Below are 144,179 nucleotides of genomic sequence, written 5' to 3'. Positions count from 1 at the left end.
TATCCCCAGGTATGGAATGCTAAGTTTGTGGAAATTTTTGCATTGAAAAAAATATTTATTGATTATGATATACATGAACACTTCAGTATGTCAATCATAGCACCTACTTGGGAAATCCTTAGTCGAATTAACATAAACTTGAGTGGTAAACCTGGTGATGCTCATACACAACAAAAAGCGACTAGTGGTTCAAGTGTATCTAAACCCCATGGAGAGGATGGCGCTCCAGGTTTACCAGGTGGTCCTGGAGGAAATTTTGTAGGAATTGGTGCAACTTTTATCGACAGTCACTATCTTAGTATATCTGTCGATGGGGGTAGAGGTGGGCCAGGACAAGATGGTGGCAATGGTATGGATGGAACAGATGACACAGAATGCCCTGATACGATAAAAGATGCAAATTATCCCCGCAAATTGGGCTGTAGATCATCTCATTTTGCTGACTCAAATCGTCTTTATGACCAAGGTTGTTCTGCTCAATCGAATTTTGACGGTTATTCTATAGATATTAGGACTATTGACACTTATACTCAGCGAGTTACCTGCTATCCTAAAAATGATGGGCCTTTTAAAGGTAATGGTACTAATGGCGGCAATGGCGGCAAAGGTGGGGAAGGGGGTTATCCGGGTCGGATCCTTGTCATTGCTAAAAATAATCATTCTATATATACGAGAAATCAAGTAGGAAATACAGGATTAAATGGTAAGAGTGGTGTTGGAGGTAACGCTGGAGAAAAAAAAAGAAAACTTGTTATCAATAACGAACTCTACCCTGTTGATATTCTTGACGAATACGATTTTGATAACAGTGAACAGGATTACAAATACGTTAAAAGTGAAGGATCTTATTTTCCTGGCAATTCTGGTATCGACGGTTATAATGATGAAAATATAAAACATCCAGAAAGAGCATTATTACCGTCAAATTTTGTTCATCAATCAATTGTTGATTATAAAACTTTTGCTCATAAATATTCAAGTGGAAATACCGAAGACGTAGATTTAATAGATTTCCTGAATTTTCTCGAAACAAATTAATCAAATATATCAAAACAAATAAGTTTTTTCAGATATCGTTTACATCAGACAGAAAACATTTTCTTCTGACTTGATTACTTCAAAAAGTTGCAAAGTAATTGATTTCGAAATAGTTCAATAAATGCCTATCGAATTATGTTTAGAAAAATATTAAAATTAAAGTAAATTAAACTACATTTGTAGTAATTATATTTTATGCACTTGCTGCTATCAAAAAAATAAGTTAAGAAATTTTAAAACAATTATTCTCGAAATTATTGTTAAAAATGTAATCTATTATATTAAAAAAAAGTTTTGACTTTTATGTTTATCGTTTAAAAATTTAATTATATCAATATTTTTGTTCATTAACGTGAAAATAATTTGGAAAATTGTTAGGCTATAGTAGTAATATCATACAATTAATAACACACTTTTTGTACAATATTCGAGAGTTTTAAATATGTGTATACAATGTGTATTATCATCAAGAGGTTTTTTCAAATTATAATATAATCAAATAATTAATGAATCCTACTTTTTCTCATGTTCAATGAAAAAAAAATATATATCTGTGCCATCACTGTAAAATGAATAATGATTCATTAAAAAATAAACATATTGATACTTATTTTTTTTTTATATTTATTTATTAGAAATTGTCTAAACTCTTGAAAAGAGAATTACGACATGACTGTATGTTAAAATCAACTAGTATCAATAATTCCAATATTATGAGCAACTATTGCAGAGACGAGTCATAGATGCTTCAGTTATTGTTTAAACAATTAAAAATTATTCTTGCGTTTTAACTTTTTTTGAGCATGAAGGAGAGAATTTCTGGTGTTTGTCGGATTTATAAAACAAAAGTAGAACACAAAATGCAGTCACGATGTCATTTTATTGGTGCCCTTATTATTTTTTAGCATCCTGACTAAAAATAATATTAAATATATCCTCATTATGTGTATCAATGCTGACATATGGCTAAATACTTCTACATAATTATACATGTATGTGTACATATCCATAAATATTTCAAAACAATCATCTGCATCATGTCAATATAATATCTGATATTGAAATGTTAAAATAAAAAAAAAAACGTAAGTCGGTCCAAAGCTATCTGAGGTTATGAAAAATATTAAGAGTAGCCAGAGTCGGGCAAGGTCAGAGTTATTAGATATTGTTGAATCTTAAAATTTGAGTGTTTACTTATTTAACTGTGTTATTATTAAATTAAAAGAATTTATTCACACAGGTCAATCTTAGAATCCATATTTCAAAAAAAACGTAGAATCGGATTTAAGGTCAGAGCTGGTACGAGTAGATACTGTTGAATTTTAAAATTTTTGTGTTTATCTATTTATTGTGTTATTATGAAATCAAAAGAATTTATTTACACATATTTAGGTCAATCTCAGAATCTTTTGTTTAAAAAAAACGTAGAGTCGAATTTAAGGTCGGAGTCGGACTTAAGGTTAGAGTTAGAGCTGGTGCCAGTAAATATTGTTGAAATTAAAAATTTGAATGTTTACTTATTTGATTGTGTTATCATTGAACCAAAAGAATTTATTTACACATATTTAGGTCAATGTTGGAATCCATATGTAAAAAAAAAACGTAGAGTCGGAGTCGGTGCAAGTAGGTATTTATTGAAAAGAATGTTTAAAAAATTATTCGTTGTTTAGTTGATCAATTTATCTCTAATTCGTCTCTAATTTTTTTCAATTTGTCTCTGAAAAATCTCCATCCGTTTAAATCTAAAGTCGTCACAAACGAGATTTAGAAGAGATCTCTATGAGATATCAAAAAGTCTTAGATTTTTATATATAAAGACAAAAATATTATTTTGGTTAAAGATCTCAATTTTGGACTGGAAAAAGTCTTGACAATTCAGTACACGTTATTTTATTTGCTGAGCCACTCGAATTTGGTCTGGAGAAAGTATTTAAATTTAGGGCTTTTGTCTGGAGACGTGAACGCTAAAAAGTACTCGAAAAGTTCTGAAGTACTTGCCTTAATTTTAAAATTTAAGTCTTATTTTTCAAGACTTTTTCCGTATCTAAAAATTTTATCTGGGTTATATTTTATATTTTTTTTTGTTTATCTGAAAAGATTATATCTATTCCGTCGTGGCGTATACAATGAAACTGGGAAAATATGGAAGAATAATAAAACAAATAATCTATTAATAATGACCTTGTTTAAAAAACATGCACGAAGTATCAGATGCCTAAATTTGTGCTTATATTAATTTTTTTGTTTTTACTTCACATTTCATGGTTTTTCCTGTTTACTGAAAAAGATTATATGTATTCTGTCATTGTGTTTACATTTATATTATAAAAAAATGCGGAAGAAGAATACTGTGTTATACATGATCCTAAACAACAGATAAGATCATACTGAATACATTCAATGTCATCAATGTATGTGTAATCTACTGATAAGATTTTTGGTATAAATAGAGGGTTGAAATGTTTTAAAATTCATTAGCAAACTGAAATTCTTAACGAGTGAATCATCTTATTGAAGTCTGCAGAAAAATGAAAGAGCCAATATTTCTGGCTCTTTTATTCGTATTTTCATTGAGTGTATTCGCTCATGGTAAGTAATTAACAAAATATTTTTTATACTGATTTTTTTTTTAAATATATGGAATTGTCTACTGAATTTTCGAGTCAAGAAAATATTTTAACCGAGTTATATAATTATTTCTCTGAAAACATATACTAATATAATATACATGTATATATGTATACAGATATTTATATATGTATCCATATACCTATAGGTATATAGTCATTCAATTATAATTTTATAATTCAATTATTTTTTTTTCTGTTAAATTTTTTATTCAGGCAACCTTTTTATAATAATTCCACTATCATGGAAAAGAAGAAAATACGTATTCATATATATATGGCTAGATCCATGTGAATTTTAAGTCCAAAAATCGAATTCACTTGAAATATTTTTTTTATTGTTCTAGAGCGAAAAATATTGAATACGTATTTTTTTTTTTTCCAAAAAATTTTGACTTGTGATTTTTTTAAGTTTTGGTTTTTAAGGATTTTTTAAGAAATGTACCAACTTTTGCATACTTTTTACTCAAAAACTATTGACCCCATTGAAAAAATTATATTATTTTAATATTCTACCACTTATTTTGTGTTCCACCATTTCAGCAAGAGAAATTGCATTATTAACTTTATGTAGTCGGATAGACGTCGATTATAATTTTCAATTTTTATGCGCGAAGAAACTCGTGAATGATTAAATAATTATTATAAGAATAATGTTTTTAATGAGTAAATGGTTTTGATCTTGGTTTTTTTCTAATTTTACGATAACTTGCAATCCATAACTTTTCGCTTGAGGCACGTACGTAAATGTTCAAAACGTGTAAATGATTATTTTAATTTGCATATGTCATGTTCACGATCTTTCTTATCATTAGTATAACAATATTGATATTTACCATCATTAAAAACATTTATAAACCTTAGAAATGAATATTTAATATTATTTTCAGTCAGCATGTTGAAAATTAATATGTGCATTCATGGAACCACTACTTGAGTGCATTTTATGTTAATTTTTTTTTTCTCCATAGATTCAATTACGAAGCTCAAAGTGACAGAAAATGAAACAATTCAATGGTACGCAAAGGAGATTAATAAATCAAACAGATCAACAAAAGATACGAATCCAACAGACAATAGCATACAAATGTCTTCTAAACACCTTGTAAGTATTATGAGATGTTTATATTGTGTAAATAAATTTTATTCAATACAAATTTTAAATTTCAGAGTACAAATATAAATAATAAGAATAGAAATACACGTGATACACCATGTACTCCTGGAAAAACACCATCCACGCACTCAACAAATAATGAAAAGAAAAATCATACTGTTTCCTCTATAATGGACAGTCTGAACCAAGGAACAGCGAATATTAAATATTCCAATGACCCCAAAATAATACTACTACTAGGTCTTTCTGGCGCTGGAAAAAGTACTCTTGCTCAATATCTTTTTGGCAACAACTCTAACTTAATGGCAGTAGCAAAAAAGAATTTCAAATGTAAGGCAACTGGTGACTTTTACATAGAAGATACTGAAAAAAAAATTGGTCATAATACTCTTCTATCGCATACAGAGTTGCCTGATCTTGTGATTGATCCTGAGACAAATACAACAATTTATGATTGTCCAGGATTCAGTGATACGAGAGATCCTGAACATGATATTTCTGGAGCTTATTTTATAAAAGCAGTTTCAGATAAGGCAAAGGCTTTGAAATTCATATTTGTTGTGAATTATAATTCCATTACAATGGGAGCTAACAGAGCAGATTTTATAATACTAGCTAGACATGCAACCAATTTGATTCATAATATTTCGAAGTATAATGAAAGTATTGCTCTTGTAGCAACAAAAATCAAAGATGACAAATCAGATGACCAGAGAATTATTGCCATCGCTGATTATTTGCAAGAAGTCAGACAAACTCTTAACGAGACGAATGAATTACCAAATGTACAATCGTTTATTGATATAATATTAACCACAAGTGGTCCAGACAATCAAGACTATACTAAAATTGGTTTAATGCCAAAGTTTAACACAGCAGGTCGTCTCAATGATTCACTAGTAGTCCAAGCTCATAAGAAAAGTCTTTTGACTCTAATACATAACAATATTAATTTTACTGAAATTAATACAACAGATTTAAAACCTACAATATCAAGTGACTCAGTCTACTATATTGATGGATTGGTTAACGAAGTAACTCAACAAATGTGGATCTATATCAATAACGTAGTACAAAAAGTCCAAGTATTTTATAATGATTTGATTCAAAATATGTTAGACACGATACATACTCTTAATGATGAGAAGATTATGATTGACACTGTTCAATTAGAAGCTAAATTATTTTCAACTAAGCTGAACACAGGGTTAAGTGTCATATCAGAACTTGTCAGAAATATCAAAAATCAAACTACCCTCAATGAATTATCAAAGTATATTATTAGTAGCGCAATGATTTCGGAAGTCAATTTGTCTCAAGATATTGTATCAAATATTTCAACTCAACATGAATATCTTAAATTTTTACTCACAGTTCATGAACCTAAACATTCTTATAATGTGAATGCAGTAATAAATTTATTTACAAATTTAGTTAATGAATTGAAAATATCGATAAACCATTTTCACAATAATGTATCTGATGCAACAAATCAAATAGAAAATACAATTTTATTGATTGACAATAATATAATGAACGAAATTCAGAAGAATTTTTCTAGTATCACAGAAACCATTCTCGACAACGCTAAAATATCTTCATTAATGCATTCTGGACGCTCCAAACTTTTGGAAATACGCAATTTAGCAAATAGCCCTAAGATAATTCATAAGTGTATTAATCAAATTCAAGAAATAGTTAATTATTTTAATTTTACTGACACAAATATTCAATCTGTAGATCTTATACTTCAGAATACATCAAAATTGATCAATAAGTTGCATTTCTTACAAAATCTAACAGATGAATTCACCAACAGCAATTCAATGAAATGCATAGATAACATAAATCGTGTTATATCTTATTTGGATGATTTAGGCAAATGGTATAACCTGTTATTTCATTTATTCAAAAAGTTGTCAGGGTATACTATCCAGAAAAATATCACTTCCTGTAATGACTTATCTAAGAGTATAATGGATCACAAGGCCCCCGCAAAAGTAGCAGATGTTATTCCCGAGCCGTTTGTGAAAGAATGTTTTACTGTTAACGAATACAATACTGCTGGTATCGATAATTTTATGCTTAATAAGCTCCAACTGGATGCTTTAAAACGAATTATAAGTCAAACATTACATCATAATTCGAGTTACTCATGTGAATTAAAATCACCTGATCACTTAGTTATGAAAGGGCATTACACTAAACTTTCTGATCTTAATAATTGTCCACAAACAAAAAATGCAACGCTCGTTGAAATTTTTGCATTAAAAAAAATATTTATCGATACGGACATCGATAAAACTGGTGAAAACTTTAGTTTGTGTATCATAGCTCCTATTTGGGAAATCCACGGTTCCCATACCATAAAATTGGATGGTAAACCCGGTGATACACAACGGAAAGCAGTTAATGGTCACAGTAAATCCATACCCCATGGAAAAGATGGTGCTCCGGGTTTACCAGGTGGTCCTGGAGGAAATTTTCTGGGGATTGGTGCATTTTTTATTGACAGTAACTATTTTAGTATATCTGCCGATGGAGGCAGTGGTGGGCCAGGACAAGATGGTGGTGATGGTTTGGATGGAACAGATGACACAGAATGCCCTGATACGATAAAAGATGCAAATTATCCTTACAAAGAATATTGTTTATCTTATCGTTGGTGGTATTTGATGCATTTATATGACGATGGTTGTACTGCTCAATCAACATTTAATGATTTTTCTTTAGATATAAGAGTTCATAATAGTTATAATGTGTTTAATACTACTTATCGTCAGGTGGTTACCTGCCATCCTAAAAATGATGGGCCTTTCAAAGGTAATGGTACTAATGGCGGCAATGGCGGCAAAGGTGGAATAGGGGGTCATGCAGGTAACGTCACTGTCATTACTAAGCTTAAACAATCTATAAATTTGAGCAATCGAGTTGGAAAAACAGGATCAGATGGTAACGGTGGTGTTAGAGGTAAAGCTGGGAAAAAAGGAAACAATCTTGTTATTGATATGATTCGCTCTCTACCTGTTTCGACCACTCTAACTCTACCGCGTCTTTCAATTTTACCGACAGAGCATAAATTTGTTGCAAGTGGAGAATCTTATGTTTCTGGCGAATCTGGCACTAACGGTCATAATAGCGAAAATAGAATAGATCCAGAAAAATTATTATATCGACCAAATTTTGCTCATCAATCAATTAATGATTATAAAACTTTCTTCAATCAATATCCGAGTGATAATACAGAAGACGTGGATTCAATAAATATCCTAGATATTCTAGGAAAACTGTAATCAAACATCGAAACGAAGAAATGTCTTCGAATCAAGAGGCACGGTAGTGCCTCGTGTCAAGTGTGAAAAAAACATAATATACCAATAAAAAAAAAAAAACATTACTGAGCCTTAATATACACCAAATAGAGGTAACCTTGTTCCTCTCTAATTTTGAAAATTTAATTTAAAATATAATGATGACGATAACAACAAATGATTTAATTAATTATTTAATTGTATATATAATTTTTAATAATTAAATAAATTTTACAACTTTGCGTTTTTGCGTTAAAAAACAGATAAATTTTTTTTCTTTTTCATACTGTCTTACTCGCTATATTTCTCTTTTTTCTTCCTTATATTTTGAAATATCAGTCCAGGCCAGATTCTTTTGTTAAATAAGTGAATGTGTCAAAGTTAAAAAACAATAATTCTGAGGCTGGATTTACTAATCTCGATATGATAAAATGACTTCACAAAAAGATGTGATATCTCACCAAAAAAAAAAACAATGTTTTTTCTACAAAGTAAGTGCCAAGTATTCGAAATTATCAGTTATTGTGAGTATATTCATTAAGATGTGATACCAGAAAGAGAAGAGGGAAGTATATATTTTTGACGCATGTAATTAAATCTTAACTATTGAAAATATTGGTTTTTTTTTTTTTTTTTTGTTGAGATGTTTTTTACATCAGACAGAATACATTTTTGACTGACTTGAAAATTTCGGAAAAAGTTGAAAAGCAATTGACTTCGAAATACTTTAATAAATCCTTATTGAATTTTGTTTCAATTAATTTTAAAATTAAACTATGTTTGTTACGATTATATTCAATTCACTTACTGATGATAAAAAAATAAAATAAAAAATTTATTTTATGTCAATTATTACAGAAAATATTGTGGAAGATGTAATTAATCATTGAAAAAAGTTTTTGTCTTTCATGTTTATCGTTTTATTGTTTCAATATTTTTATCCATCAACGTAAAAGCAAGTTAGACAAAGCTTACTCCCCCTGTTTCATAATGCATTCAAGAATTTATCTTTAATTTTTTTAGATAAGTGAAAATTCATATCAGGAATGTTTGATGTACATTGAATAACCAAAGAGGTATTTTCCATTTTATGTATCTCACTTCCTTTCTTTCTGTTTCCCTAATTATTCGATATTTCCGAAAAAAAAGTTAGTCGAAAAAAATTGCTGATTAATACTAGGATCATAGAATAAGTAAAGAGGTATTTGGGAAATTTTTTTATTATTTTTCAGTGATAGCTACCCAGGGAAAAATCGTCAGATCAAATCAGATCAAATCAGATCTGACCAGATCAAATTTGATCTGGCATATTCCAGATCAAGTCAGATAAGGATTATTGGACAATTTCAGATCTGACTTGATCTGACTTGATCTGACTTGATCTGGCTTGATCTGACTTGATCTGGTTTGATCTAACTTGATCTGGATAAAAATTTATTAATTTAATAAAAATAATTCCAAATTAGTAAATGCTCGATTGAAAAATTTGGCTTTTCTCCTTATACTTCCATGAAATACAATTGAGAATTCTATATTTTTATGATAAATAATTGACATCACTCGGACTTGAACTCAATGCTTCTGGTGCGAAATTCCAGAGCCTTACCTACTTAAGGGATTACCTCGGCCAAATTTTGCGGTATAGGAGAGGGGATAAAGCCTATGTTTAATACATTGGTCTGAGAGCCATTGCCAACCTCAAAAAGATGAATTTTTTATTTTTTTTTTTCGATAAAACAATAGTTTTTTGAAATAATTTTTGTATAATAACCTAATATTATTAATCCCTGAAATATAATTGATCAGCTTTTTATTCTTTTAAACATTTATTCAATAGTTAAAAAAAATGTGTAAATCGTGAAACACCGCAAAAAAAAAAAAACAGTTGGTTGTACTGAGAGTGCGGTTGTGTTAGTGTATGATATAGCTGCTGTGGCAGTATGTGTGTATCAATGTGGGATTTATTACTGGCGTTTTTAAACCTACGCGCCACAACATGGCGGATCACTATTCGGTGTTGCCAAGCGTACATTAGAATATACATAGTAGACGTCATATATATTATATACTGCTCGATTAGATGAATTTTTTCATACTTTAATTATTAATTATAAAAAAACTAAGCTCCAAACCTCTTCAATTTTTTTTCCATACGTTTCGTTTTGTTTCACTTCATAGCCCAATAAGTTTTTTTTCACGATGTCATTATTTCGATTAAAGATATCGGTATTTTAATGGACTTTTTTTTGACAAAAATCGTATTCTCCATAAGAGCCCATGTTAAAAGTTGTCAACTTTGAAAATTAATAAAAAAATAACGAGCTTCCAAACAATTACCAAAAAATTACATAAAATGTATCAGTATTTCAAGAATCTACTGTAAAAATTTCAAAGCATTCTCATTATTAGTGACTGGCCGAGGTAATCCCTTAACCACGGCAGTGATTATAAAACGTAAGAAAAATTTGTCTTCTTAAACATTCATTCGCCCGTGATCTAGTTTGATCTAAGTGCAGATCAAGTTTGATCTACTCAGATCTAAACAGATCAAGTTTGATCTGATCAGATAAGATTTGATCTGGGCGCAGATCAAGTTTGATCTAGTCAGATCTGGTCAGATAAGATTTGATCTGAAACCAGATCAAGTTTGATCTATACCCAGATCTGATCAGATCAAATTTGATCTGACTAGATCAAATCTTATCTGAGCCAGATCAAAATCGATCAAATTAGATCTAGCTCAGATCAAATTGGATCTAATTTGATCTGATTTGATCTGACGATTTTTCCCTGGGTAATCAAATGCCCTGATGCCCAGCTACGACATCCCTATTTCTTTTGTATACGGGTATTAAAAAAAAAATACTTTTTTTTCTTTTATTGCATCTGAATTTCTTTTAGTTTTTTTTAGTACATGAACTAACAATTATAAATTTATTTAATTATGTACGGTAATTTATCGTTTTTGAAAGACCTCTCAAATGATATAAAAAAAAAAATGATTAACGAATTGGACTTTTTTTAAAATAATTTTATATGAATATAAGAAATTAATAAGAGTTTTAAAAGAAATGAGCCTCGATGAGTCAGTAATTATGAGTATAACGATAAATGTTGTTCCTGGTGTGTGATCAAAATATTTTGGAAGATTGGCTTTTCAATATTTATTTCATCATCTTCATATTTGACAATAATTTTTAAAAACATAACGATAATAGATAACACTCTTATCATTCGTTGATAACATTAAAGATATTTCAAGTGTAAACATATATTTCAGAAAATGTTCGAAGCTTTTTTAAATTTTTTTATTTTTTCAATTTAAACACAAAGCGGCATTTACGACTCGATACAAAAACAATACATGTAAAAACAAATACACATTCAAGGAACTATTGAATTTTCGCATTATATTGTGAATCCTAATTTATAATATTTCTCTAAGTTGCTATTACACTCAGCTGGTTCAGGATAAACGTATTGACCAGTACCTACAAGTCGAAGATCAATTGATTCATTAGTATATTTGACGAGTTGGTTAAAATTAAAGCTACCAATCTTAAAAAGGTTTAGTCTCCACATCGTGAATGGACTCAGTATTGCACGATTATCAGTCAATATTTTGTATACAGTGTTTCCAGATTCAAATTTCTTGTCACTATTGGGCATAACATTGTGTTCGAATGTTTGTGGAGGCTGGCTCATGATAAACATTTTGTTGCCACATTTGTAATAAGAATCGCCAAGGTGCGTCATATTTATATAAAGGTTAGATATTATTTTATCAAACTCTGCCTGCATACTAAGATTTGTCATTTTGAAGTAAACTCCAATGTCGTTAAACATGACGGCATGTCGATCATTGACTTGTTCAGTACTTGCTCTCAGTGTTATTTCTTGTCCTTGAAGTAACTTTGATATTTCGTCTCCGTATAAATCATGTTCCCAAGTATAATAAGGTTCTATTGTCGATATTTTTTCAGATAATGTAATTAAGTCAATCCGTGTATTAGATTGACTCTTACTATGTAATGAAGTAGTTTCTTTTTTCAATTTTTCTTGAAGTGATGTTATTTTAACTCGAGATTTCTCTATGAAATTGGTTAAATTGTTGTTTTCATACATTACTGAAAATTCACCAAGATACAATTCTGCAAATGGAAACACATATTGTTTAAATGCATCCATAGCTCGATCATATTCTTGTGATATCATATTTGATTTTAGTACCAACTCCAACTTGTTAATGGCAGTATTAAGGTTTGGATCATTTGTGATTTTATTATTTCCAGAAATAGTAGCAATGTAATTAGCTAAATTTTTTCTGTCTATGTCGTCTTGTATACGATCATACATTTGAATCATAGTTTGCATTCCGTAATTAACTTTATCAATAGTACGTTTAAATTGATTCTGTACCTCGAATCCCTCAGTCATATCCAGTACGTGATTCTGTATATCTGTTATTACATCTTTTATTTTCCATTTTTTGATATCAAGTGCTGCATGAGATTGATCATCGAAATTGTTTTCAGTGGAAACCGACGCTAGTTTCTGAATTAACGGAATAAGGGTTTCATAAATAGATTGTTGATATTCATTAATCTTTTGAATTTTTACATTCGCCTGATCTATCTGCGTAACCACTGCCTTAATTTTTGACTGCTCATTTTGGTATTTACTATAAGCTTCGAATGCTGCTTCACCCATGCTAATTGTATTTTGCACAGAATTACATAATCTTATACGAGATTCATATTGCATTTCTTTTTTTTTTTTATCTTCTTTTAATATGTTTGTATAATTTTCTGATTTTTCTATTAATGATTCGCGCAATTCTGCGAGTTTTTGTAAAGATTCAGGATAATTATTTTGACCTGTTTTTTTTTCCATTTCATATTTTTCAAGAACACTTTTTTTTTTTTCTTCTAATTCACTGGCTTTGGACTTGGGTGATTTAAGGTCGTCCTTAATATCATTTATTGCTCCCTGTAATTCGATAAGTTTGTCTGTACTCGTCATTTTTGCATCATCAATTTTTAGTTTATCTTTTCTCTTCCATAAATCACATAAAGTATCGACCGATTCGGCACTACAATCATTGTGATTTAGGAGAGCTTCGTTATATTGTTCTCGAACCGCCGATAGTTTATTATCAAGTGCAGTCCGTTTTTTTATTACCAAATCCGTCACGTTTACATTCAACTTTTCTAATTTTTTTAGATCATTAGTGTCAACAATTCTATTATTGTCAGGGTTTACATTTAAAACTTGAAGCTTACATTCTTGCATAATATTTTTCAAGTCTTGAAGATTATTATCTTTTTGTTTTTTAATATAATCATCAACTTCATTTTCTGCTAAATTCAGTTTCTTTTCAAGAATTTTTCCTTTATTTTTCAAATGTTCTGATATTTTTGGTATATTTTTACCAACACTTGCAGGCAATGAAACTGGCACTGTTCCGTTAGGTTCTGGTAATAAACTTGTGGCAACTGCACCTGATGTAGATACAGCAGCACCCACTGCAGCGCCAACTGGACCAATAATAGCTAAGCCTGCACCGACAAACTGTAAACTACTAAATACTGTTTTCAGGACTAGTTGACTTTCTAACATAGATCTTGTTTTTTCTAAGCTTTGCATTTCATTGTTAACTCCTTCTCTTTTAGTAGCCAATTCATTTATCAGCATTGCAATATTTTCATCAAGCTTTTCAATACTTTCATCAATAGCTGTCTGAAGATCATTTTCAATGAAATTATTTGCTTCTTTCACAGTTGCGTCGATTTTTTTACTATATTGTTGTGCATAATCATTTATTTTGACTTCTTTGAGAACTTTATCATATTCTTCGATATGTTTTTCTACAGTACTTAAATAGTGTATAATGTTCAGCTCTATGGAATTTTTATCAAAATTATGAATCAATCTATAATATTTGCTCGCTGCTATTGCATATAAATAATCCACCGCTTTTCTGTTTTCGCTATGTTCTGGCATGTTTATAATTTTGTTTGAATATTTAAATATTCTATTCAAAAATGACTCATAAATTTCTTTAAACGGTATTTTCTCATGGAGATTATTGAAAAGTTTTTCTATAGCTAGTAATTCATTTATAAATCCTTCTGTAGTATAATAATCACTTAAATCATCCAAGGGATTGTCAACTGATGAACAATTTTTATGTGTAAATTGATATCCGATAATAAATTGAAAGATTTTTTTAAAACTTTCAATCTTTTTTGGACTAAGTTTAACATCTTTCAAATATTGATATTCTGCATCATATGTACTTTGCGAATAAACTTTTTTTAAAAAAAATGTTACATTCGTTTCTTCTAATCTCTTATCGCTATCTTTATCAGAAATTATATTACTTATATCATAGGTACTGTAATCTTTCAGTATATCGCAATTTAATGAGCTTTTATTTAATGTAATTAACGACTTATACCATTTGCTTGACTCTTCAAGGTAAGATACTACACGATTTATTCCATCCGTGCATTTCAATGAATGGTGGTTGACAGAATGATTTCTTACATTTTCTAAGAAATTCAACTGATCAACCAATTTTGATGTATATTCAATTATATGGTTTACAGATTGAATATTTGTGTTAGTAAAACTTAAATGTCGAACAGTTTTTTGAATTTGATAAATGCATTTACAAGTTATATTGGGGCCATTAGCTAAATTACGTATTTCTAGAAGTTTAGAGCGTCCAAAATCAATTAATGAATACGTTTTTGTAAAAACAGAATTAGGTTCTGTAAGACTCGAAAAGTTTTTCTGAATTTCATTCATAACATTATTGTCAATCGATGAAATTGTATTTTCTATTTGATTTGTTACATCGAATATATTATTGTTAAGAAAACTTCGGGATTTAGCCAAATGACTTTCTAAATTTGTGAATAGTGTTATTACTGTGTCTACGTTAAATAAATGTTTAGGTTCATGAACTGAAAGTAAAAATTTAAGATATTCATGTTGCGTTGAAATATTTAATACAAGGCCCTGAGACAAGTTGACTTCTGAAATCAGTGCGTTACTGATAATATAATTCGATAACTCGGTAAAGGTGGTTTTTCTTCGGATATTTCCGACAACTTCTGATATGACGCTTAACCCCGTGTCGAGCTTAGTTGAGAATGATTCGGCTTTCAATTGATCAATAGCAACTACAATCTTCTCATCATTGAACGTATGTATCGTGTTAAGCATAGTCTGAATCAAATCATTATAAAATACTTGAACTTTTTGTACGACATTTTTTATATGAAACCACATTTGTTGAGTTACTTCGTTGACCAATCCGTCAATGTAGTAGACTGAGTCACTTGATATTGTAGGTTTTAAATCTGTTGTATTAATTTCAGTAAATTTAATATTATTATGTATTAGAGTCAGAAGACTTTTCTTATGAGCTTGAACTGCCGGTAAATCACTTAAGCGACCTGCTGTGTCGAACTTTGGCATAAAACCAATTTTAGTATAGTTTTGATTCTCTGGACCACTTGTTGTTAATAATATATCAATAAATAATTGTACATTTGGTTCTTCATTCGTCTCGTTGAGTGTTTGTCTGACTTCTTGCAAAAAATCAGTGATAGCAATAATTCTCTGGTCATCTGATTTATCATCTTTGATTTTTGTTGCTACAAGAGCAATACTTTTATTGTATTTTGAAATATCATGAAGCAGATTGGTTGCATGTCTGGCTAGTATCATAAAATCTTTTCTGTTAGCTCCTATTGTAATGGAATTATAATTCACAACAAAAATAAATTTCAAAGCTTTTGCCTTATCTGAAACTGCTTTTATAAAATAGGCTCCAGAAATGTCATGTTCAGGATCGCGTGTATCACTAAACCCTGGACAATCATAAATTGTTGTATTTGTCTCAGGATCAATTACAAGATCAGGTAACTCTGTATGCGACAGAACGGGGTTATTGCCAATTTTTTTATCAGTATCTTCTATGTAAAAGTCACCAGTTGCCTGACATTTAAAATTTCTTTTTGCTACTGATCTCAAATTAGAGTTGTTGCCAAAAAGATATTGGGCAAGAGTACTTTTTCCGGCGCCAGAAAGACCTAGTAGTAGTATTATATTGGGGTCATCGGAATATTTAATATTTGCTGTTCCTTGGTTCAGACTGTCCATTATAGCAGAAACAGTATGATTTTTTTTTGTACTATTTGTTATTTGTTTGGTGGTTGGTTTTTTTCTAGGAATACAGGTCGTATCACGTTTATTCCTATTTATAACATTGATGTTTGTATCCTGAAAGTTTAAAATCAGAAATTAATAAAATTCTTGAATAAACTTATTTATACAATATGAAGATCTGATAATACTTACAAGATTTTGAGAAGACATATGTATGCTATTGTCTGTCAGATTCATATCTTTTGTCGATTTGTTTGATCCACTGGTCTCCATTCTGTACCAATGAATTGCTTTTGTTTCTGACAGATGAAGCATCGTTGTAGAATCTATGTAAAAAAAAGTTGAACATAAAATGTAGTCACAAGTAATTCTAATATAACGAAACGCAAATCACAATAACAATCATTAATTAACTCAAAATCATCGTAAAATTAGAAAAAAACCAAGATCAAGACCACTAGTTTATAAAAAACATTACTGTCATCATAAGTAATTAATAATTTACGAGTTTCTTTACCCATAAGAAATGAAAATTTGGGCATATTGGACTATAGTCGGAGAGAATTTCCTATAAATTATCAAAATGTGAATTTTTATAAAATCTCAGTGTAACCCCGAGTCGGCGGAATTTTGTGCCACCACTTAGATGCTTTAATGGTCTAGAGACATAACTCGGGGTAACCCCTTAGGATACTTCGGTTCCGTTCGGTCTTGTAAACGATGACATTTTATCAGTGGCGCACTGAAAAAATCTCGCATTTACCATTAAATTTAAGAAAACAAACGAAAAATTATGTCAAGAATTTAACAAATCAAGAGGCACGGTAATGCCTCGGGTCAAGTATGAGAAAGAAATATATATGTGTTGATGAGAATATGTGTGAGATGAGATTAACTACTACTACCGTGCCTTATTATACATCAAATACTTTGTCCCCTTCCATCTCTAATCATTCAGAAATTTAATTAAAATATGATAGAGTTGAATGAGGATGCTGAGGTTTGGAAATGATCCCATGAATCGATGTCGAGCTTTTTTTTAAAAAAAAAAATCCGATTTTTTCGTTGCGGTAATATCTATTTAAGGCGGTATGTAAATCCCAAAGTAGGACGACTCTCTGGGTGCAAAGGGGCACCCTGATAACCATAGTTCAAAAAAATAATAAGCGCCCCCTAATGTCTAAAATTTTTATACTTTACTGCCGCGTCTTTAGAAGTATGAGTGTGGGCGGCTCGCATTTACACACACTAATCTACTTCAGCAGATTTTCAATGCTTCGCCCGGTATTATTTGATCCTAAATTTTCGTCTTAAATAATTAATAACTTTCAAAATCCGTGGTAGAAATCAATGATTTTTTTAAAATTATTTTCGTAATTTAAAGAAGTATAAGCTGTAGTAAAATGAAGGTTTTCTGTGAGAGCGTTTTTTCAATAGAAGGGAAAACGTGCCAATGCTTCCTATGCGTGTGTAAAAAGTGTTAATTGTTGTCAACTTTGGCTCTAATTATCTCACTTAAATCGTGGTAGAAAATTACGAAAAAAATTTGATCAAATAGATCTTTATTTCAATTAAAAAATAAGCCTTCTTTGATAAAAATCTGTGAGAGGGAATTTTTTTTCAATATTTTGACATACCGCCTTAAAGCATAATTGATATTTACGGTCTTTGCGTTTTTATCAAATCGACCAGATTTTTTCCGTTCAGTTGGTAAAACTTTACAATTACTTCTCTTCTCTTTTTACGACCTCTCTTTTTCTTTCAGTGTTTATATTTTGGCTGCACTGCAGTATGTTATTATTTGTTTGTATTCACGACATAACCTCCAAACTACTTTGACAGCATAAATAAATAAATTGTTTACTTTAAAAAAAGATGTGATATCTCAACAAAAAAAAAATTGCAACTCGCAGCAAATCAAGGGATATCCACTAAATTTTTTAAATGTATCCTCAGGTTTTGAAATGATTATACTGAGAAAAAGTGAAGGTCAAGAATATTATAATTATAAAATTCAGAAAATCACGGGGTAGCACTGAAGCTTTCTAAGTGTACAATCGTGAATAGCCAGTTGTATGTCACTGATTCTGTCGACTCGGTGTTGCCCTCAGATAATCTTAGTAAAATTCTCTCCGTATACATAAAGTCAATGAGGCAGTTCTGGAATAGTGAAACGCAAAAATAATGGTGAACAAAATCGAAGTCGAGAACAATATAGTGTTCTTTTAGAAAAATATTTAAATAATGGGATGAAAATATTTCACTCTGACTCGAAAATTCATTAGTAAAAAATAGTATAAATAATATTTTGTGAATCACTTACCAAAAGCAAATACACTCAATGAAAATATGAATAAAAGAGCTTTAAATATTAGCTCTTTCATTTTTCTGCAGACTTCGATAAGATGATTCACTCGTTGAGAATCCTAGTTTTCTAATAAACTTTAAGACATTTTGAACCTCTATTTAAACTAAAAATCTTATCAGTCGATAACTCATACACTAATGACCTTCAATGTATTCGGTTTAGTATCATCTGTTGTTTGAGACCATAGATAATATAGAGTATTTGTTCGATTTTTCTTCCGCAATTTTTCTATAATATTAATAGATACGCCACGACCATATATCATTTTTTTCAAGTAAACAGAAACAACCATGAAATGTAGAGTAAAAACAAAAAAAATTAATATAATCACGAATTTACTTACTGATATAATTTATATCTATTTCGTCGTGGCGTATTACATAACAATGTATAACAAAAATCCGGCAGAATCAAACTTTATTGTTCCATAAAACAAATACCTCCTGAAAAAAACGACCTTGTTAAAAAAAAAATATACACGTACATATAAGAGATATCTATAAATAACAAGAGATAAGGAAATTTGTGTTTACATTAATTTTTTTAATTTTATTTTCCCAGCTGGATGAAAATTCAAAGTACAGAAAAAGTCTTGAAGCCTGAAAAAGTATGGAGAGTGTAGAAAAAGTTTAAATATAAAGACAAAAATATTATTTAGGTTGAAGCTCTTATTTTGAGCTAGAAAAAGTATTGATAATTCAGTACACGTCATGTTATTTGCCAAGCCATTCGAATTTGGTCTGAAAAAAGTTTTCAAATTTAAGACTTTTGTCAGGAGAACACTGAACACTGAAAAGTACTGGAAGAGCCCTGAAATTCCGTACTTTTTCTAAGTAATTTCTGAAAGTCTCTTCGCTATATGCCTATATTCTTTTTCCATACTCCCGTCAAAAATTCCTGAAGGAGTAATGATTCCGGCCTCGACCAGCTGTACTTAGCTTATTTTTAAAATTGAGGTCTCGTTTTTCAAGACATTTTTTGTATCTAAAAATTTTATTGTGGACTATATTTCATATTTTTTTTTTGTTTATACCTAAAAAGATTATGTCTATTACATCGTGGCGAATACAATAAAATATGTATTTTATTAATAATGACCTTGTTTAAAGAATATACACGTAGTAATAGATGCCTAAATAATAAGAGATTAATTTTTTTTGTTTTTACTTTACATTCCGTGTTTTTCATATCAGAATCGATATATAATCTAATTAACTGAACAGAAAAGAATATAAGCACAAATTTGCTGAATAATATAATTTATATCTATTTCTTGATATATCAAAATATATGTAGGTACATCAAAAATATATATGAAAAGTCAAAACATTGACTCTTATTTCTACGTGCGAATATATAGAAAAAAAATTAAGAAGAACCCAAGTGGAAAAAATATATTTAATGGAAATTTACTTTATATTTAGAAAAAATTTAGAAAAAATATAAATTAAATTTAAAATATACACAGTTTTGGACATACTAAAATGAAATTTAGAAAAATTTAGAAAAAATACAAATTAAATTTAAAATATATTTAGTTTTGAACATACTAAAATTAAATTTAAAAAAAATTTACAAAAAATAAAGAAATAATTTAGAAAAAGTTTAATTTTAGTATGTCCAAACTTGTACTATATTCTAAATTTAATTTAAATATATTTATTCTAAATTTTTTCTAAATTTAAGTTTAGTATGTCCAAATCTGTATATCCATTAAATTTAAATTATATTTCCATTAAAGATAAATTAAATATATTTTTTCCACTTGAGAATCTAACTTTATTGCCTTAAAAAACAAACAATACAATACAGCCTGAAAAAAATGACCTCGTTTAAAAAATTTACACGTAATAAAATAAACTCAAATAATAGAAATCAAGTAAACTTGTGCGTATAATAATTTTTTTGTTTTTAATCTACACTTTATTTTTTTCTCGGTTTACTTAATTAGATTACATCTATTCTGTCCTTGCGTATATACATTTATATTATAGAAAAAATGCGGAAGTAGAATACTGTATATGATCTTAAACAAAAGATGATATTATACTAAATACATTCAATGTCATCAATGTATGAGTTCTTAACTGATAAGATTTTTGGTTTAAATAGAGGTTCAAAATGTTGTAAACTTTATTAGAAAAGTAAAATTCTCAACGAGTGGATCATATTTTCAAGGACTGCAGAAAAATGAAAGAGTCAATATTTCCGGCTCTTTTATTCGTATTTTCATTGAGTGTATTTGCTCATGGTAAGTAATTAACAAAATATTATTTTTGCTATTTTTTTTTTTTTCTTGAATTTACATACATATATATTGTATACAATCGTGAATATACGCTAAGAAAAAATCGCCCTTTCTGGCAAGCTGTTCCTTTCTTCTGACGAGAAACAAGTCTTTTTAGCGGTAGAATTCTCTTATACTATAATGACATTTTATTTTATTTAGTGAATTACGCGAACCCAAGTGGAAAAAATATATTTAATAAAAATTTACTTTATATTTAGAAAAATTTTGGAAAAAATATGAATTAAATTTAAAATATACAGGTGGAAAAAATATATTTATTGGAAATATGAAATAAACTTATTTTATATATTTAGAAAAAATATGAATTAAATTTAAAATATATACAGTTTTGGACATACGAAATTAAATTTTAAAAAAATTTACAAAAAATAAAAAAAAAATTTGGAAAAAGTTTAATTTTAGTATGTCCAAACTTGCACATATTTTAAATTTAATTTATATTTGTTCTAAATTTTTTCTAAATTTTTTCTAAATTTACTTTTAGTATGTCCAAAACTGTATATCCATTAAATTTAATTTATATTTCCATTAAATATAAATTAAATATATTTTTTCCACTTGGGTAAGTTAAAATTTTGAAGAGTGATGCAAAATATAAAAAAACAGCAAATTTGTTTTTTTGTTTACTAACAATCTTCTAGCGACATTAAAAACAATTTTCGACTAGATTATTATAAATTTTTGTCATTCCTAATATGCCGGCAAAAAATCGCATCCATAATTGATTCTTAGTTTTCTTAATATTTGACTTCGAAAATTATACGTCGATCATTTTTTGTTAATAATAAATTAGCTAACAATTGAAATTACTTCTAGTAAGTCCTCGGTTTTAGTATTTTCATAGACGAATAATTTGGTCTTAATAAAATCTTCTTAACTTTATTACTTTACAAGATATATCTAGAAAAAATTTAGAAAAAATATAAATTTAATTTAAAATATACACAGATTTGGGCATACTAAAATTAAATTTAAAAAAAATTTACAAAAAATAAAAAAAAAATTAAGAAAAAATTTAGAAAGAGTTTAATTTTAGTATGTCCAAACTTGCACATATTTTAAATTTAATTTATATTTGTTCTAAATTTTTTCTAAATTTAATTTTAGTATGCCCAAATCTGTATATATCCATTAAATTCACGTTATATTTCCATTAAATATAAATTAAATATGAAATAAATATATTTTTTCCACTTGGGTTACAAGCTTCCTTGATGGCTCAAATTGATTGTCTTTTTAATACCGAGAGCCACCCTCTTTCGATAAAAGTTAATGCTCTGATCACTTGTTAATTAGATATCAGCAATTGTTTATAACAATCACTATCCTCCTTTATTTTACAGTTGAAAAATAGTTACGAAGGAGTGATTTGAGCGATTTTTATCAAGGCAGGGTGGCTCTCAGGAATTTAATATCAAACTTTTTCAGCTCACTAAAACTTTTTTATGTTAATTTGTTCAAAAGTTATCCAAAATATAAACTATTAGCGATTTTTATTTTAAAGCGCATGCGTAAAACTTTCTTTGCTGGTTGGTTATAATTTGCTTGATCGATAAAATAGTTATTTGAATTATCATGTTATTGAAAAAAAAAAAACCGCCATGGACAAAATTTTATAAATAAAAGTATTATATAAAATAATTTGAAAAAAAAAATATTTGTTTAGTTAAAAAAAATTAATTGAACGATTTATTTTTTGAATATATTTGTATTGATTTCTTTCTTGAATGAATCTAATAAAATCATGGTAGAAATACTACTTCTACCATGTAATAAAATCATTAATTACATGTAATATAACCTCAAATTTTTTTCATCCGTATTTTGATTTGTGTACATAATTTGACAGGTCACGTCAGCGCGAAAAAACAAAAAAATATTCAATCATATAATTTCCCAAGTGGAAAAAATATATTTAATTTATATTTAAGGCCAGGCCTTTAACATCTAGTGACAAAATTGAGATGTACACTCATCTTAGTAATGGCCGACAAACTAGTCTGTCAAAAAAACAATAATTAAAATTATTTAGACTTGTTACATCACTTGGAGACATAATTTCCGACACGTGTGCCATTTTTTTGAACATTTTGATATATTTTTTTTAGTCATTCAATTAAAAATAAAATTGTTATCGTGGGACAAAAATTCGAGGTGCAAACCCATATAATAATAATTATAGATAATATGAACAATCTGAACACACACTGACACACACACACACTTGGTACATCGGCCATCGTTTACGAGTGTGTGTTCAGATTGTTCATATTATCTATAATTATTCTATGATTATTGTGTTTTATTTACAATAAATTTCTTCTCAAGACCTAATTTCCGACACGTAAAAAATTATTAGCAATTTTTTGAGTCTAATTAGAAAACAATCGGTTTATTTTTGTGGATGTTATCGTGGGACAAAATTTATCATCTTTCTTATCTTCACTTGTATCTAAAGTCACTAGAAGTTAAAGGCCTGCCCTTAATGGAAATATAAATTAAATTTAATGGATATACAGTTTTTGACATACTAAAAGTAAATTTAGAAAAAATTTAGAAAAGATTTAGAACAAATATAAATTAAATTTAGAATATGTTCAAGTTTGGACATACTAAAATTAAACTTTTTCTAAATTTTTTCTTAATTTTTTTTTTATTTTTTGTAAATTTTTTTCAAATTTAATTTTCGTATGTTCAAAACTGTATATATTTTAAATTTAGTTTATATTTTTTCTATATCTTTTCTAAATTTTTTCTAAATTTAATTTTAGTATGTCCAAAACTGTATATATATTTTAAATTTAATTCATATTTTTTCTGAATTTTTTCTAAATATAAAATAAATATATTTCATATTTCCAATAAATATATTTTTTCCACTTGGGTTAAAACTATTAAAAAAAAAAACTATAATGAATTTGTTATAAATCGAGAGAAACCACACAGGCTTTCGCCGGAGTTTTGAAAATTTCCAATTTTCAATAGAACGAATAATCCGTTACTAAAAAAATTTTTTTTTTTTCTTTTGTCATTATTTTCGGAGTTATTGTATGGGGTATTTCATTACATTCATATGTTTTTTTTTTTTTCAAATCATTTTTTTAGATTTTGAGAACAAAATAAAAGTTTAATCAATAGTATTTTTATAAACTTTTATTAAACTTTTATTTACGTATACGTAGAATTTTCTCAGCTTTTTATAGAAAATATTAGTTTTTTTGTATATTCATGAAAAAAAACTTTAAAATTGGAGTTCAAAATTGTTAAGTTAAAAAAAAAAGTAAATTGAATGATTTATTTTTTTTATATTTGTTTTGATTTATTTCTTAAACGAATCTAATGAAATCATTGATTACATAAAGTAAAACCTCAAATTTTTTTCATCTGTAATTTGATTTGTGTACATAATTTAACAGGTCACGTCAGCGCTAAAAATACAAAAAACATTCAATTATATAATTTAGAATTATTAAAAAAATGAAACTATAATGATGTTGTTATAATCGAGAGGAACCTCACAGGCCTTCGCCGGAGTTTTGAAAATTTTTAATTTTAAATAGAACGAATTCGTTCTATTTAAAATTAAAAATAAAAATAAATAAATAAAAATAAAAAAAATAAAAATAAATAAAATAAAAATAAAAAAATTAATTAAAAATTCATTACTAAAAAATTTTTAAAAAATAATTTAACTTTTTTTTTTTACAATTTCAACTCGATTCCTATATGAGAAAATAAAAAAAAAACCAATATTTATTTATTTATTTATTTAATTTAGTAGCCCAGTGGCAATATAAAATAACTAACAGATAGATCTTTCGAAAACTTACAAAATAAGTCCAATATAAGCCATTTTAGTAAAGAATTGTATGAGCTATACCAATAAAAAAAACTTCAATTTTAATTTTTTTTAATTTCGATACTTAGTACCACCTTATTTATAGTAAATTTTAGTTTTTTGTAACTGAAATATATGTATTTCTTTGTGTTCTTACAGAAAACATTAGTCTAATTAATATCGTTAGTTTTGAATTCACAGCAGTAAGTTAGATTATTTGGAATTGTCGTTACTTTCCTATGTTATTTAAATGGGTCTTAATGGGTTTTAACTGGGTCATTTTTTGGGGTACCGAAAATATACCGAGAGTGTCTTTGAAATAGAAGAAAAAAAAATCGAATCAGCCTAATATATATAGGGGAAAGCGGGGCAAAATGGGACACTTAAGGAAAAAATATAAATCGATGTATGACAATAGTATTTTCCGATTAGTTTTTCTCACTTATTAATAAAAAAAACATAAATAATTTTTAAAAATTAAAAAAAAAAATTATTATTATAAATTTATTTATTGTTGTTTAATAAAATGTGATATTAATCACAAAAAATAATTTTTTTTTATTTCTCTTCATGTATAATTACGAACAATTGCTTTTAAATTAATTTATCATCATTTCTCTCGACGAACAAAAAAAAACATATAAAAAATAATTTTCTTTGTTCTTAAAAAAAATGCTCAAAAAATTTTCAAAAAAATTTTTTTTTTATTGCATCTATTTTCTTCCGGCCTTTCTAATCGAAGAGTGACGAAAAAATGAAAAAAGATATGAGTCAAAATATTTTTTTGGGTGTCCCATTTTGCCCCGCTTTCCCCTATATATAATATATATGTTTATACGCAATTATAGATACATATACCCAGGTAGGAAGTGACAACGAGCACAAGCCTGGGACAAGCCTGATTACCCGGCTCTCGGGCCTGTGTCAAGTCTGGAATGTTCACGATGTATTTGCTGGTGTGGGACTAGTGTATCAGGCTTGACACAGGCTTGTGTTCCCAGGCTTGACACAGTCTTGCAAAAAAAAATTATAAAATAACATAAATCAACAATAATTATTAATTTATTAAGTTGACATTAACATTTCTTACGCGATACAATTTGGAGTAACGATAATTATATGAACGAAAATATAACGCCGTGGCGGGGGATTGATCCTAGAACTCTCACGTGGAAATCCAACACTCTATCAAGTCAACTACCGAGGTATTTATGAAAGAGTTAGTCAAAATTTTTTATATGAATGAATTTATTCGAGAGTCAAAACACAGTCTTTGTAAAAGCTTGGCACGATAGTCAAAACCTAATAATTGTTATTTAAAATTTCTATTTACAATTTATAGATCTAATTAATATAATTTTTTTTTAAAATTGAATATGTGCTCAAGTCAAGTCCCGTGTGAGGCTTGGTAAAACGGGCTATAATTATTGAATGCATCAAATCTTGTTGTTCGGTTTTTCATTATTTATTGATTATTCAATTGACTCATTGTATTTCTTTTTTCGTAATAATGAAGTTAATAAAGTTGTGATTAACTTCTTATCATTATTTATTCAAACTATTGTCATCATTCGATAATGGAAATGATGATGATGATGATGATGATGATGATGATGATGATGATGATGATGATGATGATGCTAGTGAAAGTATTGGTGGTACTGCTAATGTTCCACTTATTATAATTTTTGATATTTGATTCTTTTCCCATAGTAGAAATAAGCACTACTTGTATCACTTATCGTTATTAGTAAATCAACAATATCAATAGCTGTTAAACTATTTCGTGCGCTTATTGTAAATGATAAATTGTCTTTTAGAATTAATGCATACATATTTAGTGTTATTTAAAATTATTTGTACATTATCGCATAATTATTGTTTAATTTTTTTGAGCTTCTTCATTCGAATTATTTTTAATGAAAATAATGTTTATGAACCTCACTTTTTATTGCATTTGATATTAAACATTTCCTGTTTTCTGTATAGATTCTATTACAAAGCACCAAGTGTCAGGAAATGGAATCATTCAATGGTACAAAAAAAAGACTAATGAATTAACCAAATTAACAAAAGATATGAATCCAACAAACAATAGCATACAAATGTCTTCTCAAAATCTTGTAAGTATTATAAGATTTTTATATTGTATAAATAAGTTTCATCGAGAATTTTTTTCGATTCCTATTTTGAATTTTCAGAATACTGATATGAATAATATAAATAGAAATAAACGTGAAACACCATGTGTTCCTGGAAAAAGACCATCCACCTACTTAACAAATAGTGAAAAAAAAAATCATACTGTTTCTTCTATAATGGACAGCCTGAACCAAGGAACAGCAAATATTAAATATTCCGATGACCCCAATATAATACTACTACTAGGTCTTTCTGGCGCCGGAAAAAGTACTCTTGCTCAATATCTTTTTGGCAACAACTCTAATTTGAGATCAGTAGCAAAAAAAAATTTCAACTGTGAGGCTACAGGTGACTTTTACATAGAAGATACTGGAAAAAAAATTGGTCATAATACTCTTCTATCACATACAGAGTTGCCTGATCTTGTAATTGATCCTGAGACAAATACAACAATTTATGATTGTCCAGGGTTCAGTGATACAAGAGATCCTGAATATGATATTTCTGGAGCCTACTTTATAAAAGCAGTTTCAGATAAGGCAAAAACTTTGAAATTTATTTTTGTTGTGAATTATAATTCGATCACAATGGGAGGTAACAGAGAAGAGTTCATAACACTAGCTAGGCATGCAACAAATTTGATTCGTAATATTTCAAAGTACAACGAAAGTATTGCTCTTGTAGCAACAAAAATCAAAGATGACAAGTCAGATGACGAGAGAAGTACTGCCATCGCAGATTTTCTGGATGAAGTCAGACAAACACTCAACGAGACGAATGAAGAACCGAACGTGCAATCATTTATTGATATATTATTAACAACAGGTGGTCCAGATAATCAAGACTATACTAGAATTGGTTTAATGCCAAAGTTTGACACAGAAGGACGTCTAACTGATTTACCAGCAGTTCAAGCTCATAAAAAAAGTCTTTTAACTATCATTCATAATAATACCAAATTCACTAAAATTGATGCAGTAGATGTAAAACCTACAATATCTACTAAATCAGTCTACTATATTGATGACTTGGCCACTGAAGTAACTCAACAAATGTGGATTCATATAGAAGCTGTAGTACAAAAAGTCCAAGTATTTTATAATGATTTGATGCAAAGTATGCTAGACGCGATTCATTCTTTTAACGATGAGAAGATTGTACTTAATACTGATCAATTGAAAACTGAAATATTTTTAACTAAGCTGAACACAGGGTTAAGAGTCATATCAGACGTTGTCAGAAGTATTAGAAGTGAAACCACCCTCATCGAATTTTCAAAGTATATTATTAGTAGTGCAATGATTTCAGAAGTTAATTTGTCTCAGGACCTTGCATCAAATATTTCAACGCAACATGAATATCTCAAATTTTTACTTTCAGTTCATGAAGCAAAAAATTCATTCAATGTAGACGCGGTAATAACATTATTTACAAATTTAGAGAATCAATTGATGGTGTCTATAGACCATTTTCGTAATAATGTAACTGATGTAACAAACCAAATAGTTAATACAATTTCATCGATTGACAATAATATTATGAATGAAATTCAGAAGAATTTTTCTAGAATCCAAGAAACCGTTTTCGATAATACAAAAATGTCTTTGTTATTGAATTCAGGACGCTCAGAACTTTTGAAAATACGCGATTCTGCAAATGGCCCCGATATAACTTATAAGTGTATTGAACAAATTCAAAAAACACTTGATTATTTCAATTTTAAAGGCACCAACATTAAATCTGTAGACAATATTATTCAAAATACAACAATACTGGTCGATCAGTTGAACTTCTTACAAACTCTAAACGATGAATTCACTAACAGCAATTCATTGGAATGCACAGATGAAATAAATCGTGTTATATCTTATTTAGATGATTCAAGCAAATGGAATGGCATGTTAACTCGTTTATTCGAAAAACTGTCGGAGTATAATGTACAGAAAAATATCTCTCAATGTAATGATTTGTCTAAGAGTATAATGAATCACAAGGCTCCCGCAAGAGTAGCAGATGTTATTCCTAAGCTGTTTGTGGACAGATGTTTTTCTGTTGACGAATATACTGCTACTGATATAAATAATTTTGAACTTGATAAATTTAAACTCGATGCTTTGAAACGAGTTATAAAGTATACATTATATCACAATTCAAGTATCTCACCAAATCCAAAGTCACTTGGTCACTTAGTTATGAAAGGACAATACATTAAGCTCTCTGATCTTAAACAATCTTCTCATCTAAAAAATGCAACGCTTGTAGAAATTTTTGCATTAAAAAAAATATTTATCGATGCCGATATCGATAAAACTGGTGAAAACTTCACTTTGTGTATCATAGCACCTATTTGGGAAATCCATGGTCACCACGAAATAAAATTGAATGGTAAACCTGGTGATGCTCTTTCAAAACAGAAAGCGGCTAATGGTTCAAAGTTATCCATAACCAACGGAACGGATGGTGCTCCAGGTTTACCAGGTGGTCCTGGAGGAAATTTTCTTGGAATTGGCGCAACTTTTATCGACAGCAATGATCTTAGTATATCTGCCGATGGAGGTAGTGGTGGGCCAGGACAAGATGGTGGTGATGGTATGCCCGGACAAAATGACACAGAATGTCCTCCTACGATAAAAGATAAAAATTTTTCTAACAAAGAACATTGTTTATCCTATCGTTTGATATCATTCGGAAGCTTATATGACGAAGGTTGTACTGCTAACTCAACATATGATGGTTTTTCTTTAAATATAACGGTCAAGAATGATTGGTGTCAAGTGGTTACCTGCTATCCTAAAAATGATTGGCAATTCAAAGGTAATGGTACTAATGGCGGTAATGGCGGCAAAGGTGGAGTAGGAGGTTATGCAGGTAACATTACTATCAGTGCTAACGTTAAACAATCTATAAATTTGAGCAAAAGAGTAGGAAAAACAGGATCAGATGGTAACGGCGGTGTTGGAGGTGAAGCTAGAAAAGTAGGAAACAATCTCGTTATCGATATGGTTCGTACAAGATTTTCGGGGATGTGTTTACCAAGTATTCAAGACTTCTCGAACAAGCACAAATTTGTTGCAAGTGAAAAATCTTATTTTCCCGGCAATGCTGGCACTAACGGTCTTAATACTGAAAATCGAAAGGACCCAGAAAAAGCATTATCACCGCCAAACTTTGCCCATCAATCGGCTACTGATTATAAAACTTTTTTTAGAAATTATTCGAGTGAAAATCCAAAAGACGTAAATGTGAAAAATTTTCTGGATTTTTTCTAAGAATCTCAATTAAACATCAAAACAAAGAAATTTTTTCGAATACCTTCTACATCATCTTTTACATTTTATTCCTCATTTAAATCATTGAGAAAGAAATTTGTCGTGTATATTTATCGTTTAAAAATTTTATTGTTAAAATTTTTTTTTATATTATTCTGAAAATAATTTGATAGATTAATTGGCCTGCTACACTGAAAGGAATATCCGGAGAGGAATATTCCTATAATCTTCAAGAATATCCTATTTTCAAGAAGCCTTTTCTTGGCAAAAGGAATTGTTTTTTTCAGTGTACGCTATAAAGTAGTCAACTATAAATTAAAACTTTATTCTATGCAACTGGTAACACATTTTTTGTATAATTTTCAAGTCTTCTGAATATGTATATATATTATTATCAAGGTTTGTCTTTAATTAATCATCAAATAATTGATTAATTTTTTTTTTCTTATATGTATAACAAAAAAAATATATCTATGTCATCAGTGTTGACTCATCACTGTAAACTTAATAATAAAGCAATGAAAAAAAAAAACATCTTGATATTGATTTTTATATTTCATACGTATATTTTATTTTTAATTTATTATTAAACTTTCTGATGTGTTTAAACATACAGTAGTTGTCTAAGCTATTATTATTATTATTATTATTATTATTATTATTATTATTATATATGACTCGGGTGAGACAATTGGTGAATTTTACATAGAAGATCATGGTAACAAAATTGACAACGACGGTGTTCTATCGCATATACAGAGTTGCCTGATCTTGTAATTGAACCTGAGACGAAGACAACAATTTATGATTGTCCACGATTCAGTGATATACACGGGCTCCTGAACATGATATTTCTGAAGCCTATTTTATAAAAGCAATTTTAGATAAGGCAAAAGCTTTGAAATTCATATTTGTTGTGGATTATAATTCAGTTATAACAGAAGCTAGCAGAGAAAAGTTTATCACACTAGCTGGACATGCAACAGTCTGCAACAGATATGATTAATTTTCGAAATGCAATCAACTTATTGCTCTGGTAGCTACAAAAGTTGATGACGACCTATCGGATGAACAGATAATTAGTGACATCGTTTGTTTTTTGCAAAATATTAGAAAACCGCTTGACAAGATGAATGAAAAATAAAATGTACAATCATTTATTGATATATTATTAACAAGTGGTCCAGACAATCAAGACTATCCTAGAATTGGATTTATGCCAAAGTTTGACGTAGTAGGTCGTCTTATTGATTTACCAGCAGTTCAAGCTCATAAAAAAAGTCTTTTAACTATATTACACAGTAAAAAATAGTTGGTAAAATTAACAAATTCAGTTTGTTAATTTAGGTCCACCAACAAAACGTTTGTTAATTTAACAAACATTTTATTTGTTAAATTAGGTCTACAAATAACTGTTTGTTAATTTTACAAATTTTTGTTTGTAAAATGAAATTTACAAACAGCTGTTTGTTAATTTTACAAATACTTTTTGTTAAATTTTTTTTTTTTTTGTGCAAGCAAAAAAATAAATGTCTATTCATTTATATAATATTTTTTGATACGTAAATTTTATTATTTTTTCAAATATTCTACTTATTTTTACATTAAATCTTCATTTATATATGCTTCGAGCCAATTTAACACAAAAAAATTTGTAAAATTAACAACCGGAGTTTGTAAAAACATTTTACAAATTTTTTGTTGGTAAAATTAACAAACAGAGTTTGTAAAATTAACAAACGGAGTTTGTAAAAATATTTTACAAATTTTTTGTTTGTAAAATTAACAAATAAAATTTGTCAAAAGATTTTACAAATTTTTTTTTGTTAAATTAACAAACAAAAATTTGACAAACGACTAAAGTCTACAAATTACAAACGAATTACCAACTTTTTTTTACTGTGTATACATAATAATACCAAATTCACTGAAGTTGATGCTACCGATGTGAAACCTACAATATCAAGTTACTCAGTCTACTATATTGATGGTTTGGTCAATGAAGTAACTCATCAAATGTGGGCTAATATGAAAAATGTGGTACAAAAAGTCCAAGTATTTTATGATGACTTGTTTGAAAATGTGCTCGACACGATACATTCTTTGAATGACAAAAAGATGGTTGTTGACATTGATCCATCAGAAGCCAAATTCTTTTTAGCGAAGCTTAATAAAGGGTCAAGTGCACTATCGAAAATCGTCAAAAAAAAAAGAAAGTAAAATTACATTCAGTAAATTATTTGAATTGATTATTAGTATAGTGCATGGACTTTAGAAATCAACGTGACGCAAAAAGTTGTATCGAATATTTCAAATCAACAAAAAGATCTTGAATTTTTACTTACGATATAATAATTATTACAGAAAGAAATACAAACTATTGAGAATAATCACAAGTTAGTTTAGCTCAGAGCCAGTGAATTGGAAAAAAAAAGAATAAATGTTCTCGAAGAATATGAAAGGGAGTTATTGAAGACGTTGAGTTAATAAATTTTCGGGATTTGACTATTATGTTCATCATTTCGTTGTTTTAATATCTTTGTTCAATAACTATTTTATCTATTTTGTTTTTTAAATTATATAAATTATCTATAGATTCGACACTATAAAGATTGAGATTCATGATATTTTCTTTATATTCCTTTTCGTCTGTTGATCGTTTATTGTTGAGTGCATTCCGTTCTTTTTCTACTAAATTCAACACATTTTTTTCTAACTGGAAGATATGCAATTCGAGAAATATCTTCAATCACATACAATTTTGAATGATGATAATGCTGAGCCGTCACCACAGCCAATGAGCCATCAACAACTCAATTAACTCCACATAAAAAAATTATAATTCCTGGTGGCAATATATACCTGAAGAATGCCTCAGCAACTAGCTATCAAACCATCTCAAAAAGAATATAAAATGCAGTTGACCTTGAAGTCGAAAAAAAAAAAATTTTAATTAAAATAAACTAGCATTATTGCGCACATGCAATATGTCAATGTCAGCCTTCAATTCAACATCAAAAGATAATTTTAAATCATGTTAAAATCAAACAGCGTTTTGTATCAATGAACAAAAAAATAAATAAATGATTTATATTCACAAGAGACAGTGCAGTAAATGCGCAATTCATCAACAAATACCATGTCGAAATATCAAAACGATATAATCAACAGTTTTTTAAGTTCAATGTTCTCATCGTCTGACCTTGAGCTTATTTTCATTAAATAAATAAATAAATAACTTCCAGGAAATTTGTTGAAAACATCGACATGTTAAAATTCTTTTTTTTTTTAAATATATAATAAAATAACATTTTTATTAGAATAAAAAAAATATTGAAGTTTTAGGTTCTGGATATTTTTAAATATAACTCAAAAATGTGTATACATATTATATTTTTTTTATCGTTCATAATAAATGTTAGATATATTTTTAAAACTTTTTTAGTCTCTGGATATTCATCATTCATGTATTTTAGTTTTTCATTAAAAAGAGGGGATACGTTAACGTTTATAGTGAAATTTTCATGTTTTTGCGACCCTCATCAGTCGAAATCCTGACATCAAAATCAAATCATCATTAAAAAAAAAAAAAACCAAAAACAACTTAAAACACGTGTTAATATCTTTTGTTGAAAAAAAAAAAGACAAGTCAAAAATGCCAGCAGCACATGAAACTCGCAATATATTAATAACATATGTAATTTTATTATTTCTTCTGATTTGTCTCTGGGCGTTATATTCATTATTTTAATTGAATCAAAATGATTATATTAAAAAAATTAAACTAAAACTGGTATGTAAATTTTATTTTTATTTTATTATTATTTAAATTATAACTGTGTCTTTTTTCGAGCATCGAAATCTCTAGAAATATTCGAAATATTCGCGCGTTTATTTAAATAAAAAAAATCTAATTGTTGTTTTTTTTTTTTAAATTTAATACTAATTTCATTGCAGGATTAAAACTTGTCATCAAAATGGATCTATAAAATAAACGAAAAAAATGTATTATCAATGGGATCCAGGCCGTTGAAATAATTACCATCAAGGATCGATTTCATTATTCTCAGAAACAAAAATTTTTAAATTGTGTAATTGTGTAATAATATTTTTTCAACGTTTAAAAAAAATATGTTATGAAATTTTTCAACATGACCATTCGATGAGTTTATTTTTGATTTTACTTTCTATTGATTTGATTACGTAATAATATTTTAGTTAGATTTTTATTTCTCTTTTATTTATTTTTTTTTGTTCATTATAATATATTTTATTTTGAGTTTATTAAAATATTTCAATATAACAAATTGATGATACAGTGTAGATATAAAGTTATTTAAAAATAGATGATGTTAATTTCCAGTAAGAATTTGACCTATTTTCATATGTACCAAAAATAAATAATTCACGTAATGAACCACCTGGACAGTGTTTTGTATATTTGAGGCTTTAATTTTTTTATCTTTTTTTTATTTTCAAGGTCACTTTGTTTAAATCATAAAATAACAATTGAAAATATATTTTTAAAATTACTTAAATATTAAAAATTATAAATTCATTTATTTAAAAAAAAAAAATAAAAACTTTTTTTTTCATGTAACAAATTTACTTATTTAATTATTAAATTACATGATTTTTTTTTTTTTTTTCAAATGAAAATTGAAATAAATAAAATATAACAATTTCATTTTTATGATAATATTCAAAACTATAAAGAAAAAAAATAATAAATTCTATCGAAATAATAGATTTTAAAATTTCTTAGAAAAATATTAAATAATTGCTATTGGTAATAAAAATGAACGTGCCATGAATATAAGGAAAAAAAAAAACCGTTTTAAATAAAAGGTAAAAAAAAAATACAACTCCCACCATTATGTCCACATCTTTTCCTATATAAGTCATGATTTCTACTCAATATTTTCACTTTCGTTGCTCGATCACTTTCAATTTCTGTATTGCTTTTATTATTATTATTTATTTTAAATTTGTTGGCACGTTATATTCGTCAATATGAGGTCAATATTTGTCATAATTTTTATTGCAATTTGTGTTGTTGTTGCTGCTGAGGAAAAATTATCAAGTAAATATGATGATATTGATGTTGATAAAATATTACAAAATAACAGAGTTTTAACAAATTACATCAAGTGTATTCTTGGGGAGGGTTCATGCACAGCTGAAGGAAGAGAATTAAAAAGTAAGTTTATTATTTAATTTAAAAAATAAATAAAATATAAATTTACCAATTTATTGTTTTTTTTGTTAAATATTTTATATATATTGTTTATAAAAATGAAAGTTATTATTATGTAAAAAAATAACTTTCACTTTTCTTGATAACCAATTGATTGTGTAATTGATTGTAAAAAAAAAAAAGAAAAATTTTAAATTATAATTTATCAATGTAGTAATTATTGTTTTGTGATTTTTTACAGAAACACTTCCAGATGCAATTAGATCACAGTGTAGTAAATGTGATGCCAAACAAAAATCAATGGTTAATAAAGTTATAAATCATTTGATAACAAAAAGACCAACTGATTGGGACAGGCTTGCAAAAAAATTCGATCCAATGGGAGAATACAAAAAAAGCTTTGAAGCACAAGCTGGTAAAACAGCATAATAAAATTAATTGTAAAATTTTTCTATAAATAAATATAATTTTAAATGATATATTGATTTGACTTTGTTTCTTCTTAATTTTTATATAATAGTTGTGTTGTTAGAAATATTTTTTTTCGCATTGATAAATAATTTAGAAACGAAAAGAGTATAATATTCGGAAAAAAGAATCAATATAAATCGAGCAAGATTTATTTTGAAGCTTAAAAAATAATTGATGTCAGAAGTATCACGAGTTCTTTGTTGATTTTCAATTGCAACGGTTGACTACATCATCACTGCGAGAAAGGAAATGATTAGTCAGCTCACTGAATCGGTAAAAAAAATCAACTGTATTATTATTAAAAATCTAGAAAAAAAAGTTTTAATTAATAATGAAAGTAATAATATTGTAAATAGTTATAAATATTTTACTTACATAATGTTTAATTATTAAGATAAATAATACAAATATTTAAAATAAGCATTGCTAAATTCAAACAGGTAAGTACAGCTGAGAAAAATTAATTGAAAAAAAGAAAATGATTAAAAGCGTAATTACTACAATTCAAAAAAAAAATACAATGAAATTAATAGAAATTTAAAATCATAATTTTTATTAATTAATAGTTTATTATTGTTTTTTGATAATTATTTTTTTTGTGTTTATACTGATGGTGATGACAACGATGATGAATTATGAAATATTAATTCAAGTGATTTTCGAAATGTTTAAAAAATTTATAAAACATTTATTTATAAATGTCTTTCTTTTAAAATAATTATTCTATTCTTCTTTTCTTGACTAGTGATCCAAGCTGAAATAAATAAAAAATAAATAAATAATATTTTCAAAAAAGAAAAAATAATTTATAGAAATTAAATACAAACCAAATCAGATATTGCTGGTAAATTATTTGTCTGATCAACAGCAATTGGTTCAGGTTCTGGAGCATCTTTTGTTTGTCCAGTTTTTTTCATATTTCTGTGTTGTGGAAATGTTGGCATTAATTTTGGATCACAAGCTGAAAAAATTAAATAAATATTAATATTATTTTTCCTACAAATTCATTTAAAATAAAAATTTAATAAAATTTAAACTTACGTAATGGTATTTCTTTAAAATAACTGCTTTGTAAACATTCTTCAGCAGTTGCACGTTTTTTTGGATCATACATAAACAAAAAATTAAGTAATCTAAGTCCAGCAGCAGTTAACCATGGAAATTTTTGTTTTAAATTATTGTATGGTTGTTGTTTCAATGCAAAATTTTGAAGACCAGGAAGTGCATTAAATCCAGGCCATATTGCTTCACTTGGTGTACCAAGTAGACTTACAATTAATTCAAGTTGACCAATTTCAGATCGTCCTGGTAAGAGTGGTCTATTTCCCAGTAATTCTCCTAAAATAATATCGAAAAAAAAAATGATTAACTTCAATACCAACTAGAATCGTTAATTGTTAATTAAATGAAAAATATATATTAGTTTTTTTTACCAAGTATACAACCAGCAGCCCACATGTCAACAGAAGTTGTTTGTGTTTTAGCTTGAAGCAATAATTCTGGTGCTCTGTACCATAGTGTAACGACTCTTGGTGTCATTGGTTTTAATGGAAGTCCAAACCATCTTGCTAATCCAAAATCAGCAATTTTAACACAACCTTTATCAGTCATTAATAAATTTGATACTTTTAAATCTCTGTGTACAATAAAATTTTTATGCAAATATTTTAATCCTTTTAATACTTGAAGTACAATACATTTAACTTGACTTTCAGTAAATGGTGATTGCATATTATCAAGAAGACTTGCAAGATCTTGTTCACAATATTCCATTGATAAAAATATACTTTCCAAACTACGTCCAACAACAACTTCTTTAAGTTGAACAATATTTTCATGATGACATGATAATAATACACTTATTTCACGAAGACTACTAACTGGTAATCCATCTTTTTCATTTTCCATACGTACTTTTTTTAATGCAACAATTTTATTTGTTTTTGTATCTTTTGCACGATAAACAATTCCATATGTTCCTTCACCAATACGATTTAATTTTTCAAATTCCGATACAAATCTACATTTACCAAGCTATAGGTGTAATAAACAATATATAATTTAATTATAATCAATTTATTGATTATTGTTTATTAATAATTTATAATATACTTACGACATCTTGTTCTGGTATTTCCATTGGTTTTCCAGTCAATAATGACGTTAAAATACCTCGTCTTGTTACTGGAGCTGTTGGATCTGGTCCAGCTTCAATAATTACGTTACTATCACTGCCATTATAATCACTCGTTTTTTCATCTTCTAAAAATTTATTTATCAATTTTATTTTTATTTATACAGACAACAACACCACGTTTATAAATTTAACCTAAAAATTTAATATAAACAATTGTGTCAAATTTACCTTTCGTCATGATGTATTGATGAAAAACTTTTTTTTGTTCTGTTGTTGATTGTTGTTAATTTATGGATTTTATAATTATTGTTTTATAAATTTTATAAATGTTTATTTATTATTATTTATTATTTAATTATGTAAACAATGATTTGAGTTGAGTTAAAATTTAAAAACAAAAAACACACAAGCCGACGTTGATGATGACGACTCGGTAGCCATTGTTTAGATTTTAGAGATTTATTTTATCAACACAAATTCTAAAAAGTCTAAAAAAAAATCTATTAGATGTCACTTGCTCCTTCAAACTTGAGGCAGTAAAACAGTTATCTGACACTATTTTTCTTTTGTTCCCGGCAAGCGTGGAGTTGCTAAGCAACACATGCGTTTTTTATGTTTTTTTTTTATTTAGTTTTCATGCTTCTTTTTCCCCCTTCAATGTTAAATTAATATAAACCCCGCGTGCATCGAACTAAGAATATCTTTTCTTCCCCTTCTTTATATAATACATGTGCCTTATATATATATATATATATATATATTATTTTTTTTTTTTATCATACAACACAAATAAAAAAGCACACATTGAAAATAAAACTTTTGTCTCTCTTTTTTTTTCTTTTTTGGGACTTGATCGTTTTCTTTCGACCAACAGTAACGCAGCGACTTTGTAGGAATAAACGTTGATCTTTTATTCACTTATTATTATTTTATACATTTTTTAAAAATATATATATACATATTTTTTATTTATAAATAATACGAAAATTTAAAAATACGAGTGTTTTAACAATTAAATAATTATTAAGTGATTGTTTTATTTATATTAAATAATAATAAAAATTAAATTATTCATCAAAAAAATATAATTGTTTTATATTTTGGAGTTATAAACATAAAAAAAATATTTATTGTGAGTATTTGTGTGTGCGTGTGTGTATTATGTTATCATATGTTTTTTTTTCGAAATTATCTTGAAAAATAATTTTACTTTTTTACACAATTTTTTGTGATTTTAAGGTACTAAAATAACTTGATAATTTTTTAGATATTTGTTGTTTTTATTTTTTTTTTCCTTAAATTATTATTGTTATTGTTGTAGTCTTTTTTTTTTTTTATTTACCTTACTTTAAAGCCTCGTATTCTTATCGTTGTAAAAACATGCAAAAAAATTTATTATTCTAAAATCATGAAAATTGTATAAATATAGCTTAATCGTCAATAATAAACAATTTTCCCGCCAAATTAAAAAAAAACGCGTATTTAAAAAAAGTAAAAATTAAGTTAAAAATGACTATAGTTTAATGCTGGTTTTTAAAAAAATAATATTGTTTGGTCAATTGGTGTTTTCACGAGTGAGAAGATAAAAAATATATATAAAAAAAAAAGAAAATAGTGAAAATGGACGAGGAGCACGAAATTGATGGAGTCAAATCGCCAATCAAGCGATTAGGATCAACAAGAAAATTACTTGTTTTTAACAGTAAGTTAAAAATTAAAATTTTTCAATTAATTTTACTTTTAAAAAAATTATTTAAAAAACAATTACCAAAGCCTTTGTATTTTTTAGTATTTTTTTTTAGTTTTTTCTTTTTCAAGACGCAATTTAAATATTAAAAAAAAACTTATATACATATACTGAATTGAAATTACAGAATATAATATAAATTGATTGCGCATGATTGGCGAGTGTCACTCTTCTATAATATAATAACTTTATATATATTCATTTAATTTATTTCATTTTTATAAATAATCTCCCACGATCGTACCTTTTTCTCGTGGGAATATTTTGTTATTTTTATCAAATATAATTAATAATATTTTTAAATAAATAAACAAGATTTTAATTATAAAATTAACATCTGTTGAATTTTTATTATATTTTAACTGTGGAAAAATAATTGAGTTTTATAATTTTAAAAATACAAAAGGTGTACATACATGCAATTTTCATTCATGCAATTTTGGAGTTTGTATTGTTGCATTTTTGTACACTATTTAATATAAATTTAATTAAAGCTCTTTTATTTATTTTTTTTATAAATTAAAAATACTCTATTTTAAAATTCATCTATTTTTTTTTTTTTTAAAATACTATTTTGTTTTTTTTTATATTTGTTTGATAATTAAACACTGGCAAGTTGCCAAAAAAAAAAAACGAAAAAAAAATCCTTGTTTCTTGCATACTAAGTATTTAAATATTCAATCGAAAAACTAAGAAGAGAAATGATCGGTAGATCTTGAATTAAAAAAAATTTTTTTTTTTATTTAATTTGTGTGTTCGATTAACCTCGAAGAACCAGTTAGCCAATGGTGAAAGTCTTAAAGTACCTTTTAATAGTCTTATTTTTATTTTTTAAATAATTTTTTTGTTCATAATCTATCAAGCAAAAACAAAGAAATTTTTTCGTAGAAATTTAAGGCTTATTAAGTTAAAAATCATGTTAAAAAAATAAAAAATACACAATTAAATTTTATTATTCTAAATTAAATAATAACAATAATTACTATTATTTTTATTATATATATATAGAATATTTATGAAAATAAATTTAAATATTAAACTTGGCTAAAATTTTAACGTTCAAAACTTATTTAATCGTTACCACTATATTTTATTTTTTATTCTCTATTTTTTTTAAATCTAAAATTAGATATTTTTCTTAAACATACAAATGCATGAAGAGAAATAGATGCTTTAACACTTCCTACAATAAATTTAAACATGTGTGTTAAAACTGTTTTTAAAAAATTAGATAAATTTTTTTTTTAAAACTTAATAAATAAATTTTTGTTAATTTAAAATTACTAATTATTTTTTTTTCTTTTATTAAAAACTGGTTTTTATTATCACCTGTCCAACTTTTTTAACACAAATTAACGTATATATATATTCGTAATTTCCATTTACTGTTATTTATGAGAAATGTAAGGAAAAAAAATAAAAAAGTTTGTATTCATTGGTTTATAAAAATATTTAAAATTTACACAAAAAGTTTGATACATTATTAATCATATTAATTTGATTATTTATTGATAATTTTACTAATATTAGTTTGAAAATAACAAAAGGTCAAAAAATTGCGTAACTGTTATCTTTGCAAAACATGCGAGTAAATTATAAACATTTAAACTTGTCTGTAAAACATTTCAAAAAATAATCGACACGATTAAATTTTTTTCTAAATTGTTGTTATATATATCATTGGAGTAATTAATTAATTGAAAATGATATAATGATGATCAATTAAGAACTGCGCATGTGTATGGTATCGGGTATATTATTTTTACACAAACCAACTTAAACCGACTTAACCGGCACATGGTGTGTATCACATGGTCCATACAAGAAACACGACCTTAAATTTTGTATTTGTATGTCCCTGAATATATATGTGTTCGATTATATATATATGTACATATTGAGGAATGTTTATATGCACAGTGGCTCAATGTGAATGAAACGGATACATTGAACATAGACATGTCTATACATAATTTAAAGTGATTTAGCTATTTCAAGATTCAATTTATTTTAAGACATTTTTTCATGTCATTTGGGGATTTTGAAATTGACACAATGATGCGTGAATAATAAATTTTCAGATGTAATCTGTTATTTTGTTGATTTTCTCCGAATTTTTATAGAAATTGAGTAATTTTTCCGGAAATCCGTCCGACAGAAAAACGGAGTAAAAATAGAAAAAATTAATAATTTTTTTCTCTATAATTTTACTCCGGTATAATTCGGATATTTTTTACATTTCATATACTTTGCTTTTGTCCGATTGATTACAAAATAAAAAACGGAGTAAATCAAAGAAAAAATTTTCCTCGTTTTATACAACTTTCTTTTAATATTACTAAAAATTTTACCGAAATTTTTTCTCATTTTATATTCAAATTCTCCGAAATAAATTTAAAAAAAACGGAGTAAAACGAAGAAATTATTTTAACCAAAAATTGATCAATACATATTCGTTTTTTTTTTTAAATATAATTTACAGATTATAAATGTCTAACCATTAAATTTAATGACGATAATCTGCTAATTAATAAATTTTGATAATATGTACAATGTACATAGTTCAATCAATTAATACTCAATTCAATCAACTCATTTTTAATCAATGAATTGATTAATTTAATTATTTAAATTCCAATATCTACAATGAATATAAATATTGTTAAAAATATGTTTCTTGCACAGTTAAATAATTATTTTTCTAAACCGCATACATTCAAAGTTTATTATTGATCCAATAAATAAAATTTGCCAAATTAATTTTTCATCTTTAAACAATAAATCAACCTCAAAATTTATTTTCTTATTCGCACAACAAAAACAACAACAATAACGCAATAATCGAAAAGTTATCGTGCAATATAGTTGACGCACAGACTTTGTGTATGTGTCGTTTAATTTATTTTTATTTTTTTATATACGGAAATTACAAGTGAAAAATATTTTTAAAAAAAATGCTTATTATAGCATGTACATAAATAAATGTATATATAAACAAGTGTATTTATTTTGAGCATGTTACATATAATCGTAAAATATCGAGCATAAAACAAAGCTTCAATTTATTTCCTTCCTTTTCTCACTATATTTTTCATTACTTATTTTTTATCTTTTTGATTAAATAAAGAAAATAATAATAACAATCGTTTTGTCAATAAAATAGTATTTTGCTGTTGAACAAATACATTATTTTTTTTTTTTTTTTATATATAAGTATATTATACGATTTCTCTTATCCACAAGAGTTGAAAGAAACTTATCGCAGACCTAACCACCGCAATACATTGCCCCAGGAGTTTTGCCATTTATTTATTTTTATTTTTTCATTGTTAGTCTTATTATTTATTTATTTTATTTCATTATTACATTTTCTGCCTCGGGCATTTAAATGACATGGCTAATATTCTTATCATTTTTACTCACAAAAAATACAAACTATAAATTATTATTTATTTTCCAAAATGTATTTTTTTTTTTCCATTTTATTGCGTGATACCAGGTTTAATTATACTAATTTTTTATTTTTAAATTAATCTACATTTAAGTTAATTAAAACGTCACAATTTCGTTGGTTTTAAAAATACATTTTCGTAAATTAAAAAAAAAAAATAATGTCCCTCCGGAAGCAGCCTTCAGCTAGTGATGGTTTTTTAAAAAATAACTCATTTGGGCAGATGAAATTATAAGGCTTTAATTAAAATTTTTAAAATATTATTATTCGCGACATAAAATTTCTAGCTATTGTCAAGCATGATTGACTTTTCAATAAGCCCCTGCACAAAAAGAAAAATTGTTTGATTACAATTTTGTAAAAGAAAATTTTAATTTACAAAAAAAAAAAAAAAAAATGATTAAAAATAATTTAAAAATTAAAGATAAAGGGTGTGAAAGGGTTTTTTGTTGCGTGACGACCTTGATTTATTTCACCTTTAACAATAATAAAAATCAAGGTTGGTAACATCAACAAAAACACACCCAAATAAACAATAAAAACTTTTGACCCTCTCTCTCTCTATTTATTTATTTATCTATTTATTTATTTAAAAAAAAAAAAAAGCATGTAACTGAATGCCATAGTCATGGTCATGCCCAGTATTTTTAAAAATATAAATAATTTTTATATTTATAAACAAAATAAAATAAAAAACAAAAATGAGTAAATAAAAAATAAAGATAATTATTGTTCATTTATTTATCCATTTATTTATAATTTAAAAAATTGTAGAGTTATTAATTCATCTACTTGTACATAGTTTTTTTAAAAATAATTATTATAATTGAAGGGTGATTTTTTTTTACTCATTGTTGATAAAAACAAAATGATAGACATCATCATCTTCCTATTATTTTATAATTTTTTTTTTCTCCCTCTTTGGGATTATTATTATACTCTTCCGAGGTCGTTTGTGATCACAACCACATAAAATTTAATCCACATATATATACAAACACATAATCATTTTCATTATTCTGTCCTTTTTTTTCTCTCAAGATCCCGCAATGTGTTTTGTTGGTTCGCATGATATCCAGATTCCCCAGTGTTGTCTTTCATCCACCAGCACAAGAAGATGTAGAGAAAGAAGAAAAAGTAAAATATAAAAAAAGAAAAAAGATGAGAATTTCATGTTCATGTTATAATACAAAGATAAAACATTAAATAAAGAGTGGGGATCAAAAAAAAAAAAAATACATTTTTGCTTGGCATCGTTTTCATCAGTTTTCATCTGTTTCTTGATGGTCAGTTTGCATTTGCAACTCCATTCTTAAACATCTTATAAATATAAACAAATATTTATTAATTAAAATAGTTAATCAATTATAATTGATGAATCAAAGTGTTGATAAATTAAAATTAGTTTTTTTTGGTCAAAGTGAATCTTGAATTTTGATAGCCCGGAAGTAAGATGATAATAATAAAATATAATTTATACATTGGTTTCATTGCGCAGCATCTGTATAAATTTTGTTTATGTGTTTGAGTGAGATAGTTTAACAAAGAGGCATCATATGTATATGTTTACTGTGTGTATTAGTGTTTGAATAAAAAAAAAAAAAGAAGGAAGATGAATCCCGGTTGCTTGGCGACCAGTTCGATCCCAGCCGGCTGAGACTCAAGTTTTTTTTTTTTTTCTGTTGTTTATTTGGTGCACACCCTTAAACTTAAAACTTGAAAAAAAAATATAAATAAATAAAATAATATTTAATATTAATAATAATCTAAAATATATATATTAATAATTGTGATTTTTATTTAATAAAAAAAAGTGTGTTAAAAATATTTTATAAATGATTAATTATCATGAAGATTGTGAATTAGTTGTATTGTTTTGACAAGTGTTTTTTTTTTTTTTCTTGAACAATTTTTTTGTTGTTATTATTAATTAGTGAATTAGGATAATAATCATGTTTCAGTGTATTATTCAACAGAGAAATGGATGGATTCATCCTTCAAATCCTGACACTAAGGATGTTTTTCCAGGTAGAAAAACTGGATATATTTTATTTATTTATTTATAAAATCAATTTCTAAAAGCTGGTTTTTATAATGTTGCTTGTATCTATGGTAAAGAGAAACTCTTTTAATCGTTTTTTTTTTAATTTTATTTTATAGAAGATAAAGTATTAAATTGATGGACATATTTTACTCACAAATAGTTAATTAATAATTATAACAATAAACTCCAAAACAAAAAAAAAACATCCAAACTTATTTCTTCATTAAAAAAGTATGTATATTTATCAAGTATCTTTTACATTAAATATGAATATATATGCGTCAAATATACATATGTCTATATATACCATATATATCATATTTTCCATCATCAATTCTACGATTAATTATCTTAGTTATTACATATTCGTATTTATACTATACATTAAATATTATATTTATAATTTTAAAAAAATCTCAATCTTTATTTTTTATGAATTTCATTATAACACTTAATCTCAATTTTTATGTATTCATAATCTTTCATTACTTACATGTTATAAAATTTGATAAATGTACATGCTATTCATGTTATTCAAATAAAACTAAATATACTTACATCTTTGTAAATCATAAATATAACTTTAAAAAAAAAATTCACATCTAATATATATATTTGAAAAAATAATTTGACATTTCGATTGAGTTAATAAACAACCATGAGTTGTTGTTGTATATTATTTTATATTCAAACAGGAAGGAAACTGATAGAGAAATATACTGCTGCATATTAATCCATCGTATTGTCCCTTCTCCTCTTTACTAGTCATATTCATCGTCTCATTGTAAATTATTTAGGTGCGCCATAAACTTCAATTACCCTCTCTTTACCTTCAATTTTTGTTAATATTGTTACTCACTTTATTTGCTTCCTCTCATCTTCAATCATTCGCATCGATTCAATAATTATTATTACGCCTTTGACAATCACCTTCAATTCTCATTAATATAAATACCTCAAGTATAATTTCAGTAAATATAAAATTAGATTTCAAAAAAAAAAAAAAAAAAAATAGTTATTCTTCTTTGTGTATACTTATCGTGTTTAAAACTAATTGTAGCTAATTTGTTTTTATTGAAAAACATGTAACTTGCTTCAGTCACTTTTCAACAGCCGAGTTGTCAACTTAACGAGAAAATTTTTTTCTTAATTTATGTATGTGTTTATTATTACGTAAAACAAGTGTTATATTAAATTACAGAAATATAATATTTATAAAATTAAAAGTGTAAATTTAATTTCAAAAAAATTAATTCCCTTTTTTTTTTAAATTATAATACTTTAAAAGTACAAAGTTTATTTATTATTATTTATCGATAAATTCCCCTTCTTTATTTTAATAGTTTTTTTTTCCACAATAAATTCGAGTAAAGTGAGTGGCAAAAGTCAAGTAAAACGTAAATTCTTTAACAATATTTTACTATCGTATATATACATAAACTATACAGTTTAAAAATACAAGTGTATAAAGGTGTTGTTTTTGTTGTTATTATAATAATAATTATTATTATTTATGTGAGGGGCATTAGCTCATGGTTCAACGGAACTTTAAGAGTACTAGATATATACAGACAATTTGTTGTAACCTCGATCAACTTTTTATTTATTTATTTTTTCATCTTTCTCTTCAGTAACCAGCTGGTTAACTTTTTTTTTTTATATATATTTTATAATTATTATTAACTGTTCTACTGTGCTATATTGCTAATTTTTCTTTAAAGAAGAAGAAAATAAAAACTTATTGTTAAACAGAAAGAAAAAATATTTATGTTTTATATTTATTTTGATTTATTAAAATAGTTTTTTTATTATTGTGATAATATTTTTGTATAATAAATTTTATTTTATTTAACATTCAAAATATCATATTGTGCAAAATTAAATACAATTATTTTTTATATAAAAAAGTGAAGGAAACGGTCATTTCCTTTGTGTCATTTATAATTAAATATAAAAAATTTTTTTTTCAATTGTAATGAAAGAGAAATAAAATAATAGAATAATGTTCAAATCATCAGCGAGACAGGAAAAGGAGGCATGGACAAAAGGTATCATAAAAAAAAAAAAAATTTAAAAACAATAATTAATTTAAAAAAAACATAAATAATTTTTTTAATTTTTAATTTTTATTGATGTTTGTACAATTGGTTAGAAAAAAAAAAAATTATTTAAAGTTGATGAACTCAAAGTTTAACTGATGTTGCAAATTTGATGCAATCAACTGTTTTTTTTTTTTGTTATTTATTTTTAAACAAGTAATTTAAATGAGAAATTTTTTTATTTAACCAGAACATTTTAATAAAATACTTGGAAATCACAATGTTAAAAAATTAAAAGTAGGATAGTGTCTGGTTTTAATTTTTTTTTTTTTTTTTTTTTTTTTTGAAAAGATGAGTAAAAAAAAAAAAAAGGCTGAACTCTTGTGGGATAAGATCTGATGGGTGTCAATGATGCAAGAATAATTTATAAAATCACAATACATGTTTATAATTCATGAATAAATCATTTTAAAAAATATCAAGACTAAATCGTGATATTATCAAACATACACAAATTTAAAAATATTTAAACAGTTGTTTGTAAATGTTATTAACAGTATAAATATTTAAATAATAATTTAAAATTGATTTATAATATTCACCACATAATAACAAGCAAAATTATATCAAAAAATAAAAAAAAATCATAAGTCGAGGGGAATTAAATTGTCGATGATTCATGGGTGGTGTTGGTTGCTCGTTATTTCCACGTCAGTTACAAGAAAAAAAATCAGTATTAAATTACCTTTTTTTTATTCTTGAAAAGTAACATCGTACATGCCATGTGTCTCGAATCTTTCTTTGATAAAATTCAAAATAAAAATATATATCTACAACAGGGTATCTTGATTCCCCATATAATTTATTCAACACACATGGCATCAAAAAATAAAAATAATAAAAAATCCACAAAATTTTACTAATCAAATTAAATTAATTTAAATGACTATAAAAATAATATTAATTGTTTAAATAATTAAAAATATACATTTTTATATTTATTATTATATTTTTTTCGAGTGGAGAATAAAGATTCTAACGTGGGTGTTTGACATTTGAATGAATGTTCTGTTGAAAGAGGGTGAAAAGAAACGTCATGCATGAAAAAAAAAGAAAAAATAAGGGGAGAAATAGACTGATTTTCACGTGGTGGAAAAATAACGAACTGTCTAGAGAAAAGAAAAAAAAAAAAAAATACTCTTCAAGTAAATAATATAATACAAATTGCATTACTTATATATTTTTTATTATTATTATAAAATATATATCATGAATTTTTGTTGCAGGCATTTCTTTGTCAGTTTACCCTCAACCACTTACTTAAAATATATTTTTTTTTTTTTATTTTGGGGGTTGATATTTACCTCAGTTACATATCCGCTGATGATGGGGTCATGTGTGCAATATAAAAACAGCCTTATGGTCATCGATTTTTTGTTTTGTAAATACAAAAAAAAAAATAATCATAATAACTGCAAAAGAAATAAAACAGAGCAGCAGCCTATTTTTAAATAAACAATAGAAATATATATATATATTTTTTTTTTTTTGAATAAATAGAAAAGTCTTAAAAAAAGATTGTTGGCCTATTTTGTTTTTTACTATTGACAATGAGGAAAATGTTTATTATCGTCCATGTGAATAATTAGTAGTTGAAAAAGAAAAAAAAAATTAAAAGATAAAAAAAAAAAGGATCATTAAAAGTTATTTTTAAAAATGAAATTCTTTTTTTTTTAACTTAGAAAGAGAGAGACAAGTTTTTCATTATTATTCAAACAGTCAGCCGGAAGTCTGTTGTTCAATTTAATGAAATGTCAATTCTAAAAAAACGTGTACAATTTTTTGAACGATTATTTTATGAATTTAAATTGTTTTTAAATATTGATTATTTGTTTATTAAATTACAGATATAAGACTGCAATTAAATGAGCAGTTGAGATGTCTAGACGTAAGAATGGAGTCCCAGGTGGCTCTTGTTGCCGAATTACAAGATTTTTTTCGTCGACGTGCAGAATTAGAGTTAGACTACAGCAAGTCACTTGATAAAATGGCAAGAAGTATACAGTTACGACACAAAGAACAAAAACAAAAGTAAATTAAATTTTATATTGTCATTTTAAATGTACACATATAGTATTTTGATTTAAATGAATAACTTTTTTTTTAGAAGAGAACAGTGGCCGTTATTTTCTAGTTACACTTGCTGGCAACAATTGGTTAACGAAACAAAATCATTGAGTAGAGATCATGCAGCATTATCAGAAGTTTACAGTACACATCTTGTTGGTAGATTAAATCAAGTTATGGAAGATGTTCAACGCATTTACAAACGTGTACGTTAAAATTAAAATTACAATTATTTTTTATTTGTTTATTCTTGGAAAGCATAAATAATGTTGATGATTTAATTTATTTAACAGTGTCGTGAAATTGGGTATGAAACACATGAAGAAATTTTAAGAGTACTGCATGAACTCCATACAACTATGAAGACCTATCAAGCATATCAAGCTGAGTCTAGACAAGCTGAGACAAAGCTTCGTGTTGCTGAACAACAAAGAAGTAAACTTGAAGTTACAAATGCACCACCAGAAAAACTAGCACGTAGTAAAAAATACAAGCTTATTGAAAAAGAAGTCAACAAGGTAATTAATTATACAAAAAAAAAAATAAAAAATAAATGATAAAAATTATCTTTAAGGTGATTTAATGATGTGGGGGTATTAGATAATTTAAATATGCATTTCCTGGTGTATATTACAACCTAGATTCCAGTAAATTAAAATAAGTAATCAACTATTTTTATATGGACAGAGTTGATGCTCATCTAGAGAATATTTTATTTCATTTAAAAGTAAAAAATTCAAGTCTTAATTACAACACGAGTCACAAAAGAATAAATTTAATATTTTTATGAAAAACAAAATTATATAATGCTGTTTATTTTTATGACATAATTAATTGATTTATTGGGAGCACTTAAAACATGTTGAATACTTTTTACTAATAAATTATTTCATCTAAATTTATAAAAATCAACTTGACCAGTACAACAGCTATCAGACCACCTCAAGAAATTATTTTTATTCCCAATATAAAAAAGAAAATAATTAAAAAAAAACATTTTTTTCGTGGATTAAAAGTATCAAGAGATTAGTATGTGTTGGTGGTCATGACGTGTAACGGATGTTTAATAAACTAGGGATAGAGTTGAATATTAAAAATAACAATAATTCACAATAAAGACATTTATTCAGTTTCTTTCAAACATTTATCATTATTATTTTTTATTTTCATTGTAAATAAGATTGAAATTTTTATTTATTATAATCTTTAAAATATATATATATTTTTTTAATACATAAATCGACATAAATATTCAGGGCAGTATCACAGGATGTTGAAATTAACTGACTGCGTCATTTTGCCAATTGTTTTTATTCTTTATTATTTTTTATTTTATATATATTTTTTTTTTTAATCTGTCAGTTGCAACTGCAAGTGAATTTTTAAACGAGAACCCCACACGATCCACATGCTCTCAAACAAAATAAAAAATAAAAAAATCTCTTCATTTTTCGTCTTTCTTATTTGTAGAATTTTTTTTTTATTTTCTTCTTTTTTCATCAATGAACCAGACGTTGAGATTTTTTATCTAATTTTTTTCTTCGTCATTGGAAATGAAAGAAAAAAAAATGAGTTCTCGATAAATAGCTCAACATCTGGCTCCAACATATTCAAGATAAAGATTATTAATTTTAACTTTTTAAACCTTTTTTTTTTTATTTTTTACAGAGAAAGAATAAATACACCGAAGCTAAATTGAAAGCTCTAAAAGCAAGAAATGAATATATCCTGTGTTTGGAAGCATCAAATACAACAATTCATAAATATTTTGTTGATGATTTATCAGATTTAATTGATTGTATGGATTTTGGTTTTCATAATTGTATTGCAAGAGCATTATTAATGCATTGTTCAGCTGAAGAAGGACGTCAAAAATCACTTCAATCTGGTGCTGAACAATTGACAAATTGTATTAATTCATTAGATTCACGTGCTGATAAACAACGTTTTCTTGAATCACATCATGCTGCATTTATGATACCAAAAAAACTTGAATTTCAATGTCAACGTGGTGATGAATTACCAGAACCAGAATTACAAAAAGTATTACATGGTGAAATGGAACAAAGACTTGGTCAATTACAACAAAGAGTTACATCATTGAGAACTGAATCTGAAGAAGTATGGAAAACATTAGAAACTGCTGAAGCAAGTCTTATGGAAATGCTAACTGCAAAGGATTATGATTGTACGAGATATTTTGGTGACAATGCTGTGCCAACATCAAGACCACCAGAAACTGTTCAAATTAAACTTCGAGCTGATCGACGAGAAACTGAAGAATTTTATCTAACGGTAAATATTTTTTTTTTTTATAAATATGTATATGTGGCATTTAACGACAAAATGTTTCTCCTCTTTCTTTCTATTTCTCTCAATGTTCATTGTATTCATAATTGTTTTTTTTTAATCTTTGCATAAATCTGCATTATTTAACTGTTGAAATTTACATTTAAACAAAAAAATATATCATTATTTTCAATTATGGACAATTAAGTTTTTCTTCACTTTTTAAGGGTGGTTTTAATTTCTTTTTTTTTAGAGCATAAGAAGTAAAATATACAATCAAAAATAATAATTAAAATATGAATTTAAATTACTTGAATGTTTAAATATTTTTTAAATGAATTTTAATAGCTTTTTTTCAAGTTTACTATCTATTTACAAGTTCTCTAGAGTTGTTGAAATAACAAATTAATGATTTATATGAATTTTTAAAATTACAGAAATTTCGTGAATATTTACTTGGTACATCTAGAATAGCAAGACTAGATTCAAAACAAGATTATATACGTCAAAGTATTCAAGATGCTACAAATGGTACAAGTCCAAATCAATCAATACAAATAACAAAACAAAAACAAGCACGTAGAAAACGTATTGGACGTTTACAAATGAATGGACAACCAAAATTATTTGGTGGTTCACTTGAAGAATATTTAGAAACAACAAATCAAGAAATACCAATTGTTATTAAAAGTTGTATACGTGTTATTAATTTATATGGTTTACATCATCAAGGTATATTTCGTGTATCTGGTTCACAAGTTGAAATTAATAATTTTCGTGAATGGTTTGAACGTGGTGATGATCCACTTGCTGATGTTAATGATGCATCAGATATAAATAGTGTTGGTGGTGTATTAAAATTATATTTACGTGAATTACGTGAACCATTATTTCCAATAATATATTTCGAACATTTAATGGAATTAGCACAATTGGAATCAAAACATGAATTTGTTATTAAAATGAAAGAACTTATAACAAGTTTACCAAGACCAATTGTTATTGTTATGAGATATTTATTTGCATTTTTAAATCATTTATCAGAATTTTCAGATGAAAATATGATGGATCCATATAATCTTGCTATTTGTTTTGGACCAACATTAGTACCAGTACCAGAAGATAAAGATCAAGTACAATATCAAAATCAAGTTAATGAACTTATTAAAAATATTATAACATTTTGTGATGATATATTTCCTGATGATATTGGTGGTATTGAATATGAAAAATATATTAGCAGAGAACCTGATGATGTTGATGTTGGTGATTCACCGACAGATCAAGTTCAAGAAGATATGGATTCAGAAGTTTATCCCTCTGAAGATGGTAAATTATTATTTATAAAATAAAATATAATATTTAATTTATTTATTTATGTATTTATTTATCAATTTAGAAACAGAAAATATGGAAGCAACAGCTCAATTTGATTTTAATGCAAGATCAGAACGTGAATTGAGCTTTAAAAAAGGAGATAATTTGATATTATTTATGCAAGTTAGTAATGATTGGTGGCGTGGATCAGTGGGTGGACGAGAGGGTCTTATTCCTGACAAATATATCATGCTCAAAATAAAGTGAGTTATTACTGTTATTCTTTTATTTTATTTTTAATATATTTTCAACATTAAATTATTTTTATTATTATTATTATTATTTTGTTTCATCATAAAACGAGGGGTGTCCATATGACTTTGAGGTTTTTTTTTTTTTTTTTTTAAATTTAAATTTGGTCAATGACGAGTGTAATTTAATATTGTATTTCTGCAGACCATATGTACCACATTGAAATTTAGGATAAATCAAATTTCAACATTCAGTTGAATTATCTAATCAATAGACCAAGTAGATTTTTCAAGGTCTTTTTATTTTGCCAGGGTAATTTCGTTGTTGTTTTTTTGTGTGTGGTGAAATAGAGGATGGGAATTAAAGCAAATAAACGAGATGTAAATTGAAAAATTTATTAATTTTTATTATGAAATGTAGTAAGGTTGAGAGAATCTCACCAACAAATTACCCACACATGTGATATTATCAAATTGGTACAGTACTAGACAAAACTTTTGAGTTATTATAGAGACTTATTTATTAATTTAACTTAACACTTGACTTTATAGGTTTTTTTTTTTGCTCAATTTGTTGCATGATTTTGTCGGTTTTAAGAAACTTCAAGTACCATTTATTTGGACTTGTTAAGTTAATGAAATTTTCAAATTAGATTGCGCTTGTATATACAGGTCATGACAGTCATTAAAAAAAAATGACTCATTACTATAATTTAAGATTTTAATAAATTAAACTTTTAAAAAGTTAATGTCATTTATTTTTCTATAGTTCTTGATTGAAAAAAAGAAAGGAAAAAAATGTAAAAATTTAAATACATCAATTGGTCAAAAAGATAGTTTTATAATCGCTTTAATTATTGATAATTTTTTCACTGCTATTTGTTCATCTAGATATTAATTTGATTACGACAATATTTTTGTTGTATTTATCCCAGTTTTTTCATAATTGACTTGCATTTTACAAGTCTACTCATTATGAGTTATTAACTAAATAAATTACTCACACTAAATTGTTCTAACAATTAAAAATATCTAAACATAAATCCAGATTAAAATGATAACCTACTTGTTAATTTATTCGACCCAATAAAAACATATTTACCAAAAGCAAAAGAAAAAAAAAACAATAAAAATTGTAATAACAAACATAATATTAATTTTAATAAAACATAATACTTGTTTTATAATAAACATTATTAAATTTATTTATTTAATGTTTTTACAGAGATGAAGAACGTGATAAAGACTTTTTAAAATCATCCAGTGAAGAATCAATGCGTAGAAGAGCATCAAGCTCAGCTGAGAGTGCATTATCAAGTAATAATTCACCATTGATGGGTCCAACAACAAATCATAATAATTGGCCAATAGCATCAAATGATAATTCATCAATAACACACAATGATGTTAATAATGTTGTTATACCATCAACAAATACAACTTGTCTCAATCAAGCAGTCATCAGTCGTGAGGTATTGGAAACCACCGTTTAGCATTCAACAATTAATTTTTTGTTTTACAATTTATTCTTCATCGTTTTAATTAGTGTTGTGCTATTTTTTTTTTTTTTTTCTCTTTCATTATCTCGTTAATTCAAATTGCATGTTTTTATACTTTTATTTATTAATTTTTGTTTTTATTTAATAAAAAAAGCCACTTGCACTGCTTTAAAAAAAAATATTATCACAATTTTACACGATTTCCATTTTACAAGACTGAAGTATTTAATTTTTTTTTCATAATTTTTTGATTAGTTAATTATTTAAAGTAAATTTAGTTTTAGATTTTTGTATAAACATAAAACATTATTTTATAAATAAATTATAAAAAACAATTATAATAATTGCTCGTTTGTGTATGTGTGTCAGTGTGTGTGTGTGCGTGTGTGTAGCTGAGTGTATTTATTTATGTGAAGTTTTTGCATGGCTGATTATTTTTTTTTTATTTTTTATTTATGTTAAAATATTTGTTTGTTTAATTACTTTGTTACTTGGCTGATGGGTTTACTTCATCAATAATATTTTTCCAGATTTATGTTTAATATCAGTGTGATTTTATTAAAAAAAAAAGAATTATTATTTAAAAAAGAAAAAAAACAACGGATTTTTAAAAAACTGTTCGATAAAACTGTTTAAAAGTGTTGTGTTTTTAAAAAAAAAAAATTATATAATAATATTCTGTGTGCGTGTTTGTTTATTTATGCTATTTATTAATTGTTTTATTTATTATAAAAAAAAAATAAAATATATTTTTATAAATATACGGAGGAGAAGGAGTGTCTCTTGAAATTGTAAATTTAATTTGTGAATCCAATATAGAATTCCATTGAACATTCACAGTCATTAATTGATTCTACCAAATGAAGGAATTTTGCTGTTTTTGGATATAACATCATGGATTTAAAAAAAAATAATAATGACCAAATTAATTGGTAAGTAAATTATGTGATGACACCACCTGATCCTCCGCATTTTAACACTATTATTTTTATTATTTTTGTTTGCATTAACATACCGCACATTAATTGAAAAATTATATTTAAAAAAAAAAATTCATCTGGATAGGTAAAAAGCCTTTGAATATAATTTTTAGTGTTTGATGTTGTCTGTAGCGCTCAAAAATAAATAAATAATCTAACACAATAATAATACAGTTTTTTCGAACAATTTTTATCTAAAATTAATCTTAGATATTAAAGTTATTTGCTATAAAAAAAATAAATAATAAAAAATAATATTATCATTCTAATGGCATAATAAAATTGTTATTCTTTTTTTTTTTGTGTTAATTGAATTGATAATATTATTATATATGTAAAAATAATATTTTATTGCTGCTTTTATTTAATAAGTAATTTTTTTCTTGTTTAGGAAATGGCATCAAATAGGTCCAGCAAAGTATCAACTCCATCAGAAGCTGATAAAACAGAGTATCGTAATCAATCAGATAACAATGATGAGAGTGAATCAGTCAATGATTATCTTGATTCAATATCAACAACAAGTGAGCAAGATATAAATCCAGATGAGCCTGATATTGACTACGAAATAGATACAAAAAAAGAATTAAATTCACCAAAAAAACAATGGAAAAATCAATATGAAAAATCAAAAAATGAAACAAATGATAATCAAGATGATGAAATTGATGGATCAAAAGATGAATCAACAACATTTTCAGCAAATCGTGAACTTTGGCAACGTCGTGCATCATCACAATCTCATTTAACAATTCCATCAATAACATCATCATCAGCATCATCAACATCATCATCATCTTCAACCTCATCACAACCATTGATATCTAAATCATTCAGAGTATCACAAGAATTTCGTGATATGCGTCAAAAACATACACCAGATTTAGTTATGGATTTGCCATTATCAGCACAAGATCCAACTAAAAAATCATCAAGTAGTCTTTGTTCATCAGATGATGATAATATACATCAACAATCATCAAGTGTAAATGGTCCAGAATCACCTGATATGAGTACAGCTGCTGAAAGATTTGCAAAACAAAATCAATGTACATTAAAAAAAAATACAAAAACATCATCAAATGCAAATTGTTCAAGTGATATGAGAATAAAATCACTTGTTAATGATGAAGATGAAGATGATGATGATAATGATGCTCAGGATGATGAAGATAATAATGCTGATATTAAAGATATTGTTAGATCAGCAAGTAGCAGTGAATTATCAACAAAAGATAATTTATTAAGATCACCATTACCCCCACGTTCAACACCACTTATTGCTGCTAAATTTGCTGATATGAAATTAACTGGTGGCAGCCAACAGGTGTCTTCATTTAAACCACACGTTAAAATAAAACCAACAATTTTACGTAAACCTATTTTACCATTTCCTCATTCGCACATGAGTCCAGAATTAGCCAGAAAAATTGAAAAACAAGTCCAAAATACTGAACAAGCTAAATAAATTCTCTACTTCCAAATAATAGATTTTTTTTTTTACAAATTTTTTTACAATATAATATTTTGCAAAAAAAAAAAAAATAAATAAACTTTCAAAATAATCGTAATATTTTTCTAAATATTTATCGAATATTTTGGATATCCTGTTTGTATTATTTTTTTACAAAAAAAATATGACAAAATAAAAAATAAAAATAAATTTTTCTTGAAACTTGCAAAACGATACATCTAGTCGTCACATTTAAAAATAAACAACAAATAAAATTACGTCAAATTTAAAATGTATAATTAATTTTAATTAATTTTTATGTCATTTAGAAAATATATATATTTTTTTTTTCTTTAAAAATAATAATTGTTGTTAGAAGTAATAACACGGTGCCGAAATATTTAAAATGTAATAATTTTAATTAATCTACGAATGTCAGTTGAAATGTTCGATATTTATAAAAAGAAAAGAAAATAATAACACCAAGTTACGAAATTTAAATAGTCAAACAGGGTGATAGCCAAAATATTAACTGGCAACTCGTACTAATAATGACCTATATTAACACTTTCCACATTTGATATAAATTTTAATTTATTGTGTAGTCAATAATGCCTTTTTTTTTTTAAATGAAAAAATGTTGTTTAATAAATATTATCAATATATATTAGGTAAATAAAATTAATTGAACATATAGTGGCATATATATAAAAATATATTCTTTAAAAATTACATGTTTTTTGCCGATGATGATGATATAATAAAATTTATTTGTTTTTTTTTTTTTAAATTTAATAATATTACTATCTAAATACTTCTAAAAAAAAAACGAAGAACCAAAGTTAAGGGCATGACACCAAACATGACACAAGAGAATTGAAAGAAAAAAAAAAATAAAAAATACTTTTTCTTTTGTTTAAACAATTATTGTCCTTCTTTTAATTTGTAAAAAAAAAAAAACGAAAAACAAAAAAAAAATGGAATAACATTTTTTACTCTTGATAAAAATTAATTTTAAATAAATAAATAATAATAATAATACTCTTTATACGATTAATAATTTAAGTCTTAATGTCAAGGCATTATTTTTAGATTTTAATATAAACATTTTGTGCATGATTAAGATGGTTTATTAAAACCAATAATAAAGAAAGTTACAGACTGAAAAAAAATAAATATTTTCTTATATTATTCTTCACCCTTTTAAATTTTCCCGGGGGTTGACCGTCATTTTATTCCAGATGTCGCTTTTTACAAAAAAAATAAAAATAAATAAATAAATGTCAAAATCAGCTGTTCTACTTTCTGTCAAATTTATTGACTAAATATTTATCCTCAATTAACATCAAACAACAGTAAAGAAAAAAAAAAAACAAAATTAATAATCATGAAATTGAGTATTTAAATTAAAAAAAAAAATATGTAAACATGGAAGTTGAGGAAATTCTATTAAAAATATTTGGACAAGATATAAAATCAAATTTAGAATCAAATGAAAATCAAAAAACATCTAGCAGCAGGTGAGTACTTGATGAATAATAAATATATGATAGAAAAAAAGAAAACAAACAACAAAAAATTAAACTTGGATTATTCCAGAACATTTTGGAGTTTAAAAATTGCATCAAATTACATCAGCAAGTGTTTAGAATCATTAAATTCAAGTGAACAATTGGAGGATGATCGTCCAGGTCGTATTGGACCAAAATTAGTACGTTTTGATGTATCAACTCATCATGGTTTAGTGATAGTAACACCAGATCGTTTAAGTGTAAATTCACAAAGTAATTTTAGTACTTTACGTGCAAATACTGGTCTTTATTCTGGCAAATGGCTGTATGAATTACAGCTTGGTTCAAAGGGTGTTATGCAAATTGGTTGGGGTACATCACAATGTAAATTTAGTCAAGAAAGTGGTGTTGGTGATACTCCAAATTCATACTCATACGATGGTAATCGTATTAGAAAATGGAATGTATCAACTCATAAATATGGTGAATCATGGTTATCTGGTGATATTATTGGTTGTGCATTAGATTTGGACAATGGTACTATTGATTTTTATAGAAATGGACGTAATCTTGGACGTGCATTTGATAATATATCAACTGGTTCAGGTATTGCATATTTTCCAACAGTTAGTCTTGCATTTACGGAAAATTTAACAGCAAATTTTGGCTCAACACCATTACGTTATCCAATAAATGAATATAATCCATTACAAGCACCACCTGATGTACAATTAAAAAAAGCAAAATTATTATTTTCATGGTTTGATAATATAATTAATTTAATTGATGAATCAGATACAATATTAAATCCATTAACATTAACAATGAGCTCAAAAACATATTTAAAATATTTATCAAAATTAATATTACAACATATTGGATGTTTATTTTCAAATTCATATATTATTGAAGCTATATTTTTGCCATTTATAAAACATCTTTCTGATAATATAAATAAATTAATAATATGTCTTGATTATTTATGGATTTTTTTAGAAGAATATGAAATGAAATCATGTTTAGAAAGTAGTGTTATTTATTTATTATCAGCATTTCGTCATGTATCATTACTATTAGAATATCCAGATCAATGTAAAAGTTTAATATTATTAACAAATTTATGTCGTCATACTAAAACACGTAAATATTTATTACAAAATATATTATTTGATCGCGTACGTTTTGCAAATTTTGTACATGTTAAACCACTTGATGAAAGTGGTCTTGCAAATGTTATTAAAAAAACATGGTGGGAAACAAAACCAATTGATCCAACAATTGAAATAAATAAAGATTATTATAATGAATCATGTGATAAAATAAAATTAGCAATAACTGAAGTTGAAACATTACAAGTTGAATTATTAATAACATTTTTAATAAATACAGATGGTGATAATAATACACCATCATCACGTACAATATTTTTAAAAAAATTTCGTAGATTTGTACAAGAAAATTTATCAACAAGTCGTACACCATTACAAATAACTGTATGTTGTTTTCATAGATTATTAGTTGCATTTAGATTATTATGGGATGAAGAAGTTGGTAATGATTTAATTTATATACCATGTAGAATGTTTTATGATTCATCAGTTAATTATTCTGGTATTGATAGACTTGGTGGTGTATTATCATTTTTAAATAAAACATATAAAAATGAACTTATACATCATTTGGGTCCTGATCATGAAGTTATTATATCAATGGAACATACAAGAGATACAAATACATTTATGGGTGGTCCAGGAAGAATTGGAGAAATATCAATGATGATACCAACATCAAATACAACAACAGCTACAACAGCAACTACAACAACAGCTACAACAGCAACAACAAATGGACAAATTATATTTGGTTATCCATCATATATACAAGAAGAAAAAACACAATTAAAACTTGGTACAACAGATTCAGCTCTTTCATTATTAGAGCTACTTGAATCAATAATATTATTTTATCATGCAGCAGCTAAAAAACAAATTGCTAAAGTTGCAAATTTACGTGATAGTATGATGGAATATATAACAGCAATGATTAATGTTAAATTACGTCTTGAAATTGTTAAAAAATTAAAAGACAATGATTCATTATTAATACAAAAAGAATTAACAAGAACAATTAATGTATTTAATACAAAATTATCTGAACAAGCAAGACATATGGCTTGGGTACGTGCTGCTGTTTATTCAGAAAAAAAACAAGCTCAACTTGCATGGTTATTAAATGTTGTTATTTTAACATTAAAAAAAGCAAGTCTTGAAGGTAATATGTTTAGATTTGTACCAGATTTTTATCTTGAAGCATTAGCTGATTTATCAGTTGGTTTAAGAAATCATCTTCATCCAACAGCACCAATTGAAAAAATATCTGGTTATCAAAATATGTTACGTGATATTGCACAATTTTTATGTGATCATTTTTTAGATACAAGAATTGTTCATGCAATCGCTAAAGATACATTGATATTAACACTTGCTGGTTTTACATCAAATTCAATGACACTACGTGCACTTGAAGAAATATCAAAAGAATCAAGGATTAAATTTGTCAAAAATATATTACGTCCATATGATAGTCGTGCATGGGCACAATCAAATTGGGTACTTGTTAGATTTTGGCAAGGTAATGGTTTTGCATTTAGATATGAAAAAAGTCCACATTTATCAAAAAAAATTGGTCCAAAAATGTTACAACAAGAATCAATATCACAACCAATAAAACCATGTCCATCAATTATTTATCAATCACATGTACGTGATATATTAATTGATAATCAACGTAATACAATGCAATTTTTAAATTCATTATTAAATCAAATGAATTGGGCATTTTCAGAATTTATAAGTATGGTACAAGAAATTCATAATGTATCATCAAGACCAGAAAGAGTATTTATTGAATCACGACAATTAAAAATATGTGCAACATGTTTTGATTTAGCAATATCATTATTAAGAGTTATTGAAATGATTGCAACAATTGCACCAACAATATTTAATGATACAACACAATCAAGTGAAAGTATATTAGCAAGATTATGTCAATTATTATGTCAAATATTGAATAGAGTTAGTTCACAAACAAGTTGTTTTCAGCATGTTGTACAACTTGATATTCCTGATTTAGAAACAATTGATCATTTTCCAATTCTTGCTGCTGTTATTGGAATATTATTAGCATTATTAAAAGATGAAATAATATTATATAAAAATACTGATGAAATTCCAAATGTAACTAAAGCATTATTATCAGAACCAAGTTTTCAAATAACATCATTATATTTTATTATTGGTGATAATAATTTATTAAACAAAGATGGAAAAATAAAAAATATTAAAAAATTTACAATTGAAAATTATAAAAATGATGTTAATACTGAAGAAATAAATAGAGTTAAAGAAATGATTAAATATCTTGATGAAAAAAGAATATTAATGCCAGATAGTCGTATTGTCAGTGATGATGATGACACTTGTATTATTTGTTATGCATACAGTACTGGTGCTGTATTTAAACCATGTAATCATCGTTCATGTCGTGTTTGTATTGAACGTCATCTTTTAAATAGTCGTGAATGTTTTTTTTGTAAAACAATTATCATTCAAGTTTATGATTTAAATGGCAAATTACTTCATGATTTTAATTCAACAAATTCATCATCATCATCATCGTCAGCTTCATCCTCATCATCATCGTGATATCAGTGGATAAGTAGATTTAGAAAAGAACGAAGAAAACACTATTAATTTTATTTATTAACAAATTATAATTATTATATATAATTATAAAAGACAAATGACAAGTTGATGTATAATTTCAACTGGTAATATATTTAAATCCTGAATATACTGTACAAAAATAAAACCAGATATTAAATCATCGTGTCATGTTACAATAATTGCCATTAAATACTTTTGCTTTTTATATATTACTTAAATAATATAATTATTTATTATTATAAATAAGATAATCAAGCAGATGAATATTAAAATACAAAAATGACAAATGTAGCTATAAAAAATATTTATGATTTATTGATGTTGTGTAATTATTAAACAAAGAAAAGACATCTTTTCACAGAGTCACATGATTGATCAAAAAAAAAGCCAACAGAATTGTTGATGTAAAAATTGGACTGTTTAATTCTGGAGAATGTGACTCATCAATTCCAAAATGTTTTGGATCCAAAGACTTTGATAACTGCGTGCAGGAAAAAAAGAAAAGACAACAATGACATTCCTATGAACAAATAAAATGTAAAATTTGAATAGACTTTTGATTTGTTTATAAAATATTAATGCAAATAACTTTCTGTTGTTATTTTTGTGTTGTTTTATTTAAAGAAATTACTCATTTTAAAAAGAAGAACAAATAATTGGTACAATTTTAAACGCGTGATATTATTTTGATATAATTTAATGAATTTCGGATAATCAACAATAATAATTGTTTCATAAATAATTACTTTATCAAAAAATGATTTTAAAAAAAAGTTAAATTTACATTTGATGAAATGAGTAAGTAATGCTTTTGATAAAAAATTGTTCTTGATAACAAGAACGTGTAAAAATAAATAAATGAAATTGTTAATTATATTTCGAAACAAATATATATATATATATAATAAATTAAAATGTTTGATCGTTATTTTAAGTTGTTATTTATTTATCTAAAATTGGTTAATTCAATTTAATTTTTTGATTATACATTAAGGTAATATTTTCGATTCAATTTGAGGTAATGAGGCAACGTGATTGTTATGGTGCCATTTGATTTCTAGGCACCAAGTTATAATTCAACATTAGCTAATTATAAAAAAGGTGTTAAGCAGATGTTAATCAGCTCAACTTATTAGCTCTATTTGGCATTTATATTAACTAATTTTAAACAATTTGGAATTTTTAACAAGATCATAAAGTTCAAGAAGAAAAAAGAACAATAGAAAATTGTTTAAATGAACATAAAAAATACTGAAACATTAAAATGAACATGATCATTCGTCAGTACTATTTGGAAATGAATTAAACATTAATCATATTAATCAGAAAAATATATTTTATTAAATTAACGTTTTCTAAATCTTGATTGGCTTTCAATCATTGAATTAACAATTTCATAAAACTGACAACTTTTATATTCTGGCCATGATTTAAATTCATTAAATAAATCCAATAATTCTGTTGAATTTAATTCTGAATATGTTGTAAATATTGTCATGTTTTTTCTTATTAATCTTGGTCCACAGCCTGATATCCATTTTCTTTGAAAAAAAAAAGGATAATATTAAAATATTAATAAAGTTTTTAGTAGAAAATTAATTAACATACTCAAGTGATGGAATTATCCTCGTGTCTTTTCGTTTCATTTGTATTTTTAAGAAATATAAAAACATTTTAGCATCAGTACTATCAAAATTATCATGAAAAAATGTTCTTTTACTTTCAATTCTAACAATGTCCATTAATTCATCATCTTGTGCATAATATTTCGAATTTCTTTGTTTTAATTTTTTAAATTGTTCTGGATAAAATGATTTTCTTGGTACTGAATCTAGATATTTATAATCAAACATATTCCGAAGAAATATATTTTTAGCTCGATGAAATACTGTGTTCTCTGGTACATCTTGAAAAGCCTGCAAGTTATAATTAATAATTTTTCAACTCAACAATTTATATATAAAAAAAAATTAATGATTTCTATTAGTTACCAGTGACATTGATGGTAATATTGCAACATTTAAAACAATTCTACCAAATTTTGATAAACATTTGTCAATTAATGAATACTGTAAATAATAAAAAAAACTCATATTTGGTACAGCACCAATGATTTTAATTGCTGGATCAGAGGTCCATTCTTTAACTGGTATACCATCAAGTAAATTGCTCAATTTTTTACTATTCGTTACATCATCAATAAACTCAGTTTTAGCAAGTTTTAAAAAATCATAATTTCTTATATCCAAACGATCATTGTGTTCATCATTAATTTTTTGTAGATCTTCATTGTAGTCAGTTATTTTTTCGTATAAATGTAACACTGGTATATCTGAATTTAATAATTCATTAGTTAAATAACCAAGTCCAGGATTTAATTCAGCATAAAAACTTGATGAATCATTTGTCAAATCATTTCTTATTAAATCGACAAATTTTTTTGCAATATTTTTATCATTTAAACGTAGTCCATCGACTTTTGGAACTTTTTTAATTTTAGGCAATGTCAAATTTTTATTGTCAACATTTGGCTCTTGTAATTTTTCATCATTGATTGTTTGACTTATGGTAGTGCAGTAACATTTTTTTATAAACTTAAGATGATCATAAAAATATCTTGATGTTTCAAGATGTGATGTGAGTCTTTTTGCAATCTGAAACATGCTGTATCACAACAATTTGATTAATGTTAAATGTCCTCATTATTTAGGAAAATAACTTACATATTTTTATTGTCATTAACAATTTTATTATTAATGATTATATTTATGTCATTGTTGAATATTTTAAACAGTTTATTATTTTTATAAAGAATAAGTAAAGAATTATTTTATAACATAATATTAAAATAATTAATTAAACAACAAATTCAAAGGTAAACAATTAACATAACCAAAAAATTTTCAATATCACATGTAGACGAAAAATAAATATTTCTAATTTCTATGATCCAGCGACAGTTTATGTTCTGTTTGGCCGCATTTTCAATTGTCGTCAGGATCTTTGACTTTCAAATTTCAATTTATCAGCAACAATCAACAATAATAACTAATTAAATAAATCAATAAAATCAATTAAAATAAATTTTTAAATATCATCATAATTAAGAAAGAAAAAACATTTCTTTTTTTTTTTTAACAAGAATAGATGATTAAATTTAAAATACATTGGAAATCAGAACAAATTATTTACTTAGAAAAATATTTAAAGAAAAAATTAAATAATGTGATTAGAAAAACATGACTGTACTCAAAGCTCTATATGTATTATAAATTAAATTTTTAAATTTTGTATTTAAAGAATAAAAAATTTCAAATTATCCTATAATTATTTTATAATTTTTTTATTTAGCAATTTTCATATCAATGGTATATACATTTTTTAATAGTGTTTGGTAGTTTTTCCAGTAGATCCGTGTTTGGACATTGATAAAAAATATAGAATATACATTTTTATAATTAAAGGACAGCGAGCCACTATCCTAAAGAAGAAGACCACTATCATGGTTTCTAGATTTTATTTTGGCTTATTTGTTCTAAACGATAAATCATATCGTCATAATCTCGTCTTCAAAGTAATCTCCAAAGACTTGCTTTATTTTTATATCTATTAACAAGGTTAAATAATATCCATTTTTTAAATCTGCTTCTGTCAAATTTTTAATACGATCAATGATTAAGTTAATCCAAGTAGTAGAATCTGGTTGTTCCTTCAAAAAACCATTTGAATAATCTATACAATAAAAAGACGTGGATCCTTGGAAACGCAGTTTTACGTAAACTATTGGCCCGATTTACATAAAATTTAACATTGATATTTATTTTGAGCTCAGAAGGGTTTAAGTCCACAAACAAAACACCCAGGTTAGCTTTTACGATCACCAGGAGGTCAAAATGATTTTTTCAATTATCTTTAGGGTTTTTATTATTATAAAATATTTTTTTAAAAAAGAAGCGATTAAAAATATTGCTTTAGTTTGTAATGTTGGTTCCCGGTTCACCAGGATGTACATATAGAATTTTTTCATTATCTCCTGGGTTTTTTTTTGATCAAACAATTTATTTTATCAAGAAGAAAAAAATAAAAATCATGCATTGGTTCCTAATGTGTTTTTCCGGTTTATCGGAATGTAGAAATTGAATTTTTTCTGATATTTCTTTTGTTTTTAATTTTTTGAATAATTAAAAATGGATATACAACTAAGTTCGGCAAAGCCGGATATGGCTGACTAGTTTTGAATATTATTAATTCAAAAATAGTTACAGGATGATAGAAAAAAAATAGTATAACAAGTACAACATCTGGAAGATTATCAAGACCATCACGACACATTATGGTACGTAATTATAAACATCTGCATCATCTTGATTTTTCACAGCCTGATACTAATGATTCAGATAGTGGTTATAGTGATTATAATACAAGTAATAATGAGCAAGATATTAAAACAACAATTAATAAATAATCATTAGCTGGTTTAGATCTAAAAGATATAAAGTATCTGATTATTTGCGTTGTCCAACATGTGATAAAACATATATCTTGGACGTGTTAGAATGTCAAAACATTTTGAAATATATATCCAGATCTTGGTAGTGTTGATAAATTACGATGATCAAAGATAACAATACCAACGCAATCAATACAATCAACACCAACACAACGAGCACAACCAACAATACCATCAACTACAACAAATAATATACAAAAAAATATAAATACATTGAATGGTGATCAATATAAAAGATAAGGTAAAAAACGTGGTCCATGGGCATATGTAATGCCAGAAGCAAAATCCGAAAGATGTCAAAAACAATTACAAGAAGCAACATCTGTTTGTGATAATACAGAAATAATAAATAATTCAGCAATACTAGTATTAAATGCAAAATCATTATTTGATTTGATTAAAATAAAAGCAAAAAATAATATTCGTATGATACTTAATGAATTAAAAATACTAATAAATGATTTTAAAAATAAATCAAGTTTAATTTTATTATCAATAAATGATGAACAAGTCAATGATAAAGACAATGATATATTGTTGATATATATCATGATTCATGATACATAATATTGGAATTATAATAAAAAGAAAATAAAATTATCCAGAATTTTTTTTTATTTGTAGTATTGGTTCGAAGAGCTATAAAAGATGCAGAACTGGAGAAAATCGACTTAATTATTGGCTTTTTTAAATATTATTTGTCGAATAAACTATCGACAAATATTCATTTAATGGTTTTAAAAGCAATGTTTAACGACAACCTCATTGGAACTTACTCGTCGAAAGACATTAAAGACCTGATTATAGTCATGGAAGAAAAAATTAGTGACAATTTCAAGACACCGGATTTATGGACGCAAATAGAGTGATTATATGTGAAGCTATGTATAAACCACCATGTACTTTAGATTTCGTCATCATACGAAATGTAAAGTACATAGTGGTTTATACATAGCTTCATATCGCATTTATTCGCCATTCCAGTGTCTTGAAATTGTCACACCTATTTCCCGCAATATAATCAGGTCTTTATCTTTCGACGTACCAATGGGGCGTACATTGCTTCATTAAATGAATATTTGTTGATAGTTTATTCGACAAATAATATTTAAAAAGCTAATTAATAAGTCGATTTTCTCCAGTTCTGCATCTTTTATAGCTCTTCAAAACAATACTACGAGTTTTCACAATGACGGAACAGTAATGTTCGTCATATTGGCCGTTATTAAAAAAAATTCTTTGACTTTATTATCTCCACCTTTTAAATATGGTAAGAAATGTCTCCATCTACCAGGTATTCACAGGTATTATTGATAAATCTTCTCCTTCTTTATTTGGAAATAGAGCTTTTCTGCACCATCTGAATATGGTACGGATGCTGTCCATCTACCCATTATTGTTGATGAGGGTACTTCTTCATTTGGAACTGCTCCAATGATAGTTTCTAAAGACAAAAAATAATTTTTTATTTTATTGTCAGCTGAAATTTCGATGTATAGAATCTATTTTCCTACCCCGCATACATATAAACTTTATACGAGAGTGTGTGCGTAAAAAAAATATGCAAAAAAATAAAAATTGATGGGAGTAGTTGAGTTTATTGACAGAAAAGCCAAATGCTCAGTGGAACCAATCAGATACTAATAGAACAGACACACTTGGACTTATATATAAATAATAAATATATAATAAATATAAATTTTTTCTCGCGATTATAATGTAATTCTCTGAAATCATGCGATTCTCTTGTATATATAATGATAAGAATTTTGAGCCACGCAATTTTGTTGTGAGAAAAAAATGACTGAGTATTCAAAATGATAACGACTGAGTATTAAATTTCAATGCTCAGCAATACTCAGACACTTTTTTGTGTATACATAAAATATAAAATGTATATGCCATTACAGAAGTAATTGTTGTGAAAATAAATTTTTTTAAGGATGTCGAAAGTCATCCATCGAATCACTTGTGTGGAATGTTATTTCTAAAATTTTTTTATACGTATTATCACTCCTAGATACATTCTAACATTTTCAACGATGACAATAATATATACTATATTTTAATGAAGTTGGATTTTAAAAACTTGAAGTTATATTAAAAAAGACAAATATTTATACAATTATTAATTATTATTACCAAGTTATAAATTATAATTTTAATACAATGTAAATATTGATATTAAAAAAAGCTCTTTTACAGATTTTCAGTCGGCGTGAATTAAAAGATGTTTTATCGTTCAATTGAACTCTGAGTCGTAATGAGACAAAAAAAACTGAATTTCTTTACCGATGTCGAGAGTCATCCATGGAATAACTTCAATTAGAAATGATAAGAATAATTTTTTTTACTTTTAAAAAATGTTATTTCTAGAATTTTTTTATATTTATTATTAAAGTATAACTGACATTACAAAAACGGTAATAAAAAGGGGAAAAAATATTTTTTGAGCTTCAGTTAAAGAGCACTTAAAACATGATCGATTAAAGACACGAGTCGATTTTTCGATTTATTTAAGTAAATTTTATTTAAAAAAAAAAAATAATAATAATTACCTATACTTAAAAATGAAAGGTAAAAAAATATTTTTAAACTTAAGTTGAACGAAACTTGAACACGGAAAAACGAGATACATGATTAATATACAAACAATATATAATAAGCATTTGAACAGTCAGTTATAATCAATAAAATATCTGTCACTCAATAATAATTATGTAAATCAAAAATTTATCACTTACCAAAAGCAGGAACGTAATTTTTAGCCATTTTTACTTGACGATTGCTTTCAAAACATATATGGATAATATTTTTAAACCTTGTGTAAAATAGATTTTTTTGCTTAAATCCTTGATTCAGCTGCAAAATAAAAAGGTAAATTTATTAATACTAATTACTTTAAGTAAAAAAAAATATTGTTTTCAAATAATTTTTTTAAAAATATTTAAATATGCATGTTTTTTAAAAAAATAATAATAATAATAATAATAATAATAATAATTATACTTAATTTAAAAAGGCAATGATATAACTTACGTTGAGTCAACGAATTTTTTTTTTATTTATGATAATTTTCAACGAAATATTAAGACTGTTTGATAGTTCGCAGACGACTGTGTACTGAACACTGATGCAACCGATGGAACAATAAGCCTGGCTCGACCTGAGCGCGATTCAAAGTGGCGGTGGTGCACCGTGTGGGGATGTTCTCCGTGTGGGGAAAGTATGACACATTGGTTTTTTGTTTTTATTTTATTGTCTTGTCAAGCGTACTACTCATGATTCTACTAAAGAACTTGATTTTGCAACCACTAGAGTGAAAAAAATGATTTACAAAAACTTCTTGAATTATTACAAAATGATTATCAAAAAATTAAAAATTTTAATATCGTATTACTAGATTATGTATTAATGAACGTGAAAATGATAATTCGGGTAACGATAATTGAACAAAAAAAAGCCTAGCCTCCGTAAAAATAATAAAAATATTTACCAGCTAATGATGCTCGGTAGCGTTTAATGACTACAATTGTCCATAGTGTGATCTTTATTACTTGGCAAGCAACACATTCACGACTTTCATATTCAAATTTTTGGCAATTTGCCTTGAGATGACCATCTTCTTTGCAAAAGGTGCAAATATTGAAGTTTTAACATTTTTTTTGAGAGATAACTTTGCTTTTTTTTTTGGTGATTTACGTTCATAGTCTTTTAGTAAGTCAATTACTTTCTGTGCTTTGGCAGCTGTGGCTCGCCATTTTTCCAAATTTTTTTCCCCGAATTCCATGGCTGTAATCAAACAATCAATAGTAGGATTAATAATTAATTTGATGAATTTGTTTTCGGGAAAAGTTCGCAGTAATTGCGGAGAAATTCAAAGTAATTTCGGAGAAATTCGGAGAAAAGTTGGAATTATTTTAAGCAATAAAAAATGAATATTTTAATAGTACACATGTTATGTATAGTATTTTTTATCTGTCGGCTGGAATTTTTATTAGGAAGTCTATTCATAGATGAGATGGCACAAAAAAAAAAAAAAAAAATTTTTCTTATTAAGCTTAACTTAGTCTTCGTGAAATTTTCAAATAATCATTGGTTTTATTTATTTATTTATATCTATATATTTTAGTAAATATGAGTATGATTGGGTGAGTCAGCCCAGGCAGCATGACTTTTCGGCGGTAATGATGACTGTTTTGTTACCTATTTGAAACTTGGCAACACTGTTACTTCCATAGTTACTAGATAATAATAATAATAATAATAATAATTCAATTTATGATGATAAAATTTAATTAAATATAAATCTCGCAAAATGTCCTGGAAAAAAGTTCGCGGAGAAATATTTTTACCAGGGGCGTCCCAATATAAAAGCTGAGTGTCAAACCAAACGTGGTCATGATAAAACTGAAAAGTAACATTTTTTCATAAGTCTGGAAAAAAAAAATTAATAATATTTGAATTAAAAGTTGTTATCACAAATTCTGTGTATTCTGGAAATAATTACGAATTCGCAAAAAGCATTTAAAAAAGCAGGGTATGGAGCGTATAAACAAATTCAAAATAAATGCTATGACCTAAATACAGAAACTGATGAAACAAATGCAGTGGCGTTGGTTTGTTACGATAAACTACTCGTTTATTTTGAATCTTACTCGAAATCACGTAAAGAGCCTTTTCGTAAAAAAGGTGGAGAGAGTTGGAAAAGAGGCGGAGAAAGTTGGAAAAAATTGGAGAAATATTTCTACCAGGGTAAATAACGTAATATTTTTATTCTCTTTAGCTAGCTACACGCAACACGCTGGAATAAATATTAGCGACCGTACAATGACCGTACAATTAATAAAACGCTTACCGCAAAGCCATTGTACAATGCTGTGTTAGAGCTCGACCACGAACGTCCACCGTACGGTGGGCTTTACGTTGCCTCCAACATCTTGAATTTTTTCAGGCCTCAACGTACGCGAATTGTACGGGCATCGAGCTCATTGTCAATCTCACTGTATGATAATTGTACAATGAGCAATTTTTTATTTCATAACAACACCGTACAATGGTTGTGCAACGAATTTCTGCCCATTGTACATTCGACGTAATGTCAAAACTTACCGCGCCGTACCAGTCCGCCAGGGTAGATAATGAAGATGTATTTGAAACTAAAAAACTCGAGACAATGATTGATCACATTATACCAGAAGAAAAAAAATAAAAATATTACTATACCAAACTGGCTACCTAACTATAGATAAGGCTGAAAATTATTATGAGCAATGTAAATTAAAATATCCAAACGAAGAAGTAAAAAATGCAATATATAGATTATATGCATGTAAATTATGTGAAAATTTGCCAGAATATGTTCGTAACTGTTTTATCGAAGCAACTGAAAAAATGTAGGATAACAATTTTTTACCACTTTTCGAGGTGTTGAATACACATTTAGATTACGCATTTGGAAATAAAAACTTACCTCAAAGAAAAGATAATAGAACAGTTCTTGACAATGTATATATATTTTACTCTTTTTTTCTTCTTTTCTCTTTTCTTTCTTACAATGTATATACTTTTTACTCTTACGTGTTATGATTCATTCGCTAAGCCGCTGGTGAAAATATTTCTCCGAATTTTTCCTCAATTACTCCGATTTTCTCCGTGATTACTCGGAATCTCTCCCAAATTGACCTATGCAGAGGAATGAGTGGAAAAATTTTCTCCTCATCGTTGATTTTGGAAGAATTTCTCCGCGGTAAAATTTTTATCGCAGAGAAATATTACCGAACGTTTCTCTACTTTAGTCGATTCGGAGAAAATTCAGAGTAATTGCAGTTTATTATAAAAATAACGTAATATTTTTATTTTCTTTAGCTATACATCTTTTCCTTACTTCTTTTTCCCTCACTCTCATTATTCAATATTTTTGCTGAATACTTTGGCTAGGCCATAGGTTTACACATTATTGTATGTATTTAATAGATATAATAATAATAACTATTTGAATAATTAATTTATTAATAATTATCTGAATAAACTATTATAATAAATCCAAACTTTTTGATACATTTACAAAATCGAGGGCTTAATATTTACATCTTACTTGATGTATTTTCTTTATTATAACGTGAATTTTATTTTCCTGATAATATGCCAAATTTCATGTCATTGGTCTGTCTAATTCACTAAATAATAACTGGAGTACGAACCTGCCAAAATTATATTAGTTCTTAAGCTTTCAAAGTGCAAAGCACCTGCAGGTACGTTCTAATTAATATTAATTAAATTTAATATTAATATTAATTAATTAAAAATCATTATATACGATGAAAGGCTAAAGCATCAATATTTGTTAAATTTTATACAATTATATTAATTAAAAAATAAAATAAAATAAAATACACTTGTTAATTTAACAATACCTCAATGCCACAGCATAAAATATTTAAATAAATTTATAAAATAATTTTATTTATTAATTTATTATAATTTGAATTTATTTCAATTATTTAAAAAATTTAGAAACAAAAAAATTAGCTCAAACAAATGTTGACATTAATTAATTTCACCCTATATTACGTAAACGTAAATATAATTTTTCAAAAACTGAAAAAATAATAAAACAAAGTGATGCTAAAAAGCTGAAAATGATACTAAAGAAATTGCTGATAAACGTCAAAAACTTGAAACAAATATTACTGATAATTCTAATGATAATAATATTGAAAAAAAAAATTGCACGACTGATGATGATGATAAAAAATTAGGTGCAGTTATTGATTATGATTTAATAAAACTTTGTTTATCAGAAAAAAAAAAAATAGATTGGAAAGATGAATCATTTTTAAGTTCATTAACAACTGTTGGAAATTTACCATTTCGTAGAATATGTAAATTTTATGGTGCTGATATAACATGTAGTGAAATGGCATTAGCACTAAAAATATTAAAAAGAGCAAACGAAGAATGGGCACTTGTTAAAAAATATGATACAGAGGATATATTTGGTGTACAGATATGTGGTAATAATCCAGGTGTATTAACAAGATGTGCACAATTAATAATTATTAACAAAGTTGTTCGATTTCGTCTAAAAAAATTTTATATATAATAATTTTTCATTTATCAAGAAAATATTTTAAAAATACATGATTGAGCTTGAGCATTATTAATTTATCTATTTGTTAATTTTTATTTCTATTTAATTTTTTTTTTAAAGATTGAGCAAAAAATGAATATGGTTTTTGAATCAGTGTTAATCAATTGTTAATTTTACAATTACAATTTGATATGTTTTTATGAAGTTGTATTATAGATATGAAAAAATCATTGATTAAACGGTTGGAAAATTTTCCACTAATAAATTGATCAATTTTTTCATAAAAATTGTATACTTTCGGGCAAAAGATTACAAGAATTAAATTAATTTGTTCGTCTAGTTATTTTTAAAGAAGCATTCCAAGAATTTACTTAATTACTTCTGTAATGGCATATACATTTTATATTTTATTCGAACGTAAAAAAATTTTACATTGTAATATAAGCAAAATATTTTTTAAGTCCGAATAAAAAAGTGACTATACGTATATTGCTGAGCATTGAAATTAAATACTCAGTCATATTTTTATTCGAACGTAGAAAAATTTCACATTGTAAGCAAAGTATTTTTTGAGTCCGTATGAAAAAGTGACTGAGTATTGCTGAGCATTGAAATTTAATACTTATAGTCATCATTTTCAATATTCAGTCATTTTTTTCAAGTATCAAAATTTTATCCCGTGGTCTCTTTGGTTGTTTTAACATTTAATAGTATTATAATAATGATCATTGAATTTATTTTATTATTAGAAAATTATTTAGTCTTTAATTTAAAGTCGTCAATTATTGTATAAATAATTTAACAACAGAACAAATGTCTATCGTTCAATTTCTAAAATTAATAAATTACAAGTAAACTGTAAATGTAATTATTTTTTGTTTTTAGATTTTATTCAGATTTATTCTCTAATTTTTTTTGTTAACTATACAGGAAATATAAAACATTGTGCACCTGACAAACACAACTGATCCTGCTGTGAGGAGTGTTCTCTCTCCGCCGTTCCTACAGGAAATATATTATAGCAACATTCAAAATTATAATTTTATTATCGAAATAAAATAAAACAAAAAAGTTATATTAATTATGAGTTACCACATGTAATTAGAAAAATTTTCATTGTTCATAAATAGTGTTGGAGTAATTGCAATCTAGTGGTATTGATTTTGATAATAACTTTTATAATCGATGAAGATATTATTTATGTACATTCATGTTAAATTTTATAAAAAAAATTTGTATTATACATTTATCCATACGTATTTACAATAAATTTATAAACACATTATAGAAAAATTAAATTGTTTGCAAATATCATCTTGAATTGTATTTGCTCTGTGACTTGAGTGCTTGGGTATATACCAAAGTGATGTCATTTTCCGTATGGTCTTGTTCAAAATATTTCTGTTTTGACAAAAAAAATTAATAAAAACTATTGATTTAAAATTTTTAAACAAAGAAATGAAATTAGTTTGTTAAGAATATTGTGGCAGAAAGTACCAGTCTTTTTTGTGTGTAAAATTTTATTGACGAGTAACATGATCCTTTTAATTTTCTATAAAAATCAGCTATTTTATAATCATCTAAATTAAACACCTGGAATTAATCAAAAAATTTTCATACTTTTTATGTCACCAGATCAATGAAGGTTTATGTTTATTATGAGTAATATATATATAGAAAATAAAAATAACGAATGATTATTTGAAAATAATCTTATCTATTGACGTTGTCAATAATTTTTTTAACAGTTCAAATACCCTCAGTTGAACTTTGTTCATAAATTACAGTTGATGATGATAAATCTTGTGTAATAGAGAATTTATAATCCACAACTTGATCAGTAGTTTTTGTTAAACTTAGTGTTGTAATATTATATTCTCTATCAGTTGTAGTTGTCACAGTGTCATCGTCATTATTAAAACTTGATGATTTTTTTATGATATAATTTTCAGTTGATGTAATAAGTGAACTGGTCTCTAAACTATCATAACTTTCAGTTTCTTTATCAGTTGTGATTGTCCCAGTATTATCTTCATCTGTGACATGTGGCCTTGACGAATCTTCCATAATACTTGATGTAACAAGTAAACTTGTCTTTGAATCATCTTGACTTTCAGTAGCATTATCATAATTTTCAAATTTCTAAAAAGAAAAAATTATAATTAATTATAGAAAAAAGTTATAAATATACAATTTAATTTTATAAAATTATAACTTACTGAATATTTCATGGATTTCGCTTCACAATTATCACGTGAATTAATTTTAAATAAAATTCCAAACGCAATTAAAACACATACAAATAAAATAAAAATTATAATTGCTATTTTTTTTTTATCATAATTATAACGTGTATTTTCATTTTTTTCCACATCGTAATGTCTTATGAAATTTCTTATTCTCGATGGCATTTTAAAAACAATATTTTTAGTTTCAAATGTGAGAATAAATTTAGTTATTTTTATTTTTTTTTTTGATGTGTATTTGTCAAAGAGCATGTGGAAACTAAATAAATTATAAGCTAGTAGTTATTTTTTATCTAAAATATATATATCAAATGATTAAAACGTTAATGTCGTTTTCTATAATCAAAAACCACATCCGCAATAGAAAGATAAATATAAATTAAAATTTTAATATTTTTACTTGAGTATAATGATCGCTTAAAAAACAATTGTTAACGGAAAATACAATTTTTTTCTATAAATCATTATTTTTTCTCCTTGAAATACAACAGAGTTTATTTTACATTAATTAAACTAATTTAATTCTGCAGATTTACAATTAAAAAAACACATAAAAAAATTAAATTATAACAATTTATAAAATTGATTAAAATAATTAACCATTTCTTTATCAAAATACCCAAGTGAAAAAAATATATTTATTGGAAATATAAAACAAATTTAATTTATATTTAAAATATATGTGAATTAAATTTAATTAATGTTTTAAAAAATATAAAATAAATTTACTTAAAATTTTTTTTTTTTCAACATTGCAAAAAAAAAATTTGGATGTACTTCAAATTTAATTTATATTTTTCAAAAATATGAAATAAATTTACTTTTTGTATAGATATAGATTACATATGAATTAAATATAAATTACATGTAAATTAAATTTAATTTATATTTTTTAAAACATTAACCAAATTTGATTCACATATATTTTAAATATAAATTAAATTTATTTTATATTTCCAATAAATATATTTTTTTCACTTGGGTAGTCAGGTTTTTAATTTATAAAAAAATCATATAAATCTGGATAATATGCTGTACCACACAAACGAATGAAGTTTATCAACCGAGTCATCACCAATTTCTGAGAAAACAACATTTCCACGTCTTGATAAGCAACGGTAATTAAAAAACAAATGTAAATAAATTAATAAATTTATTAATAATAAATACTATAATAATTTAATTTTTCGAATTAACTTTGCCAGCTTCAAGTAGCTGTATAAATAATTAAAATAAATAAATAAATAAATTATTTATAATGAGTATAGTAACGACAAATTTGATTTAATTATTACATATATTTATATGATTATTCTGATACGTATATTTAGTTTTTTAATTTATTAAAATTTTTTTTCTTTTTGATATCTCGTAATTACTATTATTATAATAATCAATAATAATATATAAAAAAAAAAAAATAAAATAACCAAAATTGCGGTAAATAAATTCCACTGATTTTTTTTTTCATATAGATCAGTATCTTCAGCTTCTTTATATATCGAAAAGCATGACTTTTGATTTATTTTATATGAAATTATCATCAAGAGTTTTAATAATCAATTATGATTAAATTTAATTTACGACATTTTTTTAATTCATCTATTTCTCCGAGAATTTTACGAGTTACCTTTGATTTTTCAACATACAAATATTGTATTTTTGGTAAGTTTTTAAGAAGTTGAATGACTGCACTATTAGTGATGTTAACACACTTTGATAGATTCAAGTCAGTCATTTTTTCGTGGAATAGACATTGAATTGATTCATCAGTGATGAATTTATTGGGTAAGCTTGTTCTTAATAAATCGAGATTGAAGCGTTTTAATTCTTTTGCATTATTAAGTGCTTTTATACCAGTATCTGTTATATTTAAACCATTTATACACAAAGAATTTAATTTTTTAGCATTATTAATAAGAGTTATCAAGAATTCATCTGTAACACTATGACCTACATAAATTGATAACTCTTCAATGTTTGTCATATTCAAAATTGTACTCATTAAAGTTTCAGTTGATGGAGGTAATACCTAAAAAATAAATAATTTATAATTACTTATTGAGAATCAAAAAAAAAATATTTTTTTTTACTGTAATTATAGTTGTAACAAATATATACTTACTGAAACTGATGAATCTCGTGAGTAACGTGGCCGATTTTGATTTGATTCAGATGAAATAAAAAACTTTTTCAAGGTTTCACAAACTTGTTTTAATGACTTAATCAAAGTCATTGGTAAAGTTGAGTTTTTACATTCCCATTTAATTACCAATAATTCAAGATGAGGCATATTGGAAAAACAATTTTCAAAATCTTTACTCTCTATTTTGTCCAATTTCAAAAATAGTTGATTGAGATTTGAACAATTAGACTTAATCAATGGCATTATTGACGAAGAGCAAGATCGAAAAATACTAAGATTTTTCAAACGACTTCCATAGAGATCAACTATATATTCTAAATCATCTACTGAGTCAGTTTTAGGTGATCCATTGATCTTTTCAGTGAAAGAATATTTTCTAAAGCCTGAATCAACCAACTTATTGTTCCAATTTTTGCAAACTGAAAAAATGAAAAAATAAAAATTATGATTATTTAATTATACAATTTTTTTTTTTTTTTTAATTTGAAATTGTACTATTAATTTGATTTCATTACTTTTTTCAAGTTTTGGTTGAGTAGCAAATTGTAACTGCATGTGCTTCATGCGTGTGTCACGCAGTTCAAGAATTTTTTTTTTTGTTTTTTCAAATTCATCTATAGTATAAAAAACTTTATCACATAAACTATCATCATCATCATCACCGTTGTTAAGAACGCAACAGCATCATCGTTATTATTATCACCATTGTCGTTATTATTACTTGTAAATTCATATTCAGTTGATATGGGTGATACAACACGTGGATCACTAAGATCACTATTAACCACACTTACTTTAGTTGCTGTTTCAACCTACAAAATAAAATAATTTATTATTTAATTTAATTAAAAACTAAGAATTTAACAGGTATATATTTACTTGATGTTAATTAATGTAAAATATTATTTGATTAAATACTTACTTCTTGCTGCGAAATTGACATGAATTGTTCAACCCGTTGAGTATTGCTTGCAACACTCTCCATATTAATTCCGAGATTAATCTACAAAAAAAGTAAATAAATTATTTGATTTAATTTGCAACAGGCTAATTTTAAATCTCAAGTAAATTTCAAAAATGTAATTGAAGATGTTTGATTAAGGGTGCGTTCCGTAGGGGACCGCGGTCCTTTTTTGTTTGCGCATCATGAACACGCAGAGGCGCAGAAGTCAAAAAATCAAGTAAAATTTTCAAATTACGTATGTGTGCGTAAAAACTCATGTGCGTAATAACTTCTGCGCATATGGCCAAGGACCGCGGTCCCTTTACCGGAACGCACCCTTGATGATTACATATATTATACTAAAATATGTTGCTATTTAAATTTAACGTATTTAACGAAGCTAAAAGCACGTGGTTTTATTTATATTAAAAAAAAAAAAAAAGAGGGCGTTAACAACTTTTATACGTAGTATGAAAACAGTATGAAAGCCCAATTTCCACTACCAACTTATCGATGTGCACTCTAGTGTCAACATTGTCAACACTTTCAGCAATTTACCGCCAAAAGCGTGTGTTTGCTTGGTACACTGTGTACATTATTTATTAAAAAAACACACAAAACAAAAATACACAATTATTTACAACAAAACAAATAAACAAGTGTTTTAATAGTAATTATTTTTTATAAGCATATAATTATAAAAAAAAAATTACTGTGCTATTTATAAAAAAAATACTTTAAATCACAAAAAAGTAACCTGTTGATCTGTCTGTCAAAGCGTCATATTGTAAAATATTTTAAAAATGGTAAATAACAATAAATAAATACATATTTTTTGATTAAATGTAGTTATAAATTTATGATATTTTTTTAGAGTGAAGCAACATCACCTTTGAGAAATAACAGACAAATGGATGCTCCAACATCACCAGCTCCAGAAATGGATGAACCATTTGAGGATGAAAGTCTTCTTGGTAATGAAAATTCTCAGGATGATGCTATACGAGAAGAAGAGGAAGATGGTGAAGAGTTATTTGGTGATAATATGGAAGCTGATTATCGTCCAATGTCAGCACTTGATCGTTATGATCAAAATTTATTGGATGATGAAGAATATTCAGAATTATCACAGTCTGATCGTAATGCTGCTGAGGCTGCAATGCGTAAACGTGATCGTGGTACTTATCGTGATGATCGTGATTTACTTTATGAGGATAGTGATGAAGATGATACAACTGTACAAAAACGTCGTCGTGCTGAAAAAGCAGCAACTGGTGATATTGAAGAAGCTGAAATGATTGAATCAATTGAAAATCTTGAAGATACAAAAGGTTATTCTGTCAAAGAATGGGTATCAATGCTTGGTCCAAGAACAGAAATATCAAATAGATTTAAAAATTTTTTAAGAACTTATACTGATGGCAAGGGTTATTGTTTATACAAAGAAAGAATTCGTCATATGTGTGAAAGTAATCAATCAAGTTTTGTCGTTGAATTTCCAATTTTAGCTGGAAAAGAACATGTATTGGCATATTTTTTACCAGAAGCACCATTTCAAATGCTTGAAATATTTGATGCTGTTGCTAAAGAACTTGTACTTGCAATATTTCCAAGTTATGAAAGAGTAACAAGTGAAATACATGTAAGAATATCAGAATTACCATTAATTGAAGAACTTCGTACATTTAGAAAATTACATTTAAATCAACTTGTTAGAACACTTGGTGTTGTAACAGCAACAACTGGTGTATTACCACAATTATCTGTTGTTAAATATGATTGTTCAAAATGTGGTTATGTACTTGGTCCATTTGTACAATCACAAAATTCAGAAGTTAAACCTGGTTCATGTCCAGAATGTCAAAGTATTGGTCCATTTATAATTAATATGGAACAAACAATATATCGTAATTATCAAAAAATAACAATTCAAGAATCACCAGGTAGAATACCAGCTGGTAGAATACCAAGAAGTAAAGATTGTATATTATTATCAGATTTATGTGATCATTGTAAACCAGGTGATGAAGTTGATGTTACAGCAATTTATACAAATAGTTATGATGGTTCATTAAATACAGAACAAGGTTTTCCAGTATTTTCAACAGTATTATTAGCAAATCATTTATTTGTTAAAGATGCTAAAGAAGTTGTTGAATCATTATCTGAAGAAGATGTTAGTGCTATACTTAAATTAAGTCAAGATCATCGTATTGCTGATAGAATTGTTGCAAGTATTGCTCCATCAATATATGGACATGATAATATTAAACGTGCATTGGCATTATCAATATTTGGTGGTGAAGCTAAAAATCCAGGTAATAAACATAAAGTACGTGGTGATATTAATGTATTATTATGTGGTGATCCTGGTACAGCAAAATCACAATTTTTAAAATATACTGAAAAAATTGCACCAAGAGCTGTATTTACAACTGGTCAAGGTGCATCAGCTGTTGGTTTAACAGCATATGTTAGAAAATCACCAACAACACGTGAATGGACACTTGAAGCTGGTGCATTAGTACTTGCTGATCATGGTGTTTGTTTAATTGATGAATTTGATAAAATGAATGATGCTGATCGTACATCAATTCATGAAGCTATGGAACAACAAAGTATATCAATATCAAAAGCTGGTATTGTAACATCATTACATGCAAGATGTGCTGTTATTGCTGCATCAAATCCAATTGGTGGACGTTATGATCCAAGTATGACATTTGCTGAAAATGTTGATTTATCAGAACCAATATTATCACGTTTTGATATTATTTGTATTGTTAAAGATGAAGTTGATCCAATGCAAGATAGACATCTTGCTAAATTTGTTGTCAATTCACATATAATGCATCATCCAACAAATCAAAATCATACATTACCAGATGGTCTTGTTGAAAATAATGCAACTGAAGATTTATCTATACCACAAGATTTATTAAAAAAATATATTGTATATTCAAAACAAAATATTCATCCACAATTAAATAATTTAGATCAAGATAAAATTGCTAAATTATACAGTCAGCTGAGACAAGAAAGTTTATCAACTGGAAGTTTACCAATAACTGTTAGACATATTGAAAGTATTATTAGAATGTCAGAAGCATCAGCTAAAATGCATCTTCGTGATCATGTTAGAGAAGATGATGTTAATCTTGCTATTAGAATGGTACTTGATAGTTTTGTTGATACACAAAAATATTCAATTATGAAAAATATGAGAACTACATTTCAGAAATTTTTATCATACAAAAAAGATCACAGTGAATTATTGTATTATATTTTACGTCAAATAACAATTGATACATTGGCATTTCAAAAATCATTACATGGTAATAGAGTTACGACTATTGAAATTATGGAACGTGATCTTGTTGATAAAGCAAGACAAATTGATATTCATAATTTAGCATCATTTTATCAAAGTCAAATATTTTTGAAAAATAATTTTGTTTATGATTCAAGAAGAAAGGTTATTATTCAAACATTACCAGAAAATACTGATGATTAATTCATTTCTTTACTTTTTTTTTTATATTTAATTATAACAATTATTATGTGAAAATCTTAATATTAGTTTCTTTTTTTTTTTTGATAATAAAAAAAACATGACATTTGTACATTTTGTTAATTATTATTTTTCTTAAATCATGATTTTTTAATCCACATAAAATATATTTAAAAAATAATATCATTAATTATATTTACATGCACGTTAATCAAATTAATTTTAAAAAATATTAAAACTATTATTTTATTATTTACGTGAGTATTTTGTTTTCTTTTTTTTTCTATTTACTTTTCTCTTTTTTGAATCATTATTTGATGAGCTGCTACTACTATCACTGCTACTGCTGCTACTACTACTACTACTACTGCTTGAACTTGAGCTTGAGCTTGATGAGCTAGATGAAGAACTGCTGCTGCTACTACTGCTACTACTATTACTTGAGCTATCAGACTCACTGTCTGATGATGAACTTGATGAATCACTTGAACTGCTAACAACTTTTTTAGGTTTCTTTTTTGATACTTTTAGAATTTTTTCCTTTGGTTTTTCAGGTTCTCTAAAAATAATATTAACACATGTTATTATAAATTAATTGTTTATGATTATTATTGAATTAATGAATTGCTTAATTAATTTATAAACAACAACTTACATCTCGCCAGATTCAATTTGTTTTAATGCTTTTTTTAGTTGTACAGTTCTTGATGATCTGTGAAGATATTTACGTTTGTTTTTACACTCATAACTCCAATGTCCCATTTCTAGACATTTTTGACAACGCATACCCTGGGGATATGGATTTCTAAACAATTAAAACAAAAAATATATTAATTTATTATTCTGGAGGGAAAATAAATGACGCTAACCTGACTTATTTTTTATTATTAAATAAATCATTAATTAATGATAAATAATTATTGATAATTTATTGATAATTATAAAGAGAAACTTACGGTTTTTTGTATAATTTAATTCCAGTTGTACTCATTGTACTGTCAGTGATATAATTAATTAATTAAATAAAAAAACAACAAGTTGCTTTTGCAATTGCAACTATGACAAGAATCAAGATTACTATAACCTCAAAAACACTTTGTATTAAGTATTTTATTTTACTATTGTTATTATTTATTTGTTGATGTTGATCAATGATAGTAAATAGATAAAATATATATTATGAATTGATGAATATTGTTGATTAAAATTATGAACAATGGAGTCTGATGAAAATAAAGAAAATTCAATGTCTAAATATGTTGATAAATTAGTTGAATTGGAATTATTGAAAGAAGTTTACAAAAAAAATCAAGCTAAATTGATTGAAAAAAATAATGAATTGATACAAGAAAAGAAGATATTGGTAAATAACATATATTATTATTATTAATTAATGATAATTAATTATTTATTTGTTTTTTTTTTGGATTTAATTAGGACGAACTTCATCATCAAATTTGGAGCATGAATGATGAATTTTGTGACAAAATTTGGAATACATCAAGAGAAAATAATTATTATGATTTTATCAATAAATATCTTGATGCTACAGTTGATCCACCACCAAATGAGAGTAATAATGATCCTCAAATGATACGTTATCTAGAAAGAGAAGTGAAAATTTTAATAAGGGAAATTGATGATCTTGATTTCGAATTAAAAAAACAAAAAACTGAAAAATTAGAAATATCATCAACAAAATTACAACCACCGAAATTTGTATTTAAAACTCCAATGATGAAGAAATTAACATCACCAGTTAAATCATCATCATCATCATCATTATTTAAGCCAAAAAAAAAAAGTAAATTATGTGAAAAATTTGAGAAATCAAAATAAAAGAGAAAAACAAAAAAAAGTTTTGAATCTCTCTTTGTATATTTAGAAATATTTTATACATTCATTTTCTTCAATTTACACTGAATTACAATTAAATTAATATTAGTTTAGTTGTTAACACACAATTATATTAAAATAATAATAATATCTAAATTAAAAAAATGATAATGGCACTTAAAAATAATACCAATGATAAAAATAAAATTAAAAAAAAAAAAACAAATTTAATTCGCAATACATATTGTAATATTAACTTTAAAAATTTCGATTTAATTAACAATGAATTAAAATGCAGGTACACATAGAAAAATGGCTTGCATTATTAATAATAAAATATTTTATTTATCAATCTATTGTTTAATAATTAACGTCTATTATTTATCTATTTAAACGACAAAAGACAGTCACAAGAAAGAAAAGAAAAATCATCGTCATACTGTGATTAATTAATTAACATTATAATATATTGAAAAATATTTTTTCAATAATCAAGAACACAATTATATATACCTATAGATATATTTTTTTTTCTGTTTAAATTATTATTTTTAATAATAATTTTTATTAACAATAATTATGCTGCGTTTAACGCAGGACGGTGCTGATTTTGTTTTTTTTTTCTTTTTATATATTTATAAATAAACTTGGCACCATATTAAATAATAAAAAAAAAAAAAAACTATTACTTCGAGGATTATAAATATTTATAAATGAATAATATTTTTATTTTTTTTATTAATAATAATAAACCATAAATTTCTTAATGAATGACAAAAACAATAATTATTACCCTCGAAGTTATCAATTTCTTACATGGATCTGTAAGGTCCTTGCATTTTTAAAAATTGTATGACAAATGATGGACCACCTGATACAATTTCACCAGGTATTTTTGATAATGGACAATTTTCAATAGACATTATACTTAAATTTGTACATAATGCCAATTCAAATGGTAAATTATGTAAATTAATATTATCATTAATATAAAGTGTATCTAAATTTTCAAGTGTACCAATTTCTTCTGGTAAATAATTTAAATTATTTTCACCAATTGATAAATATGTTAAATTTTGTAAATGTCCAATAGCACGTGGTAATGTTGTAACTTGATTTGATTGTAATATCAATTTTTGTAAATCACGAAGAAAACCAATTTCATTTGGTAATATTTCAATTTTATTTTCTTCAAGATCTAGTATACGTAATTTTTTAAGATTTTTAATACTTGTTGGTATTTTACGTAATAAATTATTTGATAATATTAAAATTTCAAGATTTTCTAAGCGTTCAATGTCATCTGGAATTTTAGATAATTGATTTGTTCCAAGATTTAATTCAACCATATTTATCCAAGTTCCAATATCAAGTGGCAAGGCACTAAGTTGATTTTCTTTCATATTTAATTTTGTTAAATTTTTAGCACGTGAAAATATACCATATGGAATTTTATCAATTTGATTATGTTCCATATTAAGTGAATCAACATTTGTAAATTGTAATGGACCACCAGATGGATATGATGTAAAACAATTTCTTGATAATGTTATTGTTGTTAAATCCGATAAACTTGTTAATAAACCATCTGGTAATTGTGATACTTGATTACCTTCAACACTAAATTCATCCATAAATTTACAATTTGATAATGATTTTGGTATACAAGATAAACGATTATATCTTAATCCAAGTCTTGTAACAGCTATTAAATTACCAATTGTTTCTGGTATATCTAGTAACTCATTATGTTGTAAATCTAGTGTTGATAATTGTATACAATTACCAATTTCTTCTGGTAAATGTTCAAGATGATTATGTGATACATCAAATGTTATTAAATTAATTAATTTCCCAATACCACCAGGTAATGATTTAATTTTATTTTCACGTAAACTAAGCATTGTTAAATTTGTCAAATATTTTATATTATCACTGACAAATTTAACACGATTAAAACGTAAAAATAATGTTGTTAATGATGTTAGCTTATAAACAACATCTGGTATTTCATTTAATTTATTATGCCTCAAATCCAATACTTTTAAATGTCTTAAATTTTCAAGACTATCTGGTAAACTTGTTAATGAATTTTCACTCAATGCAAGTGTTTTTAAATTTGTTAAACAACCAATTTCAGATGGTAATGTTACAAGTTTATTACCATATAAATAAAATTCTTGTAAATTTATTAAATCACGTACTGTATTTGGTAAATTTGTAATACTTGATTTTGATAAATCAAGACGTGCTAAACATTCATCACGACATCTTATAAATTCTTTTGATACATCTAAATCAGCTTGTATTGGTTTACATTTTTTAGCTGTTGGTTTTGGTTTATTTGATTCAGGATGTTTAACTGTAACTGTTTTTTTAGTATCACCACTTGATATTGATGCTGTTGATAGCTTTTTTTCTTTTTGATGATGTTCTTTTGGAAGTACTTCAACAACAACTTCCGGCATATCGTTAACTGCTGAACAACTTGATAAACCACAACCCTCAAGATATTCTGGTATGTCTTGTTGATCTTTTACATAGTAACCTTGAAGACTGTCCTGAGGCATTGGACTATCTGTTTTTGCCTCAGACAGACAAATTGATGATATATTACCCACACCCGTACGATGTCTATTCAATTTTTTCATAATATTATTAACTTTTTTTTTAATTAATTTATAAATACCTCTTTTTTTATATATTTACAATTAAAACATGTGAATTTTTATCTTTTATTTTAATCAATTAATGCTAAAATTTATTTATTTATTTTTATTTTTTCTACAAGGTTGTTTCTGTCATCACTTTTGTGTTTGTGTTTTTTTTATTTGTTATTTTTATATTTACTCAAATGTTCTATTTGGATAAAAAAAATTGTATTTACTTTTTATATAAAATTAATATTTTAATAGCTCAATTCATTATTGATAGTATATTAAAAATAATATCAAGCCCAAAGTATTGACATTATTGTCAATTTAACACTCTCGGAGCGCAAACGCGACACTCAATAACTTTGCTCTTTTTTTTTTTTCACTTTTAGCTTTGTGTTGGAGCTTTTTTTTTTTTTACTTTTTATAATTTAATTATATGTATTTAATTATTGTTTATTTATTTTATTAATATATATTTTTTTGGTTATTAACACTTAATATTAACATTTAATTTTCAACATGTCAAGTATAATGACATGTATGACACATAGTGTAATTTATGTCTGTTTATTTTTTGTTTATTGTTATTATGGTGACTTGTGGAATTTTAATATCACGACATCTATTGTCCTTTTTTCTATCAAATCAAGAGTGGCAACTCTCTTATCGGTAAACTTTTTATTTAAAAATTTAAAGGGATTTTTAAAAATTTAAAGGAATAATTTGAGGGGTAAAAGTAATTTTGTAAACTTGATTATTAAAAAAAAATTAGTCAATTTGTAATAGGCTATATTTTAAAATGAGGTTGAATAATCATTACCAACCAATAAATAAATTAAACATGATAAAAAAATTGTTGTGTTTAAAATTGAATTAACTATTTGTAATAAAAAGTTGAAATTCGCTTCCGGAATATAGTAATTATTATTGAATTTATTATTCAAATATATATCAAAAATTCCTTAATTATCGTATGGAATTATTACAACTACGTATATTTTAAGTATATCAATAATTAACAATTGTCATTTAAAGTTTTAAAATGTTTTTCAGCCAGTGTTATTATTCTTTTTTTATAACTCTATCAAAAGATAATCATTTTAAAAACTTATACGACTTTTACGCAATTTATAAGAATACTTGATTTAGTTTCACAAAACAGTGCTTTAGGGTTTATCAGTTAAGAAAGGAAATATGTCATTTTTTGATATACATTTTTTTATTTTTACGATAACAAGTATTTGGAAACCGCAGTTCAATTGTACTTGGAAATCTATTCTATTCAATATTTATAGAATAACATTTTTCTTTTCGTATTCTTTTTGTTTTGTAACATTTGTATTATTTTTAATGATAAATGATTGGAATATTATTATCCTTTCAAATAATATATATGCAATTCTGCTACTATTTATTGGACAGTCACAAATCAGTAATTTAAAAATACAAAAAACAGAAATATTAAAACTTGATGAAATAATAAAAATAGAACCGTATTTGCCAGAGAATTTTGAAGAAGAAATTATTATATCTAAATATGAAAATAAAAATAGGTAAAGTTAATGAAAAATAGAAAAATATATTGTATACAGTTTTTCGGAGAGATATTTTCTTCAGGAACATAATAATTGAATTACTTTGAATTAATTGAATAATATTTTTTCATTTATAAATTTCAGAAAACAAATAATTTCATATGTTATGTTTCTCATGACGGGAACAACTGGCTTTCTCATTGGTAAAACAAGAGAAGCTTGCATTTCTTCATTTCCATTTTATATCTGGGTACCTTATGATTTATCAAATCCATATTATTACTGGATCACAGTAATAAATTTCATGTATTCTGGTTTTGTCATTGCTCTTATTACGGTGCAATTTGTATCATTTTTTTCTTCAGCAACATTGGTTATTTGCTCACAAGTTACTTTATTACAATATAGATTTAAAAAATCAATGAAAATTATTGAAGAAAAATACAATGATAATGATGTAAATAATCAAAACGTAATTGATGAATTGATAAAACTTGAAAAAAAATTAATTGTTGATTTTGTAAATAATCATTTAGAAGTTTTGAAATTGGCAAATATAATTAATGATATTTTTTCAATTGACATTTTTACAATGTACTGTACAATTACAATATTAATTTGTACAAATGCCTATGTTTTATCAACTGTACCATTATTTTCTGATATATTTTTTGCAAATGCAACTCTTTGTTTTTTAGCAATATGCCAAATAATTATGACGAGTTTTTCATCAAGCAATGTGTCAATTGCAGTATGTATATAGCAATAATTATTATTTTATAAATTATATTTTTATGTTAAAATGTTGTTTCAGTTTGAAAAATTACATCTTGAAATAACATCATCAAACTGGGTCATTTTACAGAATAAAACAAAAAAGAGTTTAATTATTGTCATGATAAGAACACTCAAGCCATTTACTATTTCAACCGGTAAAATTATTCATCTATCAAGAGAATCATTGAAACATGTAAGTTTACATAAAAAAAACTTTGTTATCATAAATTAAATAAATAAAAATAAATATTTTTTTATAGATTTTTCAGATTACTTATTCATTGTACAATTTAATGAGGAGTCACTCAATAAACATATAGAAAATTATACAGCTTTACAAAATATATACAACTAAAATAAAAAAATATTTGAAAAAGAGAAAAATAATTAGTATAAAGAATCAAATTTTTATTTTTATTAAAAAGCGAAAAAAAAATCATTTTAAGAAAAAAAAACGTGGAATTATCCAGACAACCGTGGATTTATTTAAATACATATTTTTTTTTTTAATTTTTCTACAATAAGTTATTATTTTACGATTTTCCATTACTAGATTCAAAATTGAACAAAAAAAAAAAATCAAAATTAAAAATTATGTCATTCAAATAACAACAGCATATTTATAAATAAAAAATTTATCCAGTAGCTTTATTCATTAGACAAATTTATGAAAATAAACCCGGCTAATCAAAAAATCGATGGACGTTAATGTTTATTTTCCGAAAATAAATTGGTAATTATCAAATTCATTATTTATATTTTTTTTACAAGTTATTAATGTAAAAGACAAAAAAAAAATAATTGAACTTATATAAAAGTGTTAAAAATAAAACCATATTTAGCGAAGAATATTGAAGAACAAATTATATTATCAAAATACAAAAAAAAAATAGATGTAAATAATTAATAAATATATATTTCAACAAATATTATTAAATAAATTATAAATACTATATTTTAATTTATAAATTTGAGAAAAAAAATATTTTTATATTTGGTGTTCAAAATGACTGGTACAACTTTTTATTTTATTGTTAAAATAAGTGAAGTAATTTTGTGAACTTGATAATTAAAAAAAGATTATTCTATTCATAATTGGCTATATTTTCAAATGAGGTTGAATAACTATTACCAAACAATGAATAAATTACACAAAATGAACAAATTGTTGTATTTAAAATTATTGAATAAATTGTTTTTGTGATAAAAAGTTAAAATTCACTTATTAAATAGTATTTAGTGAATTTTAAAATACAAATAATTTGGTAATTATTGAATTTATTATTCGAAAATATATAATAAATTCTTTAATTATCGTATGGAATTATTGAACACAAGAATTATTACAACGACTAAATATATCAATAATTAAAAATTGTCGTTTAAAGTTTTAGAAATGCTTTTCAGCTAGTGTTTTTATTTCTCTTTATCGAAAGGTAATTATTTTTTAAAAACCTATACGACTTTTATAAAAATACAAGTTTTACAAAAACAGTGCGAGAGTTTAGACTACACTTGAGTTTGTCAATTAAAAAAAAAAAATATGTCATTTTTTGATATACATTTTTTCATTTTTACGATAACAAGTGTTTGGAAACCGCAGTTCAATTGTATTTGGAAATCTATTCTATACAATATTTATAGAATAACATTTTTCTTTTCATATTTTTCTTGTTTTACAACATATTTATTATTTTTAATAATAAATGATTGGAATATTATTATTCTTTCAAATAATATATATACAATTCTGCTACTATTTATTGGACATTTAGAAATCATCAACTTAAACATACAGAAAACAGAAATATTAAAACTTAATGAAACAATAAAAATGAAACCGTTCTTGCCAGAGAATTTAGAAGAAAAAATTATTTTATCTAAATACGAAAAAAAAAATAGGTAAAGTTAATGAAAACCGAAAAAATATATATAAAGTTTTCCGAGGAAGTATTTTTCTCTGGAAAATATAAATTAAGTTCCATAAATTAATTAAATAATTTTTTTTTTCATTTATAAATTCCAGAAAACAAATAATTTCATATGTTATGTTTCTCATGACTGGAGCAGCTGGCTATATCATTGGCAAAGCTTACGATCCATCATATGTATTGTATGTCTCAGTGCCTTATGATTTGTCAAATAGATGTTATCACTGGATCACATTCGCAATTTTTATGGGTTCTGGTTTTATCATTGCTCTCATTACAGTACAATTTGTATCATTTTTTTCTTCAGCAACATTGGTTATTTGCTCACAAGTTACTCTGTTACAATATAGATTTAAAAAATCAATGAAAATTATTGAAGAAAAATACAATGATAATGATGTAAATAATCAAGACGTAATTGATGAATTGATAAAACTTGAAAAAAAATTAATTGTTGATTTTGTAAATAATCATTTAGATGTTTTAAAATTGGCAAACATGATTAACGATATTTGTTCAATCGACATTTTTACAATGTATTGTACAATTACAATATTAATTTGTACAAATGCCTATGTTTTATCAACTGTACCATTATTTTCTGATATATTTTTTGCAAATGCAACTCTTTGTTTTTTAGCAATATGCCAAATAATTATGGCGAGTTTTTCATCAAGCAATGTGTCAATTGCAGTATGTATATAGCAATAATTATTATTTTATAAATTATATTTTTATGTTAAAATGTTGTTTCAGTTTGAAAAATTACATCTTGAAATAACATCATCGAACTGGGTAATTTTACAGAATAAAACAAAAAAGAGTTTAATTATTGTCATGGTAAGAACACTCAAGCCGTTTACTATTTCAACTGGTAAAATTATTCATCTATCAAGAGAATCATTGAAACATGTAAGTTTACATAAAAAAAACTTTGTTATCATAAATTAAATAAATAAAAATAAATATTTTTTTATAGATTTTTCAGATTACTTATTCATTGTACAATTTAATGAGGAGTCACTCAATAAACATATAAAAAATTAAACAGCTTTACAAAATATATACAACTAAAATAAGAAATATTTAAAAAAGAGAAAAATAATTAATATAAAAAATAATATTTTCATTACAAAGCAAAAATTTTAACAAAAAAAAATCTTTTTACGAAAAAAAAAAAAACGTGAGATTTTCCAGACAACAGTGGATTTTAATTAAATACAAATTTTTCTTTTAAATTTTTTTACCATTAGTTATTATTTTACGATTTTCCATTACTAGATTCAAAATTGAACAAAAGAAAAACAAAATTAAAAATTATATGTCATTCAAATAACAACAGTATATTTATAAATAAAATATTTATCCAGTGGCTTTATTCATTAGACATTTTAATGAAAATAATACCAGCTAATCAAAAAATCGATGAACGTTAATGACTAATGTCCATTTTCCGGAAATAAATTCGACTAGATGATAATTATTAAATTTAAAACTATAAAAAAATCATTAATAATATATTATATTATCAATAATAATATAATTTAAAAAAAAATAAATAAACTACCGATTAATTACATCAAATAGATACTATTCGAAATTTTCAAAATTTATTTAAAATATGATGGAAGATAGAAATTAATATTTTATAATTTAACATTATATAGTATCAAGCTTTATAAAAACATATTTAGTAGTTACATTAATAATTAAATGAATTTTCAACTGTGCGTTTTACGTTTAGGACAGAATTTATCTCATACTATTACAGAATATCATTTTATCAATTTGTATGACTTTAAAATATTTATATATACAAAACAAATGAGTAAATCAAAGTTACAAAACAATAATACTGATCTATTAAATTTGATATGACCAAATGACTACAAAAGATGATATCACAACAATTTTCAGTAATAAAATTGACTATTTGATAAATTAGATAGACTATTAAAAATATATATGAATAATAAGTCTAACTATTGATTTAAACTTGACATTATATATGTCTTAAATACTGAAATCTAGAAAAACCATGTCATAAATTTAATTATAACTTAATTACATAATATAATAAAATATATAATAAATTAAAATATATGTCAATTAATATGAAAAAAACTTTGTAATATATTATTGTAAACATAATAAACCGAGCATATTTTAGTAACAATAATAAACAAATTATAAATTCATTGTTTAAATAAAAAAAAAATATAAAAAGAGCCTGACGAAACTGTTCAAGTTTTAAATACTATTTAATTCAAATAAGAATATTAAAAAAAATATGTATAGATTTAGTGAACGTTGTATTAAACAGTGTCATTTTTTGATGTTCATTTACAACAAATTATAAATTTATTATTTCAATGAAAAATATATACCTATATATAAAAAGTATGACAAAGTACTTGTTATAATTTATAAAATATTTTAATTCTTAATAAACATTATGTTTACATTAATAACAATAATTCTAATTAATAATATAATTTATTTAGATAAGCTAAAATAAAATTTTGTCAAATCATTATTCGCTTTGAATAAATAATAATGTTTTTAAAATAGTAAAGAAATATAATTATCATTCAATAATTGTAATTTTTTTGATGATAACAATAATTTCATTATAATTTATAAAAAAAAACCAATTGTATAATTAATTTTAAATTGTTTTAATTTTAAACATTAAAAAAATCTAGATGAAAGATGGTGCTACCATACATATCTCATCCAGCTGATATCGTTGTATATGTAGTCTTTTCGATTAATCGGATTAATCTTCCCATGAGGCCGAACCCGGGGAATCCCTCTTTTTCATCGTGGATCTGCCTGAGTAAAGTTGTACAAATACGCAATTACAATCGTATCTAAAAGAAATTATCAATTAATTAAGTTTGAAAACCAGCATTAATTAAAATAATTATGTCAGTACTCACTGGACCTACCCATAAAAATATAATGTCAACACAAGAATGTGTTACTGATATGGAAAGTTGTGAATTTACATATAAATGGACAATTAAAAAATTCGGTGCGTATCAAAAAGAAATAATTGAGTCATCAAATTTTTCATCTAATTTTTCTGATTTTAACGATGTATGGATGTTAAAAGTAAATCCAAATATGGAATACCATGATAATTCTATTGATTGGGACTACATTTTTGATAACCATCTTGATGATTTTGGAATGATCCCAGAACCAATAAAATATTTATCGGTACAGTTAAAACTTCTATCATTTAATGATACTTTACCATTATTTACAATATGTAAAATATCAATTCATCCTGATTATTCAAAAAATATTGAGTATGAGTTTGAACGTCCAGGTGCAAGTGAATGGATGAATTATATTACAAGAACAGATTTGTTAAAATCATCTCGTAAATATTTACCAAATGGTGATCTTACAATTTCTTGTACCATGACAATTTTTAGAAAAACAAAAAAAAATACTGTTGTAAATTCAACAATTATTGCAACACAATTGAGTGCAGACTTGAAAAAACTTTTGTTAAATGAACAATCAGCTGATGTTACCATTAAAGTGGGTAAAAAATCATTTCATGTTATCAAAGGAATTCTTGCAGCACGTAGTCCTGTTTTTGATGCCATGTTTGCTCATAAACAATTCAAAGAAAATAAAGAACGTGAAGTTATCATTAAAGATATTGATGAACATGTTTTTGAAGAATTTTTACATTATATTTATACTGATGAAACAAAAAATGTTAACAAAATGCCAATGGAATTACTTGCTGCTGCTGAAAAATATCAGGTTGATCGTCTTAAAAATATTTGTGAAGAAATATTATGCAGAACAATAAACTCTGATAACGTTTCAAGTATACTTGTTTTTTCTAACAAATACAATGTTGAAAAATTGAGTGAAAAATGTTTGGAATTTATAAAAACAAATTTACAAGATGTTTTGTCAAAGAAAACATTCCAACTTTACAAAAAGATGCATCCTGAAGTTTTTGAAAGTGTTCTTAAATCAGTTGTTGGTATCAACTGAATCATATTCATCAATTATTAATAATTGTTTAACCATAAAACTAAAAAAAATATTCATTTGTGTTTTGTTTGAGAAAAAAAAAACTTTCATTATATATTATTATCAACAGTTCAAAATAACTTACTTCATTTTTTCTAAACATGTATTGTAATAAAAAAAATTATTGAAAAATAAATTTTCATCAATAGCCTTATTTTTTAAAAAACCTTATCCTTGTTTTTTATTAGTTGTTATTTTTTATCAAATTTTAATTAATTAACTGTCATTCAATGTGATAAATAATGTTTAAAATTTTGTACACATTGTTGTGGAGAATATGCTGTTGTACTTGATGAGAAGTATTTTAGCATTTGCTGGTTTTAATTCAACGTATGGTGCACATGCTATTACATCAAAGCTGTACTTGCACCTTCTTCAAGTATGTTCATTTTATTAAATTAATATTTGTGTTAATCAATAAGTATTTTATTTAAAAATACTATCATTATCTGATTCAGTTGCTTCACCAGCTGGTTCAACTGTTCCTGGCAAGTTGGTGTAATACTTTATTGAAATTCCCTTGAAAAAACAAATTAAATTGTAATTTAAAAATTTGATAACAACTAAGTCTAGATGATGAGCTGATAAAAATGTTTCATATACAAAAATATTAATAATTATGTAAATATAAATAAAATAAACAATAAAAATTATCATTTAACATACACTTTTTATATCAACAGCTTCATCATCAGATTCTAAAGCTTCTTCTGATATAACTAGAGCTTTTTGTTCCATTTTATTTGTTATTATTTATTGTATTTTCCAATAACTGTTGATATAGTCTGACATGACACTGTTGTTGACATTGTCATTCGTCAGTTTGTTTATTGTTGACAATAACATTGTTGGCGTGTGTGGAATTTGATTATGTGAATGTGTAAAAAAAATAATATACCTGTAGTTAAAAATCTAAATAAAAGACAATAAAAGATAAATACATAGTGCTACATGCATATATATGTACCAATACATAACTTAATCACACTTAATCAGCAGCTGATATCATTTTTTATATATGACTTGAAGTTCGTACAATGGGTCGAGAAATCGAACAAAAAAAATAAAATTTTAAAAAATTCTGTGTTTGTTAATTAAGTCATACTATAAATTATTTTATAATAAAAAATATTAAATTACAATGCCATAAACTATTATCATAATACATAATAGTTATTAACGCGTATTTAATAGATATATCAATCGATAGTATAGATTTTGCAATTAATCGATTTATTTACTTAACGCAACTTAACGGTGGTTGACGATTTAATCGATGATGAATTTTCTGGAATCTTTCCATGAGGCCAAAATCCGGGGCAATCCGGGGAATCCCTCTTTTTCATTGTGGATCTGGTTGAGTTAAGTTGGTTAAGTTGTACATACAGATACGCAAATACAATTCTGCTAAAAATAAGTTTATCAATTTAAAAACGAATATTAATTAATATACATAATTATGTCAGTACATGCAAGACCTGCAACCCAGAGTTCCATTAAACATATAATGGCAAAACAAGAATATGTTACTGATAATATGGAAACTTGTGAATTTACGTATGAATGGACAATTAAAAACTTCATTCAGTATATAAGTGGTACAATTGAATCATCAAATTTTTCATCTCATTTTTCTGACTTTAACGATGTATGGATTTTAAAAATAGATCCGAATAAAGACTTAGGGACATCTGGGTACCAGATGAAGTATATGTCAGTACAGTTGAAACTTCAATCATTCAATTCTACTTCACGATTATTTACAAAATGTAAGATATTAATTGACCCGGACATTGTCAAAGATGAAGAATACGAGTTTGATAAATTTCCAAAAGAAAGTTCATGGATAAATTGTATTTCAAGAACAGATTTGTCAAAATATTCTGGTAAATATTTACAAAATGATGAACTTAAAATTTCTTGTACTATGACAATTTCTAGAGAACGAAAAAATAATTCTCCTGTAATGTCAACATTCATTCCAAAGCCAGAATTGAATATAGACTTGAAAAAGCTTTTGATAACTGAACAATCAGCTGATGTCACCGTTAACGTGGGTCAAAAATCATTTCGTGTTATCAAAGGAATTCTTGCAGCACGTAGTCCTGTTTTTGATGCAATGTTTGATCATAAACAATTCAAAGAAAATAAAGAAAGTGAAGTGATTATTGAAGATATTGAAGAAGATGTTTTCGAAGAATTTTTACATTATATTTATACTGAGGAAACGGAAAATGTTAACAAAATACCAATGGAATTACTTGCTGTTGCTGAAAAATATCAGGTTGATCGTCTTAAAAAAATTTGTGAAGAAATAATATGTGGAACAATAAACTCTGATAACGTTTCAAGTATGCTTATTTTTTCTGACAAATACAATGTTGAAAAATTGAAGAAAAAATGTTTGGAATTTATAAAAACAAACTTACAAGCTGTTTTGTCAAAGGAAGCATATCGAGATTTAAAAAAAAAACATCCTGGAGTTTTTTTAAGTGTTCTTGAAGCGATTGCTGATGTCAACTGATTAATATTCATCGATTATATTCACAAATAATAATTGTTGAATCATAAAATTAAGAATATTCATTGATGTTTTGTTTGATAAAAAAAAAAAAATTTCATTTTGATATATTATTAAAGTTTCAAAATAATACTTACTTAATTTTTTTCTAAACCTTTATTGTAATAAAAAATATATTGAAAAATAATATTTAATCAATAGCCTTATTTTTTAAAAAACCTCATTGTCCTTTTTTCTTTAGTTGTTAATATATTTTTTTTTAAATAAATTCTGTTCCTAAATTTAACTGTCACGTATTCATGTATTTTGATAATTTTTAAAATTTTATAATTATTATATACACATTTTGTGTATGGTGATTTTGTAAATAATCATATTTAGAAGATTTAAAATTGGCAAATATATAGTTAATGATAATTTTTTAAATGACATTTTTACAATGTATTGTACAATTACAATATTAATTTGTACAAATGCCTATGTTTTATCAACTGTACCATTATGAAATAACATCATCTAACTGGGTAATTTTACAGAATAAAACAAAAAAGAGTTTAATTATTGTCATGATAAGAACACTTAAGCCATTTACTATTTTAACTGGTCAAATTATTATTATTCATCTATCAAGAGAATCATTGAAAAATGTAAGTTTAAATAGAAGAAACTTTCTTATCATAAATTAAAAATAAATATTGTTTTATAAATTTTTCAGATTAGTAGATTACTTATTCATTGTACAATTTAATGAGGAGTCACTCAATAAACATAGAAAAAATAAGAAATATTTAAAAAAGAGAAAAATAATTAATATAAAGAATTAAATTTTTATTAAAAAGCGAAAAAAAAATCATTTTAAGAAAAAAAAATGTGGAATTATCCAGACAACAGTAGATTTATTTAAATACATATTTTTCTTTTAAATTTTTTTATCATTAATTATTATTTTACGATTTTCCATTACTGGATTAAAATTTGAACAAAAAAAAAAAACGAAATGAAAAATTTTAAATTATTCAAATAACAACAGTATAATTATAAACAAAGCCAGGAAGTTTGCCCGATTTTTGAGAGTGAGTTAATAACGATGGTAACCTAGGGAAAACATTTTTAAAAATAGAATTGAATTAGATTGTATTTTGTTTTTTCTGGAGTTAAAATGGCATTATAAAACATTGATAATATATTATTATGATGATTTTAAAAGATATATTTTATCATTGAAATATTAAAAAATTTTGATTTGGAATATATGTTCTAAGCATTACTTAAATTAATTCTAAAAATAAGTTCTAAAATAACTGTAAAATTAATTCTAAAAAATTGTAAAATAATTGTTTTAAATTATACTAAAAAGTGCTAAAATAATTGCTTAGAATTATTTCTAAAAAAGTGCAACTAAAATAATTGCTTAAATTAATTCTTAAAAAGTGCTAAAATAATTGCTTAAATTAATATAAAATTGTATTTTTTTGTTGAGTATTATTTTCAGCATTAATTCAGTATTATTTTAAGCAATTGGTTGCCATCACTTTGAATTAATTTAAGTAATGTAGAAAATATATTCCAAATCAAAATTATTAAATATTTTGTAAAAAAGTCATATCTTTTAAAAACTCATCACCACTACAATAATCAATATCACCTATACCATATTAACTCAGAAAAAAACAAATACAATCTAATCAATATAAAAATATTTTCCCAAACCATAATTATATTTCGCTATTCAAAAAATCAGGCTCAACTACAACTTTATAATAATAATTTATAATAATAATTTATAAATAAAAAATTAATCCAGTGGCTTTATTCATTAGACAATTTTAAAAAAATAATACTAGCTAATCAACAAATCGATGCACGTCCAATTTCCAGAAATAAATATCGAAAAGATGATAATTATCAAATTTAAAATTATAAAAAAATCATTGATAATATATTATTATAAACATAATAAAATGACCATAATTTATCATTGACGACTAAAAAAAAATTGTAAAAAAAAACACAATTTAAATTTGAAATTTGGCGCGTGACAAAGCCTTTTAAAAATGGCCGTCAATCAATTAGAAAAATAAAAAAAAAAAAAAAAAGAGTTTCTAAAACATCTGTGTGTGTTTGTGTGGGTTGTTTTTTTTTTTTTTGCTCTACAATAGAGAGAAAAAAAAACGACGTAGTGTGTCACCCATCAACAGAGAAAAACACTCTCTTATCAAACGAAAAAAAAAGTTTAAAAAATGATAAAAATTCGTTTTGCGCCGTGATAAATTATTTTTATTATTATTTATTATTATTATTTTTTTAGGGCGGTTACAGTGCGTAATGACACTCGATTATTTGTATGTGTGTGTGGTGAATCATCATCATCTGTTGTAATTTTGACAGTAGACAAGAAAAATATAGAAAAAAAAAAAAAAAAAAACACGACGTAAATATTGATGTGAGAAGGAAAAGTCAAAAGTTCAAAGCAACATGAATATACTCATAAAAAAAAAATTATTCATCAATTGCAATGATTTAATATTAACCTTAATAATCAACAATATCTGAAGGTATTATTAATTTTAATAAACAATAATATTCTCGTCATTTATAATAATTAGATTTTTTTCTAAATTCTATTTCTTTTTTTTTTTTTGCCATCGCGCATGATGGCTGATATTCTATTTTTGATTGTTCCCAATTGATTAATATCTGTTATTAAAATAATTAATTTAACACTCTAAAAATAATTTAAAAATTATAAATAATTTAATTGCTCATTTAATTGATTAAATCGATTAAACGAATTATTTTTATTTTATATTATTTTGAGCTATTCAATGAAACAGCTGTGACATTTGTGACAGTGATTTTATTTCTAAAAAAAAATAATCAAACAGTGCTAACAGTATATTATTTAATTATCAAATTTTATTGATTTAATTATGATTGTTTATTTTAACAGGATGTATTGTCAAGCTGTTGGGAAGTAGCAAAAATAGTAAAGCATATTTAGTATTAATAAAGAAAAATTTTTAAAATGAATATAATGAGAAAATTGAGGGGTGGAAGTGGTGCAATGGGAACAAGTGGTACATCAAGTATGGATGATTGTTCAAATGGTGCTAATAATCCTCAACATACTGCACTTGGTTTGATGCATCTTAAAAAATTATTTTCCGAGTATCAACATCCAGTTAATCCACTCAATGATGTTGAACGTGATGACAAATTGTACAACATGTTGCCTTTATTTTGCAAGGTATTTTAATAACAACATCATTATCTAAACACAATACATTTATAATTGTAATTTTTTTAAATTTTTAAATTTAGGTATTTGGTTCAAGTCCATCAACAGATATGAATGAAAAATTTTGGGATATATTGGCATTCACACAACAGGTATCAAAGTTAATGGTTACAGAAATACGAAGAAGAGCAAGTAATCAAAGTACTGAAACAGCAAGTTGTGCAATTGTAAAATTTCTTGAAATTGAAAATAATGAAGAATCAAGTAATGGCTGGATGTTATTATCAGCATTAAATTTATTAGCAGCTGGTGATACATCATTGATACAAGCAATGACAACAGTATCAGTACCATCAACACTTGTTAAATGTCTTTATTTATTTTTTGATTTACCTGAAATGAGTGATGCTGAAGCTGATGCAACTGATGTTAATTCAGAATTTACACCACGTGAACGTAGAATATTATTACAAAAAATATTTGTTCAAGTACTTGTTAGATTATGTAGTCATCCATATCCAGCAGAAGAACTTGCTAGAAAAGATGATTTAACATTATTATTTTCTGCAATAACAACTTGGTGTCCACAGTATAATGTTATGTGGCGTAAAAGTGCTGCTGAAGTATTAATGACATTATCACGCCATGGTTTAACACAAAATGTTGTTGCTTATATACATAATAAAGGTTGTATTGCTCTTTGTATTGATAATATGCAACGTGTACCAGAATTAGCACCACTTGAAATTGTTGAAATGTTTGTAACTGTATTTTGTTTTTTAAAAGATTCAAGTGAAGTATCACAAACATTACTTGATGATTTTCGTACATGTCAAGGTTATATATTTTTATCAGAATTTTTATTAAAAAATGCATCATCAAGACTTGAACAAGATGATAAAATTGAAGCACAAGATGCTATTAGAAATTTAGTATTAATGTTAGCATCATTAACAATGTGTGGACATACTGAATTAAAACCAAGTCAAGCAAGTATGGGATCATTATTTCAAATACTTGGTTTTACACTACCACAACCAAGTAATCGTGGTGGTAGTGTACGTAATATACAAGCATTTCAAGTATTACAATCAGTATTTATTAAATCAAATTCATCATTATTATGTTGTACAATACTTGATGCAATATCAAGTGTTTATCATAGTGATAATGCAAATTATTTTATTCTTGAAGGACAAAATACATTATCACAATTTGCTGAAAAAATACATATTAAAAATCCAGAAATACAAAAAAAATTTTTTCAATTACTTGAATTTATTGTATATCAACTTAATTTTGTACCATGCAAAGAATTAATATCATTATCATTATTACTTAAATCAAATAATTCAATTGATTGTTGTATAATGTGTATGGAAACATTGATAAATATATTAAAACATAATATAATATTTAAAGATGTTTATCGTGAAGTTGGTTTACTTGAAGTATTTGTAACATGTTTACAAAGATATGCAACATTATTAAAAGATAAAAAATCAGCAATTGATAATAATATTGATTTTATAATATGTAATAAAGATATTAATATGGGTGTACTTGTTATGGATGCATTGACAATATTACTTGCTGGTAATGTACAAAATGCTAATGTATTTCGTGAATGTACTGGTGCAAGATGTGCACATAATCTTGTGCCATTTATTGATTGTCGTATAAATGCACTTGGTATTGTTAGAGAATTAATATTAAGTGCTGGTGGTGATGATGATATGGCAACATTATTTGGTATAATGCATTCAGCATCATCAAATGAAATATTATTAAAAACTCATATATTAAAAACATTATTATCATGTTTACGTGAATCACATAGAACAAGAACTGTTTTTCGTAAAGTTGGTGGTTTTGTTTATGTTATGTCTGTATTAGTATCACTTGAAGGATTACTTGGTAATAATAATAATAATAAAAAATCTGAATCTGAATCTGAATCGTCACCTACATCATCATCATTTAATAATGATATGATTACAACACAAAATAGAAGTCAACAAGATGAACAACAATTATTAACACTTTTACATGTTGTATTTTATACAATAACAACAGCAATGAGATTTGAACCAGCAAATGCTAAATTTTTTCATCTTGAAATATGTCAATCAAGTTTATGTGATACACTAAGATTACTTGGTTGTTTTAATTCACAATTAACATTAAATGAAATGAATTTAAATACATCAACATCATCAACATCAACAAATTATCATAATATTTTACATGATTTTTTTAATGGTAATGTACTTGAACCAAATTATCCAACTGATATGCCAAAAAATCTTGCATATTCATGTATATTATTAAGATTACTATATGATGTTGCACTTGATGCATTTGATAAACCAAATTATCCTTCAATAAATACAAAATCACCATCTCATAAACAATCAAGTTTTGATAATCAAAAATCACTTGATTCACCAAATTCTGGTAAACGTTCAACAGTTAATTCATTAAATTTAAATCCACCAATACCAGAACCAGTTATTGTACATCCAGGTATTGTTATTGGTATGTTACATTTAGTACCATCAATATATGATAATAAAAATTCTGAATATTCAATTGCATTACAAATTTATATTGCTGAAGTTATTAAAAGTTTAGTTAGATCTGAACGTAATCAACAAGTTATGTGTGATACTGGTATGGCTGGTGAATTATTATTAATGGGAAGAATTGCACTTCAAGATGAAACACATCCATTACATTCACCATTTCAATATATTATTGAAAGACTTGCTGCACAATCATTAGAACCAAAAGATTTACGTGAATTTATGCGTCTTGGTGATCCATTATGTTGTATATCACTTGATGAAATTGATCAAAATAAATCAAGAGGTGGTCCAGTACCATTAACACGTATTAAAACACTTGTATCAATGACAACACCTAAAGATTTTCGTTCACATGGATCATGTACATTACCACCATTTGTTGAATTTGATATGAGTGCTGAAGGTTTTGCATGTTTATATTTACCAAGTATTGCACCAACAAGTACAACACCACCAACAGTTGTATCATCTGATAATAGTGTACTTGGTGGTATTGGTACTGGTGATAGATTATTTCCACCACAAACTGGTTTAACATATAGTACATGGATTTGTATTGATAGATTTTGTGATCCAAGAAATGATCCACATTGTGTTAGATTATTAACACTTATACGTACACCAATTAATGGTGGTAAAGATATAATATGTTTTTCAGCTGTATTAAGTGCACGTGATAAAGCAATTATTGTATCAACACAAGAAACAACAATGTTACAAAGTGTTGGTGAATGGGAACCAGATGGTATTGGTGAAAGTGGAGCAAGAGTATGGTGTCCTGATTTATTACATGAAGGACAATGGCATCATATTGCAATTGTATTAAATCGTGCTGTATTAAAAAATTCAAGTTTTTCATTATATCTTGATGGACAACATATACAAAGTCAAAAACTTCATTATATAACACAAACACCTGGTGGTGGTGGTGCTAATTTAACAATAGCATCACCAGTATATGGTTATATTGGTACACCACCATGTTGGAGAAAATATTCACGTTTAACATGGAAACAAGGACCATGTCATCTTGTTGAAGAAGTATTTAATTCACAAAATATATTAACATTATTTAAACTTGGTCCACATTATATGGGTAGTATGCAAGCACCACAATTTATTGGTCCTGAACCATATCCATCACTTCTTGCTGAAGAAAAAGTTGTATTTGGTTTAAATGCAAAAGCAATGTCACAATTAACACTTGCTAAAATACGTAAAGTATATAGTAGAGCTGATAATAAATCAATTGCAAAACAACTTGGTATGTCATCACATGAAAATGCAACACCAATACGTGTATTACATAATTCAGCTGGTCATTTAAGTGGACCAGCAAGAGCATTAGGTGGTGTTGTTGTTGGTTATCTTGGTGTTAGAGTATTTAATCCAAGACCAGTTGCAACGACAATTGATAATGTTGGTGGTTGTTCTGTTTTACTTGGTTTAATTGCAATGGCACAAGATGTTGAATCACTTTATGCTGCTGTTAAAGCACTTGTTTGTGTTGTTAGATCAAATCAAGCAGCACAACAAGAAATGGATCGTCGTCGTGGTTATCAAACTCTTGCAATGTTATTAAGAAGAAAATGTCCATTATTAAATAGTCATATATTACATTTGACATTTAGTCTTGTTGGTACTGTTGATAGTGGTAGAGAAACAAGTGCAATACCAAATGTAACAGCATTTCAAGATTTATTATGTGATTTACAAGTATGGCATGAGGCACCTGGTGAATTATTAAGATCATTATTAGAACATTTATATGAACTTGTTGCTGAATCAAATGAAAAAAGAACAAATTTACGTTTAATGAGAGATTTACAATTGGTTAATAAATTATTAAATATACTTGGTGATGTTAAACAAAATTCAACAAGACAAGTATTACTTGCATTATTAAGTATATTACTTGGACAACCAAGACAAAGTGATTTATTATGGTTTGGACAATTTATAGTTGCAACACTGCCAATAAATAGTGAAAAACATTTAATTTTACGTGAAAATGATGGTCCATTAATGAAAGAAAGTGAAGGTGAAATGATATTATTACGTAATAGATGTTTACAATTATTTCATTCTTTATTATTTAATGGATCTAAAATAAATCCAACAATGTGTGATGAATTATCAAAAGTTCTTGGTCTTGATTGGATATTATTATTTCTTCAATCTGGTCTTCATAGTACAACTGTTGTATGGGGTTTAAGAATTCTTGTTGCTGTATGTTCTGTACAATCTGTATTACAAAAATTTAAAGATGGTACAAGTAATTGTGGCTGGTTAAGACATACTGATAATAATAAAATGGCAATGGCACTTGGTTGTAATCAACAAACATCATCAAATACAGGTGAAATAAAACCAATTGGTCTTGCTGTACCTGGTTTTCAACATTTAGGCTGGTTATTACCTCAACATGTTGATTTAGTACCAGATATATATTTTTTATTTATTGCAATGATGATGGGACAACCAATAAAGTTATTACCAGCTGATACAAAACTTGATCTTGATAATGTATGGAATTTTATGTTTGGTGTACCAGCAAATAATTCATTAGCTTCATTTGCTGGTAAAATAATAATATGTCCAGAAGCTGTTGTAACATTATTATTAATGGTTAGAACAATGCTTAATATGTATACAAATAATCCAGATTCTTTACCTGATTGGTTAATTGATTATCCAGTAACAATAATACAATTTTTATTTTTTATTTATCATAATTTTACTGATTTTATGCAAGTATTTATGTCTGGTGATGTACTTGGTGCATTAGCTGGTACATTATTTCCAAAACAAATAAATGATAGTCAAGATAGTAGTGGTGCAAGTACACCAGGTGATGAACAAGAACCAGTACTTGTTAGATCACCATCAAAAGATATTGGTTTAACAAATCATTCAGCTAAAAAATTTGTACTTGATTTTTTACGTGTTATAACTGTTGATTCATTATCATTACAAGTTACTGGTAAAACACCACCAGTTATTGATTTAATATTAGAAGCATGGCCAGAACATGCATCAAATGGACAACAAACACATTATCAAACTGAAATATTATCAATATTAATGGAACATTTATTAGCTGCTGATGTATTAATTGGTGAACAAGCAGCATTACCAGTTGTACCTGGTGGTTCAACAAATAATATAACAAATAATGTATGTTATCTTGCTGCTAGAATTGTTGATAAATTATGGCAAGGTTCATTAACAAAAGATCCACATGAAATATTTGATTTTATTATAAAATTAATTGGTCAAGCTAAAAGAAGATCAGCAGCTGTTAGTTTAGAAGGTTTATATCATTGTTTAAATAGAACAACATTATTTTTATTATCAAGATCAACTGATACAATAACTGATCAAATGACTGTACTTGAAGCATTACATAAATTAACAACACATAGATTAATTGTATTTGGTGCTGGTAATCATGAACTTGAATATATTAGTTGTTTAACATATTGTTTACTTCAATTAACAGCTGATATTAAAATAATGCTTGATACAAATATTAAAACAACATGGCATGTTAATCCACAAATTGAAACAAATGATGATAGATTACAATCACATCAAGGACATAATTTAATGGCTGTTGCTGCAACACGTGTTTGGGAAGAGCTATATGTTTGTAAAAAACCAGCAATTGAAGAAGTATTTAAAATAACATTACCATTACCAACTGGTAATGAACGTGCACCAGATTTAACTGTTGTACGTGAATTAGTACATGAACAAGCAGCAAGATTATGGTTAAATTATGTTGTACTTGAACGTAAAGCATCATATAGAGTACCATGGGAATTTCATAGTCAAATACAATCTAAAATACAAAAAGTAACTGGTGGTTTAACACGTCTTGCTAGTAGAACAAAAGTTAGAAAAGAAGAATCAGTTAAACCACGTTTAAGATTACATTATAATACTGTTATACAATGGACAGAACAACATATATCACTTGTACGTGAATTATCAATAACACGTAAACTTCAATATCAACAAATATATCAACATACACAACGTTATGTTTATCAAGAATGGCTACAAACTGAAACTGAATTAACAAGAGAACGTGGTTTATGGGGACCACCAATACCAACAATTCTTGATAAATGGATGCTTGATATGACTGAAGGACCATGTAGAATGAGAAAAAAAATGATGAAAAATGAATTATTTTATATACATTATCCATATAGACCAGAATTAGATAATCCTGATAATAAACAATTAAAATATAAAGTTGCAACAAGTAATGATTCAAAAGAATATTATTTAAAACAATTAAATAATTCATCTGGTATGTTTGAAAGAGAAAAAGATTCAGTTATTGATGATAGTCCATTAAATATAAATGATACATCAATTGATAATAATGAACCACCAATTGTAACAACATGTACACTTGAACGTCATGCAAGTGAACCAGATGAAAATACAGAAGATATTGAACAAGAAGAAGAAAGTAATCAAGCTGTACCAGATAATCAAACATTACTTAGATTATTAGAAGAACATGAAAAAATAAGTCATATGTTTAGAGTTGCAAGAATACAAGGTTTAGATACAACAGAAGGTCTATTATTATTTGGTAAAGAACATTTTTATGTTATTGATGGTTTTACATTATTAAAAACAAGAGAAATACGTGATATTGAAAGTGTACCAGATACATATGAACCAATATTACCAGCACCAGGTTCACCAAGACGTTCACGTGCAATGCGACAATGTTCAAAATTTAATTATGAAGATATACGTGAAGTACATAAACGTAGATATTTATTACAACCAATGGCACTTGAAGTATTTAGTGGTGATGGAAGAAATTATTTATTAGCATTTCCACGTAAAATAAGAAATAAAATATATCAAAGATTTATGACATTTGCAACGTCAATATCTGATAGTGCACATCAATCAGTTGCTGGACAAAAACGTACAGCAAATGTTGAACAAGCAACTGGTTTATTATCAAATTTAATTGGTGAAACATCTGTAACACAACGTTGGGTTAGAGGTGAAATATCAAATTTTCAATATTTAATGCATTTAAATACATTAGCTGGTAGAAGTTATAATGATTTAATGCAATATCCAATATTTCCATGGATACTTGCTGATTATGATTCTGAAGAATTAGATTTTAATGAACCATCAACATTTAGAGATTTTACAAAACCCATGGGAGCACAAAGTCCTGAGAGATTATTACAATTTAAAAAAAGATATAAAGAATGGGATGATCCACATGGTGAAACACCACCATATCATTATGGTACACATTATTCATCAGCAATGATTGTATGTTCATATCTTGTTAGAATGGAACCATTTACACAACATTTTTTACGTTTACAAGGTGGACATTTTGATCTTGCTGATAGAATGTTTAATAGTATTAAAGAAGCATGGAATTCAGCATCACGACATAATATGGCTGATGTTAAAGAATTAATACCAGAATTTTTTTATTTACCAGAATTTTTAATAAATTCAAATCAATTTGATCTTGGATCAAAACAAAGTGGTGTACAACTTGGTGATGTTGTATTACCAACATGGGCAAAACAAGATCCACGTGAATTTATAAGAGTACATCGTCTTGCATTAGAATGTGATTATGTATCACAAAATTTACATCATTGGATTGATTTAATATTTGGTTGTAAACAAAATGGACAATCAGCTGTTGATGCTGTTAATGTATTTCATCATTTATTTTATGAGGGTAATGTTGATATATATACTATTGATGATCCATTAAAAAAAAATGCAACAATTGGTTTTATAAATAATTTTGGACAAATACCAAAACAACTATTTAAAAAATCACATCCATGTAAAAAAATGAATCAACGTATAAGTGTTATTGATCCAGGACCAATGGTAACACATGGTTTATCAATAACATCAACAGATAAATTATTTTTTCATAATTTAGATAATTTAAAACCATCATTACAACCAATTAAAGAATTAAAAGGTCCAGTTGGACAAATTTTACATGTTGATAAAACAGTATTATCTGTTGAACAAAATAAAACATTAATACCACCGTCATTTAATAAATATGTTGCTTGGGGTTTTGCTGATCATTCATTAAGAATTGGTAATTATGATAGTGAAAAAGCAATATTTGTTTGTGAAGGTATGATGCAAAGTAGTGGTGAAATAGTATCATGTGTATGTCCATCATCAAAATTAATAATAACTGCTGGTACAAATTCAGTTGTAACAATATGGGAATATTCAAAACGACAATTATCAATAAAACAATGTTTATATGGACATACTGAAGCTGTAACATGTCTTGCATCAAGTCCAGCATATAATGTTATTGTATCTGGTTCACGTGATGGTACTGCTATTATATGGGATTTATCAAGATGTTTATTTGTTCGTCAATTACGTGGACATGCTGGACCAGTTGCTGCTGTTACAATTAATGATTTAACTGGTGATATTGCAACATGTGCTGCAACATGGTTACATGTATGGAGTATTAATGGTGATGAATTAGCATGTGTTAATACATGTGTTGGTAGAGCTGATAGAATGCAACAAATATTATGTGTTTCATTTAGTCAAACACATGAATGGGATTCACAAAATGTCATTATGACTGGTTCAACTGATGGTGTTGCAAGAATGTGGTCAATGGATTATGTACAAGTACCTGCTACTACTACTTCTTCTACTACTGCTGATGATGATGATGGTAATGGTGATAAAACAAATGAAACAAATGGAAAATTAAAAAAACAAAATAATACAGAGGATAGAAGTGAAAAAACTAAAAAACGTGTACATGAATTAGTTAAACAAATGAGTATATCTGTTGAAGAAACAAATAGTATGATGAAATGTGGATCAGAAAGTAGTTTATCTGATGCTGAAATATCAAAAGAAACATTACGTTTACATGAAGATAAAGAAGAATGTTCTGATAATGAATCAAGTAATGGATCAATTGAAAAATTAAGTAGTAAAAATTCATCACAATCACAATCACAATCATCTGGTGTTGTATTAAGAAGAAAAAGTCGTTGTAATCCATTATTTAGAAAAAGTGAAGGTGGTGGTATTGTTGGTAGAGCTGATAGTGAAAATACACAACAAAGTGAATCACAATGTAGTACATTTGATACTGATAGTGCATTAAGAACAAGTAAAAGTGATACAAGTTTAACTGATAGTTTTGTTATGGTTAATGAATCAGATACAAAACCAAAAAAAATCAATTTACAAAATGTACTTAGAGATGGTTTTAAATGGCAAAGACAACTTGTATTTAGAAGTAAATTAACAATGCATACAGCATATGATCGTAAAGATAATGCTGAACCTGCATCAATAACAGCACTTGCTGTATCAAGAGATCATAGAATTATTTATGTTGGTGATACAAGAGGTAGAGTTTTTTCATGGAGTGTTTGTGAACAACCTGGACGTACTGTTGCTGATCATTGGCTTAAAGATGAAGGTGTTGATTCATGTGTTGGATGTGGTGTTAGATTTAATATTTATGAAAGAAGACATCATTGTCGTAATTGTGGACAAGTATTCTGTTCAAAGTAAGTTTTTTTTTTTTATATTTTGTGTCTTTTTTATTTGATCGTATTATTTATTTCTTTTTTTCTTTTAGATGTAGCAGATTTGAATCTAAAATATCAAGACTTGGTATATTAAAACCTGTCAGAGTTTGTCAAGGTTGTCACAGCACATTAAAATCACAATCATCAACTGAAAGTAACAACTAATAATTTTGTTTTTTAATTTATTCAATTTTTGCTTTTGACTTTACTCCAGCTGCATTTTATTGATTTTTATTGTTTTATTTTTTTTAATTTTTAAAAATTCATCAATAAGATGTCTTTCCAATCATTTTTAATTAATTTTACTAATATTTAACAAGGGCTGATGCATTATTTACAATCTGTGATTATTTACTTGTCTCAAAAAAATTATTATTACTATTATATTTTTATTTTTTACTTTTTTTTTTTAAGTTCAATTTAATTTTTATATTTTAAATACACATTGTGTGCTATCATCTAAAATTATCCAAGTTTAATTTTAAAGTATAAAATTAATATTTAAAAAAAATAGAAAAAAAAAAAAATAAATAAATGGTTTAGTTTAAAGTGAAAACTGTACGTGTGTATAGATTTAAATGTGAAATTATATAAATATATATAAAAAAAAAATACTTTATTAACAATTTTCAAAAAGATAATAAAAAAATATTTAAATATCTTTTTGAATAATTGTAAAATGAAAATTAATATATATTAAAATACAAATTCTAAATGAACAATTTTAAACCAAGTATTGAACGGTTTTTCTTTCCTCCATTATTTAAACAAAAAAAAAAACATAAAATACTAAGCCAAATGTATCACAAAGACAAGGCTGAAAAAGCGTTGTATAAAATATAAAAAAAAAAAACATATTGTATGAAACTAATATTCTCTATTGTTATAATTCGTTAATTAAACAAAATAATATATAGTCAATGTAGACGAATAATGCAGTAGATAATTGATTAATTAAATAATAGTGGGTGTTTGAAAAAAAAAAAAGACAATTTATTTGTGATGTTGTCAAATGCTGAATTAATTGATTAATTAACTTTTAAAAGCAGCTATTTTATTCTAAACAAAGAAATATTATTAAAATAATAATGAAATTTTTTTTTGTCATATCAATTTATTCAGCATTTGATAAAATATAAAAAAAAAACTAAAAATTAATAATGACATGATAATCGTGTTTTTGTTGAGGATATAATTATGTAGATTCTAGTCAAGTATGTTTACTAATTCCTCGATTAATTTATAAATTTATATTATTTAAATATCTGCGATATTATTTAGTTTTTTATTTTTAACAGTATTATTACATCATGACTGTTTTTCTTTCTTTTTTTTTAATTGTATATATTAATTATCAAATGAAATATTAAAAATTAATAATTTACTTTAAAAAAAAAAAAAAAAAACAAACAAAAATATATAAAAGTTTATATTAATTTTACTTTTTTAAATTAATATTTATAATTTTATTTATGTAATTATATTTATGCAGAATAATAATAATAATCATTCACATGTCAATAATATTTTGAGTTGAAAGATTTCAATTTATCACAACAATAACAAAAACAAATAAAAATAATGAAAAATTATTTATTAACAACATACTAATACTTATTGTTTATAATATATTTAAAATTCATTAATGGCTTATCAATTATTTAGTATAAAAAAAAATTACATTCATGTTGATTTTGTTTTTTGTTTCTTAAATTATAACATAATCATTTACAAGTTATCAGTATAAAAAAATATATAATTATTAAATTGATTAAATAAAAAAAAAGGAATAATTTCAATATTAAATTTAAATTAAAAAATAAATACTATATTTTTAAACATGCATTTTCATGTATAGGAAGACGATCAGGAAAGAATCTTCGATGACATTTTGAGCATGGTTTTAGTTGATTTTGATGTTTCTCCCAATCAACTGTGGGAATCAACCCTGCAATCACATATTCTTTGATTATTCATTAAAAATATCACAAATAAACTAATAATTAAATTTAAAATTTTAAAAAATCTTCATCATCATCATCAATATTATTATCATCCTCATCCTCATCATCATCAATATTATTATCATCATTATCATCACTAATATCATCGTTATCATCACCTTCACCATCACTTTCTTTTCCTTTGGCTTTGACATTAATAGCAGTATCTGGAACACCAAGATGAGGAGCCAATTTATTATTATCAACATTGCCACGAGGTGATAATTGATTCATCTTAGACTCTGATTTCCCAACTAATGGACTACGAGCAAGTGTTTTAGTAGGTATCATTGGATTAAAATTATCTTTTTGTTCATCTTCTTCCTGAAAATAAAAACAAACATTTATTATTAATTATTTTAAATAAACATTATGTTATTTTTTAACTTACACTTGATTGAGATGATCCAGGTGATTCACTTCCATATGAACCACTTGAAGGAAGAGTACTATTTGATTCTGTACTTTTTTTAATTCCAACACTTGTATCATTAACTTCAGAATAATCATCGTCATCAGAATCAACATCTTCATGTTCAATTTTAACATTATTATTGACATGATTTTCATGAGCATTCTCTTTGTTTTCTTCATCAAAAACTTCATCACTCTAAAAATAAAAAAATAATGAGAATAATGTATAAATTAAATAATAATATTTTGTTAAATAAAATTTTAACTTACAAGGTTTTCACATGCTTCAGTGCATTTACAATTTTCTGTGCATGGTTGATTTTTTTTAACACATCCACATATTTTTGTTTTACAAAGTCCTTTACATGTACAACCTTTTGTCTTTATTGAGACATTTAATTCTGATTTTTGACGACTTGGTGTTGTGACACTTGATGATGAAAGCAATGTATTTTTACGTGATGATTTTGCTGGTGTTTTTATTTTTGATGATTCACCAACCAGAGTGACTGATGTTCCACGTTTTTTTGGTACACATTTACGAAGTGCTTCAATTTCAATAGTCATACTCCGAATTTTCTCATTTAATTGAGCAATAATGTCATCTTTTTCAGCAACAATTGCAGCAGTCTCATCAACTGGATCAACATGATCCATGATTTCTTCACTAGCTGGCTTTTTTGTTTTTCTATTTACGACAATGAAGAACGTATTAATTAACCAATTATCAGATTTTTGATTTATTGACAAAAAAAAAAATGTGGTTACTTACTTGGAATTTTTGCCTTTTGTTTTGGTGACTGTTGCCATTATTTTGATGTTACAATTTTAATGTTAAATAATAATTAAACGATTTATTTATTTTTTTTTTAATTTCACAAAAGTATAGTTGATTTTAGTTAATTTGATAGAAAATCTGAGTAAGCCGGTTAGCTGATGCAAAGTGCAAACCAGTGCAAACGTGTGTGATTTATTTATTTATTTTTCCTTTTTTCCAACCGTTTTGCTTTGAAAAAATAATAATAATTAACGGTACAGTGTTGCACGATGTACAGTTACAATGTTGCAATTTTATTTATCGACGGTCGGTATTAATGTTTGAATTTGAATTTGGCTCGATATAGGTAGTTTTTTTTTTTTCAATTTATTTATTTATATATATCGTTACTTAAATATCAATTATTACTAAAATTTATTAATCACACTGGATAAAGCTGGAAAAAAAAGTCTTAATAAAAACTTCGATATATTGATTTTTTTTTTTTAAATAATTTACATAACTTATTTATTTATTTATTTATTTATTTATTAATCGTTAATAAATAATCATTTAATAAATTGTGTGGTGAAAACATTGGTATTATGTCTGGTCACAGTGGTGCAATTTTAGATATGCATTTTAGTGCAGATGGTAGAAATTTATATACAGCAAGTACTGATGACATATATCAAGAACATAGAACTATACATAAAAAGTATTATTTGTTTTTTTTTTTAAAAAAAAAAAGAAAAGTAAGAACATTATTTATAAATTTAATTTCAGTAATTTTTTCGTACCATGTCATTCATTTCATCATCAACCCTGGTGAAAATGATTTCTCCGATTTTTTAATATCCGAGTAATTTGAAAAAAAATCGGAGAAAATCGGAGAAAACCGGAAAAATATCGGAGAAAATCAAAGTAAAATCGAAAAAAATCGGAGAAATCATTTTCACCAGGGAACTTCTTTATTTTTAGCTTCAATTTTTTTTTTTCATACTACAAACATTGTTTTTTTTTCTTCTAATTCAACGCAATTAGTAGCTTTATCATATTTATTTGATAAAATAATACAGCAAGACCACATTGTACATTAGTATCAATTTCATTTTTTTAATTAATCAATGCTGCTTAAATAAATTTTTAACTTCTTCATGTATATATCTTTAAATTTTTTCCGATTTTTTTTTGTTTTGACAGAAATGTCTCTTTCCGAGGAAGAATTACGAGAGGCTACAAAAAGTAAATTGGCTAATGCTATTACTGCAAGGGATGCAGCGGTAGCTGAAGCCATACAACTTAGCATTATTCCAAATGGAGATAGTAAAGGTTCTTATGGTGGTGTCAATAATGCAGATGATGGACGTATTGGTGGCAACTAAAAATCGTCTTGAAATACTTGAATTATCACAATCAATTTATGGTAGTAGACGATATGTTAGACTGTATGATTTACTGAATGGTACATACAGTGGTAATAAATGTAATACATGTAATGATGGAAGAAAAACTCTGTTTGATGCTAGTCAATTTATAATGAATGGTTGTACAAAAGGATATACAGCATGACCATTGTCATTATTAAAAAAAAATTGACAATCATCCAATGATTGACGTTAAAGATCCTGATGAATTTCGATCAACAGAATTATGCAGTATGTGTAGTAAACTTATTAAGTAAATCACCGCATAGATATCAATATTGTCCGAATTGTAAAATTACATAGAATCGCGATATTAATGGTGCAAAAAATATACTGCAAATAACCGTCATAAAAATGGATCCTAAAAGAAAACATTTGATACGAAATAATCAATTCTATTGCTAGTGTTAAAATAAAAAAATTAAAAACCAATACCATAACCACCAGAACCAGTTGATGATAAAGAAAGTATTGTTGCAGAATTGCCAGATACAGATGAATTAAGTTTTAAAAAAGGCGGACAACCAGAATTACCCTTGTGAAGATGATTTCTCAGTTTTTCTTCAATTTTTCTCCGATTTTCTCCGCATACTTTTTAATTGAAATTTCGGAGAAAAATCGGAGTAAAACGAAAAATTATTTAATCCAAATATCTCCGAAGTTTCAACATCAGAGAAAATCGGAGAAAAATCGAAGAAAAACGGAGAAGTCATTTTCACCAGGGTAGTGAACAAGGTTTAACATTTCAGGATTTAGTTGATGATTTTGATGAATCAATTGATCCAAATAAAGTATTTTCATGGTTTTATCTAAATGAAATACAACTTAAGTAGATACCACAACCTCGTACGTTCTTAAAAAAAATATAATATAATATATTTGAATTTTAAATATTTATAAAATACTACGTGTTTTTCTTTAACTTGTATATCACATATACTGAATTCTTTTATAAATATATATTTATTGTCAATAAATTTTGCGTTTAGTAGTATGATTAGATAAGAATATTTCTCGGTTCATAGTGCGATTGCGATGCAGGCCACATAAGAGACCAAGATTTTCGTCGTGACTACTCAGTTAACGTCTCGTTCATCACGAATGATCATGGATTAATTAAATCAAAATATATCTTAAAAGTTTATTTTTTTTTTTATTTTTTTTTTTTTCAATTATTATATACAAATTAAATATTTACATCAACACATAATTAGTATAAAATAATAAATAATAAAAATGCCGGCTTGTTCAAGTGAAAGAAGATTTTATCCATCAAGTCCATCACCACCAAGAAGTAACAGTGCTTCACCACCACTATCATATTCACCATTATCAAGTTCACCACCACAATATTCAACATTTTCATCAATAAAAAATTCCATTGATGATTTAACAAATTCAAAATATCCAAAATTATCTGAACCATCAATAATATATAAAAAAAATATTAAACCAATAATAATTAATAATAATAATGCCATAAAACAATCAAAAAATTATGATAATAATATTAAAAATAAAGAAATAATAATAAATAATAATAAAAAATTAAAAAATAAATTTTTACCAACAAGAATAATTATTTGGTATTTAAATTTTTTATTATTTATAATAACAAGTATATGGAATACAATAATATTTATAATACGTGCACCAATAATTTGGACATCAACATGGGTATGTATTATGATGGTAATAATACAATTACCATTGAGTTTATTAAAATATTTATTGGCATTAATTTATACACCAAGATCAGAATTAAATCGTAATAAACGTTGTGTATTAATAAGTGGTGGTAGTACAGTACAATCAATTCATCTTGCAAGAAATTTTTATAAAGCTGGTGCAAGAGTTATTGTTTGTGAAATTGAAGGTTTATTTTCATTAGCACGTTATTCAATAGCATGCTCAAAATTTTATACAATACCACGTCCATGTCAAGGTAATGCTGCTGAATATGTTAAAGCATTAAAAACAATTGTTGAAAATGAAAATGCTATATATTATATACCAGTTAGTTCATCAAATGCTGCATATTATGATGCACTTGCTAAACCACATTTAGAAATAATTGGTTGTGAATGTTTTGTACCAAGTATTGGTGATGTTAGTTGTCTTGATGATCCATTAGAATTACTACAAAGATGTAGATTATTAGGATTAAAAACACCATTAAATACTGTATTATGGTCAAGTGAAGATATTACAAATCTTTATGATAATGGTACATTAAGAACTGGAAGACATGTTATGCTTGCTGCTGGTCAAATTGGTATACGTGAACGTTCTAAAATAAAATTACCAATAAATTTACAAGAATTAAATACTTTACGTCATGAAATAAGTGAAAAAAAACCATGGATTGTTATTAAATATCCAACTGGTACACATTATATTACCTGTACAACTGTTAAACAATCAAAAGTCATTGCAAATGTAACATGTCGTGTTGATGAAAATATTGGTCTTGTACCAGTTATTAATAATAATATAACAAAATGGCTTGATATATTTTTTAATAATAAATTTAATGATAAAAAAATTAATGGACATCTTAGTTTTAGATTTATTGAAAATATTAATAATGAAATTATTATAATTGGTTGTCGTATTGGTATTGGTTTACCATATGTTTGTTTAACAAGTGTACATCCAAGACTTATTTGGCGTCCATGTCGTCATTTTTCAAGAACAAATTCTGGACCACTTGTTATTGTTGATGATATTAAAAATAATAATGGTTTTCCAAGTGCTATTGAACAAGTTACAAAACATTATTCAAATAAAAAAAATTGTGTTATTGATAAGAGAGAAGAGCTATTTGTTTATTGGGATCCATTACCATATTGTGCTTATTATCATATTCAATTACCATTTAATAGACTTGCTGGTGCAATAAGAGCACAGCCAAATCAACATACACCACCACTTGCTGTTGTACAGTAGATATTATTATCATCATCATTATCTATATGTTATAACAAACAAAAAAATATTTATATTGTCTCTTATCTTGAATTTTTTTTTTTTTTAACTATCAAGAATAAATGATGACAGATTATATTTTATTTTATTTATTTTTTGCGTATTTTTATAAACGAAAATAAAAGCAATAAAACAAAAATTCATCAAAACAAGACAATCAAGAGTGTGTGTGGAAAGATATTAATTTTTTTTTTTTTTTAATTTTATTTTTTTCATTACAACAACAGTTTGAGTGATGATTAGCCGAGACATTATCAAAATTATTTTATTTAATTTTGTTAAGTGATAATATTTAATAAAGTGTTATTCATATGTATTTGAAATATAATGATTATAAAATTTTTTTACAAAGAGATATTAAGTGAAAAATATAATATATGAATGAGTGATGAATAAAAATTGCATTTTTATTATATCACGAGAATGATGTATGAAAAAAAAAAAAAAAACAATAAATTGTTTATGAATATTTGATTGTAAATATAAAATATAATTTAAATACTAAAATTTTGTACAAAATAGTTTGTAAAACAAAAAAATAATAATAAATTTGATTTAAGATTTGAATTATTTTTATTAATAAATTATAGTTATAATTTTTATTTGAAAAATTAATTAATTTATTGAGTTGATAAATTAATTATATCATAATAAAAATGTTATTTATTTTATTTTTTTTTTGATAGATCAAAGTTCTTGATTGATGACGACGAGATTGTGTGTGTTTTTTTTTTATCAATCTTTTTATTTATCAAATTATTTTTACAATCAAAAAAAAAAAACAAAATACTTTGCTTATTATCTTGAATAAAATTTTTTAAAATAGATAATATTTTTCTTTTTTTTTTTGTAAGTTATAAAAAATAAAAATTTAATTTTCAAAAGGAAAACAATCATTTTTATATGTATGTTTTTTTTTCTCGACATATTTGTTGAAGAAAATAAAAAATTTATCCAAAGCTCTGAGATGGACTTCGACAGGCTAGGGTCACGTTTGTATCAGTCTTATCAATATCATGTCGCATTTAAATATTTCTTACATTTTTATAAATCACTTTGTTGACTTCGTAAAAAAAAGATACTACAATTTTCACATATTTGACGAATTAAATTCGCACAGTTTTATTATCTCGAGTTCCTTGACAACAGGTTAAATAAATCGATACCAAAAATTTTGGTTTATTTCATTCTTTGCCTACCCATAATCTTAGATATATATATTTTTTTTGCATCAAATCTATATCTACATAATTTTTTAGTTTAAAAAACATATTTTTTTCTTACTTTTAAAACTTTCAGGCATTTTTTTAGAACATCATTCAAATTGGCTGACTATTCATTGAGTTGACTACTTTTTTTTTTTTTTTTTTCTTTCATTCAAAATATTTGTATACTCGCTAAATTATTATAAATAAATGATTTTGTTTTTATCAGTGGTTTAGTTTAACAAGTGAAATTTAAAATAAAAATATTTAAAAAAGTTTTTAAATTATCAAATGAAAAATGTGATCTTGTTATGATGTAAATTGTGGATATTACTTGAAAAAAAAAATAAGCAATAAAAAAATTTGTTAAAATATAAATAAATATATGTATTGTATAAACGTAGATTTATTTTCTTGTATAAACACGCGGTGTGTACTACCAGGCACCGTTTAATGTTCTTCATGGGGATATAAAATTTTACATACCAATGGTTATACTATGACTATCTTATTTTGTCAATGTATCTTGAACCTTATATTACTTATATATTGATATATAAAAAAATTTAAAAAACAACCGATTTAATAACAATATACACATTTTTCAAATGTCGAAATTATAGACTATATTTTTATTTAAACTGTTAAAGTTTATAACTTGAAAAATGTTACAAAAATTAAAGGTAAAATTGACATTCTAAAAAAAATTTTAACTCTGCATTTAAAATTGTTTTTTTATATGTTTTATTAACACATTTTGAATATTAATTTTTTATTAAAATGTTTATATCAATTTCAAAATTGAATAAGAAAATTAAATTTTAAATTTACATTTTTCTTCAGTTTGTATATTTTCATTTCGAAATTTATTTTTTATTAAAATTGTCGTTTGAAATTTGGCGCAAATGCAAATTTAACATTTAAAAATTTAAAAAATGTTAATCTTTATTTTATATTTTTCTCTTAAACAATTTACATTTATCATTATTTTTATAAATTGAAAAACCTAAAATAAATAAACATTCTAAAAATATAATACTGTCAACGACCTTTTTTCTGTCTTATATAAATTTTCGTGATGAAAAAGTATTACTTGCGACATTTCTTGACTTCATGTTATGATCAAAAGTACATTTGAATTTTGAAAATAAAAAAAAAGGATCTTTAAAGTGTTTTTTTTATTCCTACTATATATAATACCTAATGCTTCCAAGGCATGCCTATACACATCATAAAAAAATTACAAAAAAAAGTCTTAAAATTGGAAATAAATCAAGCTAGGACAAATTGGGAATGATATATTCAAATAGTGGGAGTTACATTTTGATTGTAGGTTTCTTCTGATTTGTTACTTTTACCTGAGTTTTTTTTTTTATTTTTTTTTTTGAGAGAGAACAGTAACTTTATATTATGATAGTATTGACACGCGATCCTGCGGCTTGTGTTGGTGGTGGTAGTGGTAGTTTGAAATATTACACCCTTAAGGGACATTCAGTAGAGAATCGTCATTGCTCGTGTACGCAACAAAAGTACGTGATTGTTTTTCGTAATGTTGTTTGAAAAATAACGAGCCTTGAGAATCAATTGGCCATCTCAATATCATCATCACCATCATTAGACTATCAGCATCTTTACACAAATCATTCATCAAAACAAATTGACCATCAAAAAAAATAGACAAAAAATTAAATCAACACAATAATGCCAAGGGTAAGGAATAAATTTATCAAATAAAAAAACATACACAAAGATTAAGTTAAATGTTTTCAAGTTATTTTTGTTTATTTTTTTTGTTTCTTGATTAAATTGATGTGCCTAAGATTGATTTTCTTATTGTTCAATTATAAGTCAATGTGCGTGTAGGTATTTTGTACTTAAATTAAATAGATACTCATGTACAACCACAATTGTTTATCATTGATCATATTAAATTTACTTTGTAATTACTTTCTCAACACAACTTTGATGAATTATTATTGCTAAACTTTAATGTACTTTAGTTGTCTTTGATTTTTTTGATTTTTTTTTTATTACTACACAGCTTTTAAACTAAATGTTAAATTTCAAATGTTTAATTAACATTTGCCTTAAATTTTTCGTTGAACACATTACAGAAAATTCAAATTAACAGTTTTATTTTTTCTTTTGAATTTCAAAATTCAATACAAAAAATTCAATACAAAATTAACATTAAATATATGAAAAGAAAATTTAAATCCTAAGATTTTTTTTTAGATAATTAAAATTTTATTCAAATATTAATTTTACTTTTTTTGATTTATTATTTATTTTTATAAGGAATGACGCATATGTATAAATAAGATCGTGAATATAATTTTTTTTTTTTTCCCTTTTACAACCCCAATTATTGTCCTTTCAAATTCCCTTCCCTTTTTTTTTTTTCTTTATCAATAATCAATATTTTTTTTTATATTAAATTAAAACCAAAGAAGATATAGATATTTTATTTATTTATTTTTTCATGTTGTTAATTATTTATTTGACAATAAAACAAGTGTATCAAATATTTTCATTCGATTATTTTTTATATTTTTATTTACTTGCACATGTTTACGCCACGTGCTTGATAGTACAGAAGGTGACGCACGTGTGTAATCATTAATAATTCATAAAAGAAATACAAATGCGATTGAAACATATGGTCATTTTTTCAACATGGTCAATAAACACATACACCAGTAATATAAAAATTAATAAAAACAAAATATTAAAACCCCAACTCACCACTCGAAATATTAATTTGTATTTTTTTTTTATCTCTCGATAACAATGCTCAAGTATTTATTTTTTAATCATCTTGAGGCTAGACAAATTCATCGAGACAATGTCAAGTATATATAAATAAACTTCTGATTGATAGAATGTTTTTTTATTTATTTTTTTTATTTTTATACAATACAAACTATGTGATCATAATTCTGATCACGTTCTATTACGATGTGTATAAAAAAAAAAAATATTTCAACAAGATAAAATATTTTTTTATAAAATAATATTATGAATCATTGAAAAAAAAAAATAATACATGTCTACACTTGAGACAAAAAGTGTTGTAATCATTGATAACATCATTGATGATAAAATTTCAAAAAAAAAAAAATTCTTTTTTAATTATATTTATAAAAAATATTTATAATTTTGTTTAATTTTGATTAAATAATAACTGAAAATGATGATAAAAATATTACAATATATTTTCTTTTGGTTAATTGAAAAATTAAAATTTTAAGTATAATAAAAAATTGTGAATGGTTTACTTGATCAATGGCACGTAGCACATTTACACTGAACATTGACCGTCGTAGTTCAAATGATGATAAAAATTGAATTAATAATAAAAAAAAAAATATTATTATTGGGATCGTCTTGTCTGGATATTAAAATTATTCACTGGACTTTGTATTTAATATTTATACAATTTACGAGATCTTTTATATAAAACAATAATTCATCATTTGATTATAAAATTATGCAAGGACATTTTATATATATATTCATTCACGGAAATATAAGTGGAAAATTTATATGATATATTTTTCTTGGTCAAGGTTTAAAGTATATTTATAAATTAAATTAAAAATAAATTTTTACAAAAAAAAAATCTATAAATTATGGAATATTTCTAATAAGGAAAATTATGTTTTAAATTTAGATATATTTAATTTTTTAAATATTATTTAAATAATCTTTGAACTTGATTAATTTATATATTAAAAAAAAAAACATTTAGATAAAAAAATCATTTTTAAATAATTAAATAATATTTATAATTATTTATATAAAAAAAAAATTATTAATTATCATTGTTTTTGTGTTAAGTATAAATTTATTAATCATAAATTGGCCAACGACATTTATTTGTCTGCAAAAAATGAATTAAATGATAAATAATAATTTTAAAAAATTAAATAATATTAATGGTTGTGTTGACATATATGACAGCTCAAATTCCATATTTAAATAAAATCAAGGCGTTAAAATAATTTGTCAATAATAATATTAATTATTGTCATGTACAAAGTTCACAATAATGCAATAATATTTTTATATATATAGTCTATTAAAATAAATAAACTTGTAGAATAAAAAATTAATTTAAAAGTCGTATGATAAATTATAATGATTAGAATATTTACAATAAAATTTATATAAATTTATCTTCTTAATGACTGTTAAATCAGGTGTTGAATTCTCATGAAATTTAACTGGTATTTTGCATGAGTTATCGAGCAATTTTAATTGCCTTTAAAGATGATCTTTGGTTAAAAAAATAATAATAAAACTAAAAACTTTTTCTTGAAACTTGGATTAAAATCTTAAACTTATTTTTTTATTGTTTTTCTTCTTTTTTAATTCTTTTTCTTTTGAAGAATTAAATTTAAAATAAATTTAATTGAAGGTGGCAAATGATTGGTCTCATTAGTAATCATCAATGTGTTTTTATACATATATCTATATCATTGTCTAGATGTTGAATCAAGTTATGGGATGTTCTATCGATTGGTACCTTTCGGTACCAGGTTCTTTACTTCATGCTCTATACTTTTTTTTTCTTTTCATTTAAAGTTTTTTTGTATATACAACAGGCTATTTATTTTTCAATTAAATTTTTATATTTAATTGTTTATTTAATTAGATTTTTAATTTTTAGATAAAAATTAATTTTTTTATTTTATTTAAAAGGCTTTACCAAAAACACCACTACACTTGATAAGATCACAAATGAAAAGACGTCGGCCACCGTTTCTCAGAGGCTCGAAACAATTCGAGGTAATTTATTTATTTTAATTATTTTATTTATACTGAAATTATACAATAAATAATTACTACATGACAAATAATTTCGTGTTATTTTAAATTTTTTTAACATCTTGAAATTACTTTTTTAAATAAATAAAAAATATATATTTTAATAATTTAATTATTAAAAAAATAAATTAATTAATTTAATAACAACATAAGACAATTATTATTATTAAATTAAATATTATTATTTGTAATTTTTCCAGCTAAAAATTCCAATAAACTTTTTTTTCTTTTTGATAATTAGTTTTAAAAAAAATACAAGTTTAATAATCAATTTTTCTATAGAAGGGTAACTAAATATACAAGGTCTAATTATAATAACAATTATAAAAAAAAAATATATATATTTTTACTATTTTAGAATGTACAAAAAATACCGACCCGTTCGATAATACATTTAATTTTTAGCCGCGTCCATAAGCTAGCGACACTTGTGTCATTATTCCATAACTACCAAAACATAAACAAAAACAAATAATAACATGCCACTTATTTTTTGACATATACAACAACAACAACAACAGACAAATAATGTATTGTCAAGTTAAATTAAATTTAAATTATAAAAAAGTTTACATAAATTTTACATATTATTGATAATTAATTTGATAAAATAAAACATCGAAATGAATTCTAGAAGATGTTTAGATTTTTCAAAGTTTTCGGTATGTTAATATTATGATAAAAAATACAAATAAACAAATAAAAAAAATATGTTATTTATTTTCTAGCCAAGAGTAATTGGAGTAAGAATGACAGAACCATCAACAAGTCATCATGATAATACAGGTATTGATAATCAATTAGATAGTGGTGGTGATGATGATGATGTATCATCAGATTTATTAGTACGTCAAAATATGGAATTACGTAATCGTTTAAAAGATGAAGCTGAAAATTATAAACGTCGTTTGGGTACATATCGTCAAGCACAACAACATCAAGCTGTTCTTGTATCACGTTTACAAGCAAAAGTATTACAATATAAACAACGTTGTAATGAATTAGAAAATCAAATGACTGAATCATTACCAATTGAATTAACACGTAATACATCACCAAGTACATCAGTATTAGAAGCTGCACATCAAACATTACGTGATATACGTGATGAACAAATACATGATCTTGATACAGCAATACGTAAATTAAATGATGAACGTCGTAAAACTGAAAAATTAATTGAAATAAATACAGCATTAAAAAATCAACTTGAAGAATCACATCGTACAAATGAATCATTAACAAATGATTTACAAAAACTAAGTAATGATTGGGATATATTACGTGAAGAAATGAATGCTAAAGAAGATGAATGGAAAGAAGAAGAAATTGCATTTAATGAATATTATACATCTGAACATTATAGATTATTAAATTTATGGCGTAATGTTGTATCATTAAAACGTACATTTACAGATATGAAAACAACAACTGAAAGAGATTTAAATAAATTTAATAATAAATTAACAACAACAACTAATGATATGACATCAGTATGTAGTGGTGTTAAACTTGCATTACAAGTACAACAATCACAAGCTGTTCAACCATCAATAACACAACAATATCAAACTAATCAAGATAATGATTTAAAAGTTGAATTAGTTAATTTACGACAACAGCATGAAGTTACAATGAATGATGTTAAAATGAAAGACGAAAGAATAAATCAATTAATTCGAGAAATTAATAAACTTGAAGAAAGATGTGGTGAAGCTGAAAATAATATTATACAGGTAATACATACATATTTTATATTTATTTAATTGATAAGTAATTAATAATTTTAATTTTTATTTAGGCTACAAAAATACAAGAAGATGTTAAAATTCTTGAATCAGCATTACGAGATATTGCACATGCTGTTATTCAAGATGCTGAAATTCGTGATAATGAAAATATTCAACAACAAACACCACATGTACATTTATCACAAAGTACAACAATAATATCACAAAGATCACCAAAACGTAATAATAATAATTCACGTAATAATACAATTCCAGCATTTGCTGAAAGTACAATAAGTGCTGTTCAAGCATCACTTCATAAATATCAATTGACTATTCATGAGCTTCAATTAAAGCTACAAAATAGCCGTGAACAATTAAATATAACAAAAAAACAATGTGATAATGCTGAGGTTAATGTACAGCTACTTGAAGAAAGAACAAGTGAATTAATTGTACAACTTGATACAACAAGATCACAAAATATACAACTTGTACAAGAACGTAATATGTTACAGAAAAATTTTGATACAATTAAAACAGATAAAAATATACTTGAAAAAAATAAAATTGATATGAATCATATGATTGAAGAATTAAATAATAATTATGAAAAATTAGAAAAAATTAATAATAAATTACAAAAATTATGCAGTAGTTTAGAGGATGAAAAAATATATTTACAAGATGAATTATCGAAAATGACAAAAGACAATGAAATACGTGAAATAAATTTTAAAAGTGAAGAAGAACGTTCAAGTAGAATGAGAGAAGAACTATTAACATTACGTGATGAACTTAGTAGAATATATTTAACAAAAGATATGCTTGAAGCACAAAAAATTGAAACAGATAATGTTATATCACAAATTGAAAAAAGTAAAAATGACATTGAAATTGAACTTGAACGTGTTATTATTGAAAAATCAGATATACAAGATGAAATAATAAAATTAGAAACAATTAATGAAAATAATGAAAAAGATAAACAACGTCTTGCTGATAATTTGAAAATTCTTGAAGATGAAAAATTAAAATTAACAAATCAATGTAGTGATCAACTTGGTGATATTGGATCATTGAGAAAAGAATTACTTCAAGCTGAACAAATACGTCTTGATCTTGAATCTGATAAAGTAACATTAAATGAAAAAATTAAATTTTTAGAAATTGAAAAAGAAAAAATTGAAATTGAATTAGGACAAATAATACGTGAACGTGGTAATTTATCAAATCAATTATCAATATTATCAAATAAAAAAGATTTATTAAATGAAGAATTAATGAGAACACGTCAAAGATTAGAACAATCAAATGAAATGAATGCAAGAATAAATCGTAATCTTGAAGATTTAGTTAAAGATAATGAAGAAAAACAAGTTTTAATTGAAACAAATGATAAAGAATATCAACGTATGAAAGAATTATTAGCATCAATGAAAAGTGAAAAAGAAACACTTGAAGGTGTATTATTTGATGCACAAACAAATCTTGAATCAATACATAGTAAAAAAATTCAAATTGAACAAGAACAAAAAGATTTATTAATTAAACAAGAAACATTAAAAGGACAAATATCACGTTTAACAACAAACTTAAATAATAGTGAAAAAATTAATCAAGAAATAAAACAATCATTAACACAACAAAAAACAAATCAAGAAATTGAATATCAAAATATAATTGTTAATTTAAAAAAACAAAATGATGATAATTTAAAAAAATTAAATGATGAAAAAGAACAAATTAAAGTAACATTAGAAAAACGTATACAACAAACAATAACAACATTTGAAAATCAAAAAGAAGATGAAATAAATCAATTACAAATGAGAATTGAAGAATTACAACAACATATTGATAATATATGTCAACAACATGAAGAAAGTTTATTACGTGCTGAAAATGATAAACAACAAGCTTTACTTATTGCTCATCATGATCAACAGGCACTTGTTGAAAAACTTGAAAATATTTATCGTGAACTTGAAGAAACTAAAAATGATTTAGAACGTTTACGTAGAGATTCAAATTCACGTATTGAACAAGATCGTAGTAGTATAAATCAATTACGTGATGAATTAAATCGTTACAAAACAAAACTTGAAGAAACAAAATTACATTATGATGAAGAAAAAATGAATCTTGAATTAAAAATAAATGATATAACTAAAGAAAAAGAATTAACACAAAAAGATTATGAAGAAATTAAAATTCAATTACATGTTACTGAGGATAAAATTGATACATTACAAAATCAATTACAAGAAACAATACGTAAATTAAAAGATACTGAAAATTCAAATGAAACATATAGAAAAGAAATTGTTGATGTTAAAAGACAATTAACTGATACAAATTATGCTGTTGATAAATATTGTAATACAAATAAAGAATTACGTGAACATGTTAAACGTATTGAAAGTGATAAACGTGAACAATCACGTACACTTGAAGAATCATTTCAAAAAATAACATCATTAGAAGATAATAAAACAATATTAGAAAATGAAAAATCACGTTTACAAAATCAACTAAGAGATATGGAACATGAATTAATTCAGATACAACAACAATTACGTTTTACACAAGATGAATTACAAAAATGTCAATCAACAAATAGCCAAGCTCAAAATGAAGAACGTGAATTACAAGCAAGACTTTCTAATGAAATTGAAGAACGTGAACGTTTACAATTACAATTACATCAATTAAAAAAACAAGTTGTTGATTTAGATAATAGTCTTGAGGTAACAAGACAAGAATTTGGACGTTTACGTCAACGTGCTGATGAAGAAGATGAAAGATGGCGTGGTAGAGAACAAGAATTACTTGTACGTATTGAAGATAGTCGTTGTAAAGAAAGAAAACTTGAAGATCAAAAACATAATTTAGAAGTTTGTCTTGCTGATGCATCACAACAATTACAAGAATTAAAAGCACGTCTTGGTGGTTCTGAGGGACGTGTTAGAGCATTAGATATACAATTATCACAACTTGAATTATCAAAAAAAGAAGTTGAACAAAAATTAAGTAGTGTTGGTACAACATTACGTAGAATTGCTGGTATACAACTTGATGGAACAGTTAATATACCATTTAAATTAACAAGTCCATCAAAAAAATGGAGTCCAGTTAGAGGTGGTCATAAAGAACAACATAATGATATTAATGTTCGTGATGTTATTATTGATGTTGATCCAGAAGCTATTAGAAAAGGTATAAGATCATTAATGCAACAAGTTGCACAAATTGAACGTGAACGTGATGATGCTATTGTTGAAATAACAAATATTAAAAAACAACTTGTTGAAGTACAAGATCATCAAATTAAAACAGATACAAAAACAAATCATATTAATACAATGTTACGTAATATTCAAGATGAAAAAGCAATATTAGAAACTAAATTATCACAAAAAAATTCATTATATCAGACACAACAAGATTTACTTAATCAAAAAATACAAGAAACTGAACAATTAAGAGAAAAAATAACAACATTAGAGCTAATGATTAGTAATGAGACAGAAGAAAAAGGACAATTTGAGGATAAATTTGATAAAATGCGTGTAGCTCTTAATCGTTTAGAAAATGAAAAACGTGGTTTACAAGAAGATCTTGGTAGATCTGATGCAAGATCAACAAAATTAGAATTACAAAGAATGTCACTTGAGGGTGATTTACAAAGATTACAAATGGTACTACAAGAAAAAGATGGTAATTTACAAAAATTACATGAACGTCTTGATGGACAACAACGTACATCAACAAATTTAGAAGAACGTTGTTCATCATTAAAATCAACAATTGAACAATTAAATATTGCACTTGAAAAAGCATCAACAAGTGAGACTGAATTAAAAAGTGAAATTGCTAATTTAAGACGTTCATTGATGGAACAAAATGCATTATCACATGGTAATAATGAAAAAATAAAACATTTACAAAAACAATTATCAAATGTTGAAAATGAAAGAAGAATATTGACTGAACGTTTAGATAATGTTCAACAAAATATAATGGAATTAAAACATACAAATCAATCATTGACTGATCATAATACACGTTTACAAGCTGATTTAGCAAATAATGAAATACAACGGTCTGGACTTGAATCACAATTGAGATTATCAAATTGGCCACAAGAAGGAATATCAAATAAAGAAGAAGAAATTGTTAGACAACTTAATAATGCTCAACGTGATAGAAGTGAAATGAGAAGTAAAGTTGATGCACTTAATGACAAAGTAAGACAGCTTGAATGTGATAAACGTAATTTAGAGAGACAATTATCATCAGCACGTGCAAATTGTGGACGTAGTAAAAGTTATGAACGTCCAGAAAAAGCACATATTGAGTTAATGGGTACAAGTGTTAGTATTGATATACTTGAACAAGAAAATCGTGATTTACGAATGAAAATACGTAGATTAGAAACAATATTAGCTGAAAAAGAAAGTGAAATTGTTAAATTAATAACAATAAATACACAATCACATTCAACAATTGATTCATCACGTGAACATAGAATTGCTGAAATTGAAAGATTAAGAGGTGCACAATTACAAGCTGAAAAATTACTTGAAGCTAGAGAACAAAGTCATAGACAACAAATATTAAGATTAGAAAATCAAATTAAATTATTAAGAGAACAGCTAAATCAAGAAATTAAAAGACGACAAATGTATGTATTAAAAAGTTCACGTGCAGGAAGAGAAATGCAACATTTAAGACAAGCACTTGGTGATTCATTGAGAACAGTATCACAAGATCCATCAGTTGATGCTATATTATTAGAACATGAAGCTAGAAAATTAGATACAACAGTTAATAGTAGCAGTAGTTTACCACCAACATTGGCATTACCACCACCATCATCATCTTCTTATGACAGACGTTCACCACTTTTATCCCCATTGAAATAAGTTTTTTTTTTTATCATCAAGCTACTCCTTATTTAGTATAAAATATTTAACTCAAGTATTTTTAATTTTTTTACATTTTTTAATAACAGTTTTTTTTTAAACAATAATTTTACACTAATTTATTTATAGAAACAACCAAAGAATGCAATATTTGTGATGTTAGTTTATTTGATTTTTTACTTTTTTAAATCAAACATTTAATTTATTATTTATTTATTTAAAATATTTGTAATAATACTGAGAAGTAATTAAAAAAATTAAAGCCATTGATTGAATTAATAATAATCCGTCCAAATAAATGATAAAAAAAAAAAAAAACAATATGTTGCGTTTGGTCTTGATTACGAGACCAAAAACGTTAATCATAAATAATGCATGATAGTAAAGAATGAGCTTTTTGAAGAAAAAACAAAAATTCTATTTACACATTGATAAAAAATTTCTAGTATCTATTAAATAATTAGAAAAATAAAAATAGAATAGAAATTGTGTTATTTTATTTTTTATTTTAATTTATGTATGAAAAATAATTGGGAATGACTGTGTCGGTTCTTAATCATTGAGAACAAATGACATCAAGTCTAATTTTATCATAAAAAATAATAATTATACGGATTGTATAATTGATGAATTTATTTTATTGATTTTTATTTTATAAAAAAAATACGTAAAATGAATATTTAATTTGGATTTAATTTCAATGAGTTAATCTTGTCATTTATTTAATTTAATTTATTAATAACTATAATTCTAAATTATTATAAAGTTTAAAAATAAAAATTGTAACTGCCATTAAATTTTCCAATATGATAATAATAAAAAATGTTGTTTAGAGAAAAACTTGTTAATGTTGAAAATTTTTTATTTATTAATTTATTTTTATTTTTTTCATACAAAATGAACATCCTTATATCGTTTTTTTTTTTTACAAAGATTGAAGGATGAAAGTAATAAAAGGATTTTTAACAAATCGAAACGGGATTTTTCAAATAAGGTCAATTTCAAACTCTTAATTCTAATTTATAAATATTTTTTGTATTTTTTGTACGATAATTATTGATACTTTTTTTTTAAAAACAAATGAATTAATTCATAATTACAAATTATTTTTTAATATTATTAAAATTTTTTTTTTTAATTTTCAGAGTAGGTTTATGAAATAGTTATCTATCTTATGCCAAAATTTCAGAAGTCTATCCCCGCTAGTAAAATAGTTATTAAAATTTAAAGTCAACAACTTTTAGCGTGTACAGTTTACGGGAAAGTCGAAAAATGTTAAAAAAAAAACAATATATATCAAATTTTTACCGTGTTCTTGTCTTCACACCTAAATAAAAAACTATCTGTATAAAACTTTAAAATCTTGGAATGATTATAGAAAAAAAAAAATTCAAACCGCACATGTATTATTGGAAAACAGGACCGTCTACACAGAAAAAAGTGAAGGATGCCGCATAAAATTTTATAAATTTTTACTATAGCATTGAGGGGCCCACTAGGTCACATTTCTTGTTTGTACTTTTTTCGTTCGAACTCCCTTAATTTTATTATTATCATTAATGATTCATTACTATTACAATAATTATTTCATTTTTTTCTGTAAATAATATATTTAAAAATATGAGTTTTGGCACTAAGTTTTTTAGAATGAATTTTAATTCTAAATTTATTTGTACTTGATAAATACTAGTAGTATTGATTATTAATTGTTTCAGCATTTTTTTTTCTGATGCCTGCAGATACCTCTTTCAAAAACCGTGCACTTTTTACCAATGACTATTTTGGTACTCAATCCAGAATGATTGACTCAGTAGATTCCATACAGCTTCATCATGACCTATTAACTCAGATGTAGCAGCAGTTCCATGATGCCATTCATTAAAGGCACCGAGTGATATGATGTCCTTTTCATGTAGTTCTTTAATTATATCATACGCAAAACCTTTAATCAAACAATAAATACTATTAAATATTTTTTAAATAATTAAACTATTTATGTCATGAAATAATTGATAATGTTAAAAGCCCGGTTAAGCTTCATCACGATTATTTTGTATTTGTTTAAATTAAATACAAAATTGTAGAAAAACAAATATAATTTACCTGGAGGATTTCTGCATCTGTGATTTACATCAGTCAATGCATATAAACATTGTAATTTTGATTCTAGATTATGATCAATAAAATATTCCATAAGAGGTAAGAGGTTTATAATTTTTGAACGGTTTGGTTGATAAAAATTCCTCTTATCGGAAGAGTATTTTGTCTCAATACCTAATTCTAATATTAATGTACAAAATATTCTGACAAATTTCGGTGTTCTTGATTTTTCTTCACCAACATTTTCTGTTATCCATTTCATTGTATTATCAATATCATTTTCACGTAATAATTCTAATAAGTGTTTGTTTGGTGGGTCTGTTACACGAAATGTTAAATATTGTAAATTGAATTTTTTTAAAATATCATCTGGATCTTCAAGTGATGTATCAAATAAATCAGTCCATTTGATACCGCTGTTATGCCATTTGTCAGTAATCGATATTTGACCTTCACTTGCTACTAATATTTTAAGTAATTCACCGACCAGATTACCAACAAGACCCTTTTTTTTGAGTACTGATGTCGTACGTTTCAATTCTTTTAATGGGTGTGCACCACACATCACCAATATTCCTGTAAAATTAGAAAATTTTGAATTAATACATTTTTTTTTTTTATCTCAAACTTTCAAAGTAAAACATTATCATCATCTCATTTTTAATGTCGACAAATATTCAAGTTATCCATTTTTTTTATAGATTAAGAAAAAAAAAGATGACTTACTCAGTACTTCAGCTTTGTACGTCCAGAATATAGGAGAAATGTCTTTTATTTCTTCAAACATTTTATCATATCTATAAATGAAAAAAGTACTTTTACTTTAGTTATCGATAGTTAATATCAAATGATTGATTATTTATGCTACTTACTCTATACTACTTACTCTGTTTGGAATACTGCAAGTGGGAATATACCATTGGTTATCATATTAGCAACAAAGCCCCAGTATTTTTCACGAACATTCAATGATTCTAACATAGTCACTTCAAGTGACCTACGTATAAATTCTGGATAATCTAAATGATTGATTTTATTCTCGAATTGGTCGATAGTTACCTGTCAATTAAAAAAAAACTATTAATCATTAAAAATAAATTTAAAAAAACTGTATATAATCTAAAGGCACATGGTCTAAGAGCTCATTGAAATAAACAAATAAAAATAGTAAAATTGTCCAATTCTTGTTGACTAAAAATAATTTTATGGACATTTAAAAATTAAATCTAATAAAAAAAATCACTGTTTCAAAGTTATGACTCAATAATTTCCTAGAGTAATCAGAGATTGATCTACAAAGCGTGAGTTATTGATTTGGATACAAAAATAAAGTTGATTATTAAATTATTCAGAAAAAAAACTTACATTAATGAGAGACTTAATTTGTTCATCGAGGTGTGAATATATAACGTAAAGGAGTGATGTTGATGACTGGCTTGTTACTGTTGTCTCAAGCTCTGGACTTTGAGGCGAATCACTATACATATCTGTAACATTAACAATAATATTCAATTAATTTATCATTTTTTTTATTTATTCTTTGTAAAACGAATACTGATATGTCGTTGACTCGTTGTAAATATTTAATACTTTTAAAATTATTGAAATACTCAATTTACCCAAAGTTCTGTCATCTGGTCTGTAATTTGTTGTGGCACGAGTATTATTTGATCTGTAATAATTTAATAGATATTAATCAACATGATAATCAATTATATAAAAACTGATAATATTTCATTTTAATTGAATTATCAGCTCATGGTAGTTTTAGAAAATTCTAGTCTAATAATTGTGTATCATCAAGGTATTTATATTTTCGAATTGATAATAATAAACTATTGAATAATATTCTTAATGAAAAAAATACCAACCCGGGTAATTGAATTGATGTCTGCTGGTTGGCTTCCATTGAAGTTGATGTTGCAATAGCATATGGTTGTTTGTTTACTTCTGTTGGTAATTCTGATGGTTCATTGCTAGTTGCCTTTGTTTTAAGTACACCTGAAAAATAGCGATGAATATTTATCAATCAATCTTTCATGTTTTTTTTTTTTTCAATACATTTTGCAGGAACGTATTGATCTATAATTTATCATTTTTCCAATCACCTTCAATATTTTCATATTCTTTTCTTGATGGTGCACGTTCTTCAGTAACTTGGTTTATTGGATTACCTTCGACTCTTTTTGGTTGCCAGTCTTGTGCTTTTAAATCAATAATATCTTGAAGCATAGATCTAACTTTTAAGCTTTGTTTTTTATTGCCAGCTATTAAAGTCACTATTGAAAAACACGAATTGAAATAATTATCCTTTGATTTTTTCAGCGTTGCACCAATTGTTTTTAATAATTCACAAAGACATTTAATTTTTCTTTCATCTGGTATTGTTAATAAATAAATCGCATGTGTTTTTAAAAATTTTTTTTTGAGCACAGCACGGTTAAATAATTCACCGATAAATTTATAATAACGAACTGATTTCAGACATGAGCGATAGTCAGCTTCATTTAGTAATGCCGTTACTTCTATTTTCTTTTCAATGTCATTACATTTCTCAATTTCTCTAAGTTTATTACGACGTGCAACTTTATTAACTTTATTAACTTGAAACTCATGTTCACAACGTGCTGATAATAAAGTGTGAAATGTTATCGAGCACTTTTCTTGTTCTTTATTATTATTCTGTTTTATATCATCACAAACATTTTTTTCATAGCGTAATTTGTTCCGCATATGGAGACATAGTGCTGCACATACTGCTTCAAAGTTTGGCTCATCAATAGCTTTTTCAAAAACTAAATCAACAACACTTTTTAATTTTTCATGAGAATTAATACCCAATGATTCAATTTGCTTAGTCAATCCAACAATGCTAGCTGGCAATTTCTTCAATATATCACGTACTGTTTTATGAAATGTTATATTAGTATGATATTGTTGACTGCCACTGTTATTGAATTGATTCATTATTATTGGATAGCTCTCATCTCTTTTTGGTTTCCAATTTCGTGCTCTTAAATCAATAACATCTTGAACCATATATCTAACTCTTGATCTTAGTTTTTTATCACTGGCTAATGAAGACATTTTAACAAAATAGTTATTAAAATCATTATTCTTTGAATTTTCTAGCTTTGCACCAATTGTTGTGAATAATTTACAAAGGCATTCAATATTGTAATCAACTGGTGTTGCAAATAAATGTTCTATACATCTATCAATAATGAAAATTCTAAGCATATTTTGTTTGAATAATTCATTAATAAATCTAATATTACTAACTGCTTTTCTACATAAGCGACCATCATCATTATTCAGTGATGCTATTAGTTTTTTTTTCTTTTCAATATCATTACATTCCTCAATTTCTTTGAGTTTAGCATCACGTTCACTTTTATTAACAGAAGCACTTTTACACTCATGCTCACAACGTGCTAATAATAAAGTTTGAAAATTTGTTTTATGTTCTTGTCTCATATCAACTTGCATGTCTGCTAATTTTTTACACATCATTGCATATATTGCTGTGAAATTTGGTTCATTAACAGCTTTGTCAAAAATTAAATCAACAAGACTTTTTAATTTTTCATGAGAATTAATATTTAAGTCTTTAACTTGTTGAGTCAATTTATCCATATTTTCTGCTGTTAGTTTATTTAATATACAACGTATTTTTTTAAAAAGTTTTTGTATTTCAGAATCAGCAGTTATGTTATTCATTTGCAAACGTGTTGTTGGTTTCCATGCATTTTTTTCTTTATCATATTGGTTACTGTCATCTTGCAATGTCTTATCTGTAAAATATTTTATTAATGAATTTTATCAGTATCATTTTAGCTATACAACTTCTTTCAAAGTATATTAACTATTTATCAAAAGATTCAAATCTACCTAAAATTTTTTCTTTTAATCCGTAATCTTTTGGAGCACTAGTACATCTTAATCTGCAATAATATAAAATATTGTAATCAACATGATAATCGATTATACAAAAATTAATAATATTGAATTTCACGTAAGTACTCTTGTATAAAAATAGTGTATCATCAAAGTATTTTCATTTTTTAATTGTCCAATAATATTATAAATAAAAAAAATACTAACTCAGGCTGTTGTTTGGTTTCCATTGAAGTTGATGTTTCAACAACACATAGTCGTTTGTTTTGTGTTGTTGGTAAACTACTGTCATTGTCCATTAATTTTCTTTTAACACCACCTTGAAACGAATAGCAAAAAATACTTGTTAATAATTAATATTCTATTAATATTATTTTTTATCCAAGACATTTTACAGGCGAACCCATTGATTTGAAACTTTTAAAAGTTGACTTATATTTGATTACCTGTAGTAAGCTGTTGTGTATTTTGTTCTGATAAACTTACAGCTGATGAAGTACAAAATTTGTTATTGTCATTGCTTTGATTCTCGTCAGGCTGAATGATCTCATTTCCCCATGGCTCCTCTTCGTCCATCAATTTGTTATTGTCATTGCTTTGATTCTCGTCAGGTTGAATGATCTCGTTTCCCCATGGCTCCTCTTCGTCCATCAATTTGTTATTGTCATTGCTTTGATTCTCGTCAGGCTGAATGATCTCGTTTCCCCATGGCTCCTCTTCGTCCATCAATTTGTTATTGTCATTGTTTTGATTCTCGTCAGGTTGAATGATCTCGTTTCCCCATGGCTCCTCTTCGTCCATCATTGAATATTCTTCAACTTCCTCACCATGTCCAAATGAGTAAGTAGAGTTGTGGGACGTCTGATCATCATTCATCTCAGTAACATCAGACTCACTCTCTGGAATTTCAGTGACAGAAGATTTTTGATGTTTTTTTTCCAATGTTTCTGACACTTGTTGATGATTAATGCACATGGGTTCAATCTGTATATCATCCTCACTCATTTCTTCTTCTTCTTCTTCATTCTCTTTGAGTTTGACATTAAGTTCTTTTAGTTTTTCATTCATTAAAAAACTTTTTCTTACGTTCATTATAGCTTTAAATATCTTAACTCCAAGACGAGTAGATTGACTAGATATTTTACCACCAGTCGAGTCAATTAACAATTTTTTTTTTTGTAATCGATGTAAACTCACACTAATTGCATCAGAAAATATTTTATCATGTTTATGAGATTCCCATAAGCTATTATATCTTGATTTTTTCATTGTAAGTGTGTATCAAAATATATTTATTTAATTTATTAATATCTTGACTTTTGTTGCCAGTTGTGCAATGACACGTGATAACTTCTAAAAATATAGAATAAAAAAGAGGTTACATTGATATATAATGATAATAATAGATGAATACCCAACATATATTAATTACTGATCCTGTTATTATTTATTTACCTCTATGTTAATTTTTTCGAATGACAATAATGCAAGATTGATCTGAAACACGTGAAACTTTCAACAATGTATTATGTAAACAATGCTAAAATAAGTCAACTCTTTTGCCGTATTGTTTTATAGGCTATTGTCCTGCTGGTTTAGGTCAGTTTTGGTTCGATCATGCTAATTGGCCAGCTAGCTGTAACGAGTGTTGTTGTTGTTTTTAAATCGCATGACCGGGCGACGTTTTGGGTTCACAAGGGTACTTACAAACGCATGTTAAATAAAAAATTTATAGCGCCCCCTCATGCCTAAAATCTTTTCACTTTACTGATGCGTCATAAGTAGTGTGAGTGTTGCCGGCTTATATTTACAGACACTAATACTACTCTAGCAATAAACATTCAGGGGGAAGTTCCAAAACCGTACATTTCTTGTAAGAGAAGGATAGAAGAAGAGATGGAAGATTGAGCCAGAAGAGGTAGAGAGAAGGATAGAGCTAGAAGAATAAAACCGAACGGCGGTATTGGAACGTACCCCAAATTTTCAATGTAATTCAGCCGGTTGAAACTCGTAAATTTAAAAAGTAATTAGCCAATATCTTTTAAACGGCACTGAGGAAATGGATAATTTTTTTTTCATTGATTTCGTATTTGTAAAGTGTACAAATCTGTAGAAAAAAATCAAAATTTAAATTAAGAGTTTTAAAAGTACAAGCGCAAACGTACCTATACTCCCTATGCTTGCGTGTTAAAGTTGTCAACTTTGACACTAATTATCTGGATTTTGACGCAGAGGAAAATTACGAAAAAAATTCCACCAAATAGATAATTATTTCATTTAAACATTAAAAAAAAAAAATCGAAAATTAAATTACGGGAATTTCATTTGAAAACAACTTTAAAAAAATCATATATATCTATGCATAGGTAACAATAAAGCTCAATTTTATTTACGCGTTCTTCATATTTTCTTATATATTTTATAGCCGAATATAGCCAAAAAAAATTTTTTTTTTATTATTTTTTTTATGATAAAATAAAATTGACAGAATTCAAAAGAAACTCATACTTATACATTACAGTAGTCATCGAATTCTTCAGAAGTGAACACAACTATTTTTAACAAACATATTCCGTATTTAAAATTTGTATCAAAGCATTTATTTCCTCATTAAATATATAAAATTAATATTTTATTTTTATTTTTCAAACATTTTAAAAACTCAAACATTTTAAAAACTAAAATCAGTTTTGAAATGTTGAAAAATTTAGTTTGAGATCACAATGTGTCATATTATTTGGGCTCTTTATCCCAAATATTTTAGCTGATTCAACTTCCTTGAATAAATAAAAAACACATGCATATCAATAACTTAAATAAAAAAATTAATAAATAATACTTGAGTAATTAATATTGTTTTTGCTATTGTTAAATGAGACAATTTTCTGTGAGGCACTAATTTTTTTATTGCCAATAATTCCACCTCTAAAACGACTGTGTCATCAAGTTCCTGTGCAATATGATCTGGTGTAATTAAATTATAATATTTAATAACTTATTAATTATTATACTTGAAGAAAATTGCCTCAACCTTTTGATGAAAAATGTAAATAAAAAAAAAACTAAAAAAATTAAGCTTCGAAGAAAACATATGACAAAAAAACGGAAATTAAATAAAAAAATTTATAGTGTTTCTATTAAAAAAATAAAATATATTCCTCTTAATTAAATCAAATGTTCAGATTAAATTAAATGTTTAAATTTTTCATCAAATTATTATTTTTTTTCCTTTAAACATTTGAAAATTAATAATATTGTAAATTATGCTTTGTGAAAGAATATTTCAACTAACCAAAGTAATAAAAAACAAATAAAAATTTTAACTTTACTTTTTTATCTTTTTAATAGCTAAAAAAAAAAATATTTTAAAAATAAATAGCTGCAAGTTTTTTTTCTTTTTCGCTTTAACCTTGGTGAATAATATTTTTTATAAATAACGATTTGTTTAAATTCATGATGTATTCAATAGTTTCTATATACATATTTTCCAGCTTCAGTAGAATTTTAATGTAAGTCGATAAATATTTATTGTCAATGATAATTTATTTCAATATATATTTCTCGTTTAATTTCAAGTTTTACCAAATAATTCACTGTTTTAAAAAAAGAATATTTATTTTAAAAATATATTTGTTTGGTTTTTTTTCAATTTTAAAATATTACATAGATTGCTTGATAATATTATAAAATAAAAAATGTCAGTTAACGTAATTTATCATAGCAAATACTATTAAATATTTTATGACAACATGAATATCAAAATAAATACTGCAACAACACAAATTCCTGAGCATAAAATATACTTTAAAAAATTACAATTGGTTATTATTTCGTAATATAAATATATCTACTGTATTCTGATCAGAACTATCAGATACTTTGAAAAAGACAAAATATATATTTAAATAATATATAAATGAATTATGCAATAATGAAAGTAACTTGTGTTTTTATGGTGATTATGTTGAATCAACATATTGGTAATTTATTAATATTTAATTTTTAAAATAATATACCTTGACAATAAAATTTAATGGCAAATAATTTTTCAAGGTCATTGTTCAAGAGATGAGCCCAGCACTAGCAGAAGTTCAACAGAGCTTCAAAGAATTCCGTCCGACAGAAGTCTTCAGCAATTAAAACTGGAAAATGTCCAGGTTATCTCAAAACTATTGTATAACAATATTTTCAAATGCACAATTATTTATTCGTATATGAATTATTTCAGTTGACAGAGTATAAAAATGGTGAAATGATTGAATTACAAGAACAGGATTTCTTTCATCTTCAAAAAGAAGCATTCGACGACCATAAGCTGTTCGAAGACCCCCAATTTCCAAAAGAATTATTTCTTAACTCAGGACAAAATGATTTAAGACCAAAGGTAGTAAAAATAAATGAAAATATATATAATTATATATTATACCTTCATATATTTTATTATTATAAATATTTTTCAGGATATTGTAGAAAAGCTACAAGAGCCTGTCATATTTATTGATAATAAAAAACCTTTTCACGTGAAGCAAGGAAAACTAGGTGATTGCTGGTTTGTCGTTGGACTTTTACATCTTCAATATTATCCAAATTTATTTCGATTCATTGTCTCACCACACGACCAGACATTCAATGCTAAAAATTATGCTGGAATATTTCACTTCAGGTAAATATATACTACATAATTATTTTGAAATAGCTTTGTTATGAAAAAAAAAAAAAAAATTATTATCAACAGATTTTGGCAAGCTGGAACATGGGTTGACGTTGTCATTGATGATCGTCTTCCAACTGTACAAAAAACACTAATTTATGCATCTTCAGGATATCCCAACGAGTTTTGGGTTTGTTGAAATTTTAATTTTTAATTTTTAAGAACAATACAATAACAAAGCATTTATTTTAGCCAGCATTGATTGAAAAAGCTTACGCAAAATTACTTTATCGATCATACAAAAATCTCATTGGTGGTTTTTCTAAAATATCAATGCAAGATTTATCAGGATGTATATCTGAAACATACATTATAAAATCTACATCAAATAAATTATTTAAAATTATTCAAAATGCAAAAGATAGATCTACAATGATAAGTTGTACGACTGTCAATCAAGAAGAATTTCAAAAGTTTAAAACGCCTGTATTGCATCTTTTGCCTTATCACTCTTATGCTATAACAGCTGTAAAAACAGTAACAATAGATAAAATTGATGGTGAATTTAAACTCATACGTATCCGGAATCCACAGGGTCGAGTATCTAAGCATCTCTATCACGGTAATATCAAATATTTTTTCAACCAGGCTACTCTAGAATCAAAATTAGATACTGAAATTGATGGAGAAAGTTGGATTCTATATGATGATTTCATTAAGTATTTTTCATATGTTGAAATTTGTAATTTGACGCCCAATCAAATAACTGTAACACCCTATTCAAATACTGGAAAAAAATTGGCATTATCAGCAATCGAAGGAAAATTTATGGGAGCAGTAATGCCAAAGCAAATAGTATCCAATAATTTTTATAAAATTAATCCACAGTATCGTATGGTATTGACAAAGTCAGACGAAGGAAAAAATACATCTACTGTTCTTATTGGTATCTCATTAAAACGTAGACATGATTTAGAAAAAATTTCAACTAGTTTAATATACTTTGAAATGATATCAGTAAGTTGACATATTATTATCAATTTTATAATAATAAATTTCTTTGAAGAGTAAATTCTTATTGATGAAATAAAAAATTTACGCCTTCAGCTTAATAATGATGATACATCAAGAGTACCAAAATCACTGTTTAATAGTTTTATTAAACATAATCATAGATCTCGTCAATTCGGATCTAAAGGGCAAGTAAGTAAACGATTTGATTTGAAACCTGGAACGTACTACATTACTCCATATATAAAGGATACATTCAAGGGAGCAACTTTTTATCTGCAAATACTATCTGAACATGATAATATTTTAGAGTAAGCTTAATTGATAAATTAAAATGACAATAATAATAAAATTAGTTTCAACTGATAAATTAAATTCAACATATTTTTTTTATTATTTAATTCAGAGTGTATGATCGAGACATTTATATACCCCCCATCACCGAAAAGATAAATTGGTGTAATTTATATTATCATCATTTATTTTAATAATTATTTCATCACAGTTAAAAGATATGTCAACAAAAAATATAGACCTACTTGACAGTGATCATAAACTTTTTGAAAAAATGAGCGTTGA

At 25.5% G+C, this 144,179-nt stretch overlaps 14 protein-coding genes and 1 long non-coding RNA gene across 19 annotated transcripts; 9 read left to right on the top strand and 6 right to left on the bottom strand.

Moving 5' to 3' along the window:
• The first annotated feature begins 35,113 nt into the window (after positions 1-35,113).
• Positions 35,114-35,878, top strand: LOC122854887 (ejaculatory bulb-specific protein 3-like). The gene is made up of 2 exons (XM_044155913.1): positions 35,114-35,402; positions 35,641-35,878. The coding sequence occupies exons 1-2, from the start codon at positions 35,216-35,218 to the stop codon at positions 35,826-35,828; spliced, it is 375 nt and encodes a 124-aa protein (XP_044011848.1). The 5' UTR covers positions 35,114-35,215; the 3' UTR covers positions 35,829-35,878.
• A 541-nt stretch (positions 35,879-36,419) lies between these two features.
• Positions 36,420-38,578, bottom strand: LOC122854886 (cyclin-dependent kinase 10). The gene is made up of 6 exons (XM_044155909.1): positions 38,236-38,578; positions 37,987-38,132; positions 37,304-37,904; positions 36,912-37,208; positions 36,698-36,831; positions 36,420-36,624 (listed from the first exon to the last, which is right to left on the bottom strand). The coding sequence occupies exons 1-6, from the start codon at positions 38,243-38,245 to the stop codon at positions 36,589-36,591; spliced, it is 1,224 nt and encodes a 407-aa protein (XP_044011844.1). The 5' UTR covers positions 38,246-38,578; the 3' UTR covers positions 36,420-36,588.
• Positions 38,579-38,771: 193 nt separating this feature from the next.
• On the top strand, positions 38,772-58,074 carry LOC122854885 (SLIT-ROBO Rho GTPase-activating protein 1-like). Of its 3 annotated transcripts, none has more exons than XM_044155906.1 (9): positions 38,772-39,709; positions 49,196-49,379; positions 49,456-49,621; positions 49,709-49,933; positions 51,084-51,710; positions 52,142-53,033; positions 53,104-53,284; positions 54,498-54,744; positions 56,143-58,074. In XM_044155906.1, the coding sequence occupies exons 1-9, from the start codon at positions 39,628-39,630 to the stop codon at positions 57,217-57,219; spliced, it is 3,681 nt and encodes a 1,226-aa protein (XP_044011841.1). In that variant the 5' UTR covers positions 38,772-39,627; the 3' UTR covers positions 57,220-58,074. The 3 variants fall into 3 exon arrangements, with proteins under 3 accessions (XP_044011841.1, XP_044011842.1, XP_044011843.1); XM_044155907.1 differs by lacking the exon at positions 38,772-39,709 and adding an exon at positions 44,440-45,233; XM_044155908.1 differs by lacking the exon at positions 38,772-39,709 and adding an exon at positions 47,160-47,297.
• A 388-nt stretch (positions 58,075-58,462) lies between these two features.
• Positions 58,463-63,149, top strand: LOC122854882 (E3 ubiquitin-protein ligase RNF123-like). The gene is made up of 2 exons (XM_044155904.1): positions 58,463-58,724; positions 58,804-63,149. Exons 1-2 carry the CDS (start codon positions 58,633-58,635, stop codon positions 62,420-62,422), a joined length of 3,711 nt encoding a protein of 1,236 aa, XP_044011839.1. The 5' UTR covers positions 58,463-58,632; the 3' UTR covers positions 62,423-63,149.
• Positions 63,150-63,744: 595 nt separating this feature from the next.
• Positions 63,745-65,203, bottom strand: LOC122854883 (dimethyladenosine transferase 2, mitochondrial). The gene is made up of 4 exons (XM_044155905.1): positions 65,167-65,203; positions 64,435-65,107; positions 64,052-64,359; positions 63,745-63,984 (listed from the first exon to the last, which is right to left on the bottom strand). The coding sequence occupies exons 2-4, from the start codon at positions 65,104-65,106 to the stop codon at positions 63,789-63,791; spliced, it is 1,176 nt and encodes a 391-aa protein (XP_044011840.1). The 5' UTR covers position 65,107; positions 65,167-65,203; the 3' UTR covers positions 63,745-63,788.
• Positions 65,204-68,043: 2,840 nt separating this feature from the next.
• LOC122854881 lies at positions 68,044-70,093 on the bottom strand. Its single transcript, XR_006374006.1, has 3 exons — positions 69,993-70,093; positions 69,698-69,815; positions 68,044-68,397 (listed from the first exon to the last, which is right to left on the bottom strand). It is a non-coding gene; the product is annotated as an uncharacterized LOC122854881 (long non-coding RNA).
• A 4,819-nt stretch (positions 70,094-74,912) lies between these two features.
• Positions 74,913-76,547, bottom strand: LOC122854880. Its single transcript, XM_044155903.1, has 2 exons — positions 76,266-76,547; positions 74,913-76,188 (listed from the first exon to the last, which is right to left on the bottom strand). The coding sequence occupies exons 1-2, from the start codon at positions 76,542-76,544 to the stop codon at positions 75,796-75,798; spliced, it is 672 nt and encodes a 223-aa protein (XP_044011838.1). The 5' UTR covers positions 76,545-76,547; the 3' UTR covers positions 74,913-75,795.
• A 3,390-nt stretch (positions 76,548-79,937) lies between these two features.
• LOC122854879 (DNA replication licensing factor Mcm2) lies at positions 79,938-82,896 on the top strand. Its single transcript, XM_044155902.1, has 2 exons — positions 79,938-80,187; positions 80,256-82,896. Exons 1-2 carry the CDS (start codon positions 80,185-80,187, stop codon positions 82,893-82,895), a joined length of 2,643 nt encoding a protein of 880 aa, XP_044011837.1. The 5' UTR covers positions 79,938-80,184; the 3' UTR covers position 82,896.
• A 207-nt stretch (positions 82,897-83,103) lies between these two features.
• On the bottom strand, positions 83,104-83,961 carry LOC122854878 (zinc finger CCHC domain-containing protein 10-like). Its single transcript, XM_044155901.1, has 3 exons — positions 83,849-83,961; positions 83,548-83,697; positions 83,104-83,451 (listed from the first exon to the last, which is right to left on the bottom strand). Exons 1-3 carry the CDS (start codon positions 83,881-83,883, stop codon positions 83,142-83,144), a joined length of 495 nt encoding a protein of 164 aa, XP_044011836.1. The 5' UTR covers positions 83,884-83,961; the 3' UTR covers positions 83,104-83,141.
• A 147-nt stretch (positions 83,962-84,108) lies between these two features.
• LOC122853787 lies at positions 84,109-85,036 on the top strand. The gene is made up of 3 exons (XM_044154207.1): positions 84,109-84,255; positions 84,330-84,682; positions 85,027-85,036. Exons 1-3 carry the CDS (start codon positions 84,109-84,111, stop codon positions 85,034-85,036), a joined length of 510 nt encoding a protein of 169 aa, XP_044010142.1.
• A 198-nt stretch (positions 85,037-85,234) lies between these two features.
• Positions 85,235-87,802, bottom strand: LOC122854877 (leucine-rich repeat protein soc-2 homolog). Its single transcript, XM_044155900.1, has one exon. The coding sequence runs from the start codon at positions 87,377-87,379 to the stop codon at positions 85,541-85,543; it is 1,839 nt and encodes a 612-aa protein (XP_044011835.1). The 5' UTR covers positions 87,380-87,802; the 3' UTR covers positions 85,235-85,540.
• A 9,213-nt stretch (positions 87,803-97,015) lies between these two features.
• Positions 97,016-98,217, top strand: LOC122853786 (speckle-type POZ protein-like B). Its single transcript, XM_044154206.1, has one exon. The coding sequence runs from the start codon at positions 97,153-97,155 to the stop codon at positions 98,215-98,217; it is 1,065 nt and encodes a 354-aa protein (XP_044010141.1). The 5' UTR covers positions 97,016-97,152.
• A 2,149-nt stretch (positions 98,218-100,366) lies between these two features.
• Positions 100,367-111,980, top strand: LOC122854876 (WD repeat and FYVE domain-containing protein 3). Its single transcript, XM_044155898.1, has 4 exons — positions 100,367-100,769; positions 101,165-101,461; positions 101,536-111,638; positions 111,710-111,980. Exons 2-4 carry the CDS (start codon positions 101,240-101,242, stop codon positions 111,822-111,824), a joined length of 10,440 nt encoding a protein of 3,479 aa, XP_044011833.1. The 5' UTR covers positions 100,367-100,769; positions 101,165-101,239; the 3' UTR covers positions 111,825-111,980.
• A 5,443-nt stretch (positions 111,981-117,423) lies between these two features.
• On the top strand, positions 117,424-119,603 carry LOC122854875. Its single transcript, XM_044155897.1, has one exon. It carries the CDS (start codon positions 117,497-117,499, stop codon positions 119,207-119,209), a length of 1,713 nt encoding a protein of 570 aa, XP_044011832.1. The 5' UTR covers positions 117,424-117,496; the 3' UTR covers positions 119,210-119,603.
• Positions 119,604-121,895: 2,292 nt separating this feature from the next.
• Positions 121,896-131,947, top strand: LOC122854873 (rootletin-like). Of its 3 annotated transcripts, XM_044155894.1 has the most exons (4): positions 121,896-122,163; positions 125,158-125,244; positions 126,012-127,019; positions 127,085-131,947. In XM_044155894.1, exons 1-4 carry the CDS (start codon positions 122,155-122,157, stop codon positions 131,939-131,941), a joined length of 5,961 nt encoding a protein of 1,986 aa, XP_044011829.1. In that variant the 5' UTR covers positions 121,896-122,154; the 3' UTR covers positions 131,942-131,947. The 3 variants fall into 3 exon arrangements, with proteins under 3 accessions (XP_044011829.1, XP_044011831.1, XP_044011830.1); XM_044155896.1 differs by lacking the exon at positions 125,158-125,244; XM_044155895.1 differs by lacking the exons at positions 121,896-122,163; positions 125,158-125,244 and adding an exon at positions 125,815-125,945.
• Positions 131,948-144,179: the final 12,232 nt, after the last annotated feature.

This window comes from Aphidius gifuensis, linkage group LG4, assembly GCF_014905175.1.
Source record: "Aphidius gifuensis isolate YNYX2018 linkage group LG4, ASM1490517v1, whole genome shotgun sequence".
NCBI classification, from domain to species: Eukaryota; Metazoa; Arthropoda; class Insecta; order Hymenoptera; family Braconidae; genus Aphidius; species Aphidius gifuensis.
Note: the sequence above shows the minus strand (reverse complement) of the source record. Positions and strands in the feature narration are given on the sequence as shown.

Coding starts and splice junctions, on each gene's coding strand:
- LOC122854886 (XM_044155909.1), bottom strand. Junction 36,832..36,911: donor TTTTAAAGAAATACCATTAC/GTAAGTTTAAAT, acceptor TAATTTTTTCAG/CTTGTGATCCAAAATTAATG. Junction 36,625..36,697: donor TACCAGCAATATCTGATTTG/GTTTGTATTTAA, acceptor TATTTATTTCAG/CTTGGATCACTAGTCAAGAA.
- LOC122854885 (XM_044155906.1), top strand. CDS start 39,628: ATGGACGAGGAGCACGAAATTGATGGAGTCAAATCGCCAATCAAGCGA. Junction 49,622..49,708: donor TTCAACGCATTTACAAACGT/GTACGTTAAAAT, acceptor TTTATTTAACAG/TGTCGTGAAATTGGGTATGA. Junction 53,034..53,103: donor AGTTTATCCCTCTGAAGATG/GTAAATTATTAT, acceptor TTATCAATTTAG/AAACAGAAAATATGGAAGCA.
- LOC122854876 (XM_044155898.1), top strand. CDS start 101,240: ATGAATATAATGAGAAAATTGAGGGGTGGAAGTGGTGCAATGGGAACA. Junction 101,462..101,535: donor TGTTGCCTTTATTTTGCAAG/GTATTTTAATAA, acceptor TTTTAAATTTAG/GTATTTGGTTCAAGTCCATC. Junction 111,639..111,709: donor GGACAAGTATTCTGTTCAAA/GTAAGTTTTTTT, acceptor TTTTTCTTTTAG/ATGTAGCAGATTTGAATCTA.
- LOC122854877 (XM_044155900.1), bottom strand. CDS start 87,379: ATGAAAAAATTGAATAGACATCGTACGGGTGTGGGTAATATATCATCA.
- LOC122854883 (XM_044155905.1), bottom strand. CDS start 65,106: ATGTTTCAGATTGCAAAAAGACTCACATCACATCTTGAAACATCAAGA. Junction 64,360..64,434: donor TATTACCATCAATGTCACTG/GTAACTAATAGA, acceptor TATAACTTGCAG/GCTTTTCAAGATGTACCAGA. Junction 63,985..64,051: donor AGGATAATTCCATCACTTGA/GTATGTTAATTA, acceptor TTTTTTTCAAAG/AAAATGGATATCAGGCTGTG.
- LOC122854882 (XM_044155904.1), top strand. CDS start 58,633: ATGGAAGTTGAGGAAATTCTATTAAAAATATTTGGACAAGATATAAAA. Junction 58,725..58,803: donor CAAAAAACATCTAGCAGCAG/GTGAGTACTTGA, acceptor GGATTATTCCAG/AACATTTTGGAGTTTAAAAA.
- LOC122854887 (XM_044155913.1), top strand. CDS start 35,216: ATGAGGTCAATATTTGTCATAATTTTTATTGCAATTTGTGTTGTTGTT. Junction 35,403..35,640: donor TGAAGGAAGAGAATTAAAAA/GTAAGTTTATTA, acceptor GATTTTTTACAG/AAACACTTCCAGATGCAATT.
- LOC122854878 (XM_044155901.1), bottom strand. CDS start 83,883: ATGAGTACAACTGGAATTAAATTATACAAAAAACC. Junction 83,698..83,848: donor ATTAAATTATACAAAAAACC/GTAAGTTTCTCT, acceptor TTAATTGTTTAG/AAATCCATATCCCCAGGGTA. Junction 83,452..83,547: donor CAAATTGAATCTGGCGAGAT/GTAAGTTGTTGT, acceptor TATTATTTTTAG/AGAACCTGAAAAACCAAAGG.
- LOC122853786 (XM_044154206.1), top strand. CDS start 97,153: ATGTCAGTACATGCAAGACCTGCAACCCAGAGTTCCATTAAACATATA.
- LOC122854873 (XM_044155894.1), top strand. Junction 125,245..126,011: donor GAGGCTCGAAACAATTCGAG/GTAATTTATTTA, acceptor TTTATTTTCTAG/CCAAGAGTAATTGGAGTAAG. Junction 127,020..127,084: donor CTGAAAATAATATTATACAG/GTAATACATACA, acceptor ATTTTTATTTAG/GCTACAAAAATACAAGAAGA.
- LOC122853787 (XM_044154207.1), top strand. CDS start 84,109: ATGGAGTCTGATGAAAATAAAGAAAATTCAATGTCTAAATATGTTGAT. Junction 84,256..84,329: donor TACAAGAAAAGAAGATATTG/GTAAATAACATA, acceptor GGATTTAATTAG/GACGAACTTCATCATCAAAT.
- LOC122854880 (XM_044155903.1), bottom strand. CDS start 76,544: ATGCTCTTTGACAAATACACATCAAAAAAAAAAATAAAAATAACTAAA. Junction 76,189..76,265: donor CGAAATCCATGAAATATTCA/GTAAGTTATAAT, acceptor TTTTCTTTTTAG/AAATTTGAAAATTATGATAA.
- LOC122854875 (XM_044155897.1), top strand. CDS start 117,497: ATGCCGGCTTGTTCAAGTGAAAGAAGATTTTATCCATCAAGTCCATCA.